This window comes from Aulonocara sp. 'chitande type north' Nkhata Bay, linkage group LG14, assembly GCF_057382095.1.
Source record: "Aulonocara sp. 'chitande type north' Nkhata Bay isolate Kocher_YH1m ecotype deep benthic linkage group LG14, A_spYH_male_GT1.1, whole genome shotgun sequence".
NCBI classification, from domain to species: Eukaryota; Metazoa; Chordata; class Actinopteri; order Cichliformes; family Cichlidae; genus Aulonocara; species Aulonocara sp. 'chitande type north' Nkhata Bay.
In genome coordinates this window covers 12,842,583-12,984,991 of record NC_141357.1, presented here as the reverse complement: position 1 = coordinate 12,984,991, position 142,409 = coordinate 12,842,583, and the positions used below count along the sequence as shown (strand labels likewise).

General features: G+C 41.8%; 8 protein-coding genes across 16 annotated transcripts in view; 5 read left to right on the top strand and 3 right to left on the bottom strand.

Annotated features, from left to right (window-relative positions):
• The window catches only part of dner (delta/notch-like EGF repeat containing), a 72,792-nt gene extending 63,550 nt beyond the window's left edge, over positions 1-9,242 (bottom strand). The window contains exon 1 of the mRNA XM_086261035.1: positions 8,608-9,242. Coding sequence (XP_086117161.1) covers positions 8,608-8,952 — 345 coding nt within the window. The 5' untranslated portion in view covers positions 8,953-9,242. The remainder of the gene's footprint in view (positions 1-8,607) is intronic.
• A 3,072-nt stretch (positions 9,243-12,314) lies between these two features.
• On the bottom strand, positions 12,315-41,029 carry trip12 (thyroid hormone receptor interactor 12). Of its 6 annotated transcripts, none has more exons than XM_086261027.1 (42): positions 40,952-41,029; positions 37,274-37,420; positions 36,732-36,857; positions 35,758-36,542; positions 30,549-30,654; positions 28,399-28,535; positions 27,566-27,649; positions 27,387-27,482; positions 27,144-27,295; positions 26,895-26,930; positions 26,693-26,788; positions 26,506-26,598; positions 26,248-26,409; positions 26,038-26,106; positions 25,748-25,913; positions 25,096-25,213; positions 24,650-24,806; positions 24,253-24,406; positions 23,302-23,530; positions 23,021-23,139; positions 22,371-22,578; positions 21,920-22,020; positions 20,059-20,233; positions 19,796-19,937; positions 19,406-19,597; positions 19,069-19,220; positions 18,785-18,942; positions 18,554-18,627; positions 18,246-18,445; positions 17,487-17,614; positions 17,073-17,224; positions 16,738-16,880; positions 16,471-16,627; positions 16,253-16,351; positions 16,052-16,166; positions 15,597-15,751; positions 15,320-15,484; positions 14,939-15,103; positions 14,740-14,853; positions 14,406-14,500; positions 14,027-14,130; positions 12,315-13,897 (listed from the first exon to the last, which is right to left on the bottom strand). In XM_086261027.1, exons 2-42 carry the CDS (start codon positions 37,369-37,371, stop codon positions 13,701-13,703), a joined length of 6,174 nt encoding a protein of 2,057 aa, XP_086117153.1. In that variant the 5' UTR covers positions 37,372-37,420; positions 40,952-41,029; the 3' UTR covers positions 12,315-13,700. The 6 variants fall into 6 exon arrangements, with proteins under 6 accessions (XP_086117153.1, XP_086117152.1, XP_086117151.1 ...); XM_086261026.1 differs by lacking the exon at positions 40,952-41,029 and adding an exon at positions 40,500-40,889; XM_086261025.1 differs by lacking the exon at positions 40,952-41,029 and adding an exon at positions 40,521-40,889.
• fbxo36a (F-box protein 36a) lies at positions 40,895-42,170 on the top strand. Its single transcript, XM_086261033.1, has 4 exons — positions 40,895-41,148; positions 41,447-41,555; positions 41,695-41,867; positions 42,004-42,170. The coding sequence occupies exons 1-4, from the start codon at positions 41,029-41,031 to the stop codon at positions 42,148-42,150; spliced, it is 549 nt and encodes a 182-aa protein (XP_086117159.1). The 5' UTR covers positions 40,895-41,028; the 3' UTR covers positions 42,151-42,170.
• A 557-nt stretch (positions 42,171-42,727) lies between these two features.
• zbtb38 (zinc finger and BTB domain containing 38) lies at positions 42,728-53,894 on the top strand. 2 transcript variants are annotated; one of them, XM_086261031.1, is made up of 3 exons: positions 42,728-42,927; positions 43,475-43,740; positions 49,991-53,894. In XM_086261031.1, the coding sequence occupies exon 3, from the start codon at positions 49,991-49,993 to the stop codon at positions 53,645-53,647; it is 3,657 nt and encodes a 1,218-aa protein (XP_086117157.1). In that variant the 5' UTR covers positions 42,728-42,927; positions 43,475-43,740; the 3' UTR covers positions 53,648-53,894. The 2 variants fall into 2 exon arrangements, with proteins under 2 accessions (XP_086117157.1, XP_086117158.1); XM_086261032.1 differs by lacking the exons at positions 42,728-42,927; positions 43,475-43,740 and adding an exon at positions 43,767-47,327.
• A 2,424-nt stretch (positions 53,895-56,318) lies between these two features.
• Positions 56,319-88,235, top strand: rasa2 (RAS p21 protein activator 2). The gene is made up of 24 exons (XM_086261024.1): positions 56,319-56,594; positions 59,412-59,535; positions 66,804-66,907; positions 67,009-67,103; positions 68,935-69,011; positions 70,818-70,901; positions 72,509-72,581; positions 72,681-72,751; positions 73,334-73,435; positions 77,240-77,393; positions 77,513-77,661; positions 77,965-78,079; positions 78,673-78,747; positions 78,913-79,036; positions 79,485-79,591; positions 79,698-79,781; positions 79,920-79,997; positions 80,082-80,155; positions 80,411-80,517; positions 81,211-81,293; positions 81,576-81,784; positions 82,434-82,537; positions 83,900-84,077; positions 84,760-88,235. The coding sequence occupies exons 1-24, from the start codon at positions 56,537-56,539 to the stop codon at positions 84,788-84,790; spliced, it is 2,460 nt and encodes an 819-aa protein (XP_086117150.1). The 5' UTR covers positions 56,319-56,536; the 3' UTR covers positions 84,791-88,235.
• A 1,303-nt stretch (positions 88,236-89,538) lies between these two features.
• Positions 89,539-116,448, bottom strand: LOC147314246 (transmembrane protein 255B). 2 transcript variants are annotated; one of them, XM_086261021.1, is made up of 11 exons: positions 116,131-116,448; positions 113,410-113,579; positions 101,568-101,667; positions 100,613-100,752; positions 100,251-100,313; positions 98,428-98,517; positions 98,107-98,187; positions 97,876-97,961; positions 97,044-97,203; positions 92,228-92,338; positions 89,539-89,974 (listed from the first exon to the last, which is right to left on the bottom strand). In XM_086261021.1, exons 2-11 carry the CDS (start codon positions 113,479-113,481, stop codon positions 89,873-89,875), a joined length of 1,005 nt encoding a protein of 334 aa, XP_086117147.1. In that variant the 5' UTR covers positions 113,482-113,579; positions 116,131-116,448; the 3' UTR covers positions 89,539-89,872. The 2 variants fall into 2 exon arrangements, with proteins under 2 accessions (XP_086117147.1, XP_086117145.1); XM_086261019.1 differs by having other exon boundaries at positions 101,568-101,670; positions 116,131-116,447.
• On the top strand, positions 112,534-117,961 carry rnf7 (ring finger protein 7). Of its 2 annotated transcripts, none has more exons than XM_086261022.1 (4): positions 112,534-112,608; positions 116,759-116,934; positions 117,036-117,083; positions 117,459-117,961. In XM_086261022.1, the coding sequence occupies exons 2-4, from the start codon at positions 116,769-116,771 to the stop codon at positions 117,575-117,577; spliced, it is 333 nt and encodes a 110-aa protein (XP_086117148.1). In that variant the 5' UTR covers positions 112,534-112,608; positions 116,759-116,768; the 3' UTR covers positions 117,578-117,961. The 2 variants fall into 2 exon arrangements, with proteins under 2 accessions (XP_086117148.1, XP_086117149.1); XM_086261023.1 differs by lacking the exon at positions 112,534-112,608 and adding an exon at positions 114,657-114,679.
• Positions 117,962-118,698: 737 nt separating this feature from the next.
• Positions 118,699-127,366, top strand: LOC147314244 (rhodopsin kinase grk7-b-like). Its single transcript, XM_086261018.1, has 4 exons — positions 118,699-119,697; positions 120,169-120,606; positions 123,195-123,466; positions 124,983-127,366. Exons 1-4 carry the CDS (start codon positions 119,098-119,100, stop codon positions 125,308-125,310), a joined length of 1,638 nt encoding a protein of 545 aa, XP_086117144.1. The 5' UTR covers positions 118,699-119,097; the 3' UTR covers positions 125,311-127,366.
• The last annotated feature ends 15,043 nt before the right edge of the window (positions 127,367-142,409 follow it).

The window sequence follows — 142,409 nt, the reverse complement described above, 5'->3', positions numbered from 1 at the left end:
ACTTTTCTATCCAGGACAGGAGGTGGATGTTTTGCTGCCAGGCAAAAGAAGAATTAAAGAGCAAATGACACAGACACAAAAGCCCCATTCACGATGAGCGCGCCGGGGGGTGGGCGGCTGCAGATACTCGAGTGGGCAGGGCTGTATGAAAAAGAACAAGAAAAGAAAAATGATTGAGGTTGAACAGCGGTATTATATTTTGCTTGTTGTTAGCTGACCAGTGCGGTGGATGACTTGCTTTAATAATGAATTCTGCGCTGTTCTGTAACCACCAATTGAATTATGAATAACATATTTTCTAACACTTTCAAAAATTTTAGGGGGGTATGTAAAATTTCTCCCATTTTCTCCCCATTTGGTTCTCTGTCTCTTGTGCTTTGTTGTAAGTTTTACTTCTCTTGTCATTGTCTTAATTAGTTTCAGCTGAGCTATGTTAACGCGGCGTTTCCGTTCTCCTTGATTATCTTCCTTTATCTATTTAAATCCTCAGTTTTCATCTCCTCTTTGTTGAGTCATCCTTTGTCGCTGTTGCCCTCCTTCATGTGCTTGCTCTGTTGTTTTATTTTTTGCCCCTTTTCAGATTACCTCAGTAAAAGTTTATTTTCTGTTTAAGAAATTGGTCTCAAAAGTCTCCATTTGAGCCTGCAGTCCGTACTTTATGACAGTGATTTCTGCTAAGTTAAGACTCCACTCTGCTGTGCCTCTGAGTGGGTTGTGAATGGGGGTCTTGGTTGATCACTCATGAGGAATCATAACTGGTTGGTTTGACTATAATAAAAACTTTTGGTCGTCATTCATTATTAAACTACCAGGTTACAGTAACAATATGACAAAGTGGCAAATAAATTCGAGGGTTACCTAGGCAACCAGAACCTTGACTGCCCAGCAATGTGCACCGCCCCTTTAAATTAACGTGTTACCATGCTAGTAAACCTATCATAGAGGTATTTAATCCTGATGACCCAAAACCTTACAAGCCTGCACATTTAAATTTGATGAAATGCTAAAGTGATTTTATCCAATAGAGGAGATATTTCACTCTGAACCACGTAACTGAACCTGATGGTGGCATTAAAGGAAAAGTCTTCAGGGCACGCTGAATCTTTGTGCAAATTTTAACTACAATACTTCAAACAACCTGAAAACTCACTGGTTATTGTTTTTTTGACTCAACCTCTGGATACAGCTGCCAGTATTTTGGGGCTTCGAGTGTAGATAATGAATATCCAGACAGTAATCTAATATCTGTACAAGACCTTCTGCTCAGCGCACCATTCATTGATTACAGCGTGAGTAGATTGAGGTTATGTTTTAAAATAGCTGATAAAACCATCACCAGAGAATAGGCAACAGTTCTGAGACTGTGTGCATTCTGAGCACTGACCAAACAACAGACATACAGATATCTGTCTCCAGATCATCCAGTGCAGCAGCTGTAGAGATGGTTCAATCAGCAGTGGACTTTTTGACTCAGGAGATTGAAGTCACCACCTAGAACAACACTACTACTGTCAGTCTGTCTAAAAAAAAACAAACACATTCGAAACAACCAGTGTGATTGAAATCACGGCAGCATGTGCACTTGCTTTTGAGCAGCTCATATCCACCGCATTTGTATTAGGCTTCACTAATCCTCACACCAGCGTCTCCTCGTACTCTTTCCCCAGATCAAAAGAGCAGGTGATGTGTGATATGGAAATGACCAGAGTCTTTGGCCTCAAGCCTTCCTGTTCAAAGGCGGCACGTGTATGCCTCGGGACATCGACATGAACACCACCAACACCTCAGTGATAATAGCTCAAAGAAGGCTCTTTTTGCTGAAGGGTAGATATCAAATCAAAGGTATCAGTGGGGGCATAAGCAGCCTGCTAGCATCCCTTCATTCATCTGTACCTAATTAAACAAGCAGCCATGTTTCTCTTTGCTAACAGTTTATCCGCTTACTAGAATCAGAACCTATTTTTGTCTTTGTCACAAAGAGATTTTGACACATTTCCATTGCACTGCCCGCTGCTTTATTCAAGTTTAGCCTTCACTAAGGTGTAATGAGAACTGAAGGTTTTAGTAACAGCAACTTCAGCATCCATCTATTCAACACCTTTTAAGAATATGAGAAGAATCTCTCTTCCAATGAAAGAAAGAAAAACTATTTAATCAGCCTTAAAATTTGTCTTTATTCGTAATTAGAGTGAGGCAAAGAAGCTGGACATAAAACAGAAAAAGTTTTAAAAGTAACCATGGACTCCTTTAATGGGAAATTCGACTTTCAACATTGTGGCATCAGCGTGACCTGAGATCTTTACATAACGACTGGTTGGTAAAGCAAAGATTAAAGCCTTGCATCTTGTTCTGCTGATCCTTGTGCCTGGTCTGAACCTGCATTTAAGTGGTACGTGGTGTAATATCCAGTTAGAAATTCGCTGATATTACCCACCAAGAAATCTTATTTATTCAAGCAATTAGAATCGGCAGTCAGCTAACACTAAAGTAGGTTTTTCTGACCATTTCAGTCCCAGTTATGATCCTCAGTCAGGGCAGTTCATAGAGACTGATGTGATGCACAGGAATGTTAGTTCGCAGTCTTGTATGATTCAGAATCATCAGCTTTGCCATGTGGAAAATCTTCTAAACAAACAACGATTCACTGACAACCACATTCTTTACAAAATAAAGAGGATAAGCAAACTTACTGATGCACAGTATACAGCATATATAAATAGAAATGTATTCTTTATGCTTGCTGTCTTCCCGCTGACTAACAAGCCAGGGATATCAAAGAGACCAAAGGCTGGTGATGAGCTCTGAGCTCCGCTTAATTGGATGTAGCTCAGGCTGTATCTGTAGCAGCAGAGTGAATGGTCCTGGGAGACAAGAGCTGACCGCCACACACCCACACACAGACTCCCTTCTCTTCCAATTAAAAAGAGCTTCAGGACTTGGTTTTGTTTACTTTCGCAGAGTCCTGTCAGGAGAACGATCTTTTCATTGAAGAGTTGGCACATGCAGCTGGAAAAGAAAATAAACCGTCTGTCATTAGAACATTAATTTTGCTTCCTGCTCGAAACTTTTTGAAAGAATTGCTGGTGACTCTCGCTGCATTTATGTTTTAAAGTCTAATAAACGTCTTCAGCCTGCTTCTGGATCTTAGAAAAATGTAGAATCCCCCCCCAAAAAGGAGACACAAATTATACTGTAAGTAATTTTAAATAGTTCATAAGTACAGTTTAAGTGGTGCTTAAATTCAGGTACTTTATGGGAAAAGAGGCACAAATTATACTGTGAGTAATTTTTGTAGCTCCTAAGTAAATTGGCTAAGCGACTAAGTGTGTATGTAAATTTTAAATAGTGTGTAATGTCAGGTATTTTACGGAAAGGAGATACAAATAATATTGTAAGTAATGTTAAGTGGTGTGTCATTCCTGTATTGGAGGGAACATTTCCAGGTCCTGTAAATGCTTTCTACTTTCAGCAGCGTGGGTTTTATTATGTAGTGGGTTAACCTCGCCTTTTTACATTATTATTATGTGTTGGTGCTGCACAATTCAGTTGTCTTCTTATACCGTCTATAAAAATGTGATAGGGATGGTTCTCCCTTTCCTACCAACCACAAACACTGCAGGGCGCCAAGTCCAACACTGTTCAACCATCAACCGGAGCTTTCAAAAAGACTGTGAGGAAAAATTACATTAGGGTGAATGACGAAAGACTTATTCCAGTAGAATAATTTGTAGAACAAAACAGAATGAACAACAAATCGTTCTTATTAGCTTTGAATACTTTTATTTATACTAGTAAAGTACTGTTTGTACAGTTTAGTTACTTCTTTGGACTTCATTTGATTTTTGTTTTCTTATGTTCTCTCTAGAGGTAATATCTGAAAATAATCTGTTTGCGCATTAGAAAAGCTTCTGATTCTACATATATTTAGCCGATATTTTTCCTTCTATGAATATGGAAATGTATTTATTTTGCCTGCAACCCCACTGTGTGGATCAGAATCATCTTTATTTGGCCAAGTTTGTGCACAAAAACAAGGAATGTGACCACAATTCACTATACAAACAACTATACAAACTATAAATGCAAAACAGAATAGTATAACTGCATATGTACATATGACCTGAATGATATAACAGCGGGTTATTTCACATCGTTCGTCGGAGTAACAGCTGATTATTGCATTTTTATTGCACTGACAGTAACAAGATGAGTTGTCAAGTTCGGAAACTTTGCCTTTACTTACCTGTCTTCCTCTTCCCCACTGTGCAGGTGTCAGCTCTGCTCCACGTGTCTGTTCCTTTATGACACACGGAGCAGAGCAGCAGAGAAGTGCTTTATTTGACATTAGTAAAATTGTTACTTATTATGTTCATACGCTGGTTTTTGAACATTTAGTAAAGGTTTTTGACCTGATGACAGACACAGACTCAGCTGTAGCCAGCATGACGTCACCTACTGACATGAGAAGGCTCGAGATGAGCATTTCCAGCCTTGTCATCTTTGTGAGTAGAGAAACTGCGGGCTCATTGGTCGATCGGAAGTCATGAGCCAATAAGTATAGCTCCTTTCTGAAATATACAACCTGGATCATGTATTTAAATTGAACCAAAATGAGTGACTGAGCCCATAAACCGACAACAATATGATCTGTAGTGACAGTAGGGAGCAGGTGGAAGACAGCCTGGAGAGGTGGAGGTATGCTCTGGAGAGAGTAGTAGAAACTAGATAGAATACAGACAGGAGGCAGAGCTGAAGGTGTTAAGATTTTCACTGGGACTGACCAGGATGGACAAGATTAGAAGGTACATGGATGTAGTGAGCCAGCATAAGGAATAGGTGCAGCTTAGGGTCTCACTCATGTTTCGAGTCTTGCATGCTAAGCTAAGCTAACCTTCCACTGGTTCGATCTGCCCACGAAGCCACAGATGTTAGAAAAGGGTGCAAGAAGCCTGAAGATTTCAACTATGCTTATGTAACAGCACAACAGAGAAAGCATGAGTGGGTAATGAGAGAGAATAATGATTGGCAAATCTTCCAGCTGAGATCTAAAAAGATCATCATCAAAAGACTTGAAACGCCGCTAGTTCTTCGCAGCGCTGACATGCTCATATGAGCTTGTTAAGCTGGGGCAGACCTGCCTGCTGTAGAGGCTAATAACTCATGTGCCATATATCACCTCTCTGAATAGCAGCAAATAAAAATGAATTCTGTGTTTATAATGCCAGGGCTGTAGTTTAGTCTGCAAATTCTGCTATGATCCACTGCTTTAATATGCAGTAGCTGACTGGCTTAGTAACCCATGCAGCAAGCACTCCGTGAATTTGCTTCATGACGGATGGCTGTTTGGTGCTGTAACAGCCCTACTGTGTTGTAGAGCAAGCTAGCAAATCCGTCAGGGTGCACAACAGGCCCTTCAGTAATGAATAAGTGAGCGGCTGAGCAGCTAATAACTCGCAGAAAGGCCAGTGGCAGTAAATTCCATCAGGACAGCTTACAGGCCGCTATCCAGGAAAAAAAAAAAGGTACAGGCAAATATTAAACCCAGAGAGAAACACTTAGAGGGTTTATTTTCCCCATGTTGCCCACTGCTGTGGTTTGCATTAGTCTGCTTTGATTAGAGCAGTATACACACTGCCAGGGAGGTAAGTAACAAAGCAGGATTAGCCGCAGAACTTAAAATATGTCGCAAAATATCCCAAGGCACAACAAAGACTTAAAAGTAAGCACACTGTGCAAGTTTTGTTTCACAGATTCAGCTTTGTGAGCAGCGTCACAGGCTGGAGGTAGAATTTAGACTAAAAGAGGAGGAAAGTGTGGACTTTTCATAGCTTTCTGTCACTGTTTCTCCTTTCTTCATTCTCATTTCTTAAGCTAGGAGTAGGCGGATCGATCCAAATATCGATAGGATCGATACCAATGCTGCTACAGATATCAGATCGATACTAGCGTGACGGGATCGATATTTTGCTGTGTTTCACTCGCCTAAGTTCAGTGCGTTGCACCCGTTCATCAGAAAGTAGACAAACACCGCTCCTCTCATGCAGGCACACTTTGCTCCGCCCCCTCCTCCATGCCCTGCTGTGCACAGCAGCAACGTGTTGCAGTGAATGAGGAAGTATAGCATTGTGTAGAAGTTCTTTACAGCTGTATATTAAAACACTGGAAACAGTTCTGCGTGTACTGTGGGAACACCATCGACTTGTGCTACTGGTCATGAAAATATGTTCAGATTTGGCAGATTGATGATCATTCATCATCTCATAAATCATGACACACCGCTGTTCCCTACTTAAGCTGCCTTTAAAAGTTAAAAGCATCAGTCTCTGCATTGGTGTTGGCAATATTGGCCCTGTATGCTCGGTATTGGGTCGATACCAAAATTTGCAGTATGGCACAGCACTACCGTAGGCCACTACGTCTTCCCACCATATGACTTGTCCTCCTCCTGCTTTGCCCTGTCTCTTTTCTTCAGTCTCTCCTCCCCCTCTCTCACTCGACCATCTGCGTTTTGATGCATGCACAGAACGTGAGATGCAAACCAGCTTTGTGCTCAGCCAGTCAGGTCATTTACTAAATCTCAATTGACTGCTGCTCCAGTTTCCATGGAGAAGAAACAAGCAACAGGGGAGCACAAAAATCAATGATTCCCCACTGGGCCCGGCTCGGGTCTTGTGCCGGGCCTGAGCTGTGGCGCATAAGAGGATGTTGTTGTCCTGCACAACAAAACACTGTGCAGAGTGCTTGGGCAGTTGTGCGTTCTCCTCTTTGCATTAAATTGTCACCCCTCAGCTCGGGTGGTGTGATGACACCGGCGTCTGTGGTTCGTGTGGGCCAGAGTAACAGTTAAGCAGGCTGCAGAGGTAAAAATAAAAAATGCTTTCTATTCTGAGAGTTAAAACCAGGACAGCCAAGGAGACAGTGATCGTGTCCCTTGCTAAACACTCCACTAAATTATTTAGATCCTGCTAGCGCCTGTCTTCTATCGTACATACATGGATGCATATGCTTTGTAAGGAAGCACTCAGTATGCAAAGGTGCTAACTCTGGGGGGAGGATATGGCTGCCACCTGTTGGTGATTCTGCTGAGGTTCACCCAGTCACCTTGCTGTTTCCCCTCCGTGATGCTGCGGCAGACTCATTTATCCTCTCTGCCGCTGGCGGATGCTCTCTTTCACCCCAGCATGACTCAGAAGCCTGGCTGCCTATTGAGCCTAATGCTGCAGATGCTCAGCTACAGTTCGCTCATTTTAAGCTTCGAAATGAAGCTCGTTTAATCCAGCAGCAGACGCGATTTTTGCAAAAATCAGAAATGTGCCAAACTGAATAAAAGAACGAGGGCTTAGTCAGGAGTACAAAGGTGGAGCTGAAGTGTAGGTTAACGTCAAGGAAAAGGAAAATAGAGGAAAATTTCTGTCCTGTTCATTTAAATTCAATTCAGTTTTACTTTTACAGCCCCAAGCATAACACCAGTCACCACAAGACACTTTATATTGTAAGGTACAGAAACACTATGAGCAAGCATTTGGCGACAGTAGGAAGGAAAAACTCCCTTTAAACAGGAAGAAACCTTCAGCAGACCGAGCTCAGGCAGGAGCATCTGCTTCTGTTAAAGTCTGCTAGCGAACAGCTTGTCACTCATCAAAACTGTCTTCCAGTGGAGTAAAACAACTCTTTAAATATGCCATGTTAACAAAACCTTGCTCCTGACACTTTCTCCAGTGGGCTCTCAGTTTACCTTAATAAAAGCTCTGTGCTGGTTTAAAAGACAGACGTGAGCATCTTCAGGAATATGTGAAAAAAAACGGCACTTCTCTTATTCATCACCATCCAGATGTAGTTAATGAATTCGGTGTGGCTCTGCATCCCTGGTGTTAATAAATTCACCCATACTTGAGTTTACACCCCAGTGAACATGCTCACTAGTGTGCAGCAGATAAATTCAATGTTAACTGTAACTTTGCAGTTCACATAAATAACATCAAAATAATGTTTTATAACATATAATAAACTACTTATATACGCTTCATATATGGTACAGATAAAAATACACACATTTATAGTTTTCGCTTGCATCGCACTGCTGCCGCTCTTCCCTCCTGTTGCCACAGCAACGCAGCACTCGTCTCCATGTCTCTGTGATAGCACATGCTTTGATTAAATCACCGTCGGCAAACAGCGGGGAGCACTACAACGCAGTGTACCCTCAGCCTAATCTAGTGTAAAGGCGCACGTAGAAATAACACGGACACATGATGCAGGTTTGTCACTGACGTCATCTTTGGTGAAGCCTCGATTATGATCCTAAAATAGCAGTGAAAGTTCCCACAACTGAAAACAATTATGGGTCTCTGTGATAATAACACAAGTGTGCACTAAACCAAACTAAACTACATTTTCCCACCGTGATTTTACAGAAAGTGACACAGCTGGTGTCAGTTTTCTCCACATGACCAACAAAATTGCCAAACTTGCACCGGCTACTCCTTGACCTCCACTTCCTGCTCACTAAGTATGTGAAATCTTCTCCAGCAAAAGCATCGCTTACGGGGACTGCTCACAGTCCATCGTGTGACAACACAGGTAGCAAAAGGTTAAAAAATTAAATACCTCACAGTTGCGTCCAGTGAAGCCCTGGTTACACGTACACGCGTACTCCCAGATGTCCTCTGGCCTGCCTGCCGAGGGGAGGAGGGCCAAGCAGAATCCCCCGTTGAGGCAGGGTCTGCCTTCGCAGGGGTCCGGACGAGGTGTCGCCTGGGTCGGGGTGGGCTCGGCCGGTGCCGGGGTGTCCGGGGCCAGCTGGAACGGAGAGGGGACGGCCCCGATGCTGCTGCTGTTGCTGCCGCTGGTCAGGAGCAGGACGGTGAGAAGCAGGGGGGACGTGAAGCTCCCTGCGTTCTTTGTGGGACGGCAACAAGGAACTGCCGGCACACTGAACACACTCATCCTCATCTTGATCCTCTTAGTCTGGTTTTCTTTTCTTTTCTTTGTTTAGAGGGGGGGGGGGGGGTGCGGGGGAAAAGGTTGTGTGTTTCTTTTGCGCCTTTGCTCAGAGCTGCTGCTCCTGTTGACCGGGCTCAGCAGCAACTGAGAGGTATATGAGAAATGTGTGTGTGGTGTGTGTGAAAGGAGGAGAGAGCGAGAGAGGGGCGGAGGAGGAGGCAGGCTGGTTGGATGCTGAGGCTCAGCTGTGCGCGGGTAGAATGACTGAGAGGAGACTGGCTGATGGAGAGAAGGTAGGGATGCGAGAGGAGAAGGGGAGGGCTCTCTGCTTCTTTCTGCCTCCGAGTCACAGTGACGATGATTGCTGACGACACTCTCTCTCTCACACACACACACAAACACACACACCATCCTCCGCTACCCCCTCCTCATCATCATCACCAACTTCATGCACACTCCCTCTCCTGGCTTGCCTTCACTGTGCAGAAAAACAGTGAAGAGGAGCACTGCACCTTCCTCATTTAGAGTCTCATCATCCATATCCTCTTCTTGGAGTTTGGCCTCCAAGGAGGCAGGGAGGAGGGAAAGCAGAGAAGGAGGGGTTGGTGAGAAAACTCATCAGCTTTGCCAAAAGATTGGCTGCTTTCGAGTGATAACATTACCATAAGGGAGATAATGCACTCTGGGCTTGAATACTGCAAAATCATGCTGATCGAGTTTGGCTGGTATGCTCCGAAAACTTAATCCATAAAGTTCTGTAACAAAAAAGTGTGCATAGATAAAACTGAAAGTAAGGGTTATTTAGGCCTCCCAAATCACAACAGCACAGACATGTTTAGAGCTGTTTTAAAATGAGTTCAAATCCCTTGCTTTTTAGCTTTAAGAGCATCAGTGAACTGTGCCAAGAAATGTGTTTAAAATGTTGCCATCAGTTCTCTTTTGGGGTAGATTTTACTTTGAGCAGACATGGTTTTTAATATGATGCAGTTCTTTGTTGTTCAAAATCCTGCAGTAGGTGATTACAGTTGATCATGTTCATGTAGCGGTCGATGTCAAAGCCAATATATTGATTACAGGAAGTATGACAACCTGACAGCTGTGGACATAACGAAAAGACAGACATAGACTGTAAATAAAAAACGGACAGCACCTCAATGACATCACAGTCCAGCTGTTTCCATCTCTTTGAAGACAGAGATCAGCAGGTCTCACCGAGACCATTCGTTTCACTTTAAATTAAATTATAAATCGCAGAATCTGAAGCACCTGCTTTAAAAATAAGACTTCAAACGTAAACTCGAAAAAAGGAAAAGTTTACTGAGGTCATAAATCACGTGGAAGCGAGGCGGTCTTCAATTCAGTGTCCCGAATACCTCTCAATTCGCTCAGGTCCAGTCAAGGTTTACAGGACATGGGGAGCTGCAGTTTCTTATGAGGCCAAAATAAGAGACTGCAGTCTTCAGAGACAATAGCTGACTGCGACCACAAGATGGCAATAATCTACAGGATGGACGCTGCGTGCTTAGAGTTAGTGTGCTGTTAGAAGATGAACGTTTGCCCCAGTCCAGAGGTCGAGAGTGCTCAAGGTTATCATCAAGGATGTCTCTGTATAATATTGCATTCATCTTTCCCTCGACCCAGTCTAGTCTCTCGGTTTCTCTGCCATCACCATGCCACACTGTAGGGATGGTAATGGTCAGGTGATGATTGGTGCCTGGTTTCCTCCAGACCTGACGCTTGGCATTCACGCTAAAGAGTTGTTGTTTCTAATGGTCTGAGAGTCCTTCAGGTACCTTTTGGTAAACTCCCTGCAGGCTGCCATGTGGCGGCTTCTGTTTGAAGAGTCCTGGTGGTTACAGAAACTTTAATTTATGGATGATGTTGCCACCGTGCTTATCGGCACCTTCAGTGGTGCAAAAACTTTTCTGTACTCTTCCCCAGATCTGTGCCTCGGCACAATCCTGTCTCTGAGGTTTACACACAATTCATTGGTGCTCTTATGGGGATGCTCCAGAGATCCATTTTGAGTGTCGTGACAAAGGCTGTGAATCCTTATGTACATGTTATATATTTTTATAAATTTGCAAGAATGTTAAGCAAACGTCTTTCTACTGTGTTATTACGGGCTCAAGTGTCAAAGTTTGAAGTGAAAAACAAGTTTCATCTATTTTGGAGTAACATGACAGAATATGGAACAAATGAAGCATTGATGCACTGTACATCCAAAACTTTAGTATGAGGAACAAGAGATCGATACCTGCCTTTATCATGTACTCAAACTCTAGACCTTACCAGTGGTGGGCAACTCCAGGCCTCGAGGGCCGGTGTCCCTGCAGGTTTTAGATGTGTCCTTGAACCAACACAGCTGATCTAAATGGCTAAATTAGCTCATCAACATGCCCTGAAGTTCTCCAGAGGCCTGGTAACGAACTAATCATGTGATTCAGGTGTGTTGACCCAAGGTGAGATCTAAACACCTGAAGGACACCGGCCCTTGGGGCCTGGAATTGCCCACCCCTGCAACTATACTGGCAACTCAAGTAAGGCTTTGAAAGAGACAAATATCCTAAGTGTCAGGGTTACCTTTGAATTTGAGCAGATCTTTTATTTATTACAAATATAATTTTTTTTTAGTCATCAAAACTAATAACATGGAAAGTGTAATTCAGGAGAAATATTAAAGCACACATCCGTTTCCTATGCCGTGAAATCAAAAGTTGTAACAGTCCTTGACCTTGTCCATAATGTAAGATTGATGCCGTCAGTCATTTAAAACAGCTGCAGGTTGTTGCAGCATGCTCAATGTGATCAATACAAAACCTTTCTGCTGTCTATGTCATCCTGGCCTCAACCTTCCCCATTTCCATAATGAATGTCCACTGGTGCCACTTGGTGCATTGTGAGGTGAAAATGTTCACCTCACAATGCACCAAGTGGCTCTGAACACTGGCATTACTGCAGGCACAGCTCGTGAAGAGAGGTTGACGTTTAAACATCAGTCCACGGAGATGTTTGTCAGATGAAACCAACATGTTTTGTTTTTACATTTTTAATCAATGAAACCATTTTCTACAAACAGACGTCCAAAATGGAAAATGGCTTTGTGTTCCAAACACATCTTATGCGACGTTAAATCTAAAGCTAAGCTCTTTTGTTGTCAAACCATGCCCAACAGGCGACCTGTAAATGGTTACCGTCTCCACAGCAAATCATTTCCACCAGGAAACCGTGGAGTCCTGTGATCCAGAATGACAGGTGTTGAAAAACATTGAGCTTTGGGGGAACCTCTGAAAACTGTTCAAGAACTATGAAATAACCCAGCTGGTTCCAACATGCCAAAGCAATGGCAAAGAGCATTAGTCAAACAGTAATATGAGTCAAACAGTTACTTTATTTATGTTCAGGTAAAAACATGAACCTGATGCAGTAAATTATTGCAGATCTTAGAAACCAGCACATGAACGTTGGGGCCAGGAGAGCATACAGTGGCGCCCTCCCCTGGCAACAGACTGCAGGTGCACACCACAGTTTGTTCCAAGCCAGCAGTGCAAAGAAAAAAAACCAACAAAAAAAAAAACCCAAAAAAACACTACAGCAAGAAATAAAGACAATATAGAAAAAAAAAAAAAAAAAGAAAAAAAAAAAAAAAGAGGTAAAGCAGACATTCCCACTTCAAACGGGGTGTGAAACTGCATATATATTTTATTCCAGAAAATGAACTTGAAATGCTAATCTGGCTATGAAACGATAAAAATGAGACCAGCCAAACTTTGTGCCCAGCTACATTATGTGTTGAGGGTTGCTCAGAGCTTGGTCTACCAAGATAACCCTACGCGTCCGGTAGGATCCAACAGAAAGACGCCAACTCTATTAAAATAAGAGCAAAAAAAATTTACCTGGTCAACACATTAGTTACAACTCTTCATTTGAGCTGAAGCTCTCGGAAATGAGGCCAGAACACAATCTCAGAAGGAGCAGAGGGAGAGAGAGCGAGGGGGAGAAAAAAAAAAAAAAAAAAAAGAAAAAAGATAATATGAGCTCATCACTACCCGCATTCAACCAACTGCAACTTTCATTTCCACAACTTGAAGCAAAGACACACTGGGGGGAGGGGGAAGCCGAACCAAATCAAAATAAAAAATTATAATAACAATGCAACACACGAACTGGGGGCGAATATAATACAGAACAGAACGCGAACAGTCGAACTGAGGGGGAGACGTGAAAACAAAGAGCTATTCTATCAAATGTGTAGAATGAGCAAAGTCTGCAAATTTGTCTGTACAAATGATCTTTGGAGCTAAAGTAAACCTAGCTTGCTCAATGGAACCCGCCCTCCCCGCTCCCCTTCCTCCCCCGTCACCCAGTGATGCTGTCCACCACTCTGGAGAGGAGACATCCCTTTTTTTTTTGTCTTTTTTGTCTTGTTTAAATATCACATAGCAATTTAAAATGTCACCCAGATGTTTTCATCTTTTTTAACATTACTCAACTACTGATATAAGATTTTACTCTCTTTATATTTTAAGTTCTGCGTCATGGAACACCCTTCCATTTTTCTTTTTTTTCCCCTCCTTTTTTTGAGAGACGGGGGCAGCAAATATATATTTAGAGTCTTAATTTTTCTGCAAGCTGCTTTCTCTAACAAGAAGGCTGTACATGTAGCCTTAATGTGTGTGATTACAAAAAAACTAAGGAGGAAGTCATGATTTCATCGGCTGCTGTAGAAGGCATTTTAATGTTGAGATGTGGCGAGATCAGGAAAGGTGGAAAGACTGCTGGCCCTCGCGAGCTGCAATCAACAGTTTCTCTCGCATGATCTCTATGCTGGAGTAGTCAGGCAGCTTCAGGTAGTTGACGCAGGTCATGACTGAGGGGAGGAAGTCGTCTGGATTCTCCGTCGACTCAAACGTCTTCCTCACAATTGTCAGAGGTGGGTTCAGGCTCCGGAAACCTGCCGTGCAAGGGCAACAGCGGGTGAGCGCGGGGCAGACTTGCAGTACAAACACATCCGAGTTTATTTGATTAAGAGTCACATGTCAGGCTCATTAAATGGTGTGCGTGTGTGTATGATGCGCCTCACCTCCGACAGGCAGTCTTGGGCTTCCTGTGACAAACTGCAGAAAGAGTCTTTGCTGTTCGGCATCGAAGCTGCTCAACACCTCAAACAGGAATCGAACTGCACGGCTGCAAAAACGGGATGAAATGGTTGAGAAAAGTTACTGTGTTACTAAAATGATCAAAAATACTCCTCTGCTTTGCAATGATGGTAAAACTGGTGCAACTAGCTGACTGCACTGTGGGTTCTGTTTACTAGAAACGAGAGTCACGATATTTCCAGTAAGAGCCAGGAATGTGGAATTGATCATGCTTTGCCACCATCAGCCAAATTCTTCGCATAAATACTGAAGAACGCTGAGATTTACAACGATCTAAAACTTAAGAGCCACAGACTGTCTCACCTGTCATGTGTGTATCCGTGATCCGGTCGACAACACTCCATCAGCGTCTTGACATCCCACGTCTCCGATTTACTGCCACACAGCAACTGGTCAAGCTAAATGTTAAAGTGAGAACGGAATGAGAAAATCCAAACTATGAGCACAGGATTTACTTTACCAAAAGTGTAAACAACTCGTGTCTATATTTGACCCATTTTTGTCTACCCTGCATTCCTAAAAACACACCGAGTGCGGCTGTAAGCAATGCTGACACACTGCTGAAAACTGCTGAATTTCATCATTACAGATAGATTTAAAATGACTACCACGCAGTAAACAAAACAAAGTTTCTTACCTCCTCTGGGTAGAAATACTGCAGGTGATGTAACGGGAAGACCGACTCAAACCCTTCCCTAAAAGACTCAAATTGTCTGGACACTCCTTCATTTAGAGTCCAGTACACCACCAACTACAGGGACAAAGCAAAACATTAAGAACTGTGGGGACGGGGGGAGGATTGATAAAAGCGTGGGTTGTTAGAAAAACTCAAATACCCTGAGGTACTCCTCCAGGTTGTAGATTGTGACTGGGACGTCTTTGCCGCCCTTTTTCAGCTCAATATTTGGGAATCCTGGAAGGGTGAAGTCCAAACCCAGGTCCTCCACTGAGCAGCCATTCATGTTCAGGCTCTCGAGAGCCTGCTGTAGCGTCTCCCTCGTCTGATGGAAACAAACGAGGACAAACAGGTTAGCAGAGAAAAGTGAGGGAGAACTGCTCTGGGTATAAAGTATGATCTAAAGGTAAGAGACACCAAAATATGTACAAAGAAGGGGGAGCACTACCAACAGCAGTATCTCTAAGTAAGTTTAGAGGCATCGTTCCACAGAACAATACTCTGGGCTAATTTCATTAAACACAAGCTCTCTGCGCTCTACCTGTGATCGGTCTTGCTCCAGCCTCTTCTTTTGGCGGATAATATCCTCCAAGTGTTGGATTGACTTGGCAACACCGGGATCAATGTTCACCAGGTCGTGGGAGCTTATAGACATCTCATGCCGTAGCATCCACTTATAAAATGGCAGCCCCAAGGGCAGATCCAGCTAAAGACGAGGAGGAGGACAGGATCAGGTCAGAAAGTTTGTTTTAACATGTAAATGTTTACAGCCTCCGCATGCTAAACGGTGTGCAAGAGATGAAAATGGAGGCCGTTACCAGTCTGAAGTCCATTATGGCTTTAGCCATTAGCTTTCCTAAGAAACGGAACTTCATTTTGATTTTGGCTATGTGCGCTGGTTTGGTCGTCCTGCCGAAGGGAACAGCAAACAGTCCTCTGGAGCTGAACATGTACTTGGTTCCCTCTTGGTTTCCTGCAAAACAAGAAGGCGGTCACTGAAAGTTAATACAAGATACTGTAACATTAAATATGAATAAAAATGCATTTCTCGCTTCCAGTCATATCTTCTTGGGAAAACTGATCAATTAAAATCAGTGGCCCCTAAATAACGACATCCTTCAAAAACCAAACTTAAGCACTTTCATTAACGCCTGACTAATGAGATGAAGACTACCTCGATAATGAGTTTTGTATTAACAGACTCGCGTCATTTAACAACACTTTTCATCATTTCCCGCACGTCTGTTCACAGTTGCAGGATATAAGCTGGTACCTTTTGGATTGGCCAGAGTAACCTCTTCGCCTCTCCAAAGACCAAGATCGGCGCGCTGAAGCTCCTGAGACACCAGAGCGTAGAACTCCTGAGTGGGACCGAGACCTGTGCCCACCTGAAAAGGAGAGGGAAAACAAAGTCCAAACTTTCCTCCTATTTTCTTTCAGAGTTTGAGTATTCAGATACGAGAAACTTAAATACCTCATTCTCATACTGAATCTCGAGCATTGCCCTGGAGCTGCCGAGATCCTGCATCACAGACTCTGCCTGTTTTAGGAGCTCGTCGCGGTTTATCGTCCTCTGAAAACACAGCATAACAGAGGGAATCACGTGATCACATTTAGCAGGTCACACGACACAAGATGTGGATTCCAAGGTAGAAAAAGTACAGCACAATGCTTCGAAGTAACACACTGCACCTTTTTCCTGTCCAGACGTGGTGCAACTCTGCTGTCCTGAGAATCTGACTGGTTGATCTCCGGGTTTGTGTCCAACAAGCGCTGCATTGCTCTGTCACGGTCAAAGGCGGTTACATAGAATAACATCTGCCGAGTGTCAAAGGGGAAGAAGAAGGGGCTGCAGAGGAAAAGAGAGAGAAAAGTGTGTTACTACAGCCAGGCAACAACCCCAACAAATGTAATCTTGGCGTTGCAAAACAGATCACAGACTATTCTTGTGAAACTTACCAGGACTTCCCAAGCTCAATGAGCCACGTGGGGATGTTCCCAGTCATGATGACCAGAGGGTCTTGCAGCTGACGATTGGCTTTGGCTGTCAGTTTACTGTTAATGAACTCATTGGTAGAGATAATTTCCTTACACGCAGCGTTCTGTACAACAAAATAAAATATTAAAGTCAATGTTACTGGAATATTTTATGTCCCAACACAATGAACAATCCTAATTGTGTAAAGGCCTGTGAAAACATTTTCTTAAGGACGATATTTGGTGTTCAAAACTCTATCAGAAACAAACACACACTAAGTTCCTCACTGTCAGAATCCTGTCCAAAGGAGACTTACATCATACAGGTAGAACCAGTATCTACTGATGGAGTGCAGGACCCTCAGCAGCAGGATGACCTCTAAAGAAGGGTCATCAAAAGTTATGGTCTCTGGTGGCTCCGAAGTGAGGTATGTCTCTAAGGGATTGATGACGCTGGGACATACACCATCTGGGAGCAATGGGAATAGTTTTAATCAAAACATACACATTTAGATTCAGTAGAAACTGAACAATAAGACCACAGATCCGCTCACTTGCTTTTTGATTTCACAGTTAAACTTTGCAAAGGTGACATCAAATGTCAGATGTACAAGTGTGTGTGGCCTGCTTGACATTTCAATGTCAGTGACATCAAGTATTTCATAGCCAGCAGGTGAGGTTTTAATGTAAAACGAACAAAGCCTTACTCCTGAGATATCCAAAATTCTCACCATGCCACAGCTCATCCTGCTTCTTGGCGTTGCGGGGTGAGGTTTTGGTGGGAGCAGTCTGGGCTCGGCCTCTCTTGCCACCCACAGCATCTTTGCTTCCATCCTCGTCCTCCCTCACAGGCTTATACCTGTTTACAGGATAAAAGAGAAAATGGTCTCCATGCTTTAAGAAAAAAAAAAAAACAAACAAAAAAAAAAAAAACCATGTACAGTCCCAGTTTTACTTCTAAAAGGCCACAGAGAAGAATACGTCTTTGAAAAGCGGGGCATCCTGGTGTGTTGCAAGCCTCTGTAAAGGATCTTCACTGGTTTTAAGTGGCTGTTTCGTGCCTTTTCCCTGTCACTCTGACCTAGAGCAACTAAAGCAGTAAACTCCAATATTTTAAACAACAAACAATGGATTGGATTTATATAGCGCTTTTTAAGGCACCCAAAGCGCTTTACAATGCCACTATTCATTCATTCTCACATTCACACACTGGTGGAGGAGAGCTACAGTTGCCCTGGGGCAGACTGACAGAAGCGAGGCTGCCATATCGCACCATCGGCCCATCTGGCCAACACCAGTAGGCGGTAGGGTAAAGTGTCTTGCCCAAGGACACAACGACCAGGACAGAGCCCGGGTATTGAACCGGCAACCTTCCGGTTACAGATGCACTTCCCAACCCCGTGAGCCACGGTCACCCCCCCCCCTTTAAGAGACTTTGAATCTTGATTGTCATGAGATATTTAGTTGGTATAAAAAGTGGTTATTTATACCATATTGTGTGTGTTTTGGTCCAGATGCCAGCTCGGCCAAGTGGGTTTGCCTCATCATCTGTTGACTCCCGTTCTTCTTCTGCCTGCAGACTGTACTGCCGCACAGCCTGGTACACCGTCATGTTGTACGGTAGCAGGTGGTCACCAATGTAGAACTGCAGTCTGTGACGTACGCTGCCTGAATTCAAAAACTGAGCCGCCTGAGTAATCAAGAAATCACATAGGAGGGATTAAAAAGATGCATATCTACAGAGGATTATATAGAAGCACACGCACAACCATTATTTGGCATGAATGGAATCGCATACCAGTGATTCGTCTATTTCATCATCTGAGCCATCATCATCACTGTCTTCGTCTTCTTCCCTGATTCGGCCGTATCCTGTGGAGACAAGATTTTAAATTTACAATGCAACCTAACAGCGAGTTCTGAAAAATGGCTAACAGCTGAAAAACGTTTGGTCTCTTGGACAATGCAAAGTGCCCTGCAGTGGGGTTGAAGCACAAGTTGACATAAACATTCTGCAAATGTCTCTCACCTCTGACAACAAGATACCGCTCAATGGCTTGCACCAGAGCCAGAGGGTCGATCTTTACAGGTCCCCCTTTCCACTGTTTAACATTAGTGCAATCTGGGTGTCTCTGCAGCTGACACTTAAGCTGATGTGTGTTGAAGAACTTGAGTGCCTGAGACCCCCTGAGGAGAGAGTGGGAGATTCATATCAATTAAAAAAAAAAAAAAAAAAAAAAAAAAAAAAAAAGAGTACACCACACCAAAATGTGCACAAACAGCTGGAAACAAAATGTACGTAAAGCCACAGACCTGCTGCCATTGCCGTTGCCACTGGGAAAATCGTGCACCTTGACAGGAAATTGCTCCATTTGGCTCAGACAGCTGTTCATCTTGTGCACCATGGCCAAGTAAGGTGCATTCTCAGCTAGATCCAGGCGACCTATGGGCTCCATTCCTGGAGGCTGAGACAAAATGAGGGAATTTAAAAATAAAAAGTTAGAAACAAACCCAGCAAACATGCTTCCACCATCTTCCTGTAAAACACATTTATTAGAGGAAACCGTTGATTCTAAAAACAGATCACTGCAGAACTTTCAGACTTGAGCAGAATAAGATAATTTAACAATAATATATGTTTTAGTCTCACCGGACAGCCACCGAACACATGGAGGAACCTTTTGAGCCGCACATCACGACTCAGCAATTCTCTGTCTGTGTTGGCGGTCAGGTAGACCAACAGCTGCTTCACCAGCCCACTGTGCTGGATCTCAAAAGACGACACATCAGATTCTGACACAATACTGGAGATCTCCACTAAGCACTCCATACCACCGTCCACCTGTGAAATGCATCAGATGATAAAATATTTCAGGTATGGGGTTTAACTATTGATAGTTACTTTGTACTCAACAAGTACAACTACCATCTTCTTCTTGGAATACATCTTATAACTTTAAAACCTCAAACAAACCAACCCTGTACAAGGTGTTGCTAGCTGTTCAATAACTTCTTTTTCGAGGTAGCGCTCATGTTTTACCTGGAGGTTGAGTTGCTCGGTGGCTGTGCAAAGTCTCTGGAGGACATTCAGTGCAGGGTTGCTGCCATCCACATTTTCAGAGTTGAAGTAGCGCTCCACAAACTTAGTCGCTTGGTCTTTGATCCAGGCCTTAATTTTGTCTCTACAAATGACAAAATAAATAATTCACTTGTTAAGGACGATGGTTTAGCCCACGACGGGAGATTTGGATAATATAGGAGTAAAGACAAAGCTAAGCTGTCTTCGTTAACTCACAACCGTACCGGTTATTTGAAATTGAGTCCTTGGGAGGGGCCCTTGCGAGGCCACTCACTCCTGCTGTGCGCGAGGGCTCAGAGTTGGCATTGTTGGTCTGAGCACCCAGCTTGCCCCATGTCTTGGGATTGAGACTGGCCAAGAAGGATGATTTGGGTGACTGAGTACTGGTAGGGCTCTTAGCTAAAAGGAAGAACAGGAGAATTATCAACTAATAACATAAAAAATATTTGATTATTATAGATTTAGCTCATTTGGGGTTGGTTTTGGTTTTTTTTTTTAATAATACAAAAAAATAAATAAAAGGATTATGACTAAACAATTCAGTGTACCAAAAGTTACTGTACACCAACAGGTTCTGATCAACACTGTAAATATTAGCCGGCAGGTATTACTTTAACACAGGGATGTCAAATGTACAGCCCTACAATTATATCCGACCCGCTAGATAATTTCATGTGTCAGTTATTAATGGTACGTTTGTACATAGGAGCCGAAACTTCAGCCCTGCTGAGAATCCATGCAGGCAGGGGGTGGGACTTTATTTTGATGGGCAATCCAACCAATCAAATGCAAAGACAGACTGGGATCATCCCATTGTGTGAAAAGGAGGAAGGGAGGTAGATGTTCCCAAGACAGCATGTGTAGTGGTGCAGACCAGCTACACAGAGAGACAGTCAGGAAATGAAGAAACGAGCACAGGCTACATGACATTAGGAGCTGGATAAAGTGATACATGCTTTTATTTTCAGCCATTTTCCATTGTGGAGGACAAAAAGTATTACATTCACAGTTCAGTGTTAAGTATTACATAAAATAAATTATATAAAGTGTCTTTGAATGGAAGAGATGCAGAAATGTCTGCATGTGGCACAGAGCCATGGCTCAGTGTTTAAATGAGTCTCACAGCTAAGGAAGTCATTTATAATTCTTAACTTCTTTGATCTGCTGCTCACCACAAGCAAGCACAAGCAGAAGTTCTAGACTTGACTGTATTTTCAAAAGTTTTACAACTTTTCCTACTAATAAAAAACCTCCCTCATGGCTATTCATACTATACAAAGTAATTGAGCAATAAACAATTAACCTGTTGAACCCCAATGCCCCCAGAGGTGAAAGGGAGAACATCTGGTTTTACTCCCAGATCTGTAATTTAATACAGATCTCAGAATCTCAGATAAAAGCCCACAAAACGGATTCAAAACCACTAAACCGCTAAAAAAACCAAATGACCAAAGAGCAGGTAAACAGATTCCGCAAAAAGATGCAAACACAAAGTGGGCTTGTTTACCCGACGGCGCGTACACAGATGTGCCCCCAGGAGCTGAAAACCGACATTTCAGAGATTCTGAAACCGCAAGTTTCGCACCCTCTGACAAAAATTCACTGAACCAGCAGCAAAAGAAGACGTTTGAAAAAACATTGTCATGAATTTTATCTTACCCTTGTATTAACAGGGAAAAAACAAAAACAACCAACCAAAACAAACAAAAGAAAAATCCACACCACACTTCCTGCACAGCTCTCTTGCTCTCAGTGTGCTTCCAGATCACTTTTCCATCAAAAATAGATGATGATATTTTTCTGCCTATTTTGCTTGCTTGTTACGCACCATTCTGCATTGTGTACAGTGTTGACAGCACCTAAGATCAAAGTGAGCTGCATGTGGCCTGCAAATGTTTGACACCCCTGCTTTAACATATGCATCAAAACAGTAACAAATGTGCAAAAAACACGTTCAAATAATATTGTCAATCTGTATAATATAATTAGTCTCATACTGATCTGAGTTCAAGAGTATGGTTCAGAACTTTTTCAACAAAATTATTGTAACATATTTGTGTCTCAAAGTGTGTCTGGGACACTCACCCTGATTGTCTACTTTATCATCATCTCTTGGTGGCGAGTACTTGGGCCTTCTAGGTCCTCTTTTAGGTAGTCGTTTCCTTTTTAAGACATCACTTAACCGCCTATGTGCAAGAGAAAGTTATTTATTTCATGCTCTTGTGGTTATTTATAAAGATATTTGCTCTTCCATTAACTACAGACATACATACATACCCTATAATGCTTTGATAAATAGTAACATGTATTAATTGCAGACAATATACATTATCTGTGCTCTGTTTACATTTTTAAGTAGTTGAGCAACTATTTGACAACAATATTTGCTCTTAATGACTTAATTACTTTGTGTTTATGAGCTTTTCTTCCAAATACACACTGGATGTTTGGCTTTGCTAAAAAAAAAAAAAAAAAAAAAAATGTATATCGTTTCCTTAGATAGCCAAACCAAAGCCACATATGGCCTCAAACTCACCCTTGAGGGCTGAGGTCCAGCGAGTCGTCCATGCTGTGCTGGAAGCTGGGTGAGCCCAGGTCAGGAGTTGTATTATTAGCAGATGTGGTGGATGCAGTGCTGATGGTGGTAGTGCAGAGACTGGCGGTGCCACTAGGGCAAGCCTTTGGAGGACTAGTGACCAAAAAGCTCTCAGACTCTGCCAAATTCTTCACTTGGTGCATGACACCTTGAAGACAAAAAGAAAGTATTGCAAAAAAAAAAAAAAAAAGCCTTAAAAGAAGCACAATACAGAGCTCCACGCCAGCATAGAGCTCTGGCTGAGGACTGGGACTCAATTCACATTTCAGGTAATTCAGGGAATAATGCATCAGGGGAAAAAATGCAAAGGAAACCATTAGCATCAATGCATTGCCACACTTGCAATATAGTAAGGTTTTAGGTAAAGTCAGCCTTAACTGTCACATTTTACTATCTTATTTAAAAAAAATCTTTGCATTTAAAGCTTTAACAATTTGCATCCACAAACATTAATTTAGCTATGACATCATACAAAAAACTAACACAAAGTGACAGCTTCAGAGCATACTTCTTTTACAAAACGCTTATACTGTCTTATTGGTGTGATGAACAGATAAGAAACCACAGTTCTCCATGGGATCATACACTACCTTCTCTTCTGAAATAAACACTGAAAACATCTGGGAGCTTCTGCATGAGGATCTCAGCCATCTGCAGTGAACCCACTACAATCTTCAAGTCCTGACTAGATAGCATGGAGGCAATGTGACTGTAGAAATAAACACAAGACAAAGGTCAATTTAATTTAAAATCCCAACACTGGCCCTGTTGTTTCTTTAAAATTCTTCCTTTCCAACATCTTTAGCCTACTGTAAGACCACAACCAGATTTAATATCAGTGCTAACAGGAGCCAGTAGCCTAGACTCTTACCTGGACACAGCATGGTTCCTCAGCACATCCTTCAGCAGCTCTGCATCAGCAAAGTAGATGATCCTGAGGATGGCTCTAAGGCACTTGTGTCTGACAGCTGGGCCAGCTGATGAGCTGTACACCTCATACAAGACCCCGAACAGAGTTTTGATAAAGCACTTTGCCAGCTCAGGGTCCTCCTTCATCAACTGGGCTCGTGCATCTTCACGACGGACCTCTTGGTGGCTGCCTAATGATAGACATGGAACGGGTCAGATTAATGCCATTAACCATATGCACTCAATAACTGCATAATGATAAAATGAAATATTTCAGGGGTCTGTAGTAGAGTATAGTAGTTGTTTAGTATATACCTCACTGTTTGGGTCATAGTTTAGTTCTCTTTTTGCTGTGGCCAATTAGGAAGCTGTAAAGCCCCCCCACACACACACACACACTATCCTTAAGCTATAATAACAGCAGTAGCTACAAAATTTAAGTTTAGCTAATGTGTCCGACCATACTAGCACTAGCTGAACTATTGTTATTGCCATTTTTCTGAGTAACTGTTAAGCTTACAGTGTGTACTGAAGCAAACAAATTCAATTTCAATGAAGCATACCAAACAATCTGGGGCAAATGCTCATGCTGCTGCACCACTAAAACATTGCATTTAACAACGAAGGAATTGTTTCAGGGAATTTTTTTTGCTTTTATTTTTTGGGCCGTTAACCTGTCACTGTTAGAAATATAGCTGTGCGACTCCAAGCTGATTATAGCTACCACCCTCACAAGACAAAAAATAAATAAATCTTCATTCATTAGGCACTGAGAGCTTATTTAGATTTTCAAAGGACTTTTCCTTTTACGAGCCTAAAATAAGTCAACCCAAGGAGTTTGTTCCCATTCTATTCTCTGCTAAAATACACTCGTCTTCACACATATCTTCGTCACATATCATTAGTAAAATACCTGTGTTGGGGTTAGCAAGAGGGTTAGGTTTCCTCTGGATACCACGTGCTGTTCCTGTGTCTTCATTGATCTGCTGCATAGAGTTGAAGTCAATTGTGTATACGCGGCCGAGGGTTGACAAGCTGATCTCATCTTCCCCGTTCTGGTGGGCTGTCTGCAGAGCAAGACAACCACACCCAATATCAGTGAGAGATATACAGATCTATACCCACACATGATCCTAACACATTAAATATTCTGACACAAGGTTTAAAAGTCGACCCATTATTCATTCTTTAGTTATCCTTTATTGTAGCATCCTACTAAATCATTATAATATATTACAAAATAAATAAAATTTCAACAATGACTAAACTGATATGACATAACATAATAATAACAACACAGTAATGTGTACCTCAATAATGCGGCTGTCAATGCGGTTGTAAGGATGCCACAGTCCCCGGTCATCCCTCCACTGCCAGATTGCTCCCTCTGTTGTCTGGACACTGCCCTTCTTAAGCATTACATCAACTGCAAAGATGCCTTCTCTGGGCAAGCAGGGCATCAGCTCACTGAAAGGGAAAATACAGAGGTTGCCCAATGCAACAAAAATGTTATAAACAAAAATGCCACAAAGTAATAAGCTGTTGTTTTAAGGAAGATTCCTTAAATTACATGAGAAAGATATGCACGTTTACACACACACACACACACACACACACACACACACACACACACACACTGACGCCCATAGTTTTGATAAACTATGTGCAGCAAACAAAATAAAAACATTGCTCAGGTGTCTGTATGTCTGCTAGTCTTTAATTTTTGCCACACTGCCCAGTGTGACCTTAACAATACCATATGAGTGAGGTCAGCTCGTAGAGCTCCTGGGGGCTCCGGGGTACCAGTTCAATCTGTTCCTGGCAGCTGCCATTTGACGCTCCACACAAAAGGAAACGCAGAGTTTCTGCTATGTCTAATTAGAAGAGAAAAAAAGATAAAAACAAACATTTTCTCTGTTAAGTGTTATGTTTCAAGTTCATACACACCATAATAACACTACTGATAAAAATAAATCAATGGGTTGCGCAATGAATAAAATAAATTAATTTCAAGACATGGCAATTCTTTTTAAATCATTTACAAAGAGCCATAGGACTGCAAACGTTCACAAAAATAGCATTAAGTACATGTTTAGTGTCACATCTGTTTGGTTTGCTGGCAAATAAAGACTGCAAGTTCACAAGATGAGAAACAGAAAATGAAAAGCTTTATCATGTAGGTTGATGTAGCTGTTAGCAGGACCACTATTGACAGGCAGTCATAATTTGGATTTCAGTAATTTTGTGGGGGGAAACAAGTTACCAAACTGTATCTAGTAACTAGCACGTCTTAAATCTATTAAAAATATCCTATCCCGTAAAGTAAATACACTGTAAAACCAAAAAGGAAAAAGCCAATACTGTCAGGGGGCCTACTAATGTGTGGCCTATGTGCAAATGTTACTCACTCTGTTTCATAAGCTGGACTGCCAGGCATGGACAGTTGGAGCACATAAGTGAAAACATGCGCACAACCATGATGAACATCCCCGAGCTGAGCACAGGAGGAGTCACTACCAACAGCTGCTGGATGTTTGTCAACAGGTCCCTTGATGCCACCTCCTGCAACAGGTTCTGTTGATTTGAACGGAGATGCATAAATGTACATTAAGAGGGCATGTGGACTACAAATCTCTAAATGGCAAGAAACAACTGAAACAGCAAACATGGTCTACCAAAAACAAACTGAGGTACAGACCTCTTCATGCTGAAAGTTGTCCACCAGTCTGGCGAAACAGAGACAAGTACTTTCAACTGACTTCTTATCCTAAAAAAGGCAAGAGAATAAATGGTGGATAAGTAAAAGATTTACCACATTAAATAAATGACCTCACTGCTTGACCCAAATCAGACGTAATGTACCGTTGTTGCTAATGTCAGATCAGTATCCTTTATATGAAAACTGTACCTGATGAGTAAGTCTCTGAGTCAACAGTGGCAGAGAGTCAGCAACAAAGTGGAACTCATCTGGAGTAATGCTCTGGCAGCAGTTGGCTGCAATAGCCAAGGCATTCCTCTGAGCATTAATGCTAAAGAACTCCAGGTACAGGAGGCAGTCAGCAAGCCCACCCTATAAGGGATGACAGGTGAGGATCATTACGACTAAATGCGGCTAGCAGAGAAAAGACAAATTAATGGCACAACAAAAAGACAGCGTAACACTTACGGCCTGCAAAATGGCTTTGCTGTGTCGCCTTGACAACATCTCCAAGGCAGTCAGGGCCTGCTCTGCTACGTCAATGAACTGAATCACCTGAAGCTGCAGACAAGAAAGTCGAACAATCCATTAGCATATGAGAAGGTCACTGTTATGAATTAACAAGTGATTACTGACAGAAAGTGCCATGCTTTACCTTCTCCAGGAAGACAGGAATGGCATCGACCACCACAGCAGAAGATCGAGGGAGGGCCTCCATCATGTAAGTGAGTGCACGCGAGGCATGGTTCATCTGAATGCAGAGCAATGATGTGAAGATAATCAGTTGCATGACCCCCCCCAAACAAAAAGTAAATAAACCAACGACATTTACAATAACAGAAGCCAGTCATACTCACAATATCAAAGTTATGCTCCATTTGTAACAGTGTAATCTGCGAAAGAGCAAGCAGTTACATGGAATTAAATAGCATACATGTGAAAAAATAAAAAGTAACTGATTTTCTGTCAACCAATATTTACATTACACATAACTGTGGGAGGAATTTTTCCCTGTAAAACAATGAATAGGTGAGACACTGCTTCAAAACCAGGAAACAGGGCTGTGGAGTACAGGAAGCTAAACAGCCAAAGAAAATAGGACTTACCAAGGCAGGAACGACACTTTTCACAGGAAATCCACCAAGTGTTTCCTCATTGCCCATCACAAGCAACTGGCACATTTCTATTGCGGCTTGGAGTTGCTGAGACTCGTCACCTGTGGCCTGGAGGCCTTGCAGAAGCTGTTGAGCCTTGGAACCTGAAAACAAGGGAGCGATTGTTTTTTTTTTTATTAAAATATTTTGAGTGCAACAAGAACGCTGATGTCAATGTTAGAAGACATTACTCACTGGCTCCACTGCCTATGGTCCTGTGAAAGAGTTGAGACATGCGGGGTCCCAGGGGCCCAAAAAGATGTGGAGGGAGACCTCTGGCCTCTAGTAGAGCTAAAGGACATACAAAGCTTTATGTATTAAAAGGTCAAATATTTTTTGTAATATGAGAAATCTCTAAGGTGGTTTTAACATACCTTGAAGCCTTCCCATTTCAGAATCATCAGACTCACTCTCACCAGAGGTGGTCATGCCCACTGCTCCAGCAACCGAGCTTGACGCTGGAAATAAACCGTAAAAATTCATATTTTAATTTTTTTTTATTGAAGTGAAAACAATGTATTAAATGGCCATAATTGTGTTAAGTTTTCATCTTCACATAAATGAATGGAAATCTGAATCATCTTAAGATAAGATAGAACTTTATTAATCCCTCGGGTGGGTTCCTCTGGGAAATTCGATTTCCAAAAAGCACAGCACCGACAGAAGTTACAGAATACAGAGACAAATATAAATAAAATATACGAAGGGGATAAATAGAATAAATAGGAATAAAAATACAAGTGAATTGCACATTTCAAGTATTTAGGTCTATTGCACCATTGACTATTTACAAAAAGTATTGCACAAGGTATTGTACAGTGAGGTGAAGAGGCACTACAGCTTAGTCGTTCCCCCCTCCTTTGTCCTCCTGTTTCTCCTCCCTCTCCCCTCCAGAGAGGAGTTAAACAGTTTGATGGCGTGTGGGACAAAGGAGTTTTTAAGTCTTAAGCTTAATTGAATAATGAAGTGAATAATTAACTGACATTTTCAAACTGCAATGTGAGTTATTATAAAAACATGGTGTTAGTTAGTCCGACTTTTCTAGTCTATAATTATGAGAAAGATCGGAGCAGAAATCTTAGTAGTTCACCTTTTACTTTAGAAAAACCTCTTAGTACATGTTCAGCTACACCCCAATCACACATCATTCCAACATTTGAGTTATTTCTGGTTGCAATAAGTAATCTTAATTTGTTAGCGAAAGTACCTGAAGCCCCTTGTGATGCATCATCAGTGCGAGCGGCTGATGAGTTGGCCCCATCTTGGTTGTTGTCGGAGTCGGCCATTTTCTCCTGTCGGCGCGCGTCGGCTGCCCCGCGCTTGCCCAGGCCTGAGCCCCGCCGACTGTTACATGCGTACAAAGAGACTCTGATTATTATACTTTTATAGTGTCAAACTCCAATGCATTCTGTATCATACGAATACATAGCAGTGGTTCCCTTGGCTAGTGATTCTACTATGGTAAATTTGGATCATGCAACTGAAACAGAGGCTTCCATGCATAGTTATTGCCCTTTTATCAAATGCACGTTAGAAGTTTTCATGTTAAACTCATGGGCATACTGCCAACCATGTACATTGTGCAGGATTGTTGTGCCACCTCATGTTGTAAAGGGTGGTAAAATAAATTGGGGTCAGTTGGTCTGATCTATAAACACAATGAAATACCAGTTTGTACCTTCTGTGATGGAGACATTTTTCCCCAAAATGCCAATTTGCAGACCTAAATATTGATTATTTAAGGCCACTCAGCTGATACAAGCTGCTAACCCGTTCAGCTTAAATGAACTCTAAACAAACACAATGACAGCATTTGCACAAAATCGTTTCAGCCTTGATGTTTGTTGTTGTTGTTTTTTTGTTTTTTTACTGAAATCGTAACAACAGACTTTGAGTAGTTTTTTTCTGTTTTGATGAGAAGTGGCTTCACATCCAGTTCAGTCTGGGTGGAGCTCTGCTACTGACAGACACTGGAGCTGATGAGGCGTGTGCTTTAAAATAAAATATCATTAGACCAAGCAGATTTTAAAATGGCAACATTGGTGTAACATCATGAAATAAAGCAAGGGATCTTTAAGTTTTCATCTTTTGTTATTTAAAAGTTTTAATATGCAAACTGATAAAAAGTTTAAACTCAACCCTTTGGCCACCCATCTGAATAAAGCAGTCACACTAGCAAAAAAGGCATCAGTTAGGTCCCAGTAGACTACAACCAAGAGTTTAATATATGTAAGCTAAGGTGTTTGGGTGAGTTGAGTCCAATGAATGAAAAAAAAAAAGAAAAAAAAAAGTTTAGCAACTACTTACCATGATTAGTCATTACCGTAATATAGTAAACATTCCAACCTTAAAGAGGACATGAAACACTACATATAGAAAGGCTAATTTACATCATGGAGCCCTGCTCTCAAAAACTGAAATAGATACAATGTAGACCTAGATATAACATAACATAGATACACTGTCTGTGAACTGATTGCATCATCTAGGGGCTGTACAAGTGATTTTTTTTTTTTAGTTTTAGTGTCCTTATTCTCACGAAGGTTTCTGTCTCTGGTTAGCTAACATAAACTAATAGAAGTCTATTAGCCGCAAACCAGCCGACCAACCACATGACCCAGCGTTCTGTCCTGACAGAACATGGCACTACACATGTTCTCAAATCTTTAAGCGCTTATTTCTTAAATTCAGCTTCACAGACAGCATCACATTTGTCAATTTTTGAGAGCAGGACTCCAGGATGTAAATTATCTTTTATATTTTTAAGAGTTTAATGTCCTATTGGGGAAATAGAAAAGAAACAGAGGCGGTAGAAGAAATGGCATAAACTAGCAGATGTGTGTTTTGTTTTTTTTAGTAAAGCCTATTCTGAAATGCCAACTACTGTTGGCGTTTGGCACCTTAGCCTCTGTGAGAGTTCTGCAGGTGCAGACAGAGGCACAAAGAGGTCCAAGCAGCACAATCCTTGGTCTGCTTTGGGCGATCTACAGGAAGAACTTTGTAGGACAAAAGGTACCAACCAACACTTGACCATAAGTGGACCAGGTGAGGGACCCTCAGAGACAAAGGCACAGAAAGGCCACCACTAATGATCTGTCTGCAGATAACCTTTATAGACCAACTTCTAGACAGATATTCCTGACCAAAAGGCTCTTTTCATCATTCTGGCTTAAGAGAAAAGACTGACAGCACAGCACTAGGTCTCATCATTAAAATTAGACTGCAATCATTTTAGATGCTGAATAAATCATGAATATGCATTTCTTAACTTTAGTATAGCTTCAATGATGTGCACATTCCTTAAAAATAAATATCCAGAAGTAACATGCATTTTTGTTTTTTGTCACTGTAGTGTACCTGGTGCTGGCACAGGAGCCCGTGGTCTTCTGGCGTGTGCTCCGCCGAAAGTTGGGGAGCTCTGCTGGAGGAGACTCGCTGCGCTTCTTAGTGGATTTTCTCAAACCTAAAATAGAAAACAGTGATTATAACTTTTGGACTGGGCCCCAACAGTGGCATCAAATTCTTTCATTTAAAAACATCTTCTACAGGAGGTGAATCAAATTTTTTAATTAACCCTTTAAGACCTACCATAGAACCAAGTCCACCAGAGCTGATATTATATTTTTACATGCTGTAGTGCCATTTTGGGAGCATTTCAAGTTGATATACATCAATACAACCATTATAGCCCAGATTTTAATAATATGTCTGCATTAAGTGCATAGTAATTATATAAATTGCAAAAAAGTGCAATAACCTACAAAAAAATTGAAAATCATTTGTTTTTTTAAACATATATTTCTAGTTAGAGAAATTTAAGAGGCCTATCTCTAAAAATTGTAAATACAAAAAAGTTGCACAAAATAGATTCCCACCACAGGAAATTTATTTTGTGTCTTCATAGTTTTATTTTTACTGCAGGAAAAACGAAAATAAATATTATAATGCAAATTTGCAAAAAAGCAGCATATGCATCAAAATAAACTATTTCCAGCAGTGCAATATGAGTCCTAAGCATCCCAGAAACTACACAGAAAGTTATAAAGTCAAACATAACTTTTAAAAACACCAGTAAAGGCTCATGAGGCCCAGATGGTAAAAAACTACATTTCCGTGAAAATGACGTCACTTCTGGTTTCGGGCAGGTAATGGCGGACGTGAAAGTTCGCTCTGACGTCTATTCCAACGTAGGAAGTGTTATGAACAGCTGATCGGATTGGCAAAGCGTGTTTGTGGAATATTATGTTTTTGTTGCTGCAAGCGCTTTTTATGCACTTTTTGCAAAGCTATATGTGGAAGGAAACCGTGACTTAGGACAAGCTGATGGCATAAGATGTAAGTACAACTCCTCCGGTTTCATATGCAAAAAAAATTATTGCGCTAGCTCACGTGGTTGCAGTGCTACCGGGATTTAAAAATAGTTACGCAAAACAGAGCGTGCCCGCTCCGACCGGTTTTAAAGGGTTAATTATTCAATAGTAAAACATGTAAGAAGTTTGGGCTGTGGAAGAAAACAGAAAACATGCCACTACATTAGGTTTATGGTTAAAAATCTGTGAAAACACAGTCAACACATAAAAGCAAAGACTGATGCTATAGTAAAGGCCCACTGGTGTTGCCTGTGTAGAGCCCTGCACCACAGACCAGTGAGTATTAATAGCAACACCTATGGCACTATGACAAGACAACCTTCATGCTAGGTCTGTGACTCATAATTCAGTAGCATAAAAATAAATATTAACAGAGTTAAAACCAAATGAATTAAACATTAAAAATTGACTTCTGGACTTCATTTGACCTCATCTTCATGTCCCACTTGCTACTGATTTACAATATGTCAAACAAAAAGGTCCATCAGACTTATTTCAGTAAGTCTTCCAGGGGGGTAATTCACTAAAAGCACATACTTGTCCTATGACACAGGCTGCTGTAACGTGACTAATTTAATATGATCAAAATGTTCTTTCGCACTGAAAAGCACACAAAAACATGCTGCAGCACTGTACATGCTTACTCACCATTACAGCATAAAGTAACAGAATCTGTGTATTAAAAGGCAGAGGCGGACAGATATGGATATGGCAGGAGAGATGAATTACTTTCCTTTTGACAGAACCAGCTCATGATTCCTTCCCTGCCCTCAAACATAACTCTGGTCAGCTGGTGGGCCAACACACCAAAGCCTACGAAGGAGGGGTCTCTATTTGGGCCATAGCCCATGGAACAGAGCTGACTTCAGTTACTATCCTTTCACCCATCTAGAACAGACTGACCCCACACTGACCCCTCTGAGTTCAAACTCACTTCACCAGACATACCAGATTTTCACTAATACATTTGTGCAAATGGTCTATATAGGCTATCAGACAAGCTGGATACTAGAGCCAATGTCTTCCTAGAAGCAACTCTTGCAACTCTGTGGCCATTTTGGCAACACCTTGAGGCAGTTAAATGAAGTCCTTATGTAAATGATTGGAGAGAAAGCCTGAGTATAAATTTTGATGGTCACCGGGACACAAAAACTCACCAAATATAATTATTAGCTAAACCTCATTTAAGTAGTACTTTTATTACATATACACAACATGGTTGTCACAATACTGGAATTTCAAACTTGTCAATACCCAGGAAGATACGCAAAGCCATTTTTGGTGCCATGGGGGCGGGGGCTGCTCCTGTATCTAAGTACTAGTAGCCATAGCTACTAGCTGCGTTCACTTTATCAAGGAAGTTAGATGCCTTTGTTTTGCTAACAAGGTAAAGCTATACCACACCAGCAGCAATAATATGCAAGGCCCATTTTTCTTTAGCTTCGAACCACTCCTGCAGCACTTACAGGTAGTTTTGTCAGTACTGTATGTGACTTATTAATCGAGTCACAAATACACAACAGTTCACAGGGCTCTAGAATGTGACCAAATTTTTCAATGGTGTGACTAAAAAAATAAAAAAATAAAAAATAAAATCTTAGGTCGCACTGGTGCGACCAACTGTTCAAGTAACAAAAAAAAAAAAAAAAAAAAAAAAAAACACCACCACACTTCATGCACAGCTCTCTCTCTTTTAAGAACAGTTTCCCGTCTCAAATCTCTGTTTTTGGCATTATTCATTCGCTTATTACCCACCAGTCTACCGTTGTTTACAGCGCTGTCGGCAGCTGTGGGGTTTTTTTTTGTTTTTACTTAAATGTCCTCGGACAGGAAAGCCTAATTTCTGCTGCCCAATACTGAAGAAATTTAAAGAAATTATGCAAAATTGGAGAATACTGCAGAATATTTTTAAGATTATATGCTATAAAAAGCCAGGCCAGGAAGTTTTATTCTCAGTTACTGAATAAAACACAAAGGCATCTGCTGTGATGCTCACAATTCTGATGAAGTCTCACAAGTATCAGTACTGACTGTCTGAGGCAAAATTGAATCGAATCGAAACCTTGTGAATCGGAATCTAATAGATTATAGAAATCAGTGACGATACCCAGCCCTAGTGAGTAGCCTAGGCCCGACAGAAGTGGATGTAGAGCTATGGGTAATAAGAAAAGATGAAAATAACTATTGATAACTTTTTTGTTAAGTTAAACCCTGATCCGTCTGAAATTCATAGCCAGTGCTCTGACACGGAGTCATCAATCTCTGAATGCTGAAAAATCACAGTGTATCCAGAAAATACATTATGTGTCATGATAAATGCACTGCCTAAGTGTCCCCTCTCCCCACTGCGCCATCGGCCCCTCTGGCCAACACCAGTAGGCGGTAGGGTAAAGTGTCTTGCCCAAGGACACAACGACCAGGCCAGAGAGCCCAGGGATCGAACCGGCGACCTTCCGGTTACAGATGCGCTTCCATCAAGTTTAACATTGTCTACAATATTGCCAAGGAGTGCCAAAGCACTTCAAGCACAAGATTGTTATTTAATCATTTACAAATGAATATTGTCTGTATGGACAGCAATTTACCCCCCAAATAAGTGCACATGTAAAACTGCGCTGTTAAGTGATGCGGTTGAAAAATTTGGGTGCGCCTAACCTTTGTGCTGGTGCTCCTAAGAAAAAAAATTTAGGCGCACCAGTGCAACCATGGCAAAACGTTAGTCTAGAGCCCTGGTTCAGGACAGAGTACATGTTTTACAGTTTTACTACACTGCTGCCATGTTGAATTGTTAAGTCAAGATTAACAGGCCTGTTCCAAGTTTTAGAAATATAAATCCAAACTGAGGCAGTATTCCAGCTGATAATTCAAATTTGGAATACGGGATTTTTGACTTCCCACTTGAAATAAAACGCAGCAAGAAGGGCATCCGTTGTGCCCTTCTTTATCTGGCCTTGTGACCCTCGACTCTTTGTGTCTACCTAACGTTAATGTGTGCGCCAGCGTTAGCTCCAATATTCATGATAACCGTTTTTAATACTGTTGTTGAAACTACTGACCTCTTGAATTTCCTCTTAAAGTGCTGTTCTGTGTTGTGAATGTCAATTGAGGAGAAAAAACTTCATGCAAATTCATGTTATAGATATGATAAGCCACAAAAAGTAAAACAAAAAATAATAATACACTGACCTCTCTCTCTTCTATGATAACTAAAGACATGTTTGCCACAATATAGCTGAAACTGTTGTGAACTTCTGCAGCACACATGCAAAGGTGGAGCAATGTGTTTCCCATTTCAGATACTTGCTCTTTTGGGGGAGGGGCAAGAGAACCAGCTTTAGTGTACTGTGCTAAAACTCAAAACATCTGCATTCATAGTAATTTACAGAGCAGTAACTGACTATACTAAGTTTACAGGACTACCACGATATAGACCATGTTACAAAAAGTCTTGTTTACTGCTGATTGAGCCTGCCATACCTGTGAAATCACTGACAACTGAATGACCACCAGTATTTATACATCTCCGGTTTCAGGCTACTGGTACTTATGCCTGAAATATGAACCAGCTCTGTGCAGTCCACACTCAACATGTGTACATGAGACATCCTAGTCAAGACACAAACTTTTTTTATACACACTGTGTTACAGTGTCACCAACTGTACTTATAAATCATAAATATATGAATTACACTAATGTCTGCATATGGGCCTTTTTGAATGTTTTCTCTGCACAATTTTATCTGAAGTTAAAATCATGTGTATGCTTTACCAGTTATGCTGGAATAGGTCTAATACAAAAACAAATACATTTATTCCCAGCAGTTCAGAATAAGGTTTTGTATCTCATGATGTAACACTTAATCCCTGGAAAATAACACCTCAATTCAAATATCAAAGACCAATGTGCCAAAAGATAAAAACAAACAAATAAGAAAAATAAACCCACAAGCCAAATCCTAACCCTCTTTATAGTATTAAGTTCAATGGAAAGAAAAATTAAAGGAGAGCTCTATTTAAAAAAACAACAACAACAACAACAAAAAAAAACAAAAAAAAAAACAACTTCCCTCCGTGATAGTCAACTATTCTGAACAATAGAAAAAATATAAAAACAAATATGAAAGAAATATTTCTGAAGTACAAATGCTGTCCTCATAGAGCTAATAATGCAGACGTACACAGTAAATGTAACTTACTTGCTAGCTTAGCTTGTAATCCTGATGGCCCAGGTTTGGAGGTCTCAGTTTTGGATGATCCAGGCAAGGACAGTTTGGGTTTTGGCAGATTGACTTTGGGGTTGAAGCGAGCTGCCCACTCAAATTTTGAAGAGCTGGCAGCTTTGGCCTGCTCTTTGTCACGTGTACTACGGCGTGGAGAGGGGCTAGATGCTGAGCGGGAGCGACGTGCCTTGGACTGGTCTTTTCCTTGTTTGACTCGGGCACCTTGGGTGGTGGTGCTGTTGGTGCCTGTGGTAGAGGAAGAGGTGGAGGCAGAGGAGGAGGAGGAGTCTGTCACGTTGCTACACCCAGCTTTGGCTGAGGCGGCCGATTTAGACGCCAGCTTGGTGGGTTTTGCAGTTCTGCCCTCGGTACGATTGGGGAGGGACCCAGCGGTGCTACTAAGACCGGGGAGAGAGTCTGCTTTTTTCCGTTTTTGGATTGGCGAGGCCCCAGCGGCCACACTCTTCTTGCTCTGGCCTCGACCTGACGATGCAGGCAATTCTGAAGTAAGTGATCTCTTCTTGGACTTAACTGGGCCTTTCTTGGTCTCTGAGGTATTGTCTCGGGGTGATGGGAGTGATTTCGGCTTCTTGGCAGGGGTTGGGCCAAAGGTACTTATTTGGTCAGGAGCTTCACTTCGCTTCAGCCCTCGGTTGCCTTCACTCTTAGATTGGTGGCCTGGTCGCTCTTGTTCAGATGTTCCTGCAGCCTCTGGGTCGTCTTGCAATACAAATGAAGCCACGGACAGAGTAAGACCGCTTCTGTTAGGGTGGAAAAGACACAGAAGTCCATCTTAGAAGATTTATGAATCCTAAAAAGCAGAGCATTGCAATGCCACATTCACTGCCCTTTTTTTTTCAGATTTTGATCAAAGTCCAAAAGGACAAAAAAATGCATGACCCTATTTACACACACATACACACTAAGCACCAAGTAGAAAACACAGGTACCTTCTTGAGCTGTGCCCTCTGGACTGGCCAGTGGCTGAGCTGGCTGTGGCTTTGGGAGCCTTAGAATTAGGTCTTCTACTTTCAGGTGGGGAATTTGCTTTATGTTTTACCTGCTCTGACTGCAACCTGTAAGGTTGGAAATTAAAGAGCACGTAACAGTGTGGGTGTCTGTGATTAAGTTACTTATAAAGAGACTTGATCAATCTCCAAATCATTTTGCCTGTCTCCCTCTGCATATAATCTGGCCATTATCACGTCTGGAGATTAATGAAAAATAAAGCTAAAAGAGGGTTAATTACCGACTATGACAAAAGAACAAAGATAAGCTTTTCCTTTGATTACATAGGACAATTTTACCATTCAGCAAGTTTAAATACCAATTAACTACAAAGAGACACAACCCAAATACAAATTCCCCTCTACGAAACATCATTTCATCTATTGCTCTTTCAAGAAAGGTTCAACAACTGCTGCCCACAAACTACGGCTGCCTTTTAAATATTCTGATTTTAACTGGACAGTAAGGATGCAGATACACTCACCTTCCAGCAACTGTGTGGTCTTGTGGCTGGGCCGCAGCAGTGTTCCTCTGTGAACGGCGCAGTGACCCCCCTGGATTGGAATTAGGCCGGTTGGACATTGGCACCTCTCTCCTGAAGGGACATACCCTTTCTAGACACTACCATTCACTGTAATAAAGGAAAAAGAGACCACAAAAGAACATTAACAAAATACAAAGACCACCCTTAAACCTGCACCCTCTCACCATCACCACCAAGTTGTCTGTGGTTTAAAATAAGCTGCCGTCTATTGAGATTGCGTATCATTGAACCACAGGTTCACCACTCTGGCCCCTTTGAGATGATCAGTGGCAAAACTTTCTCAAGACTGTACATGAAGATACAACATCTGGGTGGGGGTTGGCAGCAACACCACATGCTAGTAACTACATCCCCTCACAGCTGAAAATCAAAAATGGGGAACTAAGAACTTTTAAAGACTTTATGCTAACTATATTACTGTGGCCCAATATGACCTGTTAAAAATAACTAAATCATAGCACAGAGCACAGTTCGTGTTCCTAATCTCTCAATAACAGTCATAACAAAATGTATACTTCTCTGAATAACATTCAGTAAAATACAGCAGTGCTGTTAATATTAAACCTTACTGCCAATATCAAATTTTACTGAAATGTTTTAGTTTTTCCCCCTCCCTGTGCTCCATGAATATCATCAAGTACCCTACTTACGCACAGTATAATACATTTTTACACATTGGTACCTTTAAATCTTTGTCAGAAAGCACTACTGGAACCTTTTCACATACTTAAAATCATCAAAAGGATCATTTTACAATTTCCTTACAACAGCAAAAGATTCCTTTGTGTATTATTAACCAAGGTCACAGCCTAATTAAAATAAACATACAATACGGTAGACTATAATTTAATTCTTTTCTGGTTTCAGTTTAAGTCCTAAACTAACTGCCAACAGCAATTATGCTTCAAAATGACTACAGCATTGTATAAAATTTATATATCTGATCCAGTGTGCTTAGTGTTAGGGGTGCAGTACAATCTTAACAGTTTAATTGATCAGAATAGTACAGAAGTTTTCTTTTTAACATTAGAAGTGAATGCATGTATCTAACTCACAGGAGTCAATAAAGTGACAGTACTGATAAGACAATTGATTAACTTGATCTAAACACATACAGGAAGATGATTTCATTATTTGCTAGACAAAAACCATTGAATCCCTAAATAAATATGTTTTTAATTTTCTTTTCAAAAGCATCTGACTATTTAAGTCACAAGTTAAACTATGATATCACGGATACTGATGATAAAAATACGCCACACTTGCCAAGCTCACTGGGCCATGTTAGGCCTGCACTGACAGTGCATCCTAGTCTTTGTTATTCGTCCATTCTGACAACTGGTGTTCCCCACTAGAGTATAATGGTATTAGTTAAGCTCATCAAATGATTTACAGCCTCACATAGACCATCGACCCAGTTTATTTTACCACATAACTAAAACAAGAACTGAAGTGTCCGATTTTTTATACCCATGATTTACAGAGGCCTATATTTCTGACGTAGTTGTCCACCACCGACTAACGCTAGCATGTTTAGCCACTTAATATCCTAGCAAGCCCCATACATTTTAACAATACCTTCATCGTATCGGTTTATTTATACAGAAAAGCTTCACACATCCAAAAGCGAAGCTTGTGGCGCTTACATCTTGAATCTAAAAAAGAGAAAACGCTAGAAGACTTGCTAACTGCGGACCAGCAGTTAGTTAAAGTTACGCTGGCTAACGTAGCAACGGTTACACTGAAATGCGTAGTTGGCGTGCCGGTGTGTCAACCTATTCAGCTAGTACCCTAGCCAAACAAATTGTCACATTTGAGAAGCTAGCTTGTTTGGGTTACGAAACGACATAATGCTTACTAAATGGCAAATACGCCCCTCCAACTGGCGAATAACGATCGGGTTCATCCGAAATTAGCTTCACGTCGAAAAAAAGGCAACATCGACAAGACCCGTCTTTCGACAGCGGTTTAATGTAATAAAGCTAGCAGGCTACAAGTAAACTAACGCAAGCTAAGTTGGCAGTCAGAATGCCAGGACACACAGCTCTGTGTACGTGTACGTGTGTGTGTGTGTTGTGGTGGTGGGGGCTGACAATCAAGTTTAGAGAAAAGAGAAATACGTTTGTGTTTCGTAAGCAAGCTCACCGTCTACGATTGATGGGGGTAAATAAATCCAAAATACACAACTGTCACCTAGACATGTAACGACGCTGATACAGTTCTACACTCTCCATGCAATTGTCAGCGCGAATTTTTATGTACAGACAGACTCCCAACTAATGTTGGTAAGCTATAAGGATGGCTAACAATATTTTCTGAGCTGACTTAAGGCCAGTGCCTCCCTCTCACTACTACAGCGCTGGCTAGCCTTTTAGCTACTGTTAGCCAGGAAGACAAGTTGACCACTAACAAACAGCGTGCCAACACAGCGCATGGTTCTTGTTAAGACTTGGGTAAATGGGACACATAACGCCAAACAACTCATTCAACTACCGTTAAAGTACCTTGCTCAGAATTCAAAGCGTCACGGCTAGGTTATCATTAGCAAGCTAATACTAGCCTAGCCACAGCGAGGGTTTCTTCAATGACCGTTCTCTCGCAAACAGTAAGCTGACAAAAAAAATAAATAAACAGCCGGCTATTGGCTTTAAAATACCTCGCTGTTTTCAATTAAGCTGGGAGCCGAGGTAACACCACATTACTAACCCCGTCGAGACCGAATTAGCAGCTACAGGACTGTCGCGCAGCTTACGATGTTTAATCAAACAAGAGCGTTATAGCTGTTACCAGCTAACCTTGGCATGCCAGCTAATTAACGTTAGCGAGCCTTGTTGTCGATGGCTAACATTTTGCCAGCTCGACAGGATGGTTAAAATGATTTGTGTTGAAAACAGCGTTTTTGGCAACACCGCACCAATTCAGTGTTTATGATAAAGTTTTGATCAAAATTTCCCAAACATTAACAAGTTGTCTAGCTAGCAGTTAGCAAGTAAACGCTAACTAGCAAAAAGAAATGGCCCCTGATACCTTTAGACACAAAAAAACAGGAAAGCAGGACCGGGATTCGAGTTATTTTCGCAACACCCATTCTTCCGATGTATTTCGAGGTTAAATACTGTCAAAATCCCAAAAGACTACAGGTTTAAATGTCAGTGAAAATGTCTACCTTTTGGTATAATGTTGTTACCTATTTGTTCCAGTGTTGTAGTTGTAACAGACAGTGCACCAGCTCCTCTTTTCTCTCTACCACTGCTAGTTTCACATCAGCTGAGGGGCCCACAACCGCAATATACCTCCGCGTGATTCATCCGCTCCGGGACTAGTTTTCTCCTTATTTTCTGTATCTGCTTGCTTTCAGTCAACAAAGCGAGCGCGAGCACTGGATCGGCTGCTCTTTCGAAACAAAGCGACGGGTTTCTAATGAAGACAATTCAACTATTTTTGTAGGCATCCAGAGACAGTCGCTGAATCACTGAAGTCATCGGTAACATTAGCTTGTCATAAATATTAAGTATCAATCCGCTGGGCCGTGACCCCCCTCCTCCCCCCTTCAACAGACATATATGAAACAAGCATATGTGTAAAATTAATATGCCCCGCATAACTTTTTGTTATTACCCAACATCAATGAAAAAGCAATCGGTCCGTTTCATGAGTCGTTGTGCAAAGACAGTTTTAGTTGCTTTTTAGTTGTCATGGCAACATTTTTTGCGTCCAAAATGGCGTCTTTGCTTGGGGATAGACTGTTTGAAATTAGTGGTCAGGGTCCGCCGCCTCAAAAGGATTTTTTTCAACTTGTCATTACCAAAAACGAGGTTATGTATTATTTATATAACAGACTTTCGAGGAGTAACTGTATAAAGCGTGCTTATAAAAACAATCCCTCTATTTGAGGCTAGCTTAATTTTCACGTTGTTATTTAGCTTTAAATATGGCTTTGCTACTATTTTCTAATATTTATGCTTAACAAATAACAAGCTAATAGCAATATGTTTTAGTAAAATCATTTGCCCTGTTCCAGTAGCATATCGGCATCTTGTAGCCACTACTTCAAGAGAGTCTCCTGGATTAAAGTCTTGAAGTCCCATCTTTGTTTTTCCCCTCTAAATTTAGGTAATACTAACCTCATGGAGGATTTCTTTGCGACTTGAATGCAGAGGTCTTCCCCCAAATCAGCAGAAGACATCTCATCAGGACTTCCAAAATGATAAAACTCTACAGTGTAAGTTTTCTTCATCGAAATCATCACTCCCACTTCCATGAAGTTCTTGATAATATTCTTTTCTAACCTATTTCTGAATCTTGTTTGGGTTTATAATTTGACATAGAAAGGGCTGTGTTTGTCGACTTATCATCTGCAGATGAAGTCGGTGCTGTTTTTGGGCAAAGGATCCTGGATTACACAGCAGCACTGTGCCAAGGAAAGTTTGATTACCTGGAGCGTTTACCTGATGACATCATGCTCCGAATCATGTACTGCCTCGAGCTGAAAGACACGGCACTGCTGGCACAGACGTCACGCAGATTCAAAACGGTGAGGACAACGGTAAAGTACTGGATTTGTTCGATGATACAGAAATAATGCTTTAGTGTCTATTGTTTTTTTCTTGTGTTCAAATTCATTTGTGTTCACGTGTATGTTGTGCTGTGCTCTAACCGGATTGTACCAGCTCTTCAGCTCTGAGAAGTTTTGGGAGCAGACTGTGAGGAACTGCGCTGGGTTTAACAGGGACATTGAGGACATAGCCAGTGCCATGGGCTGGAAGAGCACCTTTCTAACTTTTTTCCACAACAGTGATGATAAAAAACAGCAGTAAAATATATATTCAAAAACAAACCCTTTTATTATTGTTGCAAAACAAGTAAAATCACACTGGCTCATTAGCAAACTAAAAAAGACTTCAGTAATGAATGAGGGCTTTTGTGTGTGTGTGTGTGTGTGTGTGTGTGTGTGTGTGTGTGTGTGTGTGTAAAAATGTTGTGAATATTCTCCAAAGGAAGTCACTACTTTTGCATTACAAAGGAAACTCTTGCTTGCAAGTTTTGTTTTGTTTCAAAGAGTGTGCGTTGTGTAAGATTCCTTGTAAATGACATTAAATTGGCACTTCATGTCTGGATGACAACCTGGTGAAATTAAAATGTAAACAAACTTACAGAAAAATACATAAGCAACTGAAGTCCTGCTGACATCATGTCATACTTCCTGTTTACATTTGCTGGTGAACTGCTGGCTGCGCCCTCTGCTGAAAGCCCTCAACCGGCCTCCGCTGTCTTTGCATACACAAGGCAGCCTGGCTTTCTGTGGGATCACTGAAGCAGCCAGCAGAGGGAGCAATGTCACAATAAAAACGTCAAAATGAGTCAGATGACAGGAGGAGGAGGAGGAGGAGGAGGAGGGAAATCAAGTATGTAAAGGTAACGTGTGCAAAACAAGTGCTGTAGTTCTGGTTACCATATCAAGGCCTAAAAGACTCCAACTTACTTATTCTGGATTAAAAGCTTGTACATATACGTGTGTAAGGACATCTGACACAGCAGTCCTACCTACCTCTCCTGAAACCTGTACCAGCAAGCTACAGTAACATAAGACAAAGGTATGCACTGTTTTTCTCTGTTTACAGGTACTTTAGAATCAGAGCTGGCATGTTATAGTAAATTTTAAAAGAATAACATAATACAGTCCTACTGTCATGTAAGAATGCCAAAAAAAGAAACAAAACCTAAGTAAGCTCTTGTGTTATAACAAAAAGTAGAACACGTGTTAAACTGCAGGTAGTTTAACATAAATGACCGCGCCTTCCTGCAATATCAAATATTTCTGTGGCCAAATGATAGCTGTGTGCTGGAGTGATCTGACATGACAGCATACAGCCCTGAATGGTGGGTACCATGACCTATTATTAGCCCCTGACACCGCCTTCTCAGCTGAGTCTGGTCTAGGAAAAATATTCATTACGTAACAATAAAGAATCTGTCTCCCAGACCCACTTCCCAAATACCACAGCAACAGCTAGGCCTCACTCTGAGGCACAGAGACATCAGCCACATCCATTTGATTACTGACTTGGTGTAGGGCTGTGTGGGGATTTTCATGCTTATCCATTTACTGCACACATTCACAACACCACCCCTCCTTCTCAGTTCCTCTTTGTGGGTCAGTGATGCAGCGGGAGTGACGCAGCAGTAGCAGCAGCCTCCAGAAGGCAACTTCGCACAGCAGGAACCGGGAACCTCTGCCAGAGCCATAGTCCACAGACGGCAGTGACGAAGGGAAAGTGGTAATGACCTGATCCGGGCTAGAGGAAGAATGGGAGCTGGGTAGTCGCTCTCCTCCTTCTAAACAAACACCAGAGAGGCTTCCACAGCGAAGGGACAGGCCCGGCAAGACCTTCCACACAAACGTTTTGGTAGGCATCTCAAAGTACGAGTGCTTGTTGCAGCAGCAACATAAGTTGTCCAAGGGATGAATGTCTTTGTATGCTAAAGAGTGTGAATGCTTTGAGAATGAGAATGAGGCCTACTCAGCCTTCTGCTGCAGTCTTTTCCTCTCAGCCTTTTCCCCGAAGAGCGTCCCTGCAGGCCGCAGCTGAGCTCACTGAGCATCAGAGGCGAAGAGGCCTGTTAACTTTGTCCTATGGTTTTAAACACATCCTAGCTGTAATGTCAGGGTTATGTTTACAAAATACCAATATGAGCACAGAACTTCCAGTTAGGACAGTTATTTTCTTTCTTATAATTTGCAGGCCTCTTTAAGCTTTAGCTTGAGACCTAACCTCGTAAATCCCAAAGCAATTGTGCCAAGCAATAAATTAAAAAAAAAACCCTAATAAGGGTATCTAGGCTGTTCATACAGATGAGTTATTATTTAGGTTAAAACAATAAGAAGACCACAAAATGGGCTTTTTCTCATAAATAAGAAATGATTCGTTTTTCCAGCATCAGAATCTGCTGTCAGGTTTTACGGAGGAGAAAACCTGAAATTAGACACAAACTACTAATATATACTGAAACCAGGGTTTTAATTTGACGTCTAATATCTCTTTGCTGTGAATTCGAGAACCACACAGGCGCTAACTAAAACAACAGGTGGCTGCTATGATTGGACAGAGATGTCATACCAGGAAGGAAAATATAAATACATATATGTATATATGTCTTGACAGTTCAAGGCAATCGTGATCAAAAATTATCTGTTTGATGTACCGCCCACTTTGTGACATGCAAATCTCGATAAGCTTATTTAAAAAAGCTTATAAACTTGTCTGACCAGTAAGAAATTGATGCTGTTCTTCCTCTTTTCAATATCTTGCAGTCTATAAATATTAATTAAATGCAGCTTACTGAAAAAGAGCTCTTAATGGTTTCTGCACACAGTGGAATCACACGTGTCTATTGAAAAAGATGGTGGCAAACAATAACCTAAATGGTCTACATGGATTAGGTTTAATTTGTTATAAAGCAATAAATGTCTAGCCATTCTAATCTCCATCTTTTTATCATCAAGTTATTTCTTACTCTCAGTATGGGGACTTACTGATACACTACAGTGATGCAAAAAATGCCTTCATGGTAGCGATGATTACTCCAGTTTTAGCACGTTATGGGCCGGATTAAATGCTCCTAGCTTTCTTAGTCCAGAAGAAGGCTTAAGTAGTGGTGAGAGTCTAAAAACAAATGTATTAAACCACCTTCCCTCCCAGAAATGATGCCAAATGAAAGTGAAATCATTTTTACCGCTTTTTCATTACACTCTGGTGCTTTCCAAGAGCAGCCTCCGCAAACCGTTAACTTTATTTCATTTTCATTTTTTGTACACGTGTTTTTGTGACCACCTTATTCTGTTTAAAGGTTACTTTGACATGTAGTAGTTTTACTGTACGGTGTAAGGCACAGACAATCAAAGCAAAACAAGGTTACTGTGTAGACTTATTTAAATGCAGATTTAAATGCATCCATGCACACAAATTAACTTCTTCCCACCAAAGCAGAGTTCTCTCATTCACATGCGTGAGAGCGAGTAGATAAGAACTTCTCACAGAATGGGCGGATAGTTTGACGCTGCATGATGAAGGTCAAACGAACCTGTAGGCTGACTCTGCTGAGAGTCAGACCAGAGAATACAAAGTAAACTTTACAGTAACACACGCTGTAATTATGGCGTTTTCACCACAAAGCATTGTTCAAAAGCCTTAAAGGATCAGTCTGATCCAAGCATGAACTAAAGTGTCCAACCAATACCACTATCATTTAGGGGTTTTTTTTTCCTTTTGGTGTCAGGCAGTTTGTGTCTTCATATACATAAACTTTACTTTCTTTGCTTTACAAAGGTTAAAAGAAAACATCATCATTCCGCTGTCACTCTCAAACTGACTGCTTTTCTAATTTTTACTCTGAATCAAACAACTAATCCACGTTTTAATGTTTGCTGCTACAGTAAAAATATGTTTAATCTGTCTTTTTGTTGCTTTACACTGTAAGTTCACACAAGCAGATATGTAGATGATGATATTTGAAAAGAAAACTGAACAGCGATGAGCGGAGGGCTGCGTGCCACGCCACCCAGAAATGGTGGCTATTGTGTGCATTCATCAAACCAAATTAATGTCATACAGCAAACACAAAAAAGGGGGCAGCAGTCACGGCTGTTAAGATTTTAAAGTTCGGTCTTTTAAGTGTGGAAAGCACAAACACTTAATGAAGAAAACATTCCCCCCTTCAGGGCGATGAGTAAGTGCATGCATGGTGATACAGCACCTGCCTCATTTCTGTCTTTTGAACTAAATAGTGCCATAAAAATGAAAGCTTTGATGCTTGCTGTTTGTTAAAGTGGATCTCAGTCAGGATGAGGAGGGCACAGTCATATGACTCCACTCTCAGCCACGTAAATAAAACAGTGCTTCCGTCCTTAGAGGCTAGTGAGAAGCTCACAGAGCCATGTCGTGTTTAGCTTCCTCCCCTCCCCCTCCTCGTCTGCATTGCTGACGCATCTGCTGCCGGTGCATCAATCAGCAGCTTCTATGTAGGTATAAGCAGAGTCTCCGCTGAAAGCGGGACTCTCTCTTAGCTTTGCATCCGGTTTGCATGCTCGATGCAACTGTGAGAAAAAGCATTGATGAACATCTGTCCGCTGACTAACAAAGCTACACAAATAGGACAGTGCCATCTTCTCTTAGCTTGTGCATTACCTAACCACAGTGACTGCGTAAGCACAGACGAAAACCTTTGGTGTAATGTATTGCTGCACTGGCAAAGACAGACATAGTGTAGCGTCATGCATTTAAGGTGCATGCTCTTTCTAAGTGGGCTGGAGATGATTTTATGTCATGCATTTTTGGTCAACATCGAGCTGCATCGAGATCCCGCTGGTGCGGTGCTGGGGAGATTTAATAGATCGTCTGCTGTACAGCAGAGGAACCCTTCACTCTATGCTGCTAATAGCAATGCAGCTCAGCGTTTTCTCTGGCGGTGCATTCGAGTACAGAGCTGGTGTGTGATGTAGCACCCTGCATCTCTCCGCTCTCCCTACAACCCTCTGCCATGCTTAATAAAAGTTGCCGCTTCCTGCTCAGTGGCTCCAGAACGAAAGCTTCAGTTGCCCAGCCAGCACAAAAGCAGACCAATAGTCCGATTTAGCTACACGCTGCTTAAACCGTGAGTTATTCCTATAGCTTGTAGCAGGACAGAAGAGGGACAGCCAGAGGAGGGCAGGGCAGATCTAGCCCAGGACTTGGGCTGCATGGATAGAGGCGAAGGACGTTGGAGCCGGAGTCATCTTCATACAGAGAGGGAGGGAGAGGAAGAAAGACGTCAGAAAAAGCTCTGCTTCTGACAACACCACTGTTCAGCGACCATCATAGAAAAAGAAAACTACTTTCGCCTTGGTCTCATGAAACTGTTTTTCATGTATAGTTTGGTATACACGGGGCTGTAGAAAAGGGATACTGCATGACACTGCTTCCTGTTCGCCCTGCATCACTTTCTCTGATTTACTAAGGTATGTTTTGCATGATTTTTTAACCGTTTTTCTTTCTCTTTTTTTGTTTGGGGTTTTTAATTTTTATTTGCGGAAGTTCGCTTCGCACAGATGAGTGAAGTGTCTTTTGCTTTGATATTTCGCTCTTTGATTGACAATGCTGTCTGTATGCTGTACTGTCATTTCTTGGTTTGTGGTTTAGTGTGTGGGGACTTTTTCATTACAGATGTAACAAAAATAATTTCACTTTGTCTTTGAAGGTAAACTAAAGTTGGGGTGTGGCAAATTCATAAGCCCTGATGAGAAATTCTAATTTCCGCTCAGCATGTGGTGGGAATAAATCCGAGAAAACTCATACAAAATGTGGAAAAAATGAATGCGGTGAAGTAGAATAACGATGCAGAGGAAAGGATGAAACGCTTCTGATGAAGCACAAAGTACGAAATTAAAACAAATGCGTGGCACATCACTTGCGCTAGGTGAGAAAGTCCATTTTTTTTTGCTGCAGACAAAGACACACAGACCAATACACAGACACAAAGTACATTCAAGCCGAGACAAAGGCAAACCTCGATTGCTCTGCAGATTGCTGCGCGGTGCAGGTTCTCAGAGAGGGCAGCTTGTTTGTGGGAGAGAGAGGGGACCGAATACTCGGACGGCTAATACAGTCACTTGCCATCCAGCTGAATCCCAATAAGAGCTGCGCCATAGCATGTTGCCATGACAACAGAGGCCTGTCTGAGAAAGACGGCAGCAGGGTGGCTGTGTTTCATCAGTCTGGGATGCTTTAAAGACTGGCGGCCATATTTGTTGCACGAGAATTCAAAAACAAAACAAAACGTAAACAAAAAATACCTTGGTGATAAATCACCTGCAGTCCCGGGAGTAAAGAATACCGGTCGTTCACAACAGCAGGCTGCCAAATGGTGCGCACCACTGGCAGACATTAACAAAACGTGACACAATATCAGATATCAAACTGAACTGTGAATTTAAAACAGAGCTAACCGATAAAGATGGCTGGCGTGTAGATAAAAACATATTAAACTCCTAAAAAAAAGGATCTAATGCTAATTTGTACAATCATCACTGCGCGACTTTCAATGCAGCCACAAAGATGAAAATAGCATCAATGTAAAGTGGTGACCTCTGAGCTTGACTTGCAAAAGGCGTGATGATTCAGCACTTGCAAGTGTAAGCTGAGTGTGCTTTAGCAGATACAGTCAGCGCACTGTGTAACACATGCTAAATGCCTCAGTAACGACTCATCCCTGACTCTATATGAGTAGGCCACAGTTAACCCGTCATCCTCTTTCAAAGTCAGAATTAACTTCATCTAGGGTTTGCAGATTGCAGATCGCGTTAAGTCATTATCAGAATCAAATTAATCCATAAACGCTGGATTGGCAGCGTTCAAAAATACCAGTCTGTACAATCAAGGCCGCCATTAGCTCCAGTATGCGGAAACTGAAAGGCATTTCCTCAAGAGTAACTACTGCATTACTGTTATCAATGCATTATCAATTTTATATACTAACACATGCAATAAATAAGCTTTTCATAGCATTGTTTATGTTAGTTGCCCTTAAACGAGGTATTGATGAATAGTTGGGAATTAAAAGCAACCTTTGGTGCCTGCACAACAAACTGAAAAACAAAATGGGAGCATATGACTCATAACTCTATGGGTAACATTCATATATTAACTTTAAAACCAAAGCAAAACAAACCAAAAACAACAGGCAGTCATGATGACTGTACAACTGGTCTTTGTGTTGTGCACCGCTGTGGCATCACACTGACTGGATTACCATTCAATTTATTCATCATTAATTACAACTAAAAACAAAAAGGGCCGACTGTTTGAGAATGCCAGGTGCACCAGCTGTCAACCATTAGGTCATTATAGATTCAGGATTTTTTTTAACTGCAGCCATTCCACCAAATTTTTAAGCCGGTCTCTTTGGTTTTAGCTCATATTTAAACGCAGCCTTTGAATAAAAATGCTCGCTCGCAGTACTTCTATGCGGTTGCGTGACACACTCCCACCAGAGCACTTTCTAGTACAAACTATAAGCCACAAAGCAGCTCCTCTGCAGCCTTTGCTGTAGTAGCTTACAGTTGTCACTTAAAGCTCAAATTTCCATTCCTTGAGTAATTACTCACACCCTCCCTATTGCTGCACCGTCTAATGATTTACAGCCTGAAATAACAAAGTGCATTAACAGTTACGTGTGCCCGACATAAAAAGGGAGATTAACTTTTAAAAATGTGAGATTAAAGAGCTCTTCTACAGACGAGAAGCACATCTGGGATTAAGCAGAAGTGATTTCAGAGAGCAACACAGTCTTAAGACAATTCAGCCACAGTTTATAGGTCTGATATTTCAATGAGCCTACAGTTTGCATTAAAGTCATTGTGTAAGCCATTTTTGAATTGTTAGAAAATTACATTTTATGCAAAATGCAAGTGAAAATATAGTTTCTTGAGTCAGAAGTGTTCACCAGCTTGTTGACATTAGAGCTCATGTGCCAGGACATTACTGCCATCTAGTGTTAAATCACACAAAGAGCTTGATAGCTTCAAATAATACATGTACACACTTCACTCCTGAGTCTTCTTTTGGAATTCAGATTCTCTGTTTCGCAAAACTCTAATGTGATTATTTCTCGTCCTATGTTTAGATGACTGTGGTGTCTCCATGCCCTCACAACCTGATGGATAACGCTCACCCTCAAACTGTGCTTAGCAAGCTTAATGAACAGCGTTTACAGGGCCTCTTCTGTGATGTTACCATTGTGGTGGAGGATGTAAAGTTTCGGGCCCACAAGAACATACTGGCAGCCTGCAGTGGGTACTTCAGGAACGCTCTGACGACTTCTGAGCCATGGAACTCCAGCCAAGTGCTGGAGCTGATGGACCTTAAGTCTGAAGTGTTTGCCTGTATCCTCAACTTCATATACTGCTCGAAGGTGACATCATCTGATGCAGAGGACACCAAGGGTGTCGTAGCAGCTGGAAAAAGACTCGGAATTGCTTTTTTGGAGAAGCTCGCAGAACAAGAGAGACAGGATGAATGTGTTAAACCAGCAGATTCTTGCACTGCCCCGGTGTCTGAAAAAATAAAGAAAGCACCTCTTGGGCTTGAGGAGGTAGACAGCAGCAGAGGACCACGCATCACCAATGCCTTCTCAATCACTGAAGTGTGTCCTGGAAACAATCCTTTCACCCCTGTGGATCAAGCAAACAGAGAGAGGCAGTCACCCGACTTGGGTCAGCTCCCATCAAGTTGTTCTACAACATCCTGCTTCAGCGGGAACAATGAGACTACCCACGCCCTCTCCGAGCACTCATATGCAGTATGCAAATCCACTGAAGGCAAAGATAGCAGTCAGTGTGACAGCAAGAAGGTCTGTAAGCCAGCTGTACCACAGCCAAAGCAACTCATTTACAGGAATATAGGACCGCTTAAAAAGCGGCACAAGCTGAGAAGCATTTTGGGTAAAAGCATGCTTCCGACACCAGCCGAACCAGAAACCGACAAACCAAATACAGTGACCCCCACATTTACTGACGGTGCTACTGCAACACCTGCCACAGTTATGACCCCGCCTCCGCTTTTTTCTGAGGCAGAAAAAAGCATAGACACAGGGCCACCTATGGCCACAGACACAGCTCCAATGGAGCTGGGTCCGCCAACACTTTCCCCTCAGACAGAGGACAGTATATCAATCTATGGCTGTGAGCACTGTCCGGAGATATTCACAAATAAAGCTCTTCTCACCATTCACTCAGAGGTACATAAAAAGCGTTTTGTTAGTCATTTGTTTTGCAAGTTTTGCCACAGGAAGTTTATACACCTCAAACGTCTGCGCAACCATGAGCAGGTCTGTCCTAAGGCTTTGAGAGGCCCACCTAAACTAGATGCCAGGGATAGCTCAACCAAAGAGGTGGATCACCATTCCGATGACGGATCAGAAATGGAAACCAACATATCCCAGCCTCCTCCCACCGACCTACCAAGCCCTCACACCCCAGAGCCCCTTCAAGTGGACCAATCAGAGCCTCCACACGATGAGAAGCCAATGAAGATATATGGTGGTCAGAGGAGATATAGCTGTAGTGTATGTAAACGGGTTTACGTCACCCTATCCAGTCTAAAGCGGCATGAGAATGTACATTCCTGGCAGAGGGCCTACCCCTGTCATTACTGTAACAAAGTATTTGCCCTGGCAGAGTATCGCACTAAGCATGAAATCTGGCACACAGGTGAACGCCGCTACCAGTGCATTTTCTGCCTGGAGACATTCATGACATACTATATCCTGAAGAACCATCAGAAGTCCTTTCATGGCATTGATCCCAGTCTGTCTGTTAAGAAAAAGTCTGCAAACGGTGGGCTAAAATCCAACATTTATCCTCTCAAACTCTACAGGCTTCTACCCATGAAGTTTAGAAAAAGACAATACAAGACGTACAGTCACACGTATTCAGAGAGAGCTGAAGGAGGTGATCAGTCTGCAACAGACAGTAACTCTGTTATCCCTCAAATTGAAGAAAATGGTCTCAACAGCCACTCTGACACTGCTTCATTCCCTCTGACGTTCATGGCAACGACAAAGATGATTTCACCTGTCATGCCTCGCATCAGCTTTGACAAGCCATGTGACCAGGATGGCGACCAAAATCTAAACAGTGAGGTGGAAATTCGAGGGGCCACAAGAAAAGAGGCAGAAAACAGAGGTCCACCCTTCTTTAGCTATGACGGTTCCTTTTCTGTGCAACCCCATGCAGAATCTCCTGCAGGTTACAAAGATAATCCATCTCCGTTAATTAACTCAGAGCACATGAGTCATAATATGCCCTTCTTAAAGTCCTTGAACACTGTTAAAAAGCTAGGTGAGCTGTCAGCTTCTGCCAAAAGAGTCGAGGACATGACCAAGGAGATCCTTCAATCGCACACAGAGAATTTGTTGTGTGATAAAACATTGGGGGCAAAAACAGAAACATACATCGCTAAACCAGCATGCCCAGGTCCATCTTTTGACAGCGATGCCATGCCGCTGTGTCAGATAACAGTCAAAATTGGCAACGAAGCCATTATCCGACGCCAAATCAAAGGATCGAAACTATTTCCCAGGAAAAAAAGGAGAATTCGAGAACTGAGTGTGGAGCAGAGCCCAAGCCAGTGCCCTCTAACAAGGGAAGACTCAGAGAGTCCCAGGCTCCGCTTCAGACCAGAAGTTGCTGCCACCAGAGAGCCAGAGGCATGCGATGACCCGTCTGATTGCGAGGGAGCAGATAAGCTCTGGCGCCCCTACTATTCCTATAAAGCTAAAAAGAAAAGGAAGAAGCTCAGATATAAGCACAGAAAAGCCATGTTTCACCATTTTTCTGAAACATCAGTAGATAGAACTGCTGCTAGCGAGGCCCACCTGGAAAGAAGCAGTTGGCTGAGAGAAGAGAGCGTGTCGGTGAGCAGCACGAGGGTGAAGCACAGCGTTGGCAAGAACTGCAGCCCAAGGGCCACGTACAACTGTGAGATCTGTGACAGCTCTTTTATCACGGAGACCGGTCTGAGGGCTCATGTCATTGGCTCTCACCCCTGTTTCTGTCGAACCTGCGGTAAACAAGGCCCCCCCAGTGAGGCGCCCGCCGGCCGCGATTACATCTGCAGCAGCTGTATGGAAAATGGCTCCTGCTTCGATAACACACCCCAGAGCCCCAACCGAGAGAAAAGGTACCGCTGCTCCTTCTGTCCCCAGCGCTTTCTCTACCTCGCCACGAAGAGAAGCCACGAGAAAAAACACAAGGAAGCGAACGAGGAGGGCTACACTTTTGACGACTTCGCACCGTGTTCGAAATACTCTGCACACCAGAGCGAAGCCAACAGACAGGCAACCGTCAAAACAGAGGACAGTGACAATCACGGGGCGACGAACATAAAACATGAAAGAGTGGAAGGGGAACATTTTTCCGTTGATGAGAATCAGCCTAAAACTGAGGAGAAAACTGACTTAACGACTCTCCATCAAGATGTGTCATATTCCAGCATTAAAAGCCCGTTATCACCTTGCACTGACCCACTGTTTTCCCTTGCAGCCTCAAAGCTGAAACACAAAATACCAAAAAAGAGGTTAAACACACAGCATTCAAGTCACCTGGTTTCAAAAAGGCAAGCGTGCGACAGAGACAGTGACAGCAACACGGACGCTGTGACGGGACCAAGAACGAACAGTCACAGTGAACTCTTTAGAAGAAATGACTCTGATTCTAGAGGTGCCCACATTTCCATGCACAAGCCAGAGAAATGGGTGTGCAAAGAGGAGCCGTTTTTTTAAAGGTCCATGAGGACTGCAACCAGCTACAGGGAAGATTAAGGAGAAAAGAAAAAAAAAAGCAATTTGGTTAGGGAACATAGGATTTGCAATGTTGTATTTGCAGCTTAGAGTGTTTGAAGGGACAGCAAACAGTAAACATGATGATCTAATTATCCATGTAATCTCTTCCCTCCTAAACCAGACTCAGTAAGCTTTTGTTCAAGTTTTTTTTTTGTTTCTTGCATAATATAGGACCTCTTGACACAGACTGTATTTTGTCCATTGTCTATGCATGTAAGGTAGACTCAGTGACATGACAGAAAGCTCATGGAAACAAAATAAATAAATACAACTACTGGTGATATTTCTTCAAAACGATGTGCAATATCAAAGCAGAGAGACAAAGTGTTGGAAAATATGTAAAATCCGTCTAGTCTTCACTTTTCTAAGCCTGGAGAAAACCATATGAATTTTCTGACTGTCACCTTTCTGAATCTCCCTGTCAGCTAGCTGGACATGGCGAGTTGCACTTTATAGGTAGACTATGCTAATTTGTTCATTTAATACTTTGGATAAGTCGATTTCAATTTAAAGCACCACTGATGTAATTTCAATTTTTGAATTAACTCATTGCACCACTGAGATTAAACTTAATACTTTTGTGTGTTTAATATGTATAAAACATGTAAAATTATTTAAATAAATACTGTTGGATATTCTAAACTGTTACATCCTGTCCTGCTTTGGCCAAAACTATAATAAAGGCTTCACCATTGTTTCATAGCATAATCTACGCCTAAATGCTAAAACTTGGTGAAACTAATTATAACTGAGGAGCTAGAAAAACATAGTGTTTAAGTGTGGTGGATGTTTTTAGGCAGAAGGATTTAAGCAGGCTTATTGGTGCAAAGCCTTCTTCCATCAAGCCACGAGATGGTTGTGCACTCCTCATGGGTCCTCGGGGACCTGCACACCATCTGAAAAGTTAATTCCCTGTTTTCTTCCACACAAACTGCATCTGTTTTTAAGAGTTTAGGCTCAAGACACAATTTCCAGATGTGTAAAAGAAATTCCTTTCTTCATTTTCAGGTATAAGGCACTGTTGAACACACCAATAGTAACATTGAGGCAGCCTGTCCTGCCGTAAACTTTAATGAGGGAAAAGCAGCAAATCGTGATGGCAGCGATGTGACTCCAGATCAGATTTTTCTTTTCATTTTTAAATATGTAAGTATTGCTGCATACGGCTTTGGAAATAGACCGGATTTTACTCATGCAGGGTCAAATTATAACATCATATTATATAAGAGCATAACTAAATATTGTGGAGTTATGTGTCCTGAATAGGGATTACAAACGTAAGTTAGAAGTATTTACATTTATAAATTAAGATGGAAGAAAGACAAAGTATGTGAGCTACCTTCAGCTGCTCCCTTGTTCACAAGGGGTCGCTACAGCTGGTAGCTCAGCATGTTTGATTTGGCAATTTGTTTTATTTTTTTCTTACACCGGATGCCCTTCCTGGCAGAACCCCACAGGGACTTGTGTCTCCCCTCGGGACAGAACCAGGGATCTGCCTAGCAAATGTGTAAACCACTATACTATGAAAGGAAAGAAAGAAAGATTATATCTAGGAATAGCTCCAGTGTTCAGGTGAAGAGGGCTCACTATATTGCCCAAAAGCTACACTGAGTACTGTGGTCATTAAAATAAATATGAGCTAAATCTAGTATATCTAAATATGATAATTAGTAATCTTATATATTTTCTGTTTGAGTATCATACATCACAAAGGCATTTTTTATGTTATTTGGAGACAGAAAATTTACATACATGGCCACTCCTGAATTATTATATTAAAAAATACACAAAGTATTTTACTTTGAATCTTAATCTCCTGTGCAGCTGGGAAACTACTGCCACACCCCTCTGAGGTGAACTCCATGTGCAAAATTAACAAAGGAAAACACTTGGGTTCCGATGTTATAATAACTGTATATGTGTAGTGAGCATATGCAGCATGTGCTGTTTAGAAACCGCATACCTGACAGCTTTTCAGGCTCCATGCTACTACCATCTGACGATGACACCCAACCAAAAAAGCTACACCACCTTGAAAGGGGAAGAGAATAAAACGACAAAAAAAACAAACAGCTGTGAAATGCACACTGAACTGTGTATCTTACAGTATCTTGTAATCCACACAGAAGATAATAAAACCAGAGTGTATAATATTACATTTTTTTCATCTACCTGTTTTGCTGAAAATAAATAAATGCAAACCAGGTATGACACACCCACAAACTCGAATAAATATTTGCTCAGTAACACACTCATAAAGCAGCTGTGACGTTCGCGGACATTTTTATGTTTTGGTGCAATCATTTAGTGTGCAGCTTTCCTCTGGTTAATGCTTTCAAAATAAAGTGTTTTAGTCAGTGTGTGGCCCCGAGAAATGAGTTTTTATCCGGGGCAGAGGTAGCTAACTCATTCATACCCGGTGACACCTTTATCTGTCTGAAATCTAAAAGCGTGCATAAAGCGTGCAGGGTTAACTTAAAGCGCTGGCGTCCGAGATTAGCCAAGCTAAGCTAAGCTAGTGCCACAAGTCAAACTATTATCGTGTTATCCGAAAGCGTTATGGTTGCATAATGAATGACACCAAACACTCACAGAGAGAGAGGGGGACCTTAAATTCCTTTTAAAACTCCTACTAATCACACTGCTGCGCCAGCCAAAGGAAGCTCGACTTTAGAGGAAGCTCCAAACATTTCAAGGCTGGAGCGTGTGCGGGACTTGACGTGACGCTATAGTGGGACTGGCTTTTTCTCCACTCTGCCTGCATTCATAAACGGATATGATAAACCAGCTCTGAATGCACCGGAGCAGCGACAAAAGTCAGCTCTGACCATGGCGGAAGACGACGACGCTAAGATACGGATTTTACAGAGCCTGCGGGGTAAAATATGTAAGTGAACCGACGTTTTGAGAGTCTCGCACAGTGTGAGGGGGGGAAGGAGGTCGAGAGCTGTGAGACGGAGACCGGGAGGGGTGCGGTGTGCTATCAACAGTCGACTGAGTGAAGGCAGAGACAGGCGAGCTGGTTCGTCTGCTGGCTGGTGCCTAACGTCAAGCTAGCCTAGCATGCTAGTAGAGGCTACTAGCTTGTTGTGAATGCATTCATTCATCGCGCAGAGCCTCGCCGCCACCATTTAATACCCCCGAGCCTATTTTGAAACTGTGACTCTTATTTTTATTCGTATTATTTTTTTTGGCAGCTTGAAGCCAAGTTAAATCAGCGTCGGGCTAGCTACTACCACCAGCCTCTTCAGTCAGTCGTCACCAAGCTAGGAGCCCATTCAGCTATTCTCACTGCGGGCATCTACCAGTCAGGCAACTCTAATGCTAAATATTAGACGGCAATAACGTTATTTCCAGCTACAGCACAGACTTTAAACGCACATCGGATTGAAAGGCAGCAAAGCAGTGGCTGCTCAACCCTTTAAAGTTTCACGTTAGTTGCTCATTTTTAGCCGGACACCAACCTTAACTTAACTGGGAACCACTAACTTATTTTTGCTAATAAATCCAGTATTGTTTATTGGCGTTAAAATAAAAAATAAACCGGTTTCTTGAAGCCATTTCTGCGGTTTGAAATGCATGTGGAGGCTATCGTCATAAAAAAGATTATCGTGTCATCAAGTGCCACTAAATTACTGATTGAAAAACAGATGCTTGTTCCTTAAAAAATAAATAAAAATAACATCGTAGTTACTTAAATGCCACAATCATCCCGTTTTTGTCAAACGTCCAAACTGGAAATCCCGACTTTAAAGTAAAATACCTCAGCAGAGCCTCGGTGTCCTCTCCTCGCGGGTCAGCTCCTGTGTGGGGGTATCTGCCTGATGGATTTATCGTTTTGTTTTCTACGGCTTCTCTCTACGAGCGTTTTAACCACCTTTTTTTAATGTTTTAAACGTTACACGAGTAGATTCCTTCATTGCAAGTTTTTGGTTTTAGATAACAGGGTACTGCATATGGCGCAGTAGATTTGCTTATTTTCAGTGTTAATACCCATTCATTAGCCTTCATCCGCTTCCCCACCATCCTGTCTCCGTCTTCAGGTTTCGGTTTGTGTGTGGCACTGCTTCTATTAATCACATGAAATTTAACCGACTGGTTAAATGAATGCATTTGTATTTAATGAGAGCAATATTTATTACTGCTGTATTACTGAAATTATATCGTGTGTTCATTCTTTTTAATAGCCACTCGTGATACGTTTTCAGTTTCCAAATTGATAGTAGGCACTCATGAGTAATGGGTGAAATGGTGTGTATTTACTGTAAGACGAGTATAGGCCAGCTACCATGTAATGCTTGTATTGCTAGGAACACAATAGGAAGACAAATGTCAGTTTCACTACTATGAATTAATGAAAAAACAGTAAGCAGAACAAAATAGAGGAACTATCATGGCATGTAACTCACTTTGCAGTCTTGCGAAACTCCATTCTTCCTCGTTCACACTTTGTCCTTTTTCCTTTAGCCTACTTCAGTGGAGGTGGCATTGTGTGAAGATGTGTTTATTGTGACAAAAAAATTTCCAGTGTACTTTCATCTGTGTCCTTGTTTGATTCTCATATTAAAGGTCCTAGGGCTTACGCACCCTTTAGGTCGTGGTTTCTTTCCACAGGGAGACGCACTTCTGTTGTAGTGAAAATGCTATGAAAGGGCAAAGATGGATCAAGTGATGCCTTATGTGTTTGTCTTTTTTTTTCTTCTTTTGCATATGTGTTTCTGTGCCCTACTCCCACCACGACATCCTGGTCCAAGTTTAGTGACAGCTTGACCCTTTTCACTGGCCATTCCTAAGATTAGACACAAACCGCTATTAATAACTTGTTAAAAAGCTGATCTCACTGGCAGCTTTTCTTAATTAGGTCCCTACCTGGGCTTAGGGTACCGGTCAGCAGCTAGAGGGCTAATTTAGACCATCATGACCCCTCTAATCCAGTAAATGGCCTAAATATGTTACATTGTGAAGTTATTTATAGTGCTGTATTTTTGGTAACAATTAGCTGTACTGGAAATCAGCTTTACCCTTTTGTGAATTGTTTAGATATGTTGTACTAAAACTCCATGATATGTAATCTGAGCCTGCCTGCAATGATATGGAAGTAGTGTGTTACAAAGGTGTTTGTCATTTGTGAATCAGCGCTGTGCTGTCACCATTGGTTCTGCTGAGGAAGTCGATGTTTCATGTTTTTAACCACATTTGAGCATCAAGTCTACTTCAGCTACATCCGCTCTGCAGCCTACCCTGGCAACTGGCAGGAGTCTGTGTCCCCCGAATGAACAGGGGATGATGAACATCAAAGCAGAATTTTAAAAGTGTGCTGAAAACGACTGCAATCATAAATCTTCTATTAATTTAGGATTCCTGTGTGCTAAGTCGAGCAAATCAAATCACTTTAATGTAAACATAACGATTTTTTTGCTTGTTAGTAGAAGTAGCTGCAAAATTAAAAGCTTATTATTAATTATCAGACTGAAGATGTATTATTTAGAGGTCCAAACCTTAAGCTTAATTATATTAGCACATACATGGACTTATCACTAAAATTCTGATATACAATTGTAAACCAAAAGAGCTACAGAGGTGAAGAAATATTACTGATATTGCTACTTGTGTTGAAGACAGCTTTTTTAAAAATTTATTTATTTTAAAAAAAAAATATTTTTGCTATAATGCTAGGATGCTAATGATGTTCTGTTTGCTGCAGGTGAAGCTAAAAACCTGGGTTCTGTCTCGGGTCCAAATCGACAAAGGGATCTCTGTACTTTTTGCACCATAAGTCTGGATCAAGAGGAGGTGTTCCGCACTAAGGTGTTTGACAAGAGCGTCTGGTAAGCAGGATAATCTTGTACTAATATGCTGATTACAGCTGCAAATCCCAATGCCTTTTTGTCTTCTCTGTTTCAGTTAGGGTTGCAGTTTGCACCTGTTACTGTGCTATCATATTGTGATTAGGTTAAACATTACTTGTATTAGTTTCATAAATATTAGTTACACATGTAGGCTTCAGTTAAATGCAACTACTTAATCATTATGGCTGCGTGAACGCCGAGGTGGGAGACGGCTAAACATTAAGTTGACTAGATGCAGCTAAAGGAACTTAGGAGACTTTTTCTGATAGACTGTGCAGATTTTTTGTCTTTGCACTGATGTAGAGTACAGATTAGCTTTTTTTTTTTTTCTAGTCCACGGTGTCATTAAATCATTATAGATATTTATTAAACCTTTATTAATATAAACGTAGAATTGAAAGAGATCACAGTAGCTGCATCACAGATTTTGTGGAAGGCCAATAAAAATATGTGAAATGGTAGATGTGAAAGGTGTGAAAAATCTATTCTTATTCACACACATTGATAGACTTGTCACCTATAAAAGAAAGTTATGTTTCCTGATCATTGCAACACTTCAAAATGTCAACTTTTTCTTGAGAAAACAATGCCTTTCTTTTACAAGTAATGCTGGCTATTCAAGAAATCCAAACATTATCTGTTTCGGGTTTAGTATTTTAGTTTTGGTGTTTCCGCCTCACTGTAAACATTTTAACGTAGAAAAAAAATCTTTCTTTGGTTCATTATGTGCAGTATAAAAATCCTTTCCATCAAATAAAAAAAGCTCTTCTCCAGCTGCTGTGTATCATTAGATATTGAATACGTCCTGGTTGACTTTTCATCTTTTTCAGTCTGGTAAATGTCTTTGTTTTAAGTCAGTGTTTTACACCAGGATATTTGTCCTTAAAATGATTATTAAGATAATATTTAGACTTATGTTTTGGAGCCAATTTTAATTATTCAGCTGTCTTGAATTTATTGGTGAGTACGAGCCACGTGTACAAATACTAGGCATTTATTTGTGGGGTAAAAGTTTAGACTGCTTACTTTGCATGTCTAGAGTCATTAAGAACATTACATTTGGCTGCTGTTACTTGTGTTTTCATATTTTAAGTTTTTCTTTTTTTTGTTTGTTTTAAAAAATAATTTCATAAAATAAAAAATCTCCTTTTGATCAGATTTTATATGGACAGAGTCATACTGTCTTTCATGGATGAAATGCAGTCTTTCGAATACTTAGAAGCTGTTGAAACATGACTCAGAGCTGTGTGTGTGTGTTCGGTTCCCTTTGAGCTGGGAAATGTTGTGTGATTCTGAGTGAAATGAGACATTATGCCATAGTTACATGTTCACAGCCAGTTCAGAGAAAGGTGTGGATATTATGAAACCTTTAAGGGTTTTTTTCTATATTGCTGCACATTTAACTTTAAACATAGTCCTGCCCTCTTTAGGCATTTCATAACTGTTCTTTTTTTTTTTCCTCTTTGTCCTGGTTTTTTTTAGTGCAGTTCAACAACAGTTTTAGAGGCTTTTTCCTCTGTCACTCTCAGCTGCACAAGTCCACTATTTATCGCATCTTAATCTATATGGGTATGCGCTCTGTTTGACTCATGCCTGGTGTGTATGTGCTCCAGCCTTCGGGTTTTAATAACTATGATTGCTCCCTTTTGTGGTCAATTGGCTTTCTCACTTTACTTGGAAACTAGGATGACAGCAGAGACAAGTGGGTGTATGGGTGGGTTACGGTAAATAGTTCTCTGATGTTAAAGAAGATATGTGGGTGTAAATTGGATTGGCTGGCCAAGCCCAAGGTGGAAGTGTTGAGAAAGATTACATCATTCAAGATGCATTAATGGACTGTGTGGCATTTGCATGTTCTCCCTGTGTGTGCCTGGCTTTTCTTGGTACTCCGGCTTCCTCCCACAGTCCAATTTTGAAAGTGGCTAAAGTGACTGAGAATGTAAGCCCATGCTAGCCCTATGAAAGACTGGCAACGTGTCCATTGTGTATCCTGCGTCTAAGTCCTATGACAGCTGGTATGGGTAGGTGAAAAGATTCCTACTTTATAGAGGCGGACAGATTAAAGAGCTACACATTAATAAATATTGATACATATGTGATTGTTTACAAGTCTTATTTTCAGTTTCTTTTTTTAATGAGGAAATATCATTGTAAATTTAATTTATTAAGTCATAAATACACCAACAAGCTCTACACACACTTTCGAGAGCTACTTATTTACAATGTGTTTATAATTGGCCTATCTATACCTAAAGCAAGTGTATATCTACTGAATACACTAAATACACTTTGACCTGCTCCCCTCAGGCAGGAGGCTCCGGTCCATTCGCACCAGAACCTCTCGCCATAAGAACAGTTTCTTCCCCTCTGCTGTTGAACACATGAACAATAACCGTATGACTGTTCCCACCACTAACACATGACCCTACGCTGTGTTCACTGCATCATTCCATGTTTGGCACTGATCACCACCTGCACCCATGTATATATCTATCTACTTAGCACTTTTAATTCTTATTCTCATTTTTATTTTCATGTCTATTTAAGCTTAATTTATAACAGTATTTATAACAGTATGTTTGCACTGAAGCACCGCAGCAATTTCCTAATGTTGTAAACCCGCTCAACATTTGGCAATAAAACCCTTTCTGATTCTGATTCTGATTCTGAAATGCCGGCTGTCAATTAGTGCGCTATTACGTTTTTTTTGTTTTTTTTCTCAAGCATTGTCAGCTTCAATCTCAGTAAATCTAAAAGAGAAGGACTGCATTTTTTTACTTGAACATGTGGACAGTTTATCTAGCCAAGTACTGTTCAGTCTGTTTAGGGACAGGTGGGCAGGCAGCACATATTAAGGTAGCGTTTAACCTACAGTCTGCTAGCTGTTTGGCTCAAAGTCTTGGTCACGAGGCAGCTGAGTGGCAGAGATATTCTGACCTTCTCTCCATCCCCCAGTTTCTAAGGGGCAGTCAATCCTGTGGTGAATAAGGCATTTGACTGTAAGAGTGAATATGTTGTCTGTGTGATATCCCAGCAGTGTGCTACAAAGCTCTACAGGGTGTACTTGGCATTTTGTAATTGGATGACTATTGCAGAACACAGTATTGTGCAGAGGTCCGGAGCCACCCTTCATTTCTTTATATTTTGCTAGGAAAATAGGAAATGGGTGCAGCGTTTTACTGAAATGTGCAAACATGCATTGAAATACAATAAGGCAAAAAAATTGTTTGACTTTCAAGCTTGTTAGAATTGTACAATCTTTGGTATGACCACCTTTATTTTTCAACTCTCTTAGGCAGCTTTCTTATAATTTAAGTAGTCTTCAGGAATAGTTTTCCAGGCTTCCTGAAGGACATTCAAAGCTCTTCTTTGGATATTGGCTGACTTGCTCTGTTCTGTCAAGATGATCCCACTTTGCTCTTTGGAGACAATCCATGACTGATATTGTCCCACTGTGTGTTTTTTCTGTCCAGGTATGCTATTACTGCATTGCCAGGGCGTTTGGGATCATTGTCACGATGAAAAATAAAACTGGTGCCAATGAGATGCTTTCTATATGATATTGAATGGTGGTTTACATTTGATGGAACTTTTCTAAGTTAATAATTCCATCAATTTTGACATGGTCCCTTCCTAATTCTTAAAGACATGGATTTCAGATGCTGGTCGTCTGTTCTAGATGTTGTTTTTTTGTTTTTGTTTTGTTTAAGGCGTGCCACTTCTTCTTTTGTCTTCCACTTGTTGAGATTCCTCAAATTTTTTTCAACATCATAACAAGATGTGCTAAATTTTCAGCTAATAGCTCTGTGGGAATCACCTTTTTGATTCAAAAATACTTTTTAAGTTAAACTGTGTTGTCTTTTGGTATTTTTCTGTAGACGCAACTAAAGAAATGAGAACAAATTATTTGTTTTGTAACGGACTGCCAGTAACAGAGTGCCTAAAGATACAATTTAAAACTGGTTTGTTCAAGTTGTCTGTTATGTGTAGACACAACACTGGTTCCTTCCTTGAGTTAGGTGCCTTTTTATATAAGTCGTGAGTAGGTTATGATTCATAGGTCAGTGTTAAGTAGGTTTATAAACATAAAAACATTCCTCTGAAAGTCATCAGGAAGGAGGACTAGACTGAAAATTTGTGAAAAAGCAGCTAATGTCCAAAGAAAAGCTCTGAAACATCGTCAGAGAACCTGGAAAATTAATTCTCAAGACCATTAAAAAAAATAAAAATATTTGAGAAAGTCTGGCAGCTTGGAAACAGAAATTTAAAAGAAATGAGGGCTAGCTCAAGACTTTTGCACAGTACTGCATTTCTCTGGTTGCAGCATTGGGCATACATGCAGAATTGTATCTAAATGTAACATTGTAACAATGTAACATGACAATGTAACACATTGTTCTGTGATCTCAGCTATTTACATTTTTGCATTTTAGCTCTTTGCATTTTACTCTTATAGCTTACTTGTCACAGTTTTTGCATTTAATTTTTAAAATGTAATTTATGGAAGACACAGGAATATAATGCAAGAGGGAAAAAATACATAGATTTTGATTTTTCTTAATAAAGTTACACTGTATGTTCAGGAAATCAGAAGAAAACTGGTAAAAGTGACAGATTTAAACCTACAAGATATCAAGAACATTCCCCTCAGTCACGATGAGTCATAAGGGCACCCTGTGTCGTCCACCTTCTGCTCAACCAGTTCATTTCCCAGTATTTTAACAAATTCTGGCGGTGTTTATGACAGTCATGTGATATTATTATTACGCTTATGTCCTGTTACAATGTTACATGTACTCAATAATTGCCCATTATTAAAATTACTACTTAACATGGAAAAATAACCCCAACCATGTTTCCACGGCACACACATGCACACTTGCTAGATAAAGAGATTTATTCTGTAGAGGAATAAACTTAATAATCACCACATCTACATTGTTGGTGAGTAAAATACAATATTAATAACTAGGAATGCACCAATTTGCCGTTTTTATTTTATTTTTCACTCCATGATCGTATGAAGTATGAATCAAATACAGTATAAAAATCAATAAAGCTGCAATTTTTAGACTGTACGTGACAAATGGATGCAAGTAAAAACTGTTTTTTACATTATTAACCAACCTATTGGTGCCCATTTAATAAAAGCTCAGCATAAAAGTCTCTACTGCTTTTTTTTTTTTCTTCTGTCATTCATGGTGACAGTATTTATTTTTTTTCTTTATCTCATCCTCTGTTCTATTTTAGCGTCCCCCTCCCCACAACCACCGAGCAGATGAGCGATATATAAAATGATGCTGATGCAATGATAATGTGCAATAAAAGCTTTAAAACCAACTTAACAAACAGGAAATGGAAGAAAGGGAAAGTCGTCAACTGTAGTTGACTGCTGTTTGTCAATAAATCATAAGTAAAACATAAGCTACTACAGCAGTTAGCAGATTTGAAATTGTTCCAAAGTGCTGACTCGTTATTTTTATGTCCATTCATGCCGCTAACTCTTTGTCGATCAAAGTATACCCTCTGGGTTTACTAATGCATTGCCACTGATGTGTGACGTAGTAAACATTAACAATACCCAGAAGTCAATAGATCAGCCTGTTGTCACATTTACCAGTGCAGCTGTGCAAGTCAGCTTTGGTCCTATAGCAACTATCAGGTTTTGAATGTTTGGTCTTGTTTTAATGTGGAACATTTCTGCGTTCACAGTGATATCAAAGTTGTCTTTAGTTATTTTGAGTTGACACCCATAATGGCAAGAATTGCATAAGTGAGAGATTTTTAGACTGAAAAGTGAAACACAAACAGTTTCAGCCATAGAAAAAAGAAAATGCATCCCCTTTAAATTCTTAGATTTTGCATATCAGGGCATAATAAAAAATAATCTGGTGCTTGGCAGGTCTTCAAATTGGGTAAATGCAACCTAAAGTCAACTAGAAAACATGACCTGTTACACAAACGGATACCTAACAAAACCTAAGCTAAAATGCAGAAACGGTGTGAGTGGGAAAAACACTAAGTACACTCTATGATTCAGTAGCTTCTAGAACCACTTTTAGCAGTACGTTGAAGTCATCATTTTCTGTATGACTTTATCTGTCTTACAGAAAACGATTGCACCCTCTCTTTACGCTGTTGCTTCAGTTCATTGAGGTTTGTGGGCATTCGTTTATGCACAGCTCTGTTTCATCCGGATTGAGGTCTGGACTCTGCCTGGGCCATTGCAACACCTCGATTCTTTTCTTTTTCAGCATTTCTACTGCGCATCTGCTGCTGTGCTGGGATCATTGTCCTGTTGCACAACCCAGTTTCACGACATTATTTCATCTGGGATTAATCAAGAAGTTTGAATCAGAATCAACCAAGCTCTCGCTGTCTGATGGTCTCACATTTGACTCTGGAATACTTTAGTATACAGAGGAGTTCATGGTTGACCCAGTGACCTGTAGCTGTAAAACAAGCTGCAATCATTAGCCCTCCTCCACCATGCTTGACAGTTGCTGTGAGGTGTTAACGCTGATATGCTGTGTTTTCACCATGCGTGCCAATGTAGTTTTGCAAACCTTGCCACCATCTTCTCGTCTTTCCAATGAAAATCTTTCCAAATAAGCTATACTTGTTCATTCTTTTTCCAAATTGTACTGTCACAAACTGTAGCATTTGTCCTGTTGCCTAAGAACTGTAGAGTCTGACATGTAGCTCTTTGGTTTTTTGCAGTCTGTGAGCATCGCACAGTCTGTTCTTAAGGCGAATTTGCCCAAATGTCCACTCCTAGGAAGACTGGCAACTGCCTTTTATGGTTTCCACAGTGAGAAATGATCTTTTAAATGGCAGAATGATGGTCTTGTAACCCTTCCCAGATTGTGGAATAGAAGTAACAGTTGCTTTGAGACAGTTGCTGATGTCTCTCATTCTTGGCATTGTGTATACACACACCTGAATGTTCAAGTACGTCTGCTTACATAGAGGTGCTCACACTTGCTGATGATCATTTAATCAAGTGCATTTGATTAACTGATCATCAGGCTGCTACTTGCATAGAAACAGTACTTAATTTTATTTATTTGTTACAAAATACTTCTGCGTTTTGTAATTCCTGTCAAATAAATATTGAAATGGTGCATTGCAGGTCAGTTTACCTCACAGTAGAACCTTTGACCACTGACTATACTCATTCTCGCTTGTTCCCTTTTCTACCAAAAGAGATAACCTTGTTAGCTAATTTAGACCTCTCCCTTTTACAGCCCTTTCTACGGAGAGGACTTCTACTTTGAGATCCCACGCCCATTTCAGTGTTTATCCTTCTATGTTTATGCCAAGAGTGTTTTCCAAAGGGACCTACCTGTTGGTGAGTAACATTTAAGAGGACAAGCAAGTATATTTTCTCATCTCGATGAATGTGTTGATTTTTAACGTGTGTGTGTGGGTTTGTGTTGCTTTCTCTTTTAGGCAAGGTGTCCATCCGGAAGGATGACCTATGTAAATACAGTGGGAAGGAGAACTGGTTTAGCCTTCAAACAGTAGATCCTAATTCAGAAGTCCAGGTAATTTCTAGGAAAGCTGATGACTCACAAATGTAAAAATTTGACCCTTGCCCCTTTTTTTTTTTTTTTTTTTTCTGCAAGGTTACTCGTACTGCATAAAGTTCCACTCGCTTGGTCATCAGCACAGCACAGTTAATGATGATAGTCTTTTACAGCTCACAGTACCCCAACATAGCGAGCAGGAAATCTGCTCGCACGTAGTCAGAAATTTGCATGCAGATAAGATCATTTCCATGTCAAAATAAGGCTTAATAACCTTACAAACTCAACTCTTCTCACTAACATCCGGACTGTCACCATCCAAAGAACACACTGTCCGAGTCTTTTTGCATGGAAATAGAAAAGCAATACGCAAGTGTCCAGTTTATTAGTGGCAGACTCTTAATGTCATCGCACGATGGCAGCTGAAAAAAGGCAATGTTTGTGGCACAGAACTAAAGACATTTGTCTAACTGCACATTTAACCTGTTTAATAGACAGCAAGAAGCTTTTTAACCAACACCACCAGAAAAATATAATTGCTTCCATAACTGATACTATTTCCCCCCCACTTGTTTTGTTCTAGCCATCTTCATGATTTAGACTAAAAGTCTTAAAATTTGTATTTGAAATGTAAGCACACTTTGAAAAGAGTAATTTCAAGTCTTCTCCTGCACATTTATATGATGTATAATTAAGAATGCATGCACACGAGGAGAAAGCTGTTGCTAAAAATGATCCTGGGCTAAAATACTTGATCGACTTATCAGGTGTTTTCGGTCCATCGTCTTACATTTTTTGTTTTCCAGCATTTTATTTTTATCATTTTTTTTTTTTCATGAGTGCAGTTCTAGTTTCTGTCACATATAGGGCATATATGTGGGCTGCTCTGTTTCAACTGTACATCACTATCTTTGATCAGATAGTTTTTGTGGCGTGCTTGTATTGGGTGAAACTATAGCACACTACCACTTCTGTGCTGCTGCAGCTAACATGTTGACTCTAGCTGCCATTAGCCCACGCCAAGACTATTCTGGGTATGTGCCGCTACACTGATTCACTCACAAGTAGACACTTTCAACAGCAAAGTTACATCAGTGAGCGATGGAGGTGTTGTTTCAGTACCTCTCTGGTTTGATTTGCAGCCAAACAGGGGGGCTGTGTGAACACCCTGCGAGCAGTATTAATTTTAGGTAACCTGCTCAGTTAATAGGGGTCACGGCTGGAACGTGAGCGTTAATTTGGTGAGGATGCTGGTTCATTTGGACGTATATTGGCTTAAAGGCCGGTGCTGCATGAGAAAGGAGTACTTGCCATCTCAGCCAAGTGCTGAATTGCAGAGACGGAGTGCAAGTGTGGGGGCGTTTTGTTTAGCTCACCCTCTGTTGCTCACTCTCTCACTCTGTATCTCTCTCTCTCGTTCTCTCTGACACTTCCGAAGGCAAGACCGGCAGCCTTCACCACATCCGACTCCCCTAAAGATCTTTATGAGTGATTTTGAACATTTTTTTTTTCCTTTACATTTTTAAAATTCACAGCTGTTGTGGCTCTTGTCACTCTCCTGGTTCTCCCATTAACCTAAATCAAGATGGAGTATGAGGTGGAGCAGGACTGCAGGTCTTGGAGAATAAGCAGAACCCATTTTGAAATATGACAGCGAGAGAAATGTGCAACTTAGTAACAAATAAACATGGTGTGCAAAAGTATCGCATATCATCAGTACTGCAAGCCAGATTTTTATCTTGTTTACAGCCTACATAACTTTTGACTTGTGCCTTCACTAAAGACTGTAGACTCATGGCCTTAGTAATGTGTAACTTCTTAGAACGTCTCCTCTCCTCATGGTCAACAGGGCAAGGTTCACCTGGAGATGCGATTGAGTGAAGTGATCACAGAGAACGGATCAACAGGCCAACACATATCAGTCCGGTGAGTTCTACGAGTCACTTGTTTCCTGTCAAGTGTGCTGTGAGTACAGTTAGTTTGAAACTTTGCAGGGAAATCATGACAGAACTCCAAAGCTTGAGTCAAGTGAGTATTTTCACTGGCTAAAGATCAAACCTTCACATTAAGCCCAGCAAAACAAGTCTCCAACATAAAAGGTGTTAGGTAAAAGTTTGAGTAATAGCGCATAGCATACAATCCTAAACTGACTGTCCACACTTCTCATTTTGAGCAACAACTTGTTTGAGAAAGAAATATGTTTAAAGTTGTTTAAAAAAGGGGGAAAAAAAAAAAAAAGAAGAAGAAGTCATCATTGATAAAAGTTTCAGTATTGCTTGCTAATCTTGGGTCTCGGTAGCTTATTTTTTGTGTGGTTTTCAGTGTGTCACAATATTCCTTTATCATTCACCTTTACTTCCGAGCTGTACATTTCACATCACACAGTTTTCACAAGCACAAACCGATATAAGGGCAGATAATGACGTGGGAGGATGTTGAGAGAGAGAGAGAGAGAGGGGGGGAAAAAAAAGAAAGCGCCCATTGACAGATTAGGCTGAGCATGTAAATTTACACACACGTATGTGCATGTGTATGTCAGACCTCTTGCTGTTTACGTATGTTGTTTTGCACCCCCACCATTCATGCTTGGAGAGCAGGGTAATGAGAAGGAAGTGATGGCATCTGAGCAGGAAGCGTGCGCTTCTCACTCTGCAACCGCTGTGGTTTTCTGCTGCTGTCATTCAGTGTTTGAATCGGATTGTTTGCTTAAACCGTCGGCCTGCTCACTGTCACCTGTGCGTAATTGCTCTTGTTTTTCTCCATCGGGTCGACCAGACAAGTCCACGAAGGGCGTGAGGCTCATCGTCCCGTTGCAGGAAGCTAATCGGAGCAAAGTTGCATCGCGTCGAGTTAAAAATGATGTAAGAGTGAGGCTTTAGGGAATATTGTTATGACAACCTTGAAGATGATACCCAAACATCTTTACATTCAGCTGCTTGGCTTCTCCCTCCGGCCCCGCTTAGCATAGCAGGCTGAATTCATTCTTATTCTCTGCTGACTTGTGCTTAGCAGCCACATCCTGTTTAGACTGCTCACAGTGCCTGTTGTCACCTGAAACACCTGTTTTGTTTTGTTTTAAAAAGATCCTTGTGTGACGCCAGTCAAACGTGAGGTCAGAGTTTCTAATGATATACTGTAATCTAGTTTAATAATCCAGTGCTACATTTAAATATAGTTCACGCTTCATGTTGTTTTTGTTTTTTCCAATACAATACTATATAAACTTGGTTTGTAGTATATGCTTGTCAGTTGAGCCTGATTCCTCTTTTGGTGCAGAGTCATTGACATCTAACATAACTAAGCAGGTTTGTGAACAATAAATAGGGTGATGCAGTGACATTTTTAATGATTATGTCTTTAAGCTTAATGTGCAAAAGCATTTACGGTTTCTGTTTTGAAGACGGGGTGTTTTTCTTATTGTTCCGGTAGTGCAAACCATACAAGGTTTAACACTAAAAGCATTTCCACTGAGGCGTCTGTTGAACCAACAAGAAATTATTTACCATTCACGCACCCGCGGCACGGCATTAAAAGCTAATCTCTCCCAAGGTCTGGGTCACTTTAGGGCCTGTCAAAGTGTTACTGTGTGAAATATTGACGGTTTTGGTCCAAGGTGAGCAGCTCCTCAGTGTTTAGAAAGGTGGAATCATAAGATGTAACAAGAATGCTATAACGGTGTAATATAGTTGCCTTTATTTTATGTTCTTTCTCTTTTCTTGTGTTTTTATTCAGGATAATTGAGTGCAAGGAACTGCCTTTGATCAGTGGGCAGAACTGTGACCCCTATGCTACCGTGTCACTTGTCGGACCTGCCAGGTAACTCTGAATTTCGCGCAGATAACAAAATAAGTTCTTAGTGTGTTACAGAATATAGAAGTAGCTTGTTTGTTCCTTTTTTTTAGCTTTGTGTAATCACATAAGTAATGACCAATTTCCTGAAATAAACAGTGCACAGGTTTTCCACACTGCCTTTAAAACTACTGAGGAATATGTGCAGAAATATTGTGCAGTGTGACTTGAAGCGTAAGGTCCCTACATATATTCTCATCTTTAGGAGCACGGCCGGTCTAAACCAAGGTTGTTATGGTTAAAGCTAATTGTGGAAAAAGTTTGAAGTAGTTTTCTTTTTTTAACTAACTGTAAGAACATCGTGAACTTGCACAGCTGACTTAAAATAAAGTACAAACAGACAACAAATGTCGTTAGTTTTAGTCTTTCTCAGCCTGCCTGAAGAGGCTTTGTCACACATATTTGAGATGTGGGAGTTATTATGGGTTTGTTTGGTTTTTTTAGTTTCAGTTCATTTCCAGAGTGGATTTCTTTTCAGTTTAGTTTTTATTGTTTGAAAGTTTTTATTGGTTTCACTGTATTAGTCAGTTTTTTGTTTGTTTTTAAACTATCATTGTATGGAGGAAATATGTAGGAAGATTTAGGAAAATCGGTGCAGGTATTAGAACAAAAAAAAAATCCATCAAAGCCTCCTTGAGAAATTGTAATTTTTTAAATTTATTTTTTTGAGCCAAACTAAAAAAATACTAAGACTAAGGATCTTTCCTCTAAATATTTTGTTATTGAAAGTTTACAAAATTGTTTCATTTAATTTTAGGTAATTCTAACAACCTTCTGTGGGGCATTTTCAGCTTTTACAAGTTGTTGTGCTTGCATTGTAATATCTGTTTGGACTTTCTTAAATCTTGCTCCCAGCAAGTACCCTCCATATTATTTTTGGAGGCGTTTTTAGCTAGATGCTTTCAAGGCTGTTATTAGGCATCTATAATTCGACTTTTGTGAATATAAAGTTGTTTTATTGAGTTGTTTTTGTCATGAATTAAAGTAACAGGGTGCATGTTATAGATGCTAAAAGCAGGTCTTTTTAGTTGCTAGGCATGATGACAGGATTTCTGATATAGTTGGGAACCTCGAGCAGCGTGAGCTGTACCTGCGTGCCAGGTTTAGTTGCTCAACACCTGATCGTGCAGGAGGAGCTCGCAGACAAAGAGCAAACACGCAGACAGAGATTTTGTGCTATTGTAAGATTAGAAAGACTGAAACTAATTAAAACTATCTGAAACAAACCACACCTCTTGAAACAAATACAATATCAAAATCAAAGACTCAGAACTAGACTCTGGTTTAAACAAATTTTTATTTTATTTTTTTTAATGAATGTCATGAGTGAGCTGACTAAACTTTCCAAGAATACAAAGACTATGAGCTCAACTATGAGCATCCACTTACAGCTTGCCACCATCGTGAACCTTGTTACAGATGGCAAGATTACATTTTAGTCATCTTAAGTCACTCCCTGACAGTGCGATAGGAGTCACATGCTTCTCTTCCCCTTTTCTTCTCAACGTATCCATAGCTGAATCCTTAAATTATCAGAGAAAATGGCATTCAGTTTCTGTAATGTCTCCCCTAAGGTCTGATCAGAAGAAAACAAAGGTAAAGAAGAAAACCAGCAACCCTCATTTTGAAGAGACCTTCTTCTTTGAGGTAAATCTTGTAACACATGTTACCACATCATAGGTTTCAAATGGTCTGTTGGTTACAGCAGATAATTGTATATATTAACCATGACATGTTCATCTGCAGGTCACACGGTCCTACTCCAGGAGGACTCAATTCAACGTGGAGGAGGAGGACATCGAAAAACTTGAGATCAAGTGCGTTTTGAAGGTTTTTTCCCCCCTTTTGTGTGCGCTTAACGCTCTCTCTCGCTGTCTAACAGACCCACACACATACATGTACACGCTTCCCCTTTATAGTCTTGACAAAAGAAGAAGAATTTCTTAACGACTTCAGGTTTAAAAAAAAAAAAAAAAAAAAAACCCAAACAAAAAAACTTTTTATTTGGTGTATTCTGACTACTGATGGAGAGCCTTTGATTTCTGGTTAAGGATATGTGGGGCTTCCATCACAGTGGATTCATAGCTCACTGGGTAAGACTAGTCAGAGCTGAAGGTAAACACTCGTGCATGGTGTTGAGGTTTGGATTTGAGGTGGTGTCATTGCACACATTGTATTGGTTTTTATGCACCAAGCAGGTAAGCACTGCTTAGTAGCGATTTTTCTTTTAAGCCCTTTCTGCCATATTTGAAGTGGGTGGTTGTTTTGTGCTGAACACACAGACAGAAAGAGCAACATTTATTTTGCCTTGCTACTTGTACATGTAGTTTGTAGTAACAGTTGTATATTTGCAGATGAAAAACATTCTTTCAGTCCACATCCTTTCCCCTTTTTTGCAGAGTTGATTTGTGGAACAATGAGAATCTGGCTCAGGATGTTTTTCTGGGGGAAACACGGGTTCCTGTCAAGATCCTACAAAGCGACCACATTCACAAAGCCTGGTAAGGAGCAGACGGAAGTATCTCGCTATCTTTAAACGTATTTATGCATACTTATTGAGCACTAGGCTGACAAATTTAGATTTTCTGTCCCCTTGTTTTGAAAATGGGTTTAAAGTGGAATCCTCCCCCCTTCAGGCACATGCCTGTAATAAAGACAGAGCATTTTCTTCCCATTTTAAATGGCAATACTGAGATAAAACTGAAATGTTCATGAGCTTTGGTTTACACCCCTATTACCTCCTGTTTACATAACTCCTAAAAGATTTTCCAAAATAGATTCAGAAAGGTCAGTTTTACCTATATGTGCTCGACTAAATCCAGCACAGTCTGATGCGTCTGTGCCTTTAAAAATTTACTACGGGGGGGAAAAAAACAAAAAACATGATCATTAATCTGTCATGGCCTGATTACCTTCCTCTTTACCAAACAGGGTTTCTTTTTATTTTTTATTTATTTAAACACTGGAAGGTGGAGCCGCTGCCTTTGGTATTTCACTGTTCAGGAACCCAGTCTTGCATGTCTGTTTGCACTGTTGCATTTTCTTGCTTTTACAAGGTGATCTTAAAACTCTTCCTAGATTTCTCAGAGTTCAGCAGTTTTTCCACTGTGTGGGTGTTTTCCTTGCTTTGCGTCAGAGTAGGAGATGTGGGATTACGCCAGATAGCAGTTTGTTAGTAGATGAGGGCTTTGAGTCGAGTGCGTGGGTGGCTTATGCATGGTGGCAGTACCTCATGTCCTGTGTTTATGCTGGAAGTCGTCCATGTTGCATTCATAAAAAGTGTTGGGTACAGGTGATCTGTTAAAGTGTCTCTGTCTGTGTGCAGTGATTACAGATCAAGGGGATTACGGGCAAACCTGCAGTGACTGCAGGCCAACTCGACATGTATAATGTTGTTTTACCCCACCTGTTGGCTTATGGAGAGATGTGCAGGCACTATGGGAGGAAGATTTATTGATCACTAGGCTGACTAATATGTTCTGAATCATGGGTGGGGGAACTCCAAGCCTTAAGGGCCGTGTCCTGCAGGCTTTAGATCTCGCCCTGGGTCAACACACCTGAATCAAATGAATGAACCTGAATTAGTTCATTACCAGGCCTCTGGAGAACTTCAAGACATGTTGAGGAAGTAATTTAAAACCTGTTTTGGATCAAGGACTCCTCTGAAACCTGCAGGACACCAGCCTTTGAGGCCTGGAGTTCCCCCACCCCTCGTCTAAATGGATATTATAAAAAGACTTTTCCTCCCATGTCCAGATTTTTGGTCATTTTGATCTTTTCTTTCTTAATTTAAATGTCAAAAAAACGCCGATTAGCGGTTGAACAGCCTCACAAATTTAGATTTTCTTTCCCCTTGTTTTGAAAAAGGGGTTCAAAGTTAAATCATCCCTCGTTTAGGCATATACCTGTAATAAAGACAGAAGCATTTTCTGAACATTTTAAATGCCTATGTCGAGATAAAGCTGAAATATTTGTGTGCTTTGGTTTACACCCCTATATGCTGTTAAACAAGCCTAATGATTGAATTCCTCTTATTTTAAGTGAAAGCTGTTAGAGCAGCAGGAAAGAATTGGCAGCGTAGCAAAGACGGCTGTTTAGTTGATATACTGTGATAAACAGGTGGGTATATCTGTACTGAGCAGCATTTAGAAACCTTTTTTTGGTTTTTCTCAGTTGTTGCTGTAAAATATCCTCTAGTTTATCGTCTTGCTTTGCAATCTATTTATCATGGTTTTATGATTTTCAAGATTTTATGCTCATTACTTAAAACCTTTGTAAAGTGGACTTAAATCCTTTGTGATGCTGCATATTTACTGCACTATTCCTGATACTTACTCTATTTCATGTTTATAGTATACATATTTTCTAAAGATGCATCCATTGAACTTTTTTGGCTTATTTCAAATTTCCCTTTTTCCGATACCAGCATTTTCCACTTTCGATATTCTTTCTAAAACCAGCACATACAAGCTAATCAGCTTTTATTCACTGATTTGTTTTTTTCTTAAATAGTAAAAGAAACTATAAAACCTTTACAGTTTCTGCAGTAAGTTACAGGATCTTCTTTTGCTGAAACAACTGAGTATAAAGTTTTCTGCTACTGCAAAGAGGTGAAAATAAGTTTCTGTACCTGACATGTATAATCTTTCTAGACAAAAGCAGGGTCTAGTAGATTTATAGAACAAAATAAATGTCAGGTACTTCCATAATTTTCCAATATATTTATAACTTCACTAGATAACCGGAGATCAACTCTCGTCTCTTTTTCTCCCGTCTCCATAATTTTTCTCCTAACTGCTTTAATCGTTCTGCTCATACCGAAGCTGCCGACTCTTGGCTGGCTCTGACCTCTGGATAGGTTCAACCACTTTTCTTTTGTTACCTTCTTAAACTTGTCCTTGTTCACTTAAGTTAGGTCGATTTAAGTGTCTGGTCAGGTTTGTTGTTAGGATCGTTTTCGTGGTGGTCCCCCCGCAGTTTACTTTGGAGAACTTTGTCGCCGAACTCAGAGCTGAGACCATCTGTGCTAACACCGTGTAAGCTTGTGGCTGTGAATATACCACTGTGCACATGTTATGTATTTATGAGATATAGTGTCTTGTAATCAGACGTGAGGCTGTCAGAGGGTCACTGGTGCGAGCTGAGTACACTGGGAATCGGCTGATTGCAGTTCCTGGTTGATTCAATGTTGCGTTTTTTTTGTTTGTCTTTTTAATATTTTCCCACTTTGAGGATCTCATGCATCTCTGTTGTTACTTCATCTGCTGTTTCAACTGGCTGTTACTGATTTATGAAAATGGGAGAGTGTGTTAGTTGTTAATTATTAATTATTAGTGGTCATAAGCTGCTTCTTTGCCTGGACCACCTCCACTATAAACAAGCACTCCCACCTCCACCACACCGCACCCTATCCCTGCCACCCACACACCCACCAATATCAGTCATGGCCTATGTAACCCTCGTCACTTTCTCAACCCTGTCCTCTAATGTGTGACTTTGTATTGTGCCCCTTCCTCCTGTTTTGTGTATATACTCCTCATGTCTGTTATTTATTCCTGCTGTCCTGCTAGTTATGTTTTCATACCATGCTCAGATGGTGTGGCGCTCCCACAATTTTGTAGTACATGTACAACAATCTGGCATCTCTACTAGAAGTTTGTGCATTAAAACAAAGAGCTAAGAAGTCTTAAGTTAACTGGATGGATGCACACCAGATGTAAACCGCTGCGTGCTCAAATAAGCAGCTCTCGATCTTTATCTGCATCGAAGATAATAACATGTCAGCTGTTTTGTTCAAAATTTGTTTCCACTTTCCTCAATTGGCTGTGGAGGGGTGAAAAAAAATATTGCAGGTTTAAACTCTGTGTTTGACTCAGACAACTGTATTCTGCATGAGTATATGTGCACAACTCATCATATATTTAGGTAAGACATTGGATAAAAGCACATTTTGACAAATGAAGATGCTTTCTTCTGTCCTGCAAAGTGTTTTTGGAAGCTTCAGTGTTCGTTTTGCTGCTTTTTTCTGGTACAGTTGGTCTGTGATGTGTTAAACAGTTGGTATCAAACAAGCAGGATCAGCTTTTTTTTTTTTTTTTTTTTTAATTATGTGTAATCTTAGGTGGGTTGTGTTGTAGAGTTAATACTTTATGAAAGTGTCCAGGCTGTCTGTGACTGACACACATGTTCTCAGTTATCTGGTTTCTGTCTTGGTTATGTGATAAGTCGCAGGTTCCATGTGTTCAGAGGATGACTCATTAGTCACAGCACAGTAATGTGTTGTTTCTCTTATTGTCACCCATAAGGTATCTCCTTCAGCCAAAAGGGAACGGCAACAAATCCAAGTCTGATGATTTAGGATCCTTGCGTTTGAAGCTGACCTACATAGAAGACACAGTGCTGCCATCTGCCTGCTACACGCCACTCTGCACCCTGCTGCTCAAATCCCCAGATGTGAAGGTGAGACAGACGCTTTAAGTCGAAGCAAATCCTGATGAGAAAATTCCACACTGAGACGATGCAGAGATCGATATTGTTGTCTTTTCTCTTTTCACTTTTTTTTTCTCACCCTTCTTCAGCCCATCTCAGCATCAGCAGCACACATCCTGGGGGACATTTGCAGAGAGCGATACGAGGTCGTTCTGCCGATGGTCCGACTGCTGCTCCACAACAATCGCTTCGTGCCTTTTGTCTCTGCTGTGGCAGCACTGGAGCTGGACAACACTCAGTGAGTACTCCTCTGGCACATACCTTTTTACACCAAGCCAAGTAGATACACCGGATAGAAACATGCAAACAGATGTTACTGCACTGCAGTCACGCTGTGTTTTCCCTAACAAACAGTTCAACTTTCTGGCTATGACTAATGCAATAAAACAGGAAGCAGCTCTAAAATACAATAGAGCTTCAAGAGTGAATGTGGTTTTAATTACTCGTCTTGACTCAGACGGTCTGATTCTGAAACTTCATAAAAATTCTAGTCACAAAATAAAGTCTAATTGGTGTCTGTGGAATATCTGTGTCCATACAGGGAGGCTAACACTATATTCCGTGGCAACTCGCTGGCAACGCGCTGCATCGATGACATGATGAAGATTGTGGGAAAGAATTACCTATCTGTCACCTTGAAGCCTGTAATAGATGAGGTATGAGTAAAAAGGAGACACACACACACACACATCCTGTGTCGATGCCAGAATAGTCATGAATCACTGGGGTTAGAATGGAAAAATCCACTTAAACATCTGCCCTTCAGCCTCAGTCTGCAGATGTGCAGATGTAATTGGAGGGTTTGGATAGGCGCAGGGTATTTTCCTTTAAACGGTTTTAAAACTGTAATTTTTTTTTAATCCTGTCTGGCTTGTTGACACTGGTCTAGATGTACAGGTTGAAGGCCACTGTAATTACCACAGTTTCTTGCAACTGTATCTACAGAGTGTGCATTATTGTGTATTTGGTCTTTTCTTTTATCTGTGACTTACAATTGCTAGTTAATTTGAGTTCTTCGACATAAAGCAAAAAGACACAGCTGGTGTTGAAAATGCCTTCAGTCCCTCCTCTCACTCACCGTGTCCAGCTGGTGTCCCTCCAATTTCAAGAAAATCTGAATAAACGTGCAGCTCCACACAGCAGCAAATCTCAGTTCTTGTTCACTTGAAATTTAAAGATTTGGTTTGTACTAATTGTTCTTTGTTTGCTTGCTTGATTTTTTTTTTTTTCCCCCTCGTATCTTTAACAGATTTGTGAATCCAACAAAACCTGTGAGATAGACCCTATTAAACTAAAGGAAGGTGACAATGTAGAGGTCAACAAGGTAAGTGCACCCATCTCACTAGATTTATCAGTCTTGTAACAGGATTAATTGAAGCTTTGCTTGTCGTAAAACTGCGAAAAAAGTGTTTATCCACTTTTTAGCTTCTGTTTAAAACATTTTAAAGTGATGCTAAGTTGTTGTGCGTTTTTTACTTTACCTGTGCAGGAAAACCTGCAGGGTTACGTCCAGAAAGTCTTCTCCTCCATCACCCAGTCAAGTTCTAACTGCCCACCACTAATGTGTGACGTCTTCAGGTCTCTGAGGCATTTGGCCTGCAAACGCTTTCCAGGTAAAACGTAGAGCCAGTGTTAAAAAGAAAAACTGCTGTGACAAAAGGTTATATGCACACCCACAGCAGGTGTGTAAATTGTGACGTAAATGTCATTATGCCGGGCTTTTAGCAGATTGCGATGTTGCTGCTGGCTAAATGCCTTAGTAGTCCACAGCAGTATATTAAACCAAATGATATTTGGTATATTTATATATACACTCACCAGTCTTTTCTTTGCATACACCTTGATTTTACTGGGTTGGACCTTTGCTTTGCCTTATGAGCTAACTTAATTCTTCATGGCATAGATTCAGCAAGGTGCTCGATACATTCCTGAGGTTTTGGTCTATTTTGACAGTTTTGAGCTTTTCTCGTATAAAATATCTCTATTTTATACGCCTTTTTTTTTTTTGCCGATTGAATTGAATTTGCTGGTTTCTCAGGTGTTTCTTTCTCCTCTCCACAGGCGACCCACATGTTCAGTACTCAGCCGTCAGCAGCTTTGTGTTTCTGCGCTTTTTTGCTGTCGCTGTTCTCTCTCCTCACTCCTTTCAACTGCGTTCCCATCATCCTGTAAGTACACGTCACCCACTCTCAGCGCTAATGACCAGTGAGCGTTTGCAGTTTACGTTCTCAGTCGGTTAACCTCGGTGCCGTTGTACATTTTCTGTAACTGCAGGATCCCGAGATTTCCCGGACGCTCACACTCATCTCAAAAACCATTCAGACTCTCGGCAGCTGGGGTAGCTTGTCAAAAAAGCTGGTAAGATTTATATTGCTGAAATTCTAGTGTGAACTACGTGTTGTCCACTTTATAGTAATTGACAAACAGAGGCACTTTCCAAATGCATTTTTTTTCCTGTTATGCTAATTAAACCCACTTTGTTTTTTCTCTTTCTAGTCCAGTTTTAAAGAAACCTATATGTATGACTTCTTCAAATCATTCCAGGAAGAGAAGTGTATCGAAAAAGTTAAAAAGGTATTTTTTCCCCCCTCACATACTCACATAAAGGTCTATAAAAGGATTCATCATTTCTAATGGCTGTTATCATTTTGTTTCCAGTTTCTGGATGAAATCTCCTCCAACGTCAGTAAGGAGTCCAGTGGGCTGGAAGACGCTGTCGTTCTCAAGGAGGGGTGAGTGTTCAGTTCAAGTCTGGGCAGAACTGAGAACTCTCACTTGGTAATAAAGAAGCCTTGAGAGTAGGCATAAAACAACAAGTGAATTTTATGACACGATAACCGTTTGAGGGCGTTCACTATGTCCTGTTAGAAGACTCTAATTACATCATTTGAGCATAAAGATTACTCTGAAGTAATAAATTGTACTTGTGTTTTTTTTGCCTTAAGTAAATCAGCTCAGATTTGAACCCTTAGCCTGTCCTTTTATAGGGAAGTACAGAAACGTGCTCAGGGGAGAAAACCCCCTGGAATGAAAACGTTTAAGAAGAGGTGGCTCAGACTGACCAACAGGGAGCTCTCCTACCACAAACATAAAGGTGAGACCAGTTTACTGTAATCTCATACTCGAATGTGATGAAAACTAATGAGACAAACACGTATGCACGGGTTACACGCAATGCTAAGTTCCCGATACTAGCACTAGATGGAGCTAAAGTAATTACTTGTATATTACTTATAAAATTAAGAGATTAAATGGACTGGTTCTTTTTTATATAGTGCATTTCTACTGAGTATTCAAAGCACTTTATACTTGCCTCATTCACCCATTCATACAAGCACTTTTTTTCTGTTTATGCCTTTTAAAGTACTGGACAATAAGCATATACAATGACCTGATTTGTTTTTGTAGTTTCCTGTGTTGATTACTTGCGTGTTGACTTTGCATCAGCTGATTAATGAAATGCATGTTTTGAGGGCTTTGCAGAGTAAATACTGCCTTTCTGTGATACTTAAGGAAAGTTTCGAGTGCTCAGTAAATTGTCAGAGAGAGAGGGTGTGATAATAAACAAGATTGATCATCAATCATTGGAGCCAGTTGATAGGAATATAAAACTTCAAGTCTTCAAGGAATTTCCCAAAAAATCTGTTCAAAAACTGCAGCTTTTACTTTCATAGGAGAAGTTAAAATGTTTTATTTTCTTCTGCTCATTATTTAAGCTAAACGGTAATGTTGTTGAGACTGGAGGCTGTTTGTGCGTAAACCTAACAGAATGACTTGTTCTCCCCAGGGAAAGATGCCGACCGCACCATTAATGTCAAAAATATCCGGGCGGTGGAGAAAGTGGATGAAAGTGCCTTTAACCGCAAAAATGTAAGCCAGTTCCCCCTCTCACATGGCCCCGTCATCACTTCTCATGTATTACCCGTTTAAAATGGAAACGTCAGTGCCAGTGTCACTTCCTCCTGTTGTTATTAACAGTGAAAACGGCGCATTGTTGGTCTCATGGGCACGTTCACTTTCAAATGAAGTACAGAAATGACAATGTTGTTGTTGCTGGTGTAGAGGGGCGCTTTGTTTCTTGCGCTCAGAATGACCTTTATGGGAACGAAACGGTCACATCATAGTTTAACTACTTTGTTTCTCTTGCGTCAGATGTTTCAGGTGGTCCACTCTGAGAAGCCTCTTTACGTCCAGGCTGGAAACTGTGTGGAAGCCAGCGAGTGGCTGGAGGTCCTGAGCCAGGTCAGTCGTTGCAACGAGGGACGCCTGGCCACTTTCCACCCGTCAAACTACACCAGCGGGGCCTGGCAGTGCTGCCAAAGCCTGAGTAGCAACGCTCCAGGCTGCAAGCCCTGCACAACGTGAGTTTTTCCTCCACATCAACACCACCGCGAGGGGCGGGGCGGGGGGGAATGGTTCAGTACCCTCGCTGCCATACGTGGGGCGTGTGTTGCAGATCACAATAAACGCTTAATAAAACTGCCTGCTGGTCTTAAGTTTGACTGACTGTGTAGGTGCTCACGAGCAAACCTTAACCTTTTAATCATTATCTCTTGTTATGAGGACATTTCAAATGGAAAATAGAAAACTTCTAAAGCAGGATTTTTCAGGTGTGCTGATTTTTATATGATGTTAAAAAAGAAAAGTCTTTTCAGCGTGGCATCAAAGCAGGTTAAGTTTGAAGTTTTCAATAAGGAAGAGGCTTTGTAGGGACTAAACTGAGCTTTAATTGAGAAGTGTTTGATTTCATTTATCAGCTACTGACTTTGAGGACTGTCATTTAGCTGCTCTGATGTTGTCGATCTTCTTCACCGCCTCTGTAGATGTTTAGCAAGTTTACAAAGATGAGTCAGATGGTGCACTTTCATGCTAACGTCTGTAGTGTAAGTGATGTGTGCGAGTGTGGAGAGATGCATGTATTTACGTTGTTTTTCTTAGTTTGTGAGTTTCCTTTTTTTGCTGCTTTTTCCTGCAAAGATTTCTCTACACTTGTGTTCTCTCCTGTTTCAGCACCATGCTGGCCAACCTGCAGCTGGATATAGACTGTGACCGAGAAGCAGAGAGAATTTTCTCACTCCTCTCAGCAAACGACACAAAGCTTCAGAGCATGGAGGGTCAGTATCAGTATCGTTTTCAGAAATGCTTCATTAGAGAGAGCAGGGTATGGTTCATATAAATGCAGCTGACTCATGATATGACGTTCAGTTTAGGGTATTTAATCGTATAAAACTACAAGCCTTATGTATACATTAGGCCCAGTGTTGTGCAGAGTGAGGTCAGATCAGCTGGTGTTTGTCTCTCAGACATTTGCGAGCTTTTTTTTTTTTTTTTTTAAAACACCAGCAGCTGTCCTTTGTGGGATCAGCCATCAAAGCAATCAACGTATGAAGATGTCAGGTTTTAAATTCATTCATTCTCCACACTATGGTGTGTTTCACACGAACCACTGAGGGCAAAACTTTTAATTTCCAGTGTGGCGGGACAACTCATTTTCAGCCTTCATCTGGTGATTTAGAGGTGAAGTTGGTCTAATTCAGGACCACTAGAGCACCAACATCTTAAATCAAAACCACAGACAGTATAAATGGTCACGTAGCTACTGTGACATCATCTGTTGCTGAGCATTTGGTAACCATCCCACAGATAATCCTCCTCAAACACAGTATCGCCAAACTTTACAACATAGATTTAATTTATTATTCAGTGTGACCCAAAACGAGTGACTAAGCCCATAAAGTCATCGGGAATCTGTTTGGTTATCTCAATAAACATTTTCCCACAGACTTGTCTAGTAACAGAAGTCCTTTAACAGACACAGCTATCGCCATCTGGTGGCCAACTTAGGGCACTTTTACACAGGCTTCATTCATCTGACCTTAAAGCTAAATCTACGGTGGCTCTGAGAGGACAAATGGATTGCAAGATAAGAAAGTAGCAGGAAAATCTCACAAAACACAACAAAGTGTTTCTAGGGAGACAATAACAGGACAGACGAGCTGTGGAAGTGACAGAAACCAAAACATGCACCGGACTGCACTGGGACGCGCTTACAGGAGGAAAACACTTCCGTTTTGTTTTGTAATTTTATTATTATTATTTTTCTTGTGTTTTATGTGCTTTTGCAGGAGTTTTTCTATGTACTGGTGTTTTCTTGCAGTGCATTTGACCTCTCAGGGCCACTGTTTGCATCCACGTTTCATACAAACTATTAAACACGCCTCCTTTTTTTGTATCACATGGTTTTCCCCATTGGGCTGAACACCTCGGACACCCAGTCTGCCATCTCAGTTTTTCTACTTTCACTCTGGTGTCTGTGTAAAAGAGCGAGGGTAAACTGTTTTGCACATACTGCTAATGAAGCTGTTACTTCACTATATCGTCGCGTAGATAAAAACTTGTTTCCTGCCGTCTTCGTGTTCACCATCTCACTTCCGAGCACTTGAAGTTGCACTTTGTAATGTTTGTCCTCTCCACAGATGCCTGTGCCAGTTTGGCAGTGTATCAGGGCCCCCAGCGAGAGCCGGAGGAATACTCAAAGTTCACCATTCAGGAACCCAAAGAGACCTTTCACACACTGAAACAGCTCCGAAACATCATGGAGGAGCTGCAGCGGCAGCACAATAGCAGGAATGACGTACGGCAGTACGGCAGCCTGTAAGTCTCCATGTTACATTATTACAATACACCAGTTTTACGCAGTATGAGTATATAATGCAGTGACGGTAAATGATGTGGAAATCGTATTAATAATACTAAAACACATTCTGCAGTGTGGATGCTGAAAGTAGGACTATGTGATCTAAATTGGTAGAGGAAGTGCAGAACACGATGGCAAAGAAAAATGGGAAATTTTCAAAATAAGACGCTAAAGTTGTGATCTAAAGCCCTGCAAAGGACATCACAGGTGCACAGGGCAGCATCTGATATCCCCATGTTGTTGTTGTCCCTGGATCATCATCATCATCGATGTTGGTCCAGGTTTTAATACTGCAAGGGACCATTAATACTGTTGTGATGTCATAGTTTTTCGACATGGAAACACAATCACGTCACACAGCAAAGCCAAACCTTAATCCTAGCTCTGACTATGGCCCCTCTATCCCTGCCCTATAATGATAATGATGATCCAGGACGAACACCTGGATCTCCGCTACACCTGAGGATCAGTTCAAAAGTTTTGGACACTAAAAGTAAAGCTGGGAAGCTTGCAGAAATAACAAAAGAAAGTTTGACCTTAAGGGACTAACGCCCTAACTTTAATGTTTTATTACAGCTGTGGCCCAGGACTCTCAGAAAGATCACTTACTCATTATCTTTGTCTTCCTTCCCGTTTCAGTGACAACCCCATAGTGGGAAAAACCTCTTAACCTGGCTGGGGCGATCTGGTCCAAAAGCAGCCACGCCTGCATCACAACAAAGCGCCTACGTTGTCCATTAGAAGCCCCAGGAGCTGTGCCAGTGAGAAAAGGTGCGACCAGGTGAATGATACGCCACCTGACCTCCACATGTCATGAGTCCACTACAGCAGTGACAGCCCGAGAAGGGGAGCCAGAACAAGCTTGTGAGCTTGACCAGGATCGCACCTTCATCCTCGAAAGGAATGAACCCTTAGGTGTTTTTTCTTTTTTTCTTTTTTTTGAAGTATGTTGCCTCATCTCCTCCCCGTCCTCTGCAGTGAAGGTCACAGATTCTATCCGTGTCTTAACTTATGTCCCCCTTTTTACGTACAGCTGTGTGAAATGGGCATCATTAGATGGTGTGTGAATAGGCTGCTAATTTTTTCTTTTATTCACAGAGTTTTATACGAACAGCTGTAATGATGCTCTCCTCTCATCTGTGAACATCTGTCTTTACAGTTGATTCCTAATCACCAATCTGGAGGCCCCTCCCCCCCGTAAACTTCAGTCTTTTCTCCTCCTCCTGAACAAATGTAAATGTATATTTTCAAAGAACATTTAAACCGGTCTGCCTTACTTTGACGGATGTTTCTTTCACATCAAATGCTGAGGGAATAATGCAAAAGCACTTTAAATATTTGGAGCACTCCAAATAGAAAATGATTGGATACTTGGTATCAGCTTTCCCCATTTTGATCAGTTACATGATCCTTTGTTTCATTCCTGTACAATAACATTTATAGCCTGTAGATTTTAAGATATTTTTCTTGACCAAAGACGATTTCATAGGTTTGAACATGAACTTGAAGAAATTAATGTATTTTGAATACAAATGGTTTAAAAATGGAGATAAATAAGATGAATATATATATAAATATATATATGTTTGGTTTATGTGTACGTTTTTGCTAACATATCCTTTACTTTTTAGTGACTTAAGGCAAGCAGTTTGCATGCGTTCAGTTTTGAATCCTGATAGCACGACTGTAGTGAAGAGTTGTATTTCCCTGTGATTGTGAATCGTATCGGTACGGTGTGCGTCAGATCTGTGCTGTCGTGTTGAGAGCCTTGAAACCTTACTAACAGTGGCTTATGTAAGAAATGATGTTCAACCTGCAGAGAGGAACCAATTGGAATAACAAAATCGCCCCTGTCTTTCACGCTTTAGTCCAGACAATCTCCGCCAGTGCGCACGTTATGTCCTCCTTCTTTACTATCGCGGCTCCAGCTGTTCTGTTTCATCGTCTTTAGGGAATTTTCTTGAAATGTGGCACAGCTGTTTGCCACAGAACTCTGCTGCAATGACCAGTAGAGAAACGTCTGTGTAGTAAAGGGAAAAATATGATGTTATTACAAACTGTCAGACTCTTAAAGTTACTCATATTCTAGCATGCATGTCCTGCAGGAGTAGGGTTGCATCAGATGAACAAAGCAATAGCAAATAATCAAGATTGATTGCGTAAAATAGAGATTATCAAATTTACTTTGTGGGTCTTACTCCATTTTAATTGAATTCAGTTTGTTTGTAACTGACACAAACCAGCTCCTCAATTTTATTTTTTAAGTGGTAACCAGCAAAATTTCCCCCCAGTTAGGCTGATTTTGATTATCAGTCGGAGGATTGTTTTGTTTTTTGGGGGGGGATTTTTGTTCATTTTTTCCCTCTGAAAGAACCAGTGAACAATCACTTTGATTCAGTCTTGATTTTTGAGTTCTTTTTTTGTTCCTTCCTGTGGTTTTGAGTCTGCTTCCCATTTGAACGATGAAGTGTTGAATAGAGACAAAATTAAAGTGGACCTGTTATGCTTCTAAATTCTCTCATATACTTACAGGTTTAATTGTGGGTGCTCATATAAACAAGTGTATGCAGAGTTAAAAGTTCACACTGCTCTACATTCACTGTTTCAGAGGTTGTTTTGTTGTGTTTTTTCTACTCATGGATGGTGATGATGTCAGAGAGTGGATATCCCCTTATATGGTCATCTCAGCTCCATATAGGGGGATATCTAGGGCATCCAATCAGAAGGAAGGATTTCACAAAGCCTTAAAGAGACAAACGCTCAAACAGGTTATTTTAGGTAGACGATCAAATGAGAAGAAATACAAACATGGAGCAGTGAAAGAGCATAACGGGTCTCCTTTGAACATCTAAAGTTTAAACATTGAATGCTGATATTACAGGGTTAACTGTGTCTTTTCTTTTATTTGTCTGTGATTGTTTTCATGAGTTGTGTCTTTGGTCCATTATCTATTTCTAACTTGCATGTCTTGTACATTTAACAATATATTTTTCTAGGAAAATGTTTTGTACCTTTTTTTTTTCTCTCTTTTAAACACTGATTTTAATGTATTACTCAGCTGGTACTTTTGTTCTCAGTCTGTCGACTTCGTCAAGGCTGGATGCTTTCTGTTTTTTTGTTTTTTTTTGTTGTTGTTGTTTTGTGTGTGTTTTCTATGCCCGTGCGCACTCCTTATTGGCTCCTCGTGGCCATAACTCCCTCAAAACTCCCTCTCGTTGAAGCTGATTAACACAGTGTTACTGCGGTGAATGTCGCGTGTTCACGTGCACGTCAGTAGTGAACAACGTGCCTGATCGGAGCCAAAATAAAACTGTAAAGTGATTTCACGCCGATTCGGTTAATGGACTTTGCTTATGATTTGAGTGACGCTGAATAAAAACAAATCTCTGATGTCAAACTTCGACATCTGAATCGGAAAGCTAGCGTAGAATCAATTGTTGTTGTATCGCATAAGCTTGCATGCTAACTCCATTGCTAGTTTTAATAAGGCCAGTAAACTAGAGGGTGGTGTATGTGTGCTTATTTTCATAAAACGTGAACGGGGTGGGGTTGTTTTAATCTGTCTGATTTTAATAGGGGAAGTTTCTTCATTTGTTTGTTGTTATAAACGATCTCTATGTGGAAACATGTGACTTTCCTGTTGGACTACAGCCAGCTTCATTTCATAAGATTACCAAACAGGAAGGGAAATGTCCATATGTGCTTTGATCTATCAGGTGAACACAGGGGAAATTAAGGTATTAGCCAACATGCAGATCTGATATGGCTCTTAAGAAGGACCAAAATCTGATATCACTGCAGTTTGTTTTTGCAGGTGTATCTGAAACAATCTTTTTTTTTTTTTTTTCTCCTGCCAATCAGATTGTTCTGTGTCAAAGCAAAGTGTGAGTGCAGATGACCGTCTGAAGGCTTTGTAGAATTTTTTTTTTCTTTCTTTTTTTTTTTTTAAAGCTAAAGTCTCTTCTTGTCCAGTAAACGGTGAGCAGTTCGATGTTATTGTCACATCTCCAGCTCGTTTCTTCTGAATGTCTGTTATTTTTATACACATTAAACATTTTATTTTTCCATAAATGGTCTATTCTGTGTCTCTTCATAATAAAAACACTTTGCCAGTGCCTCTTCTGTTTGTTAGGTGTCTGTTTTCCTACTGCGCTGATGTGACCTGCGTACAGTGTCCTCCACGATTCAGACAAAGAAACAAGTTGTCTAATTTTGCGTATAACTTGCTAAAGGTTTGCAATTGGATTCAGGTCTATGGCAGATTGAGGGCCAGCCAATGGCACCAATGTTTTCAACGTGAAGGAACCACCAACGGACTGGGCTCATTAGGCCGTGCACCAGGAGCGACCCAGGGCTCACTGTGCCAACTTAAAGTCTGACAGTCGAGATTATTATCTCCATAATAACAGCAGTCAGGATACTGTTGGCTAGCAAGGAGGGATTGCATAGATGGGCTGCACCAATAAGACAAACTAAATTCTGCTGAATTAATTTCTCATCCCGACTCAAAAATATGTTGGACCCTCTCGCCACCCTGTGTCTAACAGCGTGCTCATGCTGTTTTTCCTCGCACAAAGGAGCGTTTACCTGTCCTGCTGCTGGGTTGATACCCGTCTAAAGCCCTATGCCACAGCTTGCGCCCTGGTATCTCCTCCACACTCTTGAGACTTTGAGGAAGATGCAGCAAAAACCTTCTTCTTGGACTACCTGTGCAACCTGAATAGGCTGCAGGTATCATCTCATGCCCTCTAACTGTAGAAAGTTAGTTTTCAGAGCGAGGCTAAGCTGGCTTTGTGGCAAACTGTGATGAGCGAGCTTGACGTTTGTACAGTTGGAAATGTAGATCTTAGCATAAAATATGGAAACTAGCTTGGCTGCCTAGAAACACTTTAAAAGTGTTGGTAGCAGGACTTTTATTACTTTGGTCTGAGTCCAGATATCAGTTTAACCTGTTTACCATACAAGTAAGGCATGCTTTAACTGCCTGTGCTCAGCGCACATCTGCGAGATCTTGATAAGCTGGTGTGATTTTTGCCAAGGTCGCTAAGGGTAAGAGCTAATAACCAGTAAAAGATAATAAACATCAAACATGAAAGACATGTTTTCGCTCCTCTGGTGGGGAGGGGGCAAGTTTTGAATGTCTCTGGGTGGAAAAATATTTGGGTTTAGAGGATTGAATTTATACCACAGCGTGAGACGTCCTCACCTTACAAAGAGCTCCATCTGGGAAGGTAGACACACACTCAGACAGGAGTTTAAGGTTAAATACACAGATCATACAGGATGCTGCTTTGTGGTCCCTGAAGTGCGTGTGCAGTCTTTCTATGTGTTGCGCTTCTTACGTGTGCATCTCCTGCTCCAGCTACACCACAGAGAGGGTGAAAAACTGTCTGTTGTAATTTAAATAAACCACACTGATCTGTTTCAATCTGTTTATTCATCATCGAGTAATATCAGCGATATATCTTCTATGAGACATTTAGGTCATGCAAAGTTTTAACTCTGCCTGGTGTCAGGGGAAAAGGGAAGCCTTTTACGCACAAAGTCCACAATGAAAAGATTTATAGGACAAAGCACTGCATTTGCAAACATTTTACACTCAAAGGCTTTAGGTAAGCTGTTTTCTTCTTTGCATATAATGTAAAGTAGCTGCAGACGCTTTCCATTAAACTTCTGCATGTCCGCTTTAAGCTGCATCTGCTGTTTAAAATGCACCCAACAATAACGAGGCATCGTCCCGTGAATCTGCTGCTCACACAGACATGCCGTGGGCTCTGCAAGGCGGCACGCCGGCCAGTGGGGCGAAGGGAGGCGGGTTGGCCTTCTCTGCTGAAGAGCAAAACGACGATCCTCCCTGGGAGAGCAGGACAAGGGAAAAGAGACATTAACCACAGACTTCACAGCTTCTGAGTGAAAACTCACACTTTTCAAATAAATTATTAGTTTTATAACCCGTTATGTTATAAAAAAGAAAACAGCTGAAGCACTGTAGAGCCTACCCGGTCCCTTTTGATGCATTTGAGTTTAAAACCCCGACTCGAGGCCCCCTTTTTCACGGGCCTTCACAGACAGCTCGTTGTTTCAGTCGAACTGTTGTTTAAGATCAAACCTGCAGAAGCCTTGTTAATTGTTCTGATGGAACATTCAGCATTATTGGTTGTAAACACGTGGGTTTATTTTATTAAGATGCAGCCAATAAATTGCTCCGATGTGGGTGGTCAACAGAGCTGCGGTTCGTGGAAAACACTAGGTTTCTGGATTAGAAAGGGCCCGTGAAGATTTAAAACAGAGCTTTGGCTTCCCCTGATTGTTTTCCACCTAAACACTTGTGTGTGGCCTTCTCAAAAAAAAAAAAAAAAAGAATTTCCTCATTTATTTTAAACTTATAATCTCCTTCATACTAGCTAACTAACACTTCTCCAAGCATAATTAACAGACCGAAACCCCACGGGGTACTAAAAAAACTGAACGCAGTGCTGTGTTTTAAATGTGAACAAACAAGATTTGCATCTGGATTTGGATCGATCAGAACCACAACTCATGCAAATCAAAGCACACTTCTTTTTGAAATGTGCTGCTGGAAACGATGTGACATTACAGGTTCACCTCTGAGTGTGTTCCTGTCAGAACCAGAACTAGATGCTATTATTACATCATCTTAGCCATGATCTTTGAGCTCTTTTGGGGTACACTACATTCAAAACAAACTTGTATCTGTAGTGAAAATCACAGCATGACCTTTAAAAAACATTCATACTGAACAGGAATTTATTGCTGTAGCCACAATGAACGAATGCCAACATGCAAAGAAACAAGAAACACTACTGCCTGCACTGGGCCTCAGTGAAGGATGCAGATCTGTGAATGACTGTAAGAATAGTTTTTCAGGTAAAAGTTTAAAAGCGGTCTTTGATATCTCAGCAGCCGATCCTGTAAAATCTTCAACTTGTTTTTGTGACACATCTGTCAGATGTTTGGTTGGATTGAGATGTAAAGAATTTCCTCTGACTTTTTTCTTTTTCCTCAAAGCAAGCAACACTACCACTGGACTCCAGAGCAGTGGAGATGTGTTCTCTGGAGTGACGATTCGTGCTTCTCTGCCTGGCAATCTGATGGATGAGCCTGGCTTTGGCAGTTGCCATGAGAATGGTCCAAGACATTTTGGAGAATTTCATTTTCCCAAGTTTGTGAGAAAAGTTTGGGGATGGTCCCTTCCTGTTCCAATATGACTGCACACCAGTGCGCAAAGCAAGGTCCATAAAGACGTGGATGAGCGAGTTTGGTGAGTCCTGACCTCAACCCAGTAGAGCACCTTCGGGATGAATTAGAGCTTAGACTGTGATCCAGGCCTCCGACATCAGTGTCTGACCTTAAATGGTCAAAAACTCCCACAAACACACTCTGAAACCTTGTGGAAAGTCTTCCCAGAAGAGTTGAAGCTGTTATAGACGTCACTCGAGTTCATATGCGTTTGAAGGCAGATAAGCAAATACTTTTGGAATATAGTGTAACATCCACATGAAGGCCAGGACAAGCATGGTTTCCTGGCAGAATCTGTTTGCCCAGATCATCACACTTCCTCTGATGCCCTCGTTGGTTCACCGGCTGTCCTTCTGGATCCACTTTTGCTCATCATATCCACAATACTCCACAAGGCCTGCCATTTTTTACGTCCTCTGACTCCCCCTGGAAAAGTCTCTTAGATCCTTACATTTTCCCAATTTTCCAGCTTCTACCGCCTCACCTTCTAAATTTATTCCTTTGCTGACTGATGTATATCTCACCCCCTAACAGGTACTATCATGACAAGAAAATCACTTCACCTATGAGTGTTTTAGTATTGTGGCTGATAAGTTACACCATGGTCTCCAAAGTCCATCATAAAGAAACACTGAAAAATTCTGCATGAAATCATTTTGTGTGACACTTTGAAACCACAATTAGCTTTAAAGGAATTTTTAATATAGGGAGGAAACAGAGAGGTTTGCTGGCCAGTCGAGAAGTTTACACGAGAAACAGTTTAGACTTCACACAGCCACTATATATTTGTAATTGTATCTCTGTGTGTTGGCGTGTGTGTGTGTGAGAGAGACGGTGTTGACCTCACATTGACTGGGTGGAGCTGGTGTGCTGTGTGTATATTGGCGTCCATCAGCAGAGGAGCTGTTGGGGAAGATGCTGTTTTCTCAGAGGGATCAGCCACAGGGCTGCTGCTCCACTGAGGCAAAGAAAGGGAAACACACACACATGATATTAGGTAAGTGCAAAGAAGGGGAAAAAATCAGTTGATATTGGGACACCAAATATTGATATTTTATTAAATAAATTAAAATATACTGGGAATAGTACGAACACGTACACCATCCTGAGATAACTTACAGTAAATCCACTAAACTGATAAACCATCCAACACTGGGCACACTTATCTTGACTGTGGCGGAGGTGTGGTCCCTGGGTCAGCTGCAGGGGAGGGGTGGTACAGTGAGCTCAAGGAGCAGTGCCAGGGAGGTTGGAGCGACAGGTGGACATGATCTAACTAATCAGGTTTCCCCCTTTTTATAGTGAGGTTGGAGATCAGAGACGGGATAGCGCGAGACAGCTGGAACGCTAGCAGACGCTTGTGCCGAACCAGGGAAACAGTGTTCGTGTGCAAAATCAATAAAAACGATTAAGCAACACGGGAACAGTGTGTCGGGTCTCTACAAAATCTTTATCTCTGGCTGTCAAGGTTGCTTGACTCAGCGGCCGTATTCTGGTTTCAGGGTAGCAGGACAGCAGATATGTGATTTTTGATGATTTATCTCAGGGAACTGTTCTATTATTGGAAACAGATTGCATATAATTGCCAACTTGACCCCATTCATTAGCAAACTGACATCAGACTGACTGCATCTTATCTTATGCATCAACAATGTCTTCTGTGGAAACTGTCACTGAACATGATATATTGAAGGAAGTGAAAAACATTTGTCTTTGATTTGTTCTTGTTCTTATCTCTCAAAGTGAAAACAACACCGATGTGATGAAGCTGCAACATAACACTTCTGAAAATTGTTATTTTTTTCTAAGCTTTGATTTTAGTTTGGTGGGAAAAGTCTTTTGAACTCTGCGTCTGTGACAGTTTGAGTGGAAGCAGCAGGAGGAAAAGTGAAGGTATGTTTCTGATAAACGTTACCGATGGACTGAGGTTTAGCGGATCAGAGACAGCTCTGTTAGCCTCTGCTGATAGAACCGCCTGCCAAGCAGTCTCAGGAACATTGTTATTGCATCACTCTCCTTGTATTTAACTTTTATGAGAGACCATTCAAGACATGCATGAGAGGTAAGGGAGAGTTTATTATGCAGACAAATCAATGCTCTTGTACACCACAGTGTCAATGCAACACGTGGTCTGACTACAATTTTCTGGCTGCACAGCAATCAGGTGTCCGCTTCATGCGGGACTCAGTCGTCAGGTCCTGCGCGGACCAACTGTGTGGGGTGATGGAGCACCTCTTCAACCTGAGCCTGAGGTTGGGAAGAGTCCCACAGCTCTGGAAAACCTCCTGTGTTGTACCAGTGCCAAAGACTTCACGCCCCAAGGACCTCAACAGCTACAGGCCGGTGGCTCTGACATCCCACCTGATGAAGACCCTGGAGCGGTTGGTCCTGGCTCAGCTTCGGCGCCTAACAAGCTCATCACTGGACCCACTTCAGTTTGCCTACCAGCCTGGCATTGGAGCGGATGATGCCGTCATTCACCTCCTACATCGTTCCCTCGCTCACCTGGAGACCGCTGGAAGCACTGTGAGAATCATGTTCTTTGATTTCTCCAGTGCCTTCAACACTATTCTTCCCTCGGTCCTGAAGGACAAGCTGGAGAACTCTGGAGTGGACCATCACCTCACTACCTGGATTTTGGACTACCTCACCGACCGACCACAGTATGTGAGGACTCAGGGCTGTGTGTCGGACAGGGTCGTCTGCAGTACGGGGGCCCCACAGGGAACGGTTCTGGCTCCGTTCCTCTTCACCATCTACACTGCAGACTTCTCCCACAATTCCACCCAGTGCTTCCTGCAGAAGTTCTCTGATGACTCTGCAATAGTCGGCCTCATCACTGATGGGGACGACAAGGAGTACAGAGGACTGACTCAAGACTTTGTGGACTGGTGCCAGCTGAACTACCTCCAGATCAACGCCAGTAAAACCAAGGAACTGGTGGTAGACTTCCGCAGGCACAAGCATTCTCCACTGCAACCACTGAACATCCAAGGTATGGACATTGAGGCTGTGGACAGCTACAGGTACCTTGGTGTTCATCTGAACAATAGACTGGACTGGACTCATAACTCAGACGCCCTCTACAGGAAAGGGCAGAGCAGGCTGTACCTGCTGCAGAGACTCAGGTCGTTTGGGGTGGAGGGCCCACTCCTGAAGACCTTCTATGACTCTGTGGTGGCTTCTGCTATCTTTTATGGTGTGGTCTGCTGGGGCGGCAGCATCTCTGCTGGGGACAGGAAGAGACTGAACAGGGTGATCCGAAGGGCCAGCTCTGTTCTAGGATGCCCTCTGGACCCAGTGGAGGTGGTGAGTGACAGGAGAATGGCGGCTAAGCTGTCATCCCTGTTGGACAACGTCTCCCACCCCATGCAGCAGACTGTGACAGCACTGAGCAGCTCCTTCAGTGGGAGACTGCGGCACCCACGGTGTGGGACGGAGAGATTTCGCAGGTCTTTCCTCCCCACTGCTGTCAGACTCCACAACAAAGACTTTAACTGAACAAACACACACATCCACACATGTGCAATAACACTAAGTGCAATAATCTTTTCTGGCATCGTTGTATTTTTACTCAGTTGTATATAGTATTCGTATTCTATTTTTATCTTATTGTATATTTTTATTCTATTTTATTCTACTGTATATAGTATATTATTTTATTCTATTCTGTACAGCTGTGTACTGTATTTATTCTTATTGTATTCTAATTTTTGCGTCATAACTTTTGCACTGTCCACTTCCTGCTGTGACAAAACAAATTTCCCACGTGTGGGACTAATAAAGGTTATCTTATCTTATCTTATCTAGCACTTTTATTTCTTGCCTCTCATCCCGCACGTCCCAAATTTTGATTGGTTCTAGTTTTCAACAGTTAGCGCTGCAATTCAGACACATTTCCTAAAGTTTTTCTTTAATGCAGAGGTTGTTACAACAATAAATAAGGCTGTCATCTGGGGTCAGCCTGATCTCACTGCCCACACAACAGGGAAGAGCATGAGTCACCACAAAGCTGGCACGCTCCAGTGGAAACTTCAACAAAGAAAAAGAAATGCAGCTACAATAAGATGACGAAACTACTTATGAATGAGTAAAGCCAGTGCGAGAGTTTTTCTCTTTTAAACAGGAGAGAATGATCTTGAAGCGAGGAGCACATGTGAGTATTACAATGTGCTGCCCGTGATTCAAAATGTGATGGAGTCTGCATGATTTGTGTGATTTTCTTTTTTTAATATTAGAAAAACCATAATATCAAACCACCTTTCATCATTAATAACATACTTTTTGACACTTATTTATTTTATTGGGATCTTTTTATCCGTGTACAGAAAGTGAGGTAGGGAGGTCAGGAGTGGGAAGGCTGTATTCTGTGGTTGGATGTAATCACTTCTTACAGTCAAGGCACGCAAAGAGATGAGAGACAGACTTTATGGCTGTTTGGCTTGGCTTTAAGATGCTGCACTTCATGCAGTCAGAATTATTTTTCCATTTTCACAGTGTTGAGTTTAGTCTGACTCAGTGTTGAATGACCAGTATCTAGGGAATTTGTAAAAGTGAGACGGTTTTATTTTATATTTGGGAGGGAATCATTTTTGGCCTTTTGAACAACTGCACTAGGCTACTGCATACTGTGCAGCAGGAACGTGAGAGCAGATGGTGCCATGATCCACGCTCGCTTTCCAGTGTTTTCCTTCTCCTGTTATCCTTTTTCCTTTCTGTTTTGCTCTCTCTGCACTGGTGAGGGGTAAAGACGAAACATTAATCTCTCCCCTACAGTATACATGCCTGCTATCGTGCTATTTACGCTAAAGTCTTGCAACTGTTGCTGGCTGTTTTATGTTTCCAAATGGAAAATTTAAAAATTAAACATTTTTAAAAATCTGAGCAGAGCAACTGAAGCGACAGGACAACATTGGCTGAGATATGACAGAGTAATAAATACATTAGAGGGTTACCTTAGCCTGAAATATCTGCTAGCAATCAACCGCCATCTTCGAAGGAGGACATAATGGGCAAATTTCTCCCTTAACTTTATTTAGACACCCCTCCCCACACCTTGCAGGCAACACTTTTTTTTAGACGTTTTATTTGAATCAAGGTCTCCTCAATGAATGTAGGTGTCATTATGTGTCCACCTGTAGTTGAAACAACAATCTGTGAGAAAGTCACACGGGTGTGAAATTTTGACGGTTGTTATTTTTTAAAATCGTTTTTATCATTAACTTGGTTTCCCTGGGTCTTTTCCCGTGTGTGATGAATAAATCGTAATTTTTTGGGTACCGGTACTGGCTTTATTTTGTTGTATTTATCCGTGACACCTTAAAGGCCGGTCATGTCGGACATAAACCGGTCCGTGGTGCAAAAAGGTGAGTTTGACGTCTGATGTCAGTTTGCTACCTGCTCTACAGGTCATAAATCAACTAGTGCAGCTTTAAAATCCACCACATTTTGTGTTGTTGCACTTTTTTGTTCAAGGTAGTTTGTGTAAATACATGCACACAGATCACAATCTACTACAATTAATTGTGGTGTGCCACAGGGTTCAGTCCCGGGACCTCTGCTCTTTATTTTCTTTCTCCTTCCTCTCTGCAGTATTTTCAGGAAATATAACATTTAGGTTCACTGTTATGTAGATGACACACAGGTTGCTGTGAATGTCTTACCAACTCTCTAATGCTGCCCAGCACTGCTGTGGTGAGTATTCCTGTGAAGAAGGCCACGAGGTTGAGGCCGGCGAGGGTCCAAATTAAAATGTACACTGTAAAGACTTCCTCACAGCTTTCTACTCCAACAAATTCATAGTAGTTGCTGAGGTAGCCTCCACTGCATAACAAAGCCACAGAGCAGGTTAGTTCCAATGATTTGTAAGACAAAACACATAAAAGTCGGATGATCAGGATATTTGTGACTGAAGTTCAGACTTTCAGCTTTAACTGAAGGGGTTAAAGCCTTATGGTGTCGCTGAGCTGCTCAATCCAATCCAATTCATTTTAACAATGATTTGGTCACTCCCATCTCTCTGTCTTGTAGGTTTATTTAGTTTTTTAATGATGACCTAACTTATCTCTGCTGACAACTCATTGGATGTCGAGCTCTGAACAGCAACCAAATGCAATTTCAAGAATTTGAATCAACTTCAGATGTTTGCTGATTTTGTCATGAATTAATAAGGAAACAGGCTTCACCTGACCATAAACCTGCTCGTCACACAACTATGTGATTACTTTTGGGCATTTCACAATGGGGACTGTACAAAAACGACTATAATGCATAAAGAGTTAATGCAGTACTTTGGTTAAACCCCTTGAATTAAAGCTGCAAATTTACACTTTAATAGTTTGATTTAAAGTCCACTGTGATGGTGAACAGAGAAAATGCAAAAAAAGGTGTTTTTGCCCCAAAACGTATGGATGTATATGAACGTGTCTATCATTTTGTTCAATCTGTGATCACATATGACATAGATTACTGAATACTAATGATTAAATGTCTCACTTGGCGCAGTCATACAGGTCGCAGCAGTAACAGGTTCCACTTCTTACCGTCATGGTACAAGACTCCTTTAGACTCCAACACGACACCTGGGCAGCGAACCACAAGCTCACAAACATACAGACAACACAACTGGAGGTTTATCCTGCACATTCGAATCTATCCAGACTGGTTGTGACTATGTATCTGAATTAGTCACAGGATAATGTTTTCCTTCAGCGTGTCTCTACTCACAGAAGTGTAGAAATTCTCATAGATGTAGCAGTTGCCGCTGCTGTAATACTGACATCTCCCTGCTTTCAGTGGCCGCATGTCCTGGCAAAAGTTAACATGAGAAACAATCCACAACATTTCACCCAGAACCATTCAAATCAATCTTTATTCGGTGCAAACAGTGGTAAGTTTGAAGTCGAATAAAACGGTCTCTTCCAAAATTCACTCAGTCCGATTTGAAACTGTAACACGAGGTCAGCATGGTCCTTTATTATTGCTTCACAGTCTTCAGTTAACTGTGCAGCCATCTGCTGAGGTTACAAGCAAGTGTAGGTATCTCACCATATTTAAGGCAATGCAGACGCCGTCGATCACCAAGCACACAGAAGAGACGACGATCCCGAAACTGAGAAAGACAATGGCAGCGGTCAGCTGGAGGAGAAGCAAAGGTGAAAACACAAATGAGAGCGCTATAATGTAAGATTTGTGCCAGATGAAAGGCTGGAGGGAAGCCTGACAGGAATGCAGAGAAAAGCTGAGGAAAAGTTTTTTTCTTTCTCTCCAACACATAAGCGTTTTTTCATGTGGATCGTGTATCGTAGGTGTGAAGCTATTAGGTTTCCTCACAAAGCACTTAAAACCGTGTTTTTTGAAAAACCGAACTTTGAGAGGCGTAAAATATTATGAAAGACATTTTTTTAAAGGTGGAACCTGTTAATTATATAAACAGTACTGTGCAAAAGTCTTGAGCCAAACTTAATTTCTTTATATTTTGCCAGGAAAATGGGAAATAGCTGCATCGATTTACTGAAACATTTGGAAACAGACGTGGAAATACAGCATATGAGGCAAAAACAGCATGTGGATAATTCCAATGAGCTTTTGAAGTCAGTCTTTGGTATGACCACCTTTATTCTTAACACAGGCTGAACTCTCTCAGGCAGCTTTCTTGTCATTTCTTTAAGCAGTCTTCAGGAACAGTTCTCCAGGCTTGTTGAAGGACATTCAAAGCTCTTCTTTGGATGTTGGCAGCCTTTTGTTCTGTTCTCTGTCAAGATGATCCCACTCTGCTTCAGTGATGTTGAGCTGTGGGTTCTGTGGAGGCCAGTCCATGACTGATGGTGTTCCACTGTGTGCTTTTTCTATCCAAGTATGATTTTACTATTTTCTCCACCATGTTTAACAGATGGCTGTAGACACTCACTTTTGTACCTCTTCTGACTTTTTCTTGAAGATGATTTGGACCAGAAATTTCAAACTTCCACTGAGATCATTACTGCCAAGGCTTCAGTGAACAGTGGACGGATCAGCTTAAGGTCTCTCAGGTCATGTGTCAGCTCTTTGCTGGATTTTCTTTTCCCTATTTCTTAAAAACACGATTTTCAGATAGTTGTTTTTAGACCTGCCACTTCTTCTTTTGTCCTCCACTTGTCTGTTTAAGGCTGTCAAACTGTGTTTATCTTTGACATTTTTCACCGATTCAACGCAAAATAGGATCAAATGATGTTTCTGTTTCTGTGGCGGCTCACCAGCTAAGATGATATGATCAAAATCCAAACTGGACCAAATCCAAGCAGAGTGAAAGTCGTCAATGCCTTTTTTCTCTTTGTTGACAGGATAAGCTGCTGGTTTTCACATAACCTAGAAGTGTTTTGAAAGCTTCCTTTGATATATCGTAAAGTGTGGGTGATGAATACTTAAACTGAAAGAAACCAGAAAAACATCTATTGTCTGTTTCACATTATTTCTCCTCATTTGAGTAGTAAAGTCTAGGTCATGTGACGATATTCACATTATTTTGCCTTTTTTTAAACCAACTTTTGTGCTACACTCAGTTTTTTAATGGTGTTTTTCACAGTTTAGGATTTTTTATATTAGAATTTCTATCAGAGAAACACACACAAGTTCAAATAACTGCAGACAAAACCAGGATTAGCTCACTCTACACCCATTGGATAAAGGCAGATCAGTGCCGCTTTCCTAAAAAAATACATTTTTTTTCTTTTTACTTACTGAAAACAGCCCAATGACAGTGTCTTATAATTGGTTACATTGTTACTGTAAAATAATGTGCTGTCACTAGTGAGACGTCTTCAGAGCTTTTTGTTTTAATGTACGTGTTGCATTTATTCCTATTAAAGAGACGCAGGGAGGGCTGAACATACCAGCTGCCTGCGGTTTTCTTCCAGCCAGAGTCCCAGAAGTCCCAGGAAGGATCCAAGGGTGAGCTGAAGAAATCATCCAAAGGACCAAATTTAAAAGCATACGGTTTGTTACAAACCAAACAGATGCAAAGAGTTTAAAATGATCAATCAATATATATAAATCAATACAGCCGTCCATAATTAATTTCACACTCAGATGAAGGTTACCAAATCTGCACCGAGTGAGGCAAAACCTTTGGCTACTGCAGCTTGAGATGCTTTCCTGTTCCTCCTGACAACTTTTTACATTTCTTTAGTCGTATCAACCAGATGTCTCACTAAATAAAATCAAATATGATTTTTTTTTTTTAAAAACAGCTTACAATAACTCCAGATGCATAGCCAGTCACATTCAGGCTCTCTGTTCGGGTCGTTGTGTAGACCCCCAGCACCACTAGCAGCAGGGACAGACTGAGCATGCCCAGCACCAGCCGTAGAGCTCGCCTGACCTTCACCATGATGTCTGCCAGCCAGCAAACAAAGAAATAAACATAGTTTCAGTCATATTAAAACGTTACAGTGCCGGTTCAAATCTCGACAGCTGCCCAACTTAGTTTATTTTGTTTATCTGGATTTCATTTATTTGACTTTTATTGCGAAAACTATTACCCAACCACAGACACCCATCTTGTTTAGTTCACATGCCATGAAATATTTACAGCTCAATAAAATGAGGCATGGAAATGGACTTGAATCCACGGTTTCTGAACACTGGACAAAGAAACCATGAAAGCGCGCACAATATCAGTGGCAGCCAACAAAGGAAGCATCTGTGCACTTTAAAACACAATTTAGGGAACAATATCAGGGTTACACTGGAGCACAACATTAGAACGTGTAACAATGCAAAGTTCAGCATCTTTTAGCTCTTATAAGGAAGCAGGAAAGATAAACTTTAGTGAAGTTTACTGACAAAAGTTAAAGCTCACACAAACACAGCAGAAAGGGTTCATGTAGCTTCCTGTCTCTTTCCTTGTTTATGTGACATTAAAAGCATAGGAGCAGTGAGATTCATCTCCTCCCGTGACCTTCACACTTTATGGACATGATTACAACACCACCATCAGTTTTACTGACAGCCTTTATCACTGAGCTTCTGTGAAAACCCCAAACTGTGCTGCAACAAATAACACTTCACCTGCCTTATCAAAAACGTGATTGGATTAAAAGCAACAAAACAATTAAGTAAACTGGATCCAAGGGGATTTGAATTATTATGATCAGTCAAGTTTAATACTCCTGTCCCATCCAGCTGTGATGCCACCACCGCTCTCTTACCTGTTGCTCGGCTCTGTGGGCTCCGTTTGTCCCGACCCGGTGCTGTTCCCTGAATCCAGACCATAAATCCTCCTTTGAAACACAGATTTCCCTCCGACAGCTTCTGATGAATGCAAACAGCCGTTCACTTGAACAGTCGTTTGAGCTGCACAAGCATCAGCTGCATGAGTGTAGCAGCTCAACTTCAGTGAGAGAGGAGAGCTCCTGCGTCCGATGCGTTCAAGCACGGTCGGAACCGTGAACTTCAGCTGGAAAGTCACTTGACAGTTAAATTAGGTAATAACACTGGGACCCTTTACAATCCCGAGTTGTAAATCAAATAAAAGCACGTGGCTGCCCGAGAGCTGGTGCATGTCTAATGTATTAATGTCACATATTTTCTTTGCACGCGTAGGCGTGGTTTTATTAACTATGTGTACATTTTGCGCTCATTGTGAGCCGCGGTCAAGCCAGCCGCCTCCTATCCGCCGCATAAATTTCCTTGCGCTTTTACACCAGTCTTTACGGTAGCGCCTTTTCGCTTTATATCCTGATTGAAAGCCTAGACTCGCGCACACATGCACGCGCGTGAACAGTAACACGCACGCGCGCACACAAATTACAATGGAACAGCCCAATACAGCCATCGTGACATTCTGGTTGCATATTCAAAAATTCATTAAAAATCATTCTTAAAAGTTGATGCCAAGCTTTCAACACAATCCTCTTCTCGGACACCTACTTTACCTCTGGGCCAGTTTTTACCCAGATTTACTGTAATATTACACAGAAATCACAGTAAACTCATATTCAGTGCAATACAGTCAATGCACTACAATTATGTTTATTTCAAAAATTCATTAAAAATCATCCTGAATAGTTGAGGTCCAACTTTCAACACATCCCCCCTCTGGGACACCTACTGTACCTGTGTGCCAATTTTCATCCAGATTTACTGTAGAATTCCTCAGAAATTAAAGGGTACTTGTATTCAATGCAATACAGTCAATACAATAGAATTATGTCAATTTTCAAAAATTCATTAAAAATCATCCTGAGTAGTTGATGTACAACTTTCAACACATCCCTCCTCTAGGACACCTACTGTACCTGTGTGCCAGGTTTCAGCCAGATTTACTGTAGAATTCCTCAGAAATTAAAGGGTACTTGTATCCAATGCAGTCGGCCAATACAGTAGAATTATGTCAATTTTCAAAAATTCATGAAAAATCATCCTGAGTAGTTGATGTACAACTTTCAACACATCCCCCCTCTGGGACACCTACTGTACCTGTGTGCCAGGTTTCAGCCCGATTTACTGTAGAATTCATCAGAAATGAAAGGAAACTTATATTCAATTCAATACAGTCAATACAATAGAATTATGTCAATTTTCAAAAATTCATTAAAAATCATCCTGAGTAGTTGATGTACAACTTTCAACACATCCCTCCTCTGGGACACCTACTGTACCTGTGTGCCAAGTTTCATCCAGATTTACTGTAGAATTCCTCAGAAATTAAAGGGTACTTGTATCCAATGCAGTCGGCCAATACAGTAGAATTATGTCAATTTTCAAAAATTCATTAAAAATCATCCTGAGTAGTTGAGGTCCAACTTTCAACACATCCCTCCTCCGGGAAACCTGCTGTATGTCTGGGCCAAGTTTCAGCCAGATTTACTGTAATATTCTTCAGAAATTGCAGGGAACTTATGTTCAGTGCAAGAAAGGCTGAAAGAAAGGCTTTGTCTCTTTTAATTCTATTTTTTTTTTATACTTTTTCAACATGTTCAAAATAAAGATTCAATCAAAAAATCAAAATCAAAGACGACCACCACTGAACAAGACACACAAGCTGAAACGTCAAGACTGGGCCAAGAAATATCTCAAGACTGATTTTTCTAAGGTTTTATGGACTGATGAAATGAGAGTGAGTCTTGATGGGCCAGATGGATGGGCCCGTGGCTGGATTGGTAAAGGGCAGAGAGCTCCAGTCTGACTCAGACGCCAGCAAGGTGGAGGTGGAGTACTGGTTTGGGCTGGTATCGTTAAAGATGAGCTTGTGGGGCCTTTTCGGGTTGAGGATGGAGTCAAGCTCAACTCCCAGTCCTACTGCCAGTTTCTCGAAGACACCTTCTTCAAGCAGTGGTACAGGAAGAAGTCTGCATCCTTCAAGAAAAACATGATTTTCATGCAGGACAATGCTCCATCACACGCGTCCAAGTACTCCACAGCGTGGCTGGCAAGAAAGGGTATAAAAGAAGAAAAACTAATGACATGGCCTCCTTGTTCACCTGATCTGAACCCCATTGAGAACCTGTGGTCCATCATCAAATGTGAGATTTACAAGGAGGGAAAACAGTACACCTCTCTGAACAGTGTCTGGGAGGCTGTGGTTGCTGCTGCACGCAATGTTGATGGTGAACAGATCAAAACACTGACAGAATCCATGGATGGCAGGCTTTTGAGTGTCCTTGCAAAGAAAGGTGGCTATATTGGTCGCTGATTTGTTGTTGTTTTGTTTTTGAATGTCGGCGAGGATTCCGCACGGCACTCCCCTCCATTCACCTCGCGAATCTCCGCTCTCTTCCAAACAAAGTCGACGAATTACTGCTCTTAAACCGGACTAACAAGGACTTTGCACGCTCTGCTGCCCTCTGCTTCACTGAAACCTGGCTCAGTGAGCGAGTCCCAGACGCTGTCTTAAATCTGCCGGGCTTCCAACTTCACCGGGCGGACCGCGAAACAGAGCTCTCAGGGAAAACAAAGGGTGGTGGAGTCTGCTTCTACATTAATGAAGGTTGGTGTACTGATGTCACAGTGTTACAGAAACACTGCAGCCCACACTTGGAAAGTTTTCTCATCAACTGTAAACCTTTTTATTCACCGCGGGAGTTTTCTTCCTTCATGCTGGTCGGAGTTTACATCCCTCCACAGGCCAACGCGAACAACGCACTGTGCGAGCTGGCTGACCAGATTACTACCCTGGAGAGGAAATTCCCGGATTCCTTTACAATTATTCTTGGGGATTTTAACAGAGCAAACCTAAACTACGAACTCCCTAAATACAGACAGCATATAGACTGCCCCACCAGGGACAACATCATACTGGATCACTGCTACACCACTCTAAAAGATGCCTATCGCTCTGTGCCCCGGGCAGCTTTGGGACATTCTGATCACTGCATGGTCCATCTTATTCCAGTTTATAGGCAAAAACTCAAACGTGCCAAGCCTGTAGTCAAAACTGTGAAGAAGTGGACTAACGCAGCAAAGCAGGAACTGCAGGACTGTTTTGACCTAGATGAGCTCACGGACACTGTGACATCATACATCAGTTTCTGTGAAGACGTGTGTGTGCCAACAAAGACCTTTTGCACATACAACAACAATAAACCATGGTTCACTCCTAAACTCCAACATCTTCGCAAGGCCAAGGAGGACGCTTACAGAAGTGGTGACAGGGTCCTGTACAAGCAAGCCAGGAACACACTGACCAAGGAGATCAAAGCAGCTAAAAGCATCTACTCCCAGAAGCTGGAAGAACGGCTCTCAGCCAACGACCCTGCGTCAGTGTGGAGGGGCCTGCAGGAAATCACCAGCTACAGACGCCCCCCACCCACTATTGAAGCAAACAAAGACCTGGCCAACGAGTTAAACACTTTCTATTGCAGGTTTGAGACGGACAGACTCCCACGCCCCACCCTCCCCTCCCCAGGGACATTGCTTCAGACATTGACCCCCAACACACCTTCCACCTCTCCCCCCTTCACCCTGCCCCTCCCCAATCAAGACTCAACGACCACCCCCACCCTCCCCAATCCAGACTCAACGACCACCACCACCCTCTCCAACCCAGACTCAACGACCTCCACCACACCTCTCACCCCCCTTTCCTCCTCCCTGAAACTAAGAATACACACTCAGGATGTGAGCCGACTATTCCAGAAACAGAAGCCCAGGAAAGCCCCCGGACCAGATGGCGTCTCACCCTCCTGCCTCAAAACCTGTGCTGAACAGCTGGCTCCCATCTTTACTCGCATCTTCAACAGATCCCTGGAGCTGTGTGAAGTTCCCTCCTGCTTCAAACGCTCCACCATCATCCCTGTTCCCAAGAAACCCACCATCACAGGACTGGATGACTACAGACCTGTCGCCTTGACGTCTGTGGTCATGAAATCCTTCGAAAGACTGGTGTTAGCCCATCTGAAAGACATTACAGGCCACCAGCTGGACCCTCTGCAGTTTGCCTACCGGGCAAACAGGTCAGTGGATGATGCAGTGAACACGGGGCTGCATTACATCCTGCAACACCTTGGCCGCCCGGGAACTTATGCCAGGGTCCTGTTTGTGGACTTTAGTTCGGCTTTTAACACCATTGTGCCTGAACTTCTTTCCTCCAAACTCTCCCAGCTCAGCGTGTCACCAGCTACCTGTCAGTGGATCACCAGCTTCCTGACAGACAGAAAGCAACAAGTGAGGCTGGGGGAGATCACCTCTGAAACCCGGTCCCTCAGTATTGGTGCCCTCAAGGATGTGTCCTCTCACCACTACTGTTCTCCCTCTACACTAACGACTGCACCTCCAATAACTCTGCTGTCAAACTCCTAAAGTTTGCAGATGACACCACTGTCATTGGCCTCATTCAAGATGGTGATGAGTCTGCATACCGGCAGGAAGTTGAGCGGCTGGTACTCTGGTGCAGTCAGCACAATCTGGAGCTGAACACTCTTAAGACTGTAGAGATGACAGTGGACTTCAGGAGACATCCCTCAACTCTGCTCCCCCTCACCATATCAGACAGCCCTGTGTTGACTGTGAAGATCTTCAAGTTCCTGGGTACAACCATCTCCCAGGACCTGAAGTGGGAGACCAACATCAACTCCATCCTCAAAAAGACCCAGCAGAGGATGTACTTCCTGAGACAACTGGGGAAGTACAGTCTTCCACAGGAGCTGCTGATCCAGTTCTACACTGCGGTCATTGAGTCTGTCCTGTGCTCCTCCATCACAGTCTGGTATGGAGCAGCCACTAAACAGGACAGGAGCAGACTGCAGCGGACTGTACGGGCAGCAGAAAGGATCATCAGCGCCCCCCCCTGCCCTCCATCCAGGATCTGTACCTCTCAAGAACCAGGAAACGGGCAGGGAAAATCATCGCAGACCCCTCACACCCTGCACACAGACTTTTTGATCTGCTGCCCTCTGGCAGACGGTACAGAAGCCTGCAGACCAGGACCACCCGACACAGGAACAGTTTCTTTCCCCTCGCCATCTCCCTTCTTAACAGTTGACCTGTCACACTGCTCCCACTGCCAGACTGCAACTGCACCTTATGTACATGTTGTAGTATTCATTCCACCTCATTCATTTCTGTATTTTATGTATATAAGGTTAGATTCGTTATTTATAGTTGGTTTACACAGCTTTGTGTATGTATGTGTAATGTGTGTATATATAGACACTTGTGTGTGTGTGTGTGTGTGTGTGTGTGTGTGTGTGTGTGTGTGTGTGTGTGTGTGTGTGTGTGAGATTTACATTGCTGTGCTTGAGAGCCACCATCTACCGGAACCAAATTCCCTGTATGTGTCTGCACATATACAGTGGGGCAAAAAAGTATTTAGTCAGCCACCGATTGTGCAAGTTCCCCCACTTAAAATGATGACAGAGGTCAGTAATTTGCACCAGAGGTACACTTCAACTGTGAGAGACAGAATGTGAAAAAAAAATCCATGAATCCACATGGTAGGATTTGTAAAGAATTTATTCTTAAATCAGGGTGGAAAATAAGTATTTGGTCACCTCAAACAAGGAAAATCTCTGGCTCTCACAGACCTGTAACGTCTTCTGTAAGAAGCTTTTCTGTCCCCCACTCGTTACCTGTATGAATGTCACCTGTTTGAACTCATCATCTGTATAAAAGACACCTGTCCACAGCCTCAAACAGTCAGACTCCAAACTCCGCCATGGCCAAGACCAAAGAGCTTTCGAAGGACACCAGGAAAAGTATTGTAGACCTGCACCAGACTGGGAAGAGTGAATCTACAATAGGCAAGCAGCTTGGTGTGAAAAAATCAACTGTGGGAGCAATCATCAGAAAATGGAAGACATACAAGACCACTGATAATCTCCCTCGATCTGGGGCTCCACGCAAGATCTCATCCCGTGGGGTCAAAATGATCATGAGAACGGTGAGCAAAGATCCCAGAACCACACGGGGGGACCTGGTGAATGACCTGCAGAGAGCTGGGACCAAAGTAACAAAGGTCACCATCAGTAACACACTACAACGGCAGGGAATCAAATCCCGCAGTGCCAGACGTGTTCCGCTGCTGAAGCCAGTGCATGTCCAGGTCCGTCTGAAGTTTGCCAGAGAGCACATGGATGATACAGCAGAGGATTGGGAGAATGTCATGTGGTCAGATGAAACCAAAGTAGAACGTTTTGGTATAAACTCAACTCGTCGTGTTTGGAGGAAGAAGAATACTGAGTTGCATCCCAAGAACACCATACCTACTGTGAAGCATGGGGGTGGAAACATCATGCTATGGGGCTGTTTTTCTGCCAAGGGGACAGGACGACTGATCCGTGTTAAGGACAGAATGAATGGGGCCATGTATCGTGAGATTTTGAGCCAAAACCTCCTTCCATCAGTGAGAACTTTGAGGATGAAACGAGGCTGGGTCTTCCAACATGACAATGATCCAAAACACACCGCCCGGGCAACAAAGGAGTGGCTCCGTAAGAAGCATTTGAAAGTCCTGGAGTGGCCTAGCCAGTCTCCAGACCTCAACCCCATAGAAAATCTGTGGCGGGAGTTGAAAGTCCGTGTTGCTCGGCGACAGCCCCAAAACATCACTGCTCTCGAGAAGATCTGCATGGAGGAATGGGCCAAAATACCAGCTACTGTGTGTGCAAACCTGGTAAAGACCTATAGTAAACGTTTGACCTCTGTTATTGCCAACAAAGGTTATGTTACAAAGTATTGAGTTGTATTTTTGTTATTGACCAAATACTTATTTTCCACCCTGATTTACGAATAAATTCTTTACAAATCCTACCATGTGGATTCATGGATTTTTTTTTTTCCACATTCTGTCTCTCACAGTTGAAGTGTACCTCTGGTGCAAATTACTGACCTCTGTCATCATTTTAGGTGGGGGAACTTGCACAATCGGTGGCTGACTAAATACTTTTTTGCCCCACTGTACTTGGCCAATAAACACGATTCTGATTCTGATTCTGAGATGTATATTTGTGAATGTGGAGATGTTATATTGGTTTCACTGGTAAAAATAAATAATTGAAATGGGTATATATTTGTTTTTTGTGAAGTTGCCTAATAATTATGCACAGTAATAGTCACCTGCACACACAGATATCCCCCTAAAATAACTAAAAAAAAAAAAAAAAAAAAAAAAAAAAAACTACTTCCAAAAACATTCAGCTTTGATATTAATGAGTCTTTTGGGTTCATTGAGAACATGGTTGTTGTTCAATAATAAAATTATTCCTCAAAAATACAACTTGCCTAATAATTCTGCACTCCCTGTAGGTCTGTTGACAGAGCTCTGTACAGGTCTGCTCGAGCTGACCTGAAAAGGGGTCCCACCTGTCCAGCAACAACACATGGCATGGAATAACAGACATCATAAACCACAGAGGCAGAACTGTGAAAACAGAAAACCTGAGTGTGCAGCTAGCAGAGGACATAAACAGCTTCTTTGCCCGCTTTGAAACACCACAACAGCAGCATTCATCTGCCTCAGCCCTGCTCCCATCCTCATCCTCACCTGGTTCCTGCACCGCTCCATTCACTGTAACGGAGCACGATGTCAGATGAGTGTTCCTAGCAGTGAACCCCAGGAAGGCATCCAGACGGAATACGTGGTAAAGTGCTAAGACCATGTGCCCACCAGCTCACCCTCATCTCCACCAGAATCTTCAACCTCTCACTGGATGAAGCAGCCATCCCATCCTGTCTAAAATCAGCCACAATCATCCCAGTACCAAAGAAGTCTCCCATCACCAGCCTGAACTATTATTGCCCTGTGGCCCTCACACCGGTAATCATGAAACTAGTCCTTCAGCACACCAAGGATTACCTCCCCCCAGAATTCGACCCCCACCAGTTTGCATACCGTGCAAACAGATTCACAGAAGATGCCATCACCCTCCACTCGGTGCTGAGTCACCTAGAACAGCGGCAGAGCTACGCCAGAATGCTCTTTGTGGACTACAGCTCACCCTTCCACCACTCGCCCATTGAGAGCCTACTAACTTACTGCATCACAGTATGGTACAGCAGCTGCACTAAGGCGGATAGAGCCACCCTCCCAGCATGTTTGCAATGAGTAGGAGATGCTCTGTATCTCACTGTACAACTGTATAGTGACAAAGGTATTGGGTTCTTTTCTAAAAATTGCTATAAACAGAGGAACCCAAACTGATGAAAAGTGGCGAATATTTTTTTTCAAATGACTATTTTTAGTGGATTTTTGATATAGAAGCAGAATGACAGAATGTTAAAAGAAGTTACTTTTAGTCATTCTAAGCTGGGCATTGCGTTCTCTGGCTGTTCAAAGCCATGGAACTTTAGACTTTCCAAGCAAATAATGATGGCCATACTGATGTTCTTTTCAGTACATTTTACTTTATGTTCATTTTCATTTTTATGATGTTTCTATTTTTACATAATTCCTCCCACATAGCAAAATTGGTATGGCCTGGATCTGTCCCACACAATGTGCTTACACATGGCCTGCGTACCGCAAAGAATGACGGCCCTATGGTGGCCCAGATCTGGTTTACCAGAGGTGGCCCACACATGAGCCAGCACAAGGCCAGTTGCAGACACACTGCTGGCCCTGTGCTGGCCCAGAACAGTTTCAGCTCTGGCCCCAGATGTCAGCCTAATTTGTACCTTAGCCATGTAAGCCATGTAATAACAACATGTGCTGGAACATAATAGTGCAAAAGTAACATGACGAAACTCTGTTCAGACAGTGAATGGACTGATTCTTATACAGCACTTTTTTACTCACCCATATTACTCAAAGTGCTCTATACAACATGTCACATTCACCCAATCAGGCCAAATGTGGCATGCCATCACATAAACAGTGCCATCTTACCATGCCAGAAGTCAGCCAGCAGTGCCGGCTTGACACCAGATCCAGGCAAGACCCGTCTGCTATGTGGGATGACTTGTTCTTTTGGCATTTTAGTTGTGGATTGTGTTTGGACTGTGTCTCTTGCCCTTTCAGTATTGTTTCCTTGTGCTTCTAGGTGTCCCTTTGTTTCTTTTTAGGTTATGTAGTATGGGTTAGAGATATTTTGTATGTTGTTTTTGTTTAATAAATCCGCCTTTTGGATTATTCCCTGATGTGCCTGAGTTCTGTTATTTAGTGTCACTTTGAAAGGACACACATCCAGCATTGACATATAATTGTTCTTTCAATTTTTGATAAAGATTACAGTGAATTGAGATGTAACTTGGCCCAGAGGTACGGTAGGATGCCCAGAGTAAGAAAGTGTTGAAAGTTGGACCTCAACTATTATGGGTGATTTTTAATGAATTTTTGAAATTTCCATAATTGTAGTGTATTGACTGTATTGAATTGAATAAATGTTTCCATTCATTTCTGAGGAGTTCTACAGTAAATCTGGATGAAACTTGGCACACAGGTACAGTAGGTGACCCAGAGGGGGGATGTGTTGAAAGTTGTACATCAACTACCCAGGATGATTTTTAATGAATTTTTGAAAATTGACATAATTCTACTGTATTGGCCGACTGCATTGGATACAAGTACCCTTTAATTTCTGAGGAATTCTACAGTAAATCTGGATGAAACCTGGCACACAGGTACAGTAGGTGTCCCAGAGGGGGGATGTGTTGAAAGTTGGACATCAACTACTCAGGATGATTTTTAATGAATTTTTGAAAATTGACATAATTCTGTTGTATTGACTGTATTGAATTGAATAAAGTACCCTTTAATTTCTGAGGAATTCTACAGTAAATCTGGATGAAAATTGGCACACAGGTACAGTAGGTGTCCCAGAGAGGGGATGTGTTGAAAGTTGTACATCAACTACTCAGGATGATTTTTAATGAATTTTTGAAAATTGACATAATTCTATTGTATTGACTGTATTGAATTGAATAAAGTACCCTTTAATTTCTGAGGAATTCTACAGTAAATCTGGATGAAAATTGGCACACAGGTACAGTAGGTGTCCCAGAGGGGGGATGTGTTGAAAGTTGTACATCAACTACTCAGGATGATTTTTAATGAATTTCTGACATTTCCATAATTGTATTGACTGTATTGAATTGAATAAAGTACCCTTTAATTTCTGAGGAATTCTACAGTAAATTTGGATGAAACTTGGCACACAGGTACAGTAGGTGTCCCAGAGGGGAGATGTGTTGAAAGTTGGACATCAACTACTCAGGATGATTTTTAATGAATTTTTGAAAATTGACATAATTCTACTGTATTGGCCGACTGCATTGGATACAAGTACCCTTTAATTTCTGAGGAGTTCTACAGTAAATCTGGCTGAAACCTGGCACACAGGTACAGTAGGTGTCCCAGAGGGGGGATGTGCTGAAAGTTGGACATCAACTACTCAGGATGATTTTTAATGAATTTCTGAAAATTGACATAATTCTATTGTATTGACTGTACTGAATTGAATATAAGTTTCCTTTAATTTCTGAGGAATTCTACAGTAAATCTGGATGAAAATTGGCACACAGGTACAGTAGGTGTCCCAGAGAGGGGATGTGTTGAAAGTTGTACATCAACTACTCAGGATGATTTTTAATGAATTTCTGACATTTCCATAATTGTATTGACTGTATCGGGCCGTTACATTGTAATTTGTGCACGTGCGCGCGGGTATAGGCTTTCAATCGGCACATAAAGCGAAAAGGCGCTACCGTAAAGACTGGTGTAAAAGCGCAAGGAAATTTATGCGGCGGATAGGAGGCGGCTGGCTTGACCACGGCTCACAAATGACGGCTCACTTTACCGCGGTCAAAAACTTTGAGGTGAGGAGGTATTTTGTCATTTTTATAGATCAGAGCAATTATATGTGTTGTTGTATTAAAAAGTCACACATTATTAGTCCTTTAAAATCTATCATCTGCTTTTAAATAGCAAGCTAAAGCCATGCGCTGGCTAGCTTGGTGCTGAATGGATGATCGAGCATGCATCAGGATTTAAAATGAAGAGCAGTTCAGAGTGAGTTTGATATCGATGTGGTTCAGTTTTGTTCTCACGTTTACAGTGGCGTGCTCACTATTGCGCAGGGTACCTGTTGGAAAATCTTGCACAGAAAGACTGCGGGTCTTTTAAAAGATGTGGGGGGCTTATGGTCTTTTTTAATCATATCAATCATACAGCCATTTAAATACAACCACAGAGTGTGGAATCAGTGTTTAAAATCCATGGTTTAAATACAAGGTAATTAATTCGTATTTCTAAATTTATTGATCTCTGTATCTTAAAATATATATATATAAAAAGTTCTACTTAAAATCAGAAGTTACCCGTTTTGAGTCATAGCCCTGGAGGAAAGATTACTTCAATGAACAACAGTTTGTCTTTTAATTAGGCCAATAAGCTTTTAATACTAGATTTTAACTGGGGATTCCTCTTCAAGACAGGACAGTAGATTTGCTGCTGAACCAATAAAGAGCCTGACCTGTCTGCTGATGTGGTCCTTTCAGGTTCATAATCCTAAACTAACTTTCAAAAAAAATGATCACAAACAAGGTGACATCTGACTGACAAATCAAGGAATCTCTGTATGTATATGCACTAATTGTGATTGCAGAGTTTTTACTCACTCTGATGAGCAGCAGTCTCATACTTGGGGTCCTATTGAACCTCACAGATAGCACACTCTCCCTTGACCTCATTATGATGTCTTCAGTTCAGATACTTCTGTGTGGAGTTTGCATACTTCCCTCTGTGTCTGCACAGGTTCTCCCCGAGTACCCCGACTTCCTGCCACAGTCTAAAGACATGCATGTTAGGTTAATTGCTGATTATAAGTTGGTCATACTTGTAAGTGTGAGCATGACTGATTGCCTCTCCTTGTTAGCTCATAATAGACTGCTGAGTTGTCCAGAATGTACCCCGCCTCTCACCTAGTAACGCCTGGGATAGGCTCCAGTCCCCCACCGACCTGAGTTTGATTAGCGGTGGTTAAAGAAATCCCAGCAGTTAGCTGGATATAGGAAACAAACGTATTTTATGGAGATGTCACATGAGGTGACATAAGGAGGTAAAAGCAGTATCTTAAGTGATTTAAAGACCTTCTAGTGTTGACATCAGACAAAGCTCCAGCTTCACCTCAAATTCTTTAAACATGTAATCCTTCAGGAGCATTTGTCTGCTTGCTTTTAAATTTTGAGTTGAGAAGAGGATGGGAAAGGAACTATATGATTTCACTGCTTCTCTTCATTTGCGTGTTTGCACTGGTGTATTGGAGGTTGTATAGTCATATGTTAAACATAGTCCATCTTTGTTTGGTAAACGTTATCTGCGTTTAGTTGTTGGAGGCTTGTGAAAGGCGTTTGCAGCTGTAAAACATGCATTCAGAACACAGAAAAATCTTTCTGACAGAGGTATATACACCAATCATTTATAGCATTATAAGCGCCTGCCTAATATTGTGGCAGCCCCCATTTTGCTGCCAAAACAGCACTGAGCCATTGAGGCATGGACTCCACTGAAGGCGTGCTGTGGTATCTGGCACCAAGATGTTAACAACAGAACCTTTAAGTTCTGTAAGTCATGAGGTGAGGCCTCCACAGATCAGACTTGTTTTTCCAGCACATCCCACAGTTCCTCGATTGCATTGAGGAACTGTGGAATTTGGAGGCCAAGTCAACACCTCAAACTCATTGTTGTGCTTCTAGAGGCCACAGCTATCAGGGAGTACCGTTTCCATGAATCAGTGTACGCAGTCTGCAACAATATTGGTGGTGTGTGTCAAGTTATCATCCACATGGATGGCAGGTCCTGAGGTTTCCTAGCAAAACTGTGCTTGAAGCATCACACTGGCTCTTGCTTTTTTCCCCATAGCGCATCCTGGTGCCAGGTGATCTCCAGGTGAGCAACACATGCACCAGCCATCCACGTAAAGTAAAGGAAAACGTGATTCATTAGACCAGACCACCTTCTTCCACTCCTCCTTGGTCCAGTTCTGATTCTCACAGGCTCATTGTTCATGCTTTTGGCAGTAGAAAGGAGTCAGTATGGGCATCCTGACCGGTCTGAAGCTACACAGCCCACTACACAACAAAATGTGTATTCTGACTGTGTTCCATCAAAACCAGCATTAACTTTTTCAGCAGTTTAGCAGTAGGTTATCTGTTGGTTCGGGCGACCCTGTCGATGGTTCACCACTATCCTTTCCTTGGACCACTTTTGAAGGATACTTAGCACTGCAGACCGGGAACACCCCACAAGAGCTGCAGTTATGGGGATGCTCTCACGTAGTTGTCTAGCTCCCACAATTTGGCCCTTGTCAAACTCGCTCAAATCCTTACACTCGCCCATTTTTCCTTCTTCCAACACATCAACTTTGAAGACAAAGTGTTTACTCACTGATCTATCCCAACCACCGTCAGGTGCCGTGTTGAAGAGATGATTAGTGTAATTCATGACAGTGGTCATAATGACCTGATTGGTGTGTATTTAATCTCTTGGTGAAAAACTGACAGTTTCTGCACACCTTGCTGCACAAAATGATCCTTGAAATTGTTGCTCTGTGACCTAAGTATACACTTTACTGATCAGTATATGGGTCTAAATGGAAGGTTCAAAGCTCCCGGAATATGTAGGCTACAGATTTTTATAGTTTCTTCTTGGTTATTGCAGAGATCTATAAAAAAAAAACAATCACAAACACAGTTTAGCAAAAATATCAAACAGCTTCTTGCTTATCCCTTATTTATTTATTTATTTATTTATTTATTTTTAGTCCAATCCTGGTACCTGAACATTTTTAAACACGTCTTTAGTTAAATGTATAAACAATGAAATTCAACCAAGACCTGACAACTGGCCCTTCAGCTGATCCTACTGTTGGGTAGTGGGGTGAGCTACAGTGGGGTGGCTGTAGCTCAGGTGGCAGAAGGTCGGTGGTTCGATCCCAGGCTGCCTCCTGGCTGCATGCCAAATATCCTTGGGCAAGATACTAACCCCATGTTTGCCTACCGGTGGTGGTCAGAGGGCCCGGTGGCGCCAGTGTCCGGCAGCCTTGCCTCTGTCAGTGCGCCCCAGGGCAGCTGTGGCTACAATGTAGCTTGCCAATGTGTGTGTGCCTTAACAATGGCTGTCAGGAAGCCATTGTTAAGGAAGTGAAACAGGGAGGTCAGGAGAGAGGCATAACAGTGAGTGTTTACGACAGTTGAACTGGGGTTGCATTTCAGCCAGTAGTGTTGGTAATCTCACCAAAATAGGTGTAATTATGAACTCAGAAAATACCATCATGTTTTGATCCACTATTCAGTACCACATGGAAAACATCTAGTTGACAAAAAACATATTGGACTCACTCATTGTAAGACCATCAGTCATGGATGGGCCTCCCCAGAGCCCGAACCTCAACATTATTGAGGCAATGTGGGATCATTTTAACCGAGAACACTACACACAGGCAGCCAACATCCAAAGAAGAGATTTGAATGTCCTTCAAGAAGCCTGCAGAACTATTCCTGAAGACTGCTTAAAGAAATTAAAAGAAAGTTTGCCTAAGAGAGTTCAGAATGTGTTGAGAAATAAAGGTTGACTTTTAAACTCACTAGAACTGTACTAATTCTGTTTTTGTCTTATATGCTGTTTTTTCAAATGTATTTTCTTGAGAAATATAAAAAATGGGAGCGCCTCAAGACTTTTACACAGTATTTTAAATATACTTCTTAAGATTTAATTATTTTATGTTACCATAAAGTATTGAGGACATTCAGTATTTCAAAGATTAAACTTTTTCCTGCAAAATGAGAAAGTGAAGCAGAGACTAGTCAGTGTGCGGTTCCTTTGGGACGTGGATAATTCCTGGTAAACAGTGCCCTCTTCTGTCTCTATGGAGACAAGACACATGCTAAACCTGCTAGCATTGGCGCTAGCATCACCCAGCTGTTTCATCCATTTTGTTTAGCCTAGCTAAGCTGCGTGTATTTACAGTGCGGCAGAGATGGATGACGGCGACGAGCCAGGTTTAGTCCTCTCTCACAATACTTCGTCGGGCTCCAAGTCGGGTGGGGACAAGATGTTTTCCCTGAAGAAGTGGAATGCTGTAGCTATGTGGAGCTGGGACGTTGAGTGTGACACTTGTGCCATTTGCCGAGTACAAGTAATGGGTGAGTCCAAGGAGCTAACGGAGCTAACTTGGCTACTTGTACCTTTAAAACCCGAACGGCCCGGCGTGTGGAGGTACTCTAACATTGTTCTTCATTTTCAGATGCGTGTCTACGATGCCAGGCGGAAAATAAACAGGAGGACTGTGTTGGTAAGACCCTGCCAGCACTGACATATTTATTAGCAGCACAGACACTCGGCAGGTTAATCTATAGAAAAAAGGGGGAAAAAAGAAGAAGCTAACAGTAGCTAGTTGGAGCTGTTAGACAAACTCGTTGAGCCAGGCAAAATACAAGATAATAACCTTTTACTTCTTTCTTTTAAAATATAAAGCAGAGATTTTATATGACAATTTATTAGCATTTTGATATAAATATAAGGTATCAAAGGGCACCTAATCTAATCCTTGGGGTGCTATTTTTGCATGGTAAATGCCTTTAATGAATAGGACTGTCGTGTTTTGTTTTTAGCTTATTGTAAATGGTTTTTCAATATGTGCCACTTATGCTCTGCCTTTGTGTTTCAGTTGTGTGGGGAGAATGCAACCACTCCTTCCATAACTGCTGCATGTCCCTGTGGGTGAAGCAGAACAACCGCTGCCCCCTCTGCCAGCAGGACTGGGTGGTTCAGAGAATCGGCAAATAAGCTGCACATCCAGGTGGATTACACCTGCGTGCACCCCAAAGCGGTGACAGACTTGGCAGTGATCACTGCAGAGCCTTGTGCGGAGCCGCTGACACCGCAGTTGTCCTCCTGCTTATTGATTGCATGTTTTCAGTAGTCCCGGTACCAGAGGAAGGACAAAATGAAAGCTGCACAGACTGGTTACTCATGGAGCCCTGAAGAAGATGGATGAAATATGTTGAATTGTTTGGTCACTTGTTAGCTTTACATTGGTGTCTGTGGTGGTGTTTGGCACACCTTGAATATGTGACCCTTTTCTCTTCTTTTAAAAAAAAAAAAGACTGAAGATCTGTAATATGTGGGGGGTTTTCAGTAAGAAGTTTGAATAAACTCTGTATGATATGATATGACTCACTGAACACTTTATTAGGTTTAGATGCTTGTTATCATCATCATATCTAGGCATGTAGGTGTAGTCTGTGATCTACAGAAATTCAAACAGCATCAGAATGAGGAAGAAAGGTGAAGTGATTTTGAATGTCTCATGATTATTGGTGGCAAACAAGGTAATCTGAGTATTTCACAAAATGCTAATATTCTGGGAAGATTTCTTGATGTCAGAGGAGTTTGGTCAGACTGCAGAGTATGCAGAAGAGCATCAAGCAGATGGGCTACAGCGGCAGAAGACCACCACCACCTTCTGTCAGCTAAGAACAGGAAGCTGAGGCTCCAGTTCAAACTGGGTGATGACAAAATGTTGGGGGAAAAAAAGTCCCCTGTTCAGATGAGTCTCAATTTCTGCTGCGAACATTCAGATGGTAGGGTTAGAATTTGGTATAAATTATAAACTGTATTCATCCAGTTTTTCATGCTATTCTGTCCATAAAGTAAAAGAGGAAACAGAAAATCCAGTCATGTATAATCTGAGGTTTTAAAAAAATTATATTCAGAATTAGTACACATGTTGGTTGTTTTAAAACAAGCAAAGATATTAAAGTGAGTCAAGGTGGCGTTTAAGTCTTCAGACGCTTTGTTAGCTGTTGGGAAAAATCAATTCCTGAGCTGCTACTGAGCCAATTATGACTCATTTAGTGAAGACTATAATAAAGTTATAATAAACCAAGTGTGCATACCAAATTGCATGCACATATAGCCTTGTCAGTGGCATTATACTCTCATGAAGAGTTCATTAACTCTACAATAACTTGTTAGGGTCCTTATCAGCCACCTCATCGTGTTATACTGGCAGCCCAATTACTGCACACAGTCACTTTGTAACTCCTATGAATAGACCAGGATAAAGCCTCTTAAGTTCAAACCACATAAGTTGCTTTCCCCGTGTGCCACATACGAATAAACCCTTAGCCACCAACAAATCCCTAAGGACGGTGGTGCTTTTAAGGACTCAAACATGCATGGCCCAAGAAGTGAGGGATGCTTAGGATGCAGGTGCTCAGTTGAGCGTAGAACTTGCAGATGGGTTAACGTCAGCGTTTTAAGTTCATCCACTGCCCGCTGGTGTGCCACAGGATCCATCCAGCATGGGTGACCTGCTAGGATTGGACAACTTGGTGGCCAACACCACCTACCTGAAGGCCCAGCAGATCGATCGCAATGAGCTGAGGAAACGGAGACTCTCCCTGACGCTGCCCAAGCTGAAGAAGACCTCTGCTCTCCAGGCAGCAGAGGGAGAGATGTACGAGTCACTCTGCGAGCAACAGCCTATCGGGAGCAAGCTGTTCCAGCAGTTTCTCCTGACCTCTAACGACCAGTACGCGGCTGCTGCTGAGTTTCTGGATGAGCTGAGCAAGTGGAGCTTTGCCGAAGATGAAAAAAGAGAAAAAGCCAAACAGACGATCCTCGCCAAGTTCTGCCAGTCTCAGTCTACGGGATTCCTGTCCTACTTCACCGAAGAGGATGCTGAAACATGCAAGGACTTATCAGACAGTAACTTTGATGAGGTGATTTTGGACCAGCTGAGAGAAGCCACTAGAGAGTTCCTGAAGGGAAGACCTTTCTCAGAGTACCTGAAAAGCCAGTTCTTCTACAGGTTTCTGCAGTGGAAGGAGTACGAGAGGCAGAAGATCACTGACAAATACTTTTATGAGTTCAGGACTCTTGGAAAAGGTGGCTTTGGTGAGGTGAGTGCCAAAAACATTAATGTCAGAATATGTTTGGACAGTCAACGGATTTTCCTGCTACAGCCCAATAGCACGAAAGTGCGACTCACATTAGTGAGGCAGGCTACTAACTTAAATAATCCCCCTAAATCACCTCTACAGAATAATGTTATGTCGTACAATTTATTATTGTGTATTATATTGTATCCTTTGTCTTGTCTTCCTCACTTTAATCCTAAATGGTGGCTGCCGCTCCCCGAGGCTTGTTCTGGAGGTTTCTTCCTGTTAAGAGGGAGTTTTTCCTTCCCACTGTCTCCAAGTGCTTGCTCATAGGGAATCATCTGATTGTTGGTTTTCTCTATGATATTGTCTTTATCTTGCAACATAAAGCACCTTTAGGCTGTTGTGATAGCAACATGGCTAGTTTGTCCTTTAGAGCAGAAAGTAGCTCAAACATGTTTCATATTGATTTGTCATAAATTTGTCCGTCAGGTGTGCGCGGTGCAGGTGAAGCACACGGGCCAGATGTACGCCTGCAAGAAGCTGGATAAGAGGCGTTTGAAGAAGAAAGGCGGTGAGAGAATGGCTCTCGTGGAGAAGCAGATTCTGGAAAAGGTCAACAGCCTTTTTATCGTAAACCTGGCTTACGCTTACAACAGCAGACACCACCTGTGCCTGGTAATGGACCTGATGACTGGAGGAGACCTCAGGTTCCACATATACGACTTAGGGAAGAGAGGCATACGGATGGAGCGTGTGGTTTACTACACAGCCCAGATAACCAGTGGCCTCCTGCACTTGCACAACATGGGCATCGTGTACCGTGATATGAAGCCTGAAAATGTGCTGCTGGATGGTAAAGGACAATGTCGCCTGTCAGACCTCGGATTGGCTGTGGAGCTGTCCAAGGGCAAAATGATCTGCCAGAAGGTGAGTGTCTCTAGATTAGCCTTGACTTTCAGTGTCAGATATGTGCAGGATCAGAGGCTCTCTGTGGTTTGTGCAAGAGTAAGAAATTCTACTCTCCATACCAGAGAATCTCTTGTTTTATTGTCCTGCATGGCCACCCAATGCTTTGTATTATTTTTCTGCTTCACTAAGGAAATCCTCACTGACATTAACACTGAATTCTCTCACAGTGTGTTCACCTGCCATTCCAAGGAGCTTACCAGGAATAGATTTATTGACTCCCAGTCCTGCTCAGGCCAACAACGAATAAGTGCACAGCCCTGTGTAACCCAAATGAATCTCATTAAAAGGTGCCTGACCTCATCCACGGTTGGACGCTGCGTAGCCTGAGAAATGTAAGGTAGATTGACCAGAGCCTGTTAGCATTCGCTGGCTAATCTTTGCTTTGCCAGATATGGCTTACAGGTGTCTGTCCAGGAACACAGTCAGAGGATTCACAGCAGGCCTCCACTCACTGGATGAGTCTCACAAGTGCCTATTAAAGCAGGCATGGTCACATACAGCCCACTTTGATCTGAGGTGTACAACTTGTGTTGTACAAAATGTAAAATGAAAAAAAAAGGGAAAGTAATAAGCAAGAAATATATGTTGGCAGGTGCAGGTACAGGAGGACTCAAATGCCAGTGTGTAAAAAGAGGTTTTAGGTCTAGTTTTAAAGGACTGAGTGGAGGGAGCAGATTTGACTGTGAGGGGAACGCTGTTCCACAGTTTGGGAGCAACCAAAGAGAACACCCGGTCTCGTCTGAGTGGGGTCGTCTGATCAGAAGCATTCGATCTGCTGACCAGAGAGTTTAACTACTCGTTTATTTATTTAGTTTCAATATAAGTAGAGAAGTTCAACTTCAATCACATGTCTTGGTTTTTCTACCTGAAAAAGAAACGCTGCTGTAGGAAATGAAATCTCTCTATGGGCTTAAATTTGTAAGAAATGTGTAAGATTACAGAAAACTGTGTGGTTGTTTAATTTTTCAGACAGTCTTGTAATTTTAAAATTCAAAGCTTTAGTTCATTTACAAAAAAAAATCTCATTTTCTTTCTTTATTTACTGTGGACTGAATAAAAAAAAACTACAATCTATAGAGCAGATATTGGAAAAACAGCTGTCATTTAATAATTTAGATTAGATGAAACTTTATTAATCCCTCGGGTGGGTTCCTCCGGGAAATTCAGAAATTCAGTTATTTATCGATTATTTAATTACATTTCTGCAGTAAAGATTGCAAATTTATACCCTTTTTCCAAATTTTCCAAAGCCATCCAGTGGGCCAGATTGTAGTGTTTACCAGGCCGATTCTGGTCCTTGGGCCTTACATTTGACACCCCCGCTTTAAAGGATCATCATTTTCTCTTTATCTTGTTTTGGTGCATTCTAGCATCTTCATTTTTATCTTGATGTTTTATTGTTTTTTGTTACATTCAATTAAACAGAAGCTGTATATCTTATCCAGCTTCTTCTTGTTGCAGATAACTGAAATAATTATTCAAACTATAAATGATTTGTTGGAGTAGATTATCATGTTGACGTTCATTCCCTGCTTTATAATGGTTTCAGAAAAAGGTCTTTTTTTTAACAGTTGTGTCTTTTGAATCTCGGACTTTAGTATTTCTGGCTATCAGAGACTGCTGTCTGTCAGCTCCACAACCAGCTCTTGAGCAAAATAATAAATACTTAAGTGCCCTAAACCTGCATTCTGTTCAATGGCCAGCAGGGGGCAACTCCTCTGTATGCAAAGGAAGTCAGACCCACAGAAGCCTTTGACAAAATTGTAACACCTGACAAGACCGTCAGTGATGCAAATATCTCATTAGCCGATCATTAATGCATTTAGACACAGAGAGAGAGTCAATGTGACCTAGTGAAGTTCAAACTGAGCACCAGAATGAACAAGAGAGGTGATGTAAATAAATTTGAATGTGGTGTGGTTGTTGGTGCCAAACAGGCTGGTCTGAGTGTTTCAAAGGCTGTTGGATCTGCTGGGATTTTCCCCACTCAAACATCTGCAGGGTTTGCAGAGCATGGTCTGAAAAGAGAAAACATCCTGTTCTCAGTTCTCTGGGTGAAAATACTTTGATGATGTCAGAGTGCCCCTCCTGTCAGCTGAGACCAGGATCCATCCTGGCTTGTATCAACCCAGATAGCAAGGAGACGTGGTTTCAATGTTTAGTCAATATCAGGTGATTCCATTGAATCAACGATGAAATCTGATGTTGACCGAACGTCACTCTTGCACCCTTTTTTAATATTGAAACAACGTCATGTTTTGATATTGAATCACTCTTGAACAGCTTGTACACTTTGGGCCTTTAGGTGCCTATCAGAATCATAAATTGCTAAGGAAGCAGCAATGTTTTGTCGCCTTTTGTTAATTTCCTACCGTGATTATCCATTTCCCCCCATTTCTCCCACCCCATACTACATTCACACACCTCAGCAAATGACTGACAATTCTTTGGAGCTTAATTTAGTTGAATGCCACAACAAAATAACCCAAAAACCTGTAAACAATGAAAACCTAAATTCTCTTCTTGTGCCCTCTGTGTGTGGTCAGGCTGGTACGACTGGCTACATGGCCCCTGAGGTTCTGAAGCAGGAGTACTACCGCTACTCTGTGGACTGGTGGTCCCTGGGATGCAGCATTTATGAGATGGTGGCCGCCCGCTTGCCTTTCAGAGACTTCAGGGAGAAGGTGCAGAACGATGAGGTGACTCGCCGCACCCTGGAGGACGAGTGCAAGTTTGAACACAAATCCTTCGATGCTCCCACCAAAGATATTATCAGCCGCTTCCTCAAGAAGAGGGTGGCGCGTCGCTTTGGGTGCCAGTAAGAAAAACACTGAAAGTTTGAATGGTCTAGATGTAATGGAGCGAAGTCGCCCGGCAGCAGAAAAAGTCTCACTTCCTTTTTTTTTTACTTATGAAAACATGCCATGGCTCTTGGTGTGGTTTTTACAAGAAATGGGACCAGGAAGTCTTTAATAAACAGAAATAAATATTTCAGCATTCTGAGGAGAAACAGTGTAGTGTAGGTTCTCAGCTCATGTTTGTCTTAAGCGCTTGAAACGAATGCAGCTGGATTTCTTTTTGCTTTTTGCTTTGTCCCCTCTCATCAAACAGGCTTCCTCAGTTCTAAGAACTGTCCGACATATTTAACCCCTGCTTGTAGATTTTCCTGCGCTCACTTATCCAACACCAAATCCAGTCAGTTTACAGAACTGAGGAAGTCTCTTGAATGAGAGGTGAAACATCTCCACGAACCAAAGGGGCCTTCATAAGAAGCACTTAAGACAATCCTGAGTAGAGATTGCTCGATTTCGACCACAAATGATAGAAAAAAGCATCAACGTGAACACTGATGAAGTACTACAACCACACCAACACAAGGGGGCGCTAAATTTGTTCAAAAAGGAAATTATTACCTGAGCGAAAACGAAGGCACCGACTTGAATGTGCTTTGATTTTTATTTTGTGACTTTCAAACTTCTCTGCTTCAGTTTATTTTTATATTTTTAACTTGTCGTCTTAAGTTCTCTCCAAGCATCACAACAAAGGGAGGGTGTGTCCTCGAAGCCTTTCAGAGGAACTTTGTGACCATCAGCTCTGCTTTTGGTCCTCTCCAGCAGCTCCATGTGACAAAAATGTACTTTGTGTGATTCTTTACATTCTCCAATTATAAAAATTTGTAGCCTATGAAACAAATTTCATATGTTTATATTTATATATTGGATGCATAAACGTTCATGGTCAGTCCTGAGTTTCCCAAGGAGCCAATGAGAAAAGTTAACAACAGAGCACGAACAGATTTTTTTGCTTTTCCTGCCAACACAGCTGGCTGATCTGCAGCTGGACCCATTTATTTTTCTACTTTTACTATTTTTAAAGCCATTCAGCTGCTCTGAGTTTTATTTGTTAGCAAAGAAGGCTATTTTTAATTCGCTTCATTTGCACAAACTTACAGAGCCGCTTATAGGTATAGCTTCATAGCGGCTCTGTAATTACATAAATGCAAGAAGAACATGTGTTTATTGTATTAACAGTGAAACTTTAGGTCACTGGAGTTACGTGTTTTCAATAATTTCAATTATTTAAACTCCTCAGTAATGTGTCACCTTCATTATAACCTCTGAGTCAAGATAAGTGCAGAAAGGTTGAAGCTGGATGGAGTGGTGTAGAATATGGGTGTAAAAATAAAAAATCAACAGAAGGGGAAGCGAGGCAGATGATTCTGAATGCGTGGCAATAACTTCTCGTCACATATTTCTGACATGTTTTGTGTTAATGGACAAGGCATTTCTCTGAATGCCTCAAAGTAACACTTCCTCTTAATCCATCACCTTTAGAGGCGATGACCCACGAAGCCACGAGTTCTTCAACAGCATCAACTTCCACCGACTGGAGGCGGGCCTGCTGGAGGCCCCCTGGGTGCCAAAGCCCAACGTGGTCTACGCCAAAGACGCGGACGAGTTCAAGGACAACTCTGACATCAAGGACGTCACGTTTGACACCAAGGATGAGAAGTTCTTCAGGGAGTTCAGCACGGGCGCAGTGTCCATGCAGTGGCAGAAGGAGATGATTGACAGCGGCGTGTTTGACGAGCTGAACAGCGCCGCGGTCATCCAACGCGACCGAGAGACTGCGTGGAAAACCAGGCTGTGCGTCCTTTTCTAAGCACACTCACAGGAGGAATTTTGGACACTTGAATATGCACAGATGTCCTTAAATCGAAGTGCCTTCAATTATGTGCCTCGGAAACCTTTTTACGCGTGCCCTTTTTCCTTAACCTCAGTACATTTCCCCACATAAATAATTTCATTATGCAGCCACAGCCAAACATAATAGGACATTAGTAGCTGCAGTAAAATAAACTTGCAGTATTAATGCCCAGATGGAAAACATGCTGACATTGTACTGCAGCTGCGGCTTTATACTTTGCCCTCTGTTCCCGGTGAGACAGCAGATCCCAGCACCTTCATAGTTTCCATTACATCACTTGGCAATTTTTGGCAGGCAGCTGTTTACGTGTGTTTGTAAACAAGCTCCATAATGGCTGTGTGTCATCACACTAATGCGCCACCTTTCTATTAGTGGCCCACGTTTCACACGGGACCTCTGAAGAGCCCTTCTTCTTTCCCCCTCTGATGAGCTCCTGCTCAGGGTCGCACTGATGAAGTCTCTCAGCGCACCACTGAGCGCCGCCAGACGCTCACGGAGTTCGCTCAACCTCCCGCGGCACTCATCATCATCATCCCCATTATCCCGCGCTGCTTTGGTATTTACAAGCACTGGATGACTCGTTCACTAATTTTAACGACCGAGGGAGACAAATTGTCGTACATGCACAAAGTTTTTTCCACTTGAAAACATGTTAACATAGATTTTCTGGCACCATCGAGCCAACGCCAAACCCCTTTACAGCCCCCTCAAATCACCCTTTGTTTATGCACAAACCCCTTGTTACTGTGCTCAGTGCACAGCAACAACAACAACAAAAAGTAGGCTGTTTGAGAAAACCTTTCACACACAAGTTGCCTTTAAGGATCCATAGTTTCTTCTGATTCATGACTGAAGACTCAGGTTGAAGTAAATCAACGGACTGTTACTGCTAATCAGTCGTTGCAGAGTCTACTGTAGCTTCTGCTTGGAAAACAGCAGATTTCAGGGGGGCAGGTTTGGCCTTTAGGCTACCAGAATCCCCTAGGTGTCTTATTTTTGACTTATTTTTACTTATAAACTTTTAAACAACTGCAACTTAAGAAAAGTGGTGGGCAGATCGATCCAGATATCGATATTCTAGATACCAATGCTGGTATTGGTATCCGACCGATACTGGCACTATAGAATCGATACTTTAGTTTTTGAAAATGAAAAAATAAATTCCAAAAATGTCTGTGAATGTAATAACCAACAGAAGTTGACCCAAACTGCTTTAAAGACAGGCACAAGACAGTCTCCAAAAACATTCAGATTTAAAATACATAAAAAGCTAAAAGTTGTGTTTTGTTGTGTAAAATAATTATTGTGGAAAGTAAAAATCACAGTGATTTAGTGGTCATTAAAATGTGCTCAGAATTTCCAAATTGATGCTGATTGTTCTCATTAATAATGGCACGCTGCTCCCCTACAGAAGCTGGCTTTATAGGTTAAAAGTATTGGTACTTGGTATTAGTATATACTTAGTATTGGATCAGTACATACTACTACTGCAGTATCGCACACCAGCAAATAGAAAAAACATCACAATAACTAAACAAAAACAAAACAAAAAGTTTCACAAAGCACAACGGAACAGTTTTTGGGGAGACAATAAGGTGATGGACCAGACGCGGATGTGACAAGCTAACAGTAAATAGCTAATACCAAACATGTTTCTACAGTATTACATGAATCATGTGACTAAAATTGACACGCATCACAGCTCATCTGTCACGTTATTCTGTCCCCGAAAACATTTCCGTTGTGTTTTTCTATCTGCTTCTGTTTTCTTAAGTTGCAGTGCATTTGACCTCTCAGGGCCACCGTACCTTAGTGCCAAACAATGCCAATCATGTTTTGTAATGCATTTCTGAACACAGAAATGTGCTTTTCTTGCAGTTTAGATGATATGCTCTTGTACTTTCAACAACATATTTTGGTTTGCAAGGATTTTATGGATCATCTTTTTTGCTACTGATGCTGGCAAACCTTTTTTTTAACAAGCTGTGATGAAAGAAAATAAAAGCAAATTTCCAAAAAGCTTGAGTGAAATAAAGTTATTTCCCTGTCCTCCTGCCGCTGATGATTTCTGCAAACAAGTGAGTCACAAGAGCGATGACATGTGAAGTTACAGGTCGAAAGCTACGCAGTCATTGTGATTATCCTCTTGTTGCTCATCTCACGGTTGCAGATCTCATCTGTCATCATTTATCCAAGCAGCCCGGTGTCGATCTGAAAAACAGAGCTTGTGTCTTCAGTTACATCATGTTGCTTCAATATTTGATTCGGATTGCTTCATCTGTCACTGTCAGCGTAACCCTCCAAAACAAAAAACAAACCCCTCAGCACGTTTAGGTAATGAGGGACACATAAACATGTGTTGCGCTAATTCCTGCACGGGCAGGGGAGAGGCAACCTTACAGGGCGGAGGAGTGGCCCCCCCTTCACGCTCCACTGTCACAAGATTAGAGGGTGCTTCAAGATGGAAATCCAAGACGCAACCTGATCATCGTGGCTGTGAAGGCAGAGTGGGGAGTCCACTGTGGACGACGTGACGACAAGGCAAACTCGGCAGAAGGTCGCCAGGAACATGTTTTTACCAGGCGCGTACAAGCTGCTGCCAGGGTTTAGTTCCCCACGGCCCAGCGCTGTAATGCTGCCCTCCAATTCACAAACAGCACAAACAACTCTGCAACACACACACAACATGTACTATAAAACATTTGCACTCAGGCATGCAAATACACACTGGTGCACGCACCTTTCTGCATCTGTAGCACCGATTGTGCAGAAGAAGATGTGCACAGATCCCACAGAAGACTTTCACGCACTCTCTCTCTGATCCACACACACATACACACACACACACAATCTTATTACCTCTGTAGAAGCAGGTGTGGGGGTTTTAGAGATCAAAGCAGGACAGGGTGTAATTTGGTATCTGCGTTTGTTACATGCCCATGCTCTGGATTCACATCAAAGGCATGTGCCACACTTCAGTTCTGCCCTGGCATCCTCGGGATGGTATCACACCACTGATATCGCTGCTTTTTCCCCTTTTTTGGCTCTGCGTGCGTATGTGTGCATGTTCTTCAAAAGGCGTAAACATGAAAATTACACCGAGCGATGTTTATATACGCACCTCTATGTGTGTGTGCGTGTGAGTGTTTGGGATAGGTGAGAAAATGGTTAAATAGTAGAGACAGAGAGGCCATTGTCTGCTGAAGGAAAGCGAGAGCCAGCCATGAGGGAGAGAATGAAGAAGGAAGAGAGCTGTCTCGTACTCAAAGCTGGTGTGAGGTCTATATTTTTAGGATTAAAGTCTGTTTTTAAATGGTTGAAATCTTTTCTTTTTCTTCCTTCTAGGCAAATTTCACGCCATTCAGCGTAACAAAAATATAGAAAAATTTGAACCGAGAATCGAGCACCAGATCAGGACTGAGATCCTCATCCCGCTGAGCTGCCAGTGTGAGCCTCACTGCTACAGCCCAGAAAGTCTTTTGCTCTTTTGGTTCACGTTCAATTTTCTAAGCTTCATTGCTTGAATTCTTAACATTTCCACAAATAAGTGAATTCGTGCTTGGCGGTCCAACAGAAACAGAGCGTGTGTGTGCATGATGTTCTTCCCCACTGAGGCCCAGTGGGTAGTTTCCATGGTGCCCAGACCTCAGACCCCTTCCAGTGCCAGGGGGTGGACAACGTCATGGACAAGGCACACACACACACACACACACACACACACACACACACACACACACACACACACACACACACACACACACATTTATAAACAGTCTTAGCCTTCATCCTATCTCTGCACCATATTTGGTCCCTTTACTGCAAGAATCATCTGTTTATGTGATTTAATCTCATGTTCCAACAACAAACAAAAAAAGCTGCCAGTGAGACCAAATGATGGCACCGGTTTCCAAACTCACGTCTTGGGAAAGTGTCTTGAACCATGACTGCACAGCTATATCGAAAGCAGCGAAAATTACCCCAAGACATCAACCCTGTCAAGCCCATGTGATTACTCCAAAATCTTGTCAACTAGAGGACAAAACAAATAATTATTCTGACTCATCAAACGCTATTTAAATATTGTCCGCAAAAGTTCTTTTTGCTTTTCCCCAACACATAGAGCTAGGGTTAAGGTTCTGACCTCAAAGGGTTAACATATCAGTGTCAGGTGATTGGAAAAAAGGCCACTTAAGGTTTAGAAGTGGATAAAAATTACTTACAGGAGCACATATGTAGAAGACTTTACTCACTCATTGATGTGTCTGGATCCTAAGCTTTGGTATAGTATGTAAGTCTTACCTAATGTTATATCGGCAGATAAATGGATGGAAAGATGGACGGATTGAGTCTTTGTGTTATTGCTACAGCACAGAAATCCTCCAGCAATCATCCTTACCTTCTGTCATATCGGCGATACGTAGACATTAGAGCAAGCAGTGTTTGTGGTTCAGACCCAGGACACACAGAGGGGATCATCTCTTGAATGGCTTGATGTGTCCCCTCCAGAAGAACTAGAGGATCAAGAGGATATTGGTCCAGAGATTCTCTGCACTACTACCTCTGCAAGCCCATCCAGGTGGATTGATGGATTGATGGATGGATGGACGGACGGAGGAACAGATGGATGTACTGAGTCTTCGTGTCATTGCAACAGCACAGAAATTATCCAACAACCATCATTTTGCCATGACAGTGGTGGTGGCATAAAGGCAGGAGGAGTTCCAAAGGTGGTTTTAATGGTTTTCTTTAATGGCTGTAGCTCAGGAGGTAGAGCAGGTCATCTATTAATTGTAAGGTTGATGGTTTGATCTCAGACTGCTCCAGTAAAGTATAGTAAAAAAACCAAAAACCTGCTTGTGTGAATGTAAAGAGTGCTCAGGTAGAGTAGTCCATTTATCATTGGCTGCCTATTTGTCAACAAAGGTTTTTGTTTTTAAATAAATGCCAACAATTAATTTCATTTTATTCATATAATGCAAATTGACAATAACAGCTGCCTCAAGGCACTTTATAATGTAAAGAATCTACAATAACACAGAACAAAGCTCAACAATCAGACAGTTCCCTACACTCATAAAAAGGAAATTGGGCGGTTGTTGCATTTTCAAAAGTATAACTTGTAATTTGAACAAATTATTTCATGTTTCTATGGTGAACGTAATTAAATCATGTAGGATCTGCATAATATTCAACAACTTAATTTGTTCTTGTTAAGATGACACGATAGGATCTAGTAAGAGTAGTTATATACGCCCGACTGTGGCTCAGGAATCGCATCTGTAACCGGAAGGTCGCCGGTTCGATCCCTGGGCTCTCTGTCCTTGTCGTTGTGTCCTTGGGCAAGACACTTTACCCTACCGCCTACTGGTGTTGGCCAGAGGGGCCGATGGCGCGATACGGCAGCCTCGCTTCTGTCAGTCTGCCCCAGGGCATGAATAATGAATGAATAGTGACATTGTAAAGCGCTTTGGGTGCCTTTGGGTGCCTTGAAAAGCGCTATATAAAGCCAATCCATTATTATTATTATTATTAGTTGCTGGACTGAAATTCACAAGGGGAAAAGGAAAGTCACTGGGTTTATAAGAGGCAGACAACTACACACACACACACCACATTTACGCTATCGCTATTTATTGTGGTTTAACCTGTCAAGGACAAAAACTCTGCATGAAGCCTTGTAATCATAGCTTTCCTACTTTTGTTAAGCCTGGTTTGACAGTTTGGTGGCGTGGTGGTTAACACCGTTGCCTCACAGCAAGAAGGGCGTGCGTTCAAATCCCCAATCTAGATAGTTTGCAGTGGGTTCTCTCTGGGTAATCTGGTTTCCTCCCACTGTTAAAAGTCATGCAGTTATTTGAGTTAGGTTAATTGGCGATTCAAAATTACCTATAAGTGTGAATGTGAGTGCAAATAGTTGTTGTCTCTCTGTGAGAGACTGGTGACCTGTCCAGGGTGTACCCAGCCTCTTACCCTATCACTTCTGGGTTATGCCCCAGCTCCCGGATAAAGATAGTAGGATGGATACAGTGGAAGTTGTTGTGAATCCATTAACTTTTCATGTTATCTAGACTTTGTTGAACATTATGTAATATGAAGACAACATGTAGTATTTACATGACCAAGTAGTATTTGGGTAAAAGTTATTGAATAGTGTTGGAATAAAGTGACAAAATTGTGAAGAATTAAAATGTTCCAAGAGCTCAACTTACTTCATTTAAACATGTTTCAACCACATTTCATCAACACAAAATGCACAGCTTTATTGAATATGAATAAGTTGTGTTGATTTAACTCAGTTGTTTAAGTTTCTTCCAAAGCAAAACAATTGTGTGCAAAAAATTTCCACTGTTGAATTAAGTAAATCCAACATGTTCTTTTGTTTTCAGTGTACATGCAAGCACCTGGCGACAGTGGGAATGAAAAACACCCTTTTAACAGGAAGGAATCTCAGGCAGAACCAGGCTCAGAGAGGGGCAGCAATCTGCCGCGACCAGCTGGGGGTGAGGGGAGGAAGGCCGGACAAAACAACATCAGTGACACATCAGGAATCCCCTAGTTTAGGCTACTGAATACATTATATTCTCCATAAATGATTAATTTCAGGATTGTTGACAATCAAAAGGTGTCCTTCATTATTTCTGGGTCCTCTCAAAGAGGACCTGCATCTACATCTATTTAAAGTGAACAAATTAGTAAACAGTGTATTTTTTCACCACTTCATACAGCACTCTTAGCTGTTTCTATCTTAAATCCTTTACTTTTAATGTTGGCCTCAGTAAATTTTTAAGCTGTTATCCTGCTTCTTAACTTTCACAGTTCAGCCATTTCCTTGTTCAGCAGTCTGCCACATCTCTCCGGTCACCTGTCACTAGGAATAAAGTTCTCTCCCACAAGTAGAAAATCCCAAGGAAACAGCTTAAAGTTCAAAAAGTTATAGCATCCTGAAACCGGAGTTGGCCGGAGCGTTAAGCTTTCTGATGTTCCTTCACCCCTCCAGTGCAGGGTGATTGAAGATCAGCACATCAAACGAAGGGAGAGGGATATAATGATACAGAATACTGTATCGGGGAAACACTTTACAACTCCTCATCTTAAACAGTGAAGGAAAGAAACAGTTGTGGTGCATGTGTTAATGTACTTTAATTGCAGTGCACCGTGCTGCCTCAGGGGTCACCGACTGTGGGGGGACTGCTGGCATCTGTGTTTGTGTGGACAGATATGCTGCTCGTGTGTATGTGTGTGTGCTCAGGAGCAGGTACAAAAGTCATCACGGCGTTGGGTAATGGTGACAGAGAACCAGAAATGTAATCTGTGAGGCGGTGTTAGTTTCTAAGAGTGTATCCAGTTTGATTTAATTTGCTGGTATTTCTTGCATTCTTTGTTAGCAGTGTAATATGACTGACAGTTGGCGCGACAGGCAGTCTGGACTCAGTCCAAGTCTTTTTCTGCTTTAAGTGTGTGTGTGTGTGTGTGTGTGTGTGTGTGTGTGTGTGTGTGTGTGTGTGTGTGTGTGTGTGTGTGTGTGTGTGTTCCCAGACTCTCTAATCTACCTCTTCCAGTCTGTCAATATCACTTGGCATGTGTGTGTGTGGCTAAATTCACTCCTCTGCGGCCGTCCTTGGACATCTGGGGTGTGTTGATGCTGCTAATGGATAGTGCGACTGTAACAAAGAAAGAGGCCGATGTGTGGATTCTGTTGAAATATGAAGTCTGTTTATATAAAGTACAGAGCTGGGGGAAAAAAAAGATAATTAAACTGCTCCTATACTATTATGACCAAACTCTGTGGAATTTCCTCACAGGTACTTCTCACACAGTGACTCCACACGAGCAGGAAAGAAAGAAGATGAGGTACACTCGGATATTTGGCGAAATGTTTAGACTCTTACAGGAATGCACTTTGTACTGACTGTGGGGGAGATGTCGCTGAGCAGGCGAGGTCTGGGCATTGTCCACTTTGAGCTTATCTACATCAAGAACTTGTTCTCTGGCCTCAAGAAGTTAGGCCACAGAACGAGGCCTAACTTCCTCATGCCTTCTCATTAGGCAGTTGCTTTAGAAAGTATTCAGACACATTCAATCTTGGTGCACAAAAATAGTTCAGTGGCCATGTTATTAGGGTAGTACTTGGTTGGACATCTTTTTGCCTTCAGAGATGCTTTAATTGTTCATGGCACTGATCCAACAAGGTGCTGGAAACTTTCCTCAGAGTTTTTGGTCCACGTTGACATGACAGCGTCAAACAGTTGCTGCAGATTTGTCGGCTCCACATCCATAATGAGAATTTCCCGTTGCGCCACATCTTGAAGGTGCTCTGTTGGAGTGAGATCTGGTGACCGTGAAGGCCTTTTAAGTACACTGAACTCATTGTCAAGTTCAAGAAAGCATTTGAGATGATTTAAGCTTTGTGACACGGTGCATTTTATCCTGCTGGAAGCAGCCATCAGTAGGTGGGTACACTGTGGTGATAAAGGCATTGAAGGGGCAGCAATATGCTCAGGTAGACTGTGGTGTTTAAATGTTGGTACTAAAGGGCCTGTGCAAAACTGTATTTCAGTTTCCTGCTCTTAGCTGACCAGAGTGGCACAGTTGTGACCACAGCTGTACCTGATAAATTGGCTGGTAACATTTGTAATAAATGCAAATATAATATGTTTGTGTTCTAGTTTATATTTTTGAAAAAATGCATTAAGTTTAAAATGTGATGTGAAGAGTCACATGTATTTTATATGCTCTAATCAATCAATTAACCAAGACTTGCATGCCTGAATAAGGCCATTGTGCCCACACTGTTTAGTTTATTCCAGCCTTGTTTCTTAGCCTAATGTTTGTTGAGACAGACGGAGCAGTTGTAAACCACACCTTACATTTTTTTTTAGCTACAAATAGAAAAGGGGATATCTGTACTAAAGTACACTGCTGACCCACAGAAGGTGTGTGTGACATTCACTCCGGGCTAAATGCTACAGGCCAGACAACCACAAAGGAGTTTGCAGCCTTTAGTACAGATTTATTGAAGCCGTGTTTTGTTAGGGTAGCTAAAATCAGTCAACTCTTGGAAAAATTCCCCTTAAACTGACAAAAAAAAGCTGTTTGCATGCAAAAGAAATAGTTAAAAAAAGATAAATCAGGATTCAGGAATGATCAAAATGTTACAACTATATTGTAGCGGTGTCTTCCACATAAAGGACTACAGTCCAACAGTACCAGAAAAACTAGATATTTATTTATCCTGAAAACTGAAAACTGTGTGTGATGAAAAATAAAAAAATTTAAAAAAGATTGATCTTAGTTCCCACATGAAACATCCAGTTTTAAACACTCTCTGGACGCTGGCGTCCTCGGAGGTACTACCACTTGTTTTGACTGATGGGCTAATTTAGGAGGTTCTACTTTTGGCTCTTTCTTGTTTGCCGGCAATCTTTTTGGCATTTAAAAGAAAACTGAGCTCGAGTTGCAGGTTCACTAACGCCGACCACAACTTCTGCTGAGAGTGCTTTCAGTGGTGACACGCCTCAAATCTAAAAACTCCACACTGTAACCTTATCGTGCTTATTTTTATCTTCAGTGAATGACGTTTTGTACTCCCATGTTCGATGGATTAAAGGGCCGGGCTTTATCTTGTGATGATCAGGAGGTTGCGGTCTGCCGGCTTACACACACACACACACACACACACACAAATGCACACGCACACATAAATATGCCAGCATAAATACACGCACACACTCCCCCCAGATGTTTCCCGACATGGTCTGCTGTGACTCCGGTACATTTGTTTATCCCTGCATGCATAGTTAATGCTACATGCCCTGCACAACAGAGCTTACACTGCTTTTTGTTTTCCACTGCAGCTCTTTTCCATTCTCAGAGTGACCAACACAATGGCTAGTACACCTAAAATGGTACTGATGGCTGTTTTTCTTCTATTTGGAAGTCAAATGATTTTATCACAAAGGGCTTAAAATGAGGCTGAAACAAGTGACGTCATCTCGGATGCCTGTGTATTGCCAGAACTTGTCACTGTGCTTATATTTCCATAACTGCATTATCAAAAGTGCTGTAGCTAAAGGGCCAAATAAGCATTCAGAAATGTTACATCATTTTGAATCTTTCTGGAAGTCAGAGTTTTACCTGTTGTATGCCAAACTAGACAGATCACACCAGCCACAACACCAGTGAATTCTCAGGACACAGAAATTATTCATTTTAATGGAAAATTCTGGTTTATTTCAACTTTTTTTAATGACTCATGTAAGTCTGCAGTCCGCATACAATACCAGGTCTTACCAGATCTTTCAACGTCTGTACAACACAGTGAAAAGGAGAGATGCACGTCTGTACACTCTTCAGCTTTTGTGCTTTACAAGTTCATTTTTTTACTCAGTTAATGGTTTGAAGTAGAAAAATACCCCAATCACTTCCCCCAAAATTGGATATGTTTACCCAATTACCCAATCCTACCCACATAGCAGACAGGTCAGGCCCGGACCTGGTGTCAAGCAGATATGGGCCAAGCCTGGTGTAGATGGCACTGTTTATGTGATGGCATGCCACATCTGGCCAGATTGTAGTTTGGTGTATGTGGCCCAGGCTCAATGAAGACAGGTCTGGTCCAGGTCCAGCATCAATCTGGCACTTCTGACTGACCAGTGTCATGGCGGGGTGTATGTCAACCAGGTCTGGCAATAATGGTGCTATTTATTTTCCTATTTTAGTTAGAAGACCCAAATGCCATGTTACAATACTATACTGCTGTAGTATCCAACGTTTCAAATGCAGGTTTGACAGGTTTGTGAGTGTACACTTTATCCAAAACCTAGTGACGATTTACTTACGGTTACCACCCGGTGGCTGTAGCTCAGGAGGTAGCGTGGGTCATCTACTGATTGAAAGGTTGGTGGTTCCATCCCTGGCTCCTCCAGTCTGCATGTCAACTGTTTTGATGTGTACGAATGTAGTTAGGAAGTTCTCAGTTTAGAGAAAGTGTGTGATTCGGTGAATGTGTCATGTTGTATGGAGCACTTTGAGTAATCTGGGAGAGTAGAAAAGTGCTACAGTATATAAGAATCAGTCCGTTCACTGTCTGAACAGAGTTTTGTCATGTTTCTTTTGCGCTAATATGTTCCGGTACATGTTGTTATTACATGGCTTCACTAAGGTACACATTAGGCTGACATCTGTGCCAGCACTGGGCCAGCAGTGTGTCTGCAACTGGCCCGTGGCTGCACGCAACTTACACGAGGCCCACATACCGCAAAGAATGACGGCCCTTTGGTGGCCCAGATCTGGTTTGCCAGAGGTAATCCACACATGGGCCAGCACAGGACCACCAGTGTGTCTGCAACTGGCCTTGTGCTGGCCCATGTGTGGGCCACATGTGTGGGCGTGAGCCTGGTTCTGCCAGACTTTTCTTCCTGCTAAAAGCGAGTTTTTCCTTCCTACTGTCACAAAGTCCATACCAAGGTTATTATAGTAAACTAAAACTAACCTAAAAACTCGACTTTTGGAGGAGAAAGGAAAACAATTTTGTGACAAAATGAACATTTTTGAGACTTCTACATCAGTTTCCCCCCTCCCCTGTGATCTGTTCCTCTTCATGTGATTTAACTCCAGGTCCAGTCCTGATACACATGAACTCCGAAAAAATACTCACCTTCAAATTTTCACCTCCGAGAAGCATCTACGCGGCGAGGTCTGCTAGTCACTTCACTGAAATGCAACACTAACATGAGCTCTCCCCTTCCTGAGAAATTTGCTTTTAAACCCGCATCACTTACAGCTGCTCTCCTTGCTTAATCACTCCTGCTTGATATTCTGCAGTCACTTCCATCCTCCTGAAGGTGAGACTTTTTCAACCAGCTGCTCTGGGTCGCATGCTTTGTCAGATTGTTAACACATAATAAGCCCACGCACTCTTGTAAACATCAAAGGCGCTCCTCTCTCATATATATATTTTTTTCCAGCCGGTGCAATGTCCTTTTCCGTTGTTGCTTTGAACACATATACAATTATTACGGCTGGTGGGAGGAGATACTGCACATGATGCAAATGGGGACGCTCGCACAATGTGCATACTCGCCCGTACACACAAACACAAACGGCCGAGGCCCTGGCATGTCTGAAAAGAACACTTTGATGGTGCGGCCCTCATTTGCCGTTTGAGTTGGCATTGAGTGAGTTCTCCCGTGGTCCCCTGGCCACGGCACGCGCACACACACACACACACACACACACACACACACACACACACACACACACACACACACACACACACACACACACACACACACACACACACACACACAGCCATGAAGGCCTCATGGAGCCTGCAGGGAGTCAAACTGCTCTCACCTGTTGTCTCTGGCAGCCTAAGAGGAGACGATTAGCGCCCAGCACTGACAATATGCTCTTTGTTCCCCTCTTTCACTCCCTCTCCCTCTCATGCTCGCAGTCCGTTGCTTCTGCTCATTCCTCCCTCTAACCCGGCCTTCTGTCTTCCTGTGTTTCTCGCTCTCAGTATCTCTCTGTCCCTCTTTGTGTCCTTTTAACTCGCTTGCTATTTCCGTCTCCCTCCCTCATTCTCTCTTGCGCTCTCTGTGTCTCTATCCATCTCTAATGCCCTCGTGGCCATGAGAGCAGCATGTGGAAAACAGTCGAGCACTTTATCACAGATCATCGATGTAATCCCTCGCAAGTATGCTACGCGAGGTCGCTGAAGCAGTCGCAGTGACTGAAGCCGGAATGAACTCATTTGGCTGTGCAGTGATATCAACACATGAAGGTCAAATGTTTTAAACATTAGCTTGGATTAAACCTTAGGAAATACAGCACATGTTCCACCCCGAATGCATTAGCATGTATTAGAGAAGCCTGGCCTGGCATCCACGGGTAAAAGGGTGTAAGTGAGCTGTGCATGTGTCCCACACGCCAGCAAGAGCACACAAGTCACAAACAGCCAAATGTGATATTTCCACGAGCGGGGGCACAGATGTGCAGCAGTATAAAGTGGGCTTTATAGCCAGAGGGGAAGATCTCACATCGAGTGACCCGAGCTAGCATTCCTCAGTATGCTGAAAACATAGTGGACAGCAGTGTAGTGGTAGGAGAGGTGCAAAGTCTGAGCTTGCTCGCTATCAGCTGTGCTAAAATAGGAAAACAACTTTCTCCCCCACTTTAAGCAAATACAAAACTATACCAAAGTTTAGTAAGAGCAAAAAACTGCAGGAAAAAACCTGGCATGTGCAATTCCTTTAATTTGCCAAATATAATATGTAAACATAATGATATCAGAAAAAAGAAAACAACAGAAATTGCTGCAGTCTTTACACAACGTGCTTCAGTCCATTTAGGTTTGAGGGCGTTCATTTGTGCACAGCTCTCTTAAAGTCCCAACATGGCATTTAGATCAGGGTGAGGTCTGACTGGGCCGTTGCAACAAATTGGTTCTCTTCTTTTCCAGTCATTCAGACTCATTGTGCTGTTTGGTTCATGGTCGATTCAATGACTGCAAGGAGCCTAAAACAGGTCCAAATCACCACCCCCTCACCGACGGGCTTTTCATGAGCTGTTAGTGCTGGTATGGTGTTTTCAATATGTGATGCCGTGCATTGTGGTCAAAACATCTCCACTTTGGTCTTGTGTTCATATCCAGCTATGCGAGTCTAAGTCATCCTGTCATGTTCTTTTTTGAGAGAAGAGCTTTGTAATGAAAACCTTTCTGAACAAGTCAGATTTGTTCAGTTGTTTTCTAATTATTATGTCATGAACTTTATCATTTAACATGCTAACTGAGGCCTGTAGAGTCTGAGATGAAGCTCTTTCTGTTTTTTTGCAGTTTCTCTGAGCATTGCAGGGTTTGATCTCGGGGTGAATTTACTGGGATGTCCACTGCTAGCTTTATTCCCAAACACAGCATAAAAAGAAAGTCAGGTGATACCAGCGGTAGCATGCAGAATCATGGGTAATCACGCAAATAATACTAAATTTTACTTAATGAAGAGATAATCTCTTCCATGTGTGGAGAGAGATGGTGTTTAGAGCTGGTAACATGAAATCCAGTCACAGTTCACAGGTGGTCTGCTGTTTGCATACGTGTCTTATCAGACGTGCTAAAAAAACGTTTCCGTTCACCTGACACAGTGCAAACAAGTCAAGCGTAGCGTGCACAGTGCAGGCTACATGTAACTGAACAATAAGTTTACTGTGACCAGGGAGGAGAGGGTAAAACACACACTGGCAGATTTTAGCAGATAGTCTGAGATGTTATAAAGAGTTTTAAAAAGGAGTTTTCAACAGAAACACTTAAACTGAACTAGCTGGCCTCTTGTTTCTGTTCCTCTAAACCTGCAGTGTAGAGTCTTGGTTTGTTTTGGCAGATGAGAGCAGCTGGAGTAAAAACACTACCTGTCCATTTGTGGAGGCTTACATGTGATGCAGTGTCCTGGAAAAAGCTGTCTGAGTCTCTGCTTTGCATTTCCTCAGCACTGGTGTATAAATCATACAGTGTAGCACACGGATCCATTAAACGCAGAAAAGACCAATTATGTGTTATTCCCCACCGCTACCTGTAACTGTGATTAAAGCTTTAAATGTACTAACATCTCACTAAGTCTCTGAAATTCATTTTAAATTTTTCTGGACAGCAGACGGTCACTCTGTGTTTATACAATTAATAAAATGAAGAATTACGTTTGAGGATTTGGTTTCCTGAAGTCTCTCTGTACTTTTCAAACAGGAAAGCTCTTGTGCAAGCTACCTGATGTCTGTAACTGATTGTGTTCATACTGTTTGTACCCTTCACTGCCCTGACAGACTGTACAAATTCTCTCATTGCTTGCTGTGACTTTTTGGACTAAACCCAAATGCCCATTTATAAAGTTTTTGAAACTTTTTAAATGGGTCAGCTAACTCCAACCTGTTTAAAAAGTTTCAAAAACCATAATTTACGACGTTAGATATACAAAAAAGAAAAGAAATTGCTAAAATCACATAAAAATTGAATATGTTGTTATGCGCTGTTATTCGGCCTGGTGTGGGGCTGTGGCTCAGAAGATAGAGTGCTTTATATTTTAAGGTAAATACCCTGCAACTATACAGAGAAAACCACAACAATTAAACGACCCCCTATGAGGGAGCACTTGGCGACGGTGGGAAGAAGTCCCCTTTTGCCTTCAAGAAGGAAATCTCTGGCAAAGCATGGCCCAGGGAGAGGCAGCCATCTGCTGTGACCGGTTGGGGGCGAGGGGATGATTATGATTGCATGCAAAGTGGTTGATAAATACAAACATTGGAAAGTTGGTGCTTCTGTAGTCTACATGTCCAAGTATCATTAGGAAAGATACTGAACCCTGTGTTACCCCGATGCATCTGTCGGGCTGCGTGTGTTACATAGGTTGCAAGAACTTCAACCAGAAAGATGGTTGTGTGAATGAGGGTTGTAGTAAGAAAGTACTTTGAGTGCTCAAATGGAGCAGGAAAGCACAATGTTAGTACCAGTCCATTCATGTGACCTGCAGTGCACAGTCAGCCACCTTCATGAGACAGACTTCATCCAGTATTATCCAAGCAGTAGCAGTTCTGGCCTGCCCAGTAATAAACTCAGGTAACTTCATTACTGTTAGCAACACAGCCATCGCTGTGCTTTAAGGCTGTGCTGACGGGCCATGACAGATTGAGTCCCCCCTATGGACTGGGGCCTCTCCGCTCCCTGACATGTTTTATTAGACTCCCTCTGGACCACATTGCCTAGCCTGACCTGGATCGCTCCACTACATGATTGGCTTAAAAGCCCTGGGTCAGGACTCTCTTAGTTCAGGGGAAACAGTTGAGGCATGTGCTGTAAATCAGCAGGCCAGAACAATGACACCTGAGGAAGCTAAACTCTCCTGATGGTGAACGCGCACCATAACTCACACCTGCTTAACCTGGGAAGACACGAGGTGCTGATCCGAACGGGAGTGAACGCCTGAGCCAAGCTGAGAAGTTTCATTACCTTATATGCACTAACTAACTAAGCCTGTTATGGCCTCAGTATCTCATCGGCAGTGTGAAATATGTTGCATTCAGAATTTATGGCTGAGATTCACATGCAATATTCATGTTTTTTTTCTCCTGAACACACAAGGTTCTCCATCCAGCAGCTGTGATAGATGAAGCGTTCTTGTTAACGGGATTTATGAGGAGACGTAAGTGCAATCAATATTTCAGCCCATCGTGTAGCCGGTTGTGGAAAATAGACAGTTTTCTATGCTGGCTGGAGCTTTGTAAGATCAGGGCTCAGTAAAGTACATTATTGAATGTTTACAGGCTAAGCTCTGCTTGATGAATGACCTGCACAGTGGCAGCTCTCCTAAAATCAAATAGGTACACTGGCGTATTTGTACAAAACAAACACGATGAAGAGGACAGAGTATATATACACATGTACCTGCATGCTTGTAGGAGATGTTGTTTAACTGGCACAAATGTATCTATAAATTATTTATTGCCTATTCCCTATTTATGATCCTATTTGTTTCAGTTGGATCAAAAAGCTGGAAAATGGAACTGATCTGGAACCATTCTGATAACTCTTTAAATCCCAGTATTGTAGCACGGGAAACTGACTGCAGATCTGACATTAATGAGCCAATAAGTTCTGCCGTATTTCACGAGAAGCCACATTCATCAATCACAACCGGACTGCCTGTGCACATAGTCAACAGACCGATCGGGTACCTGCTTATCACAACCTTCACAAAACTCTCATTGGTACCATTTGTTTGGTTATTCACACTTAGCCTGGCATAGTGGTAACCATGGATGGAGGAGACTCAGGCCACCTGGATGTGCATCTTGCCCGCCCAATCAAAAGAATGTCATATTTAGTGAAGAGGGGAACCCAGATTAAACAAAAACTAACAAGGGTAACTAAAAAACATCAACTAACAGAAACCTAGACTAAGGAAAAGCGCTAGCAACCAGGAGCACTGGGGAAGGTGAACAGACACTGTGACAAAGGCAAAGGGGAAGACAGCAACTATATGCACACAAAAGGGTGATTCGGGGAGGAG

Bases quoted from the DNA above. Each gene is read 5' to 3' on its own strand.
- trip12 (XM_086261027.1), bottom strand. From the start codon at position 37,371: ATGTCCAACCGGCCTAATTCCAATCCAGGGGGGTCACTGCGCCGTTCA. The intron at 30,655-35,757 runs GTAAGTTACATT...TTTCTATTTTAG, and splicing joins ATTACAAGCTAAGCTAGCAA to GTTTGAGAAAATCCACTAAG. The intron at 24,407-24,649 runs GTACACATTACT...CTTGCTCTGCAG, and splicing joins TTGACAGCCGCATTATTGAG to ACAGCCCACCAGAACGGGGA.
- fbxo36a (XM_086261033.1), top strand. From the start codon at position 41,029: ATGGCAACATTTTTTGCGTCCAAAATGGCGTCTTTGCTTGGGGATAGA. The intron at 41,556-41,694 runs GTAAGTTTTCTT...TATCATCTGCAG, and splicing joins AAATGATAAAACTCTACAGT to ATGAAGTCGGTGCTGTTTTT. The intron at 41,868-42,003 runs GTGAGGACAACG...GGATTGTACCAG, and splicing joins CGTCACGCAGATTCAAAACG to CTCTTCAGCTCTGAGAAGTT.
- zbtb38 (XM_086261031.1), top strand. From the start codon at position 49,991: ATGACTGTGGTGTCTCCATGCCCTCACAACCTGATGGATAACGCTCAC.
- rasa2 (XM_086261024.1), top strand. From the start codon at position 56,537: ATGGCGGAAGACGACGACGCTAAGATACGGATTTTACAGAGCCTGCGG. The intron at 69,012-70,817 runs GTGAGTTCTACG...GTTTTTATTCAG, and splicing joins GGCCAACACATATCAGTCCG to GATAATTGAGTGCAAGGAAC. The intron at 72,752-73,333 runs GTGCGTTTTGAA...CCTTTTTTGCAG, and splicing joins ATCGAAAAACTTGAGATCAA to AGTTGATTTGTGGAACAATG.
- LOC147314246 (XM_086261019.1), bottom strand. From the start codon at position 113,481: ATGAGGTCAAGGGAGAGTGTGCTATCTGTGAGGTTCAATAGGACCCCA. The intron at 100,753-101,567 runs GTAAGAGAGCGG...GCTGGCTGGCAG, and splicing joins CCCACAGAGCCGAGCAACAG to ACATCATGGTGAAGGTCAGG. The intron at 98,188-98,427 runs GTGAGATACCTA...AACTTTTGCCAG, and splicing joins TCTGCATTGCCTTAAATATG to GACATGCGGCCACTGAAAGC.
- rnf7 (XM_086261022.1), top strand. From the start codon at position 116,769: ATGGATGACGGCGACGAGCCAGGTTTAGTCCTCTCTCACAATACTTCG. The intron at 116,935-117,035 runs GTGAGTCCAAGG...CTTCATTTTCAG, and splicing joins TTGCCGAGTACAAGTAATGG to ATGCGTGTCTACGATGCCAG. The intron at 117,084-117,458 runs GTAAGACCCTGC...TTTGTGTTTCAG, and splicing joins TAAACAGGAGGACTGTGTTG to TTGTGTGGGGAGAATGCAAC.
- LOC147314244 (XM_086261018.1), top strand. From the start codon at position 119,098: ATGGGTGACCTGCTAGGATTGGACAACTTGGTGGCCAACACCACCTAC. The intron at 120,607-123,194 runs GTGAGTGTCTCT...GTGTGTGGTCAG, and splicing joins GCAAAATGATCTGCCAGAAG to GCTGGTACGACTGGCTACAT. The intron at 123,467-124,982 runs GTAAGAAAAACA...CATCACCTTTAG, and splicing joins GCGCGTCGCTTTGGGTGCCA to AGGCGATGACCCACGAAGCC.